The sequence below is a fragment of the Leucoraja erinacea genome, chromosome 2 (assembly GCF_028641065.1).
Source record: "Leucoraja erinacea ecotype New England chromosome 2, Leri_hhj_1, whole genome shotgun sequence".
NCBI lineage: Eukaryota > Metazoa > Chordata > Chondrichthyes > Rajiformes > Rajidae > Leucoraja > Leucoraja erinaceus.
The window spans coordinates 102,872,585-103,012,130 of NC_073378.1; the positions used below are offsets into that span (position 1 = coordinate 102,872,585).

Sequence of the window (139,546 nt, forward strand, 5' to 3'; positions counted from 1 at the left end):
TGTAAAGTCATTATGTGAACTGAACTGTATGGTGTAATGTGATACATTAATAAACCGACAGGTCGTTATGTGCACCGGCAAACATATCACTCAAGAACCAATGTATCAACCAGTCTGTTGATAACAGCATTGAAATTTATGCATTCACCAAACTGAGCACTGCTAAAGAGATAAGACAAATGTGGAGGAAAAAAAAAGTTTACAGCTACCCTGTGACTTGGCATAGATATGCTTCTCTGTGACTTTGTCTGTATACTTACAGTCAGCCGATAGGACTTCCAGTCAATTGGGAAAATTAATCTGTTAGCACACTCAAAGTCTTGTGCATTTTAGAACATAACAATTGTTCACAAAAGGCATAAATTGTTACTCGAGTGCCATTGAGGATAATAGAAATTTTGAAACGTTGGGAAATTGGGAAGAGGGGAGAGGGAACAATGAAGAAGATAGTTCATTGGAATATAGAATTCGGCACAATAAGATGGATAAGAAGTTCATGAAACGTGGATGTGGTAATTTTAAACGCGAGAAACCATTCCGAGCGTCACAAATGTACAGTATCATTGGACAATAAAGGAGATAGTAAGAAGAGTGATCAAATGTCAGATCAAGTCTGTTTTAAAGCAAACCCTTCAGGAAGGAAGCATATAAGTTTTGCCATGTGTACTGCAGAGCATGGTTTTTGGATAGCTGATGGTAGGGAATCCAATGGCCACAGTCAGATGTACCGAGGTCACTGCAGTTAGATGTGAAGGAACTGCTTGAATATCTCTGAATAAGACCAACCGATGTGATGTTGATGAGTGGCAGAATTTCAAGGAGAGTTCCTTGGGTGCACTCCAGAAGTGCAGCTACATTCGGATAGATCAGAAATGGGGAGTAGTTATTTGAATCTGGGAGATTATATAAATTAGCATACAATGGTCGAATATCATTTTCAGGTAATTGTGGAATTCAATGCTCCACTTAAAGTCTTACATGGCTGAATACACATGTAGATAGGAACTCCTCCCACACCATTACTCTACCTGTGCATCGCTAATATTAAATAAAGGGTCTCTAATTCATGACAGATTCATTCTTTTTGTTCAATAGTACAATTCTACAAATCCAGTACTATATGTTGTTGTTAATATCACAAAATCGTGGAAAGACTTACTGGACATGGGAATTGCGAAGAACTCAATGTTGTTCTCAGAGTTATGCATAAAATAGTTGCTCCCAGACATGTGCAAGATTTGTTTAGTTTAGTTTATTGTTATGTGTACCAAGTTGCAGTGAAAAGTTTTTGTTACGTGCTAACCAGCACAAGTCATGTCTGCCTGGGTTGCACTAGGACTTCTGCATGGATCCCTCTATGAGGTTTGAATTGAATTGAATTGAATTGAATTGAATTGAAAGGTACATCAAGGAAACAGGCCCCTCGGTCAATCGAGTCAATACCAACCAATTCATTCTGGTCTATGTTATCCTGCATTTCACATCCATTCAATACTGGGGGGTCATTTACATAGGCCAATTAACCTACAAACCCACGCATCTTTGGGTTTTGGGTGGAAACCAGTGCACCTGGAGGAAACCCATATAATCTTCACAAAGACTGCACGATCAGGATCGATCCCAGGTCTCTGAACGTTGTGAGCAGCTCTACCAACTGTGCCATCTTTGCACCTAAACACCGTGAGGCTGATGGGTGTTTCCACACTGAGAAATCTCGAACCAGGGAGCATCATCCCAAAATGACACAGCAAAAGGAAGATGTTACCAAAACATCTTCTCTCAGAGGATCCTGGATAACCGTGTCATTAAGCAGAGTTAAAACCAACATAGATATATTTTAGACTGCAGGTAATCATGGAGATAGACAGGAAAGTGAATACTGGAGGAGACTCAAGGGGCATGTGGTCCACATCCGCTATTTCATATCTTCTTATGATGTCAATCTCAAACACCAGTGGTTAGGTCCACAGTTGTGATGATGGAGTTCCATTGTCATAGAGTCATAAAGTCATAGAGTTATACTGTGTGCAAATTCCTCCCAACTTGCCCACACGAACAAACATGTCCCATCTCCACTAGTCTCACCTACATACATTTGGTCCATATCACTCTAAATCTGTCCAATCCATGTACCTGTCCAAATGTTTCTTAAACATGGAGATAGTACCTGCCTCAAGTACCTCCTCCGGCAGTTCATTCCATATACCCACCAACCTTTGTGTGAAAATGTTACCTCACAGGTTCCTTTTCATTCTTTCCCCCTCCCCCGCCTTAAACACACAGAGACTCTGTGCGTCTACCCGATCAATTCCTCTCATGATATTGTATTCTCCTGTGCTCCAAGCAATTGGGTCCCAGCCTGCTCAACCTCTCCCTGTAGCTCAGGCCCTGTAGCTCTGGCAACATCCTCGTAAATCTTCACTGCACCCTTTCCAGCTTGACAACATCTTTGAAATAACATACTGTCCAGAGCTGAACACAATACTCTATGAGTGGCTCACCAACGTCTTATACAGTGCCCTCCATAATGATGGGGCAAAGACCCATAATTTATTTATTTGCATCTGTACTCCACAATTTAAGATTTGTAATAGAAAAATCACATGTGGTTAAAGTGCACATTGTCAGATTTTAATAAAGGCCATTTTTATACATTTTGGTTTCTCCATGTAGAAATTACAGCTGTGTTTTGATTTGAGTATAGGAGCAGGGAGGTTCTACTGCAGTTGTACAGGGTCTTGGTGAGACCACACCTGGAGTATTGCGTACAGTTTTGGTCTCCAAATCTGAGGAAGGACATTATTGCCATAGAGGGAGTGCAGAGAAGGTTCACCAGACTGATTCCTGGGATGTCAGGACTTTCATATGAAGAAAGACTGGATAGACTTGGTTTATACTCTCTAGAATTTAGGAGATTGAGAGGGGATCTTATAGAAACTTACAAAATTCTTAAGGGGTTTGACAGGCTAGATGCAGGAAGATTGTTCCCGATGTTGGGGAAGTCCAGGGCAAGGGGTCACAGCTTAAGGATAAGGGGGAAATCCTTTAAAACCGAGATGAGAAGAACTGTTTTCACACAGAGAGTGATGAATCTCTGGAACTCTCTGCCCCAGAGGGTAGTCGAGGCCAGTTCATTGGCTATATTTAAGAGGGAGTTAGATGTGGCCCTTGTGGCTAAGGGGATCAGAGGGTATGGAGAGAGGCAGGTACGGGATACTGAGTTGGATGATCAGCCATGATCATATTGAATGGCGGTGCAGGCTCGAAGGGCCGAATGGCCTACTCCTGCACCTAATTCTATGTTTCTATGTTTACATATAGTCCCCCCATTTCAGGGCACCATAACGTTTGGGACACATGGGTTCACAGGTGTTTGTAATTGCTCAGGTGTGTTTAATTGCCTCCTAAATACAGGTATAAGAGAGCTCTCAGCACCTAGTCTTTCCACCACCTTTGGAAACTTTTAATGCTGTTTATCAACATGAGGACCAAAGTTGTGCCAATGAAAGTCAAAGGAACCATTATGAGTGAGAAACAATAATAAAACTGCTGGGGACATCAGCCAAGCGTTAGGCTTACCAAAATCAATTGATTGGAGCATCATTAAGAACACTGGTGAGCTTACTAATCACAAAGGGACTGGCAGGCCAAGGAAGACCTCCACAGCTGATGACAGAATAATTCTCTCTATAATAAAGAAAAATCCTCAAACACCTGTCCGACAGATCAGAAACACTCTTCAGGTGTGGATTTGTCAATGACCACTGTCCGCAGAAGACTTCATGAACAGAAATACAGAGGCTACGCTGCAAGATGAAAACCACTGGTTAGCCACAAAAATAGGATGGCCAGGTTACAGTTTGCCAAGAAGTACTTAAAAGAGCAGCCACAGTTCTTGAAAAAGGTCTTGTGGACAGATGAGACGAAGATTAACGTATCAGAGTGATGGCATGAGCAAAGTATGGAGGAGCGAAGGAACTGCCAAAGATCCAAAGCATACCACCTCATCTGTGAAACACAGTGCTGGGGGTGTTATGGCCTGGGCATGTATGGTTGCTGAAGGTACTGGCTCACTTATCTTCATTGATGATACAATTGCTGATGGTAGTAGCATAATGTATTCTGAAGTATATAGATACATCCTATCTGCTCAAGTTCAAACAAATGCCTCAAAACCCATTGGCCAGCGGTTCATTCTACAGCAAGACAATGATCCCAAACATACTGCTAAAGCAACAAAGGAGTTTTTCAAAGCTAAAAAATGGTCAATTCTTGAGTATCCAAGTCAATTACCCGATCTGAACCCAATTGAGCATGCCTTTTATATGCTGAAGAGAAAACTGAACGGGACTAGCCCCCCAAACACGTATAAGCTAAAGATGGCTGCAATACAGGCCTGGCAGAGCAAACACTCAGCAACTGGTGATGTCCATGAATTGCAGACTTCAAACAGTCATTACATGCAAAGGATTTGCAACAAAATACTAAACATGACTACTTTATTTTACATTACATTGCGGTGTCCCAAACATTATGGTGCCTGAAATGGAGGGACTATGTATAAACACAGCTATAATTTCTACATGGTGAAACCAAAATGAATAAAAATGGCCTTTATTAAAATCTGACCATGTGCACTTTAACCACATGTGATTTTTCTATTATAAATCTCAAATTGTGGAGTACGGAGTACGGAGGTAAATAAATAAATGATGGGTCTTTGTCCCAAACATTATGGAGGGCATGGTTTAACTGCAACATGACCTGCAAGGGGAGGGCTCCAAATGCTGAGCACTAACTTGTGCCAAATTGTTGTGTGACGTGTTCTAGTTCCTTACCCTGAATACAGGCTTCCTGATAGGCTTCCAATGCACAAAGTGTTCACATTCTTCCACAATTTTCCTCAACAAAGTCCTCAACCAAGTCCTCAAATTGACTAGCTTCGACATTATCTTCACCTTTGCACCAATTGTAGGCCATTGCCCAGTCCATTACCACCGATAAATCCTGTCTCTCTGATCCTCTTCATTATCTGCGGTGTCAGTAATTGAGCTGATGGAGTATGGAATGGGTGACAACTGTCCCTTCATCCTCTGAACTACCTGGGATGAAAAAGATCGAGGATGTGGTGTGGAGAAGGGGGAGAAGATGTTTATGCCACCGCTGCTTGGAAATGGGAAGTGTGCGTATGTTAAGGGGTTTGGGGAGGTGGATTATGAGAAGGAGAATGTAATGATTCATTACCTTCATTGGTATGAGCCTCCCCACAGCCTCAGCACAAGGTATTTCAATATTGACCATCAGCACCTCCAGTCCAAACTACAGTCACACCTCCACCATCCATAATCTTTCCCTGCTTCCTTCAGCGAGATCGCTGGATGATGTAGTTGTCAGAGTGGAATCCTGGCTATTGTCAGTATGAGCAAGTTATTAAAAAATACAGGTATATATCTGTATCTGTATCTTGACATTTAATCATCATCACTGGTTGTCACATACGTTAGGAGGGTCATGTGCAAAGTCGCAATTAAATATTAAAGTGGGCCTTAGAAGTCAGCGTCTTAATATCGATTGTTTCCAACTTGCTATGTAAGTGTAATGTCACTGCATTGTTGAATAAGTCATGGACGGTGCACATTGATAGAATTGGAGGTAGTTGAGCTGCATCCAAAGCCAGTCATGCAGATGGAACACATGATCCTAAAAGATGTATTCATCAACCTTGGCCACTCATCTCAGGATGTTGGTTTTTTAGCATCGTGGATAACCTTTGTAACTGCATTTACATCTGGCGATCCTCTAGTCCTCTATGAATACAGAATATTTCTACTCCTTTGCACCTCTTTTAGTGAGGTCTCCAGTTCAGTACCCGATAAACCTGAAACTCAATCTCTCCCATGTTGCGCCATTTTGCAATGTTTCGTGCACAAATGTCAACCCCACCTACTGACCCCTCCCTTTAGGACATGCGTGAGAAGCAATTGCTAATTTTAGCTGGAGATAATCATTCATGACAATGTCTCCTCTACTGATGGGATCCAATATGCAACAATGCTTAGCACTAACTGGGCAGTGAAATAATTGAAGCGAGAGGGCAATGATTGCTTGCATTTCAAGCAATGGGAATAGGAGAAATATGCTTCTTTATCTACTAGTTATTTTCAAAGCTATCAAAAATAGCTCCTGGCTATTTTCAGCAAGGATAACTATACAGCAATATGGAACAGGAGTCTGATTTCCAGATCTGGATTGACATTTTTCTTGTTTATTTAAACTCTAAAATACCTGATTCTAAATGCAAACTATTTGTAGGTAGCATCCGCCTTCATCTTTTGCCTTTCTCTGACGTACCATTAACTAGATTATTTCATCTTATCAGATGTGTAGCTCTTGTTGGCTACAATGTAATATTAGAAATACCTAAACCCACAGGACTCACTCCTTAGAAAACCTACAGGATTCCAATACTTACTTACAGCCTATTATACGTCCTGGCATGTAGGGCAGCAACGAAGGTCTTCCACTCGGTAGCGTTGATTCCTTCGGTTGCTGTTTCTGTAACATATTTGTTTTACGAGACAGGGTTGTTAGCCCTGTGCTCAACCTCCAACCTGGAGGACCAGTGGATCGCTCTTCATCTCGCCTCTACCCTTCGACCTGTCCATCATGGGAGACCCTAACAGGAGATGAATCTCCCGCTGGCATAGCTCTAGGGGTCACTGAGACACACGAGCTCCACGACCACGACAAGGTTGCAATCCACCAGGGAGCAGAAGTCCAATGGTTAAATATAAATTGCTTAATATTGAGCTGCACCATTTCTAATTGCCCATTCTTGTGATGAATTGTGGATTGATTATTTGATTGCTATTAGAAATCAACTAGGGGCTAATAGGGGTGCCTCCACCCTATAGATATGTCTTATGAACATGACCTGAAACTTGCTCCTGTGATCTATATTGACACCCAACACTTGCAATGCAGTTGTTGTTGGTTCCCATTGCCAACAATGTGAAGCAACAACAATGACACTTTTGCCCTCTAATGTCTTTGCATGTTCACAATTGTCCTGGACAGATTTTCGAATGACTGATCTGCAAGCAATCCTTTTGTACAAGGTTGGTGAAAGCCTTGTAGAAACAAAATAAGTGGTTGCTTTAAGTCACTTACAGCAATTCGGTGGGGTTTGTATCCTGGGTAATAGGTTCAGTGCAAATATTGGGGAAATTCCATATTGCAACTGGAGCAGTGTCACAATGGCCTAAGAGAAGCCTGGTTAAAAAAAAAAATGTTTCTATATATTGATGAGTCTCACTCTCCTTGTTCTTAATTGCAGTAGCTCTTTTTCCCCCTCGTGTCTTGCATACCTTAAATTAAATTGGGAGCTATAGTGTTATCTTAAGTATAGGCAGTGGCCATCAAGCAACTCCTAATGCCAAGTGATCAACCAGTGCAAATTAAAGGTTTAGAATATGCCATATATGAGGAATATTTACAGAAACTGCTATTGCATTGAGAATGAAATCACAGAACAGCATACACCGTGTCAATAAAGAATACTTAATAAAAATGTATGTAAATAATTAAATGATATTAGACACAATTCATTAATTTATTAGTAGAAGCTGAACTAGACCTGATGAAAATTTCAAAATAATTGTTTTAGAATTAAAAATGTAATTGGTGTGTGTAAAAATTGGTTATGAATTAAATTATTGGCTTACTATTATCCATTGTCACTTGGTCGAGATCTCTACAATAACACTTCTCCTCATTTACCTGAGCCACATACCAATGCTATACTTTTTAACAGGGGTGTCATCACTCATTGATAAATAAATAACATATTTCTCGCTAAAATCAGATAGGGTTTTCGTTTTCATTGTTAAAGATTGGACCCCAGCTTGATATTTAAACAATTAGTGTTCAGTTTTAGTTGTTGCATTAGGTTCGACTGTAAAGTGTTGTAACTATCTGTTTCTGGAATCTGATGTGCAGCCTGATTTCGAGAACAATTACTTGGAAGAAATGACTGGATTCAGATATGTCAACTTTGAGAGCAGTTGAATATATTTGTCAAACTGTGAGGGTGCTATAACTAATACAGAGGAGACACCACCACTCAAATTCATTGGGCCTATTGAGAATAATTATATCAGTAGCAATGATCAGATTCTTGGTCAATGTAAAGTTGTGTTGTTTGAAAATCTGTCTCTCCCATCAAGATTGAGCCAGATTATATCCTTCTGCAAAAAAGATCGCATTCACACATACATCAATCAAAAAGGAAATTCCTTGGGAAAATGGCAGGGGTTATTAATGTGACATAATTAGGGTGTATCCATGTTTTCAAACTGAAATATTTTAGTATTTTATTCCTATTTACATATCATCTTCCAGAAATAAAATACTTTAATACAGACAATGAGTAATATGGCATATGTATACCTCTTAAATTGTTTTTCCACCAGTTACATTAATTTTAATAATTGTTTCTTTGTACATGAGTTTGTTGTAAGCTATAACTGCTACACAAATAAAAGGCTATTTTTCATTGCATTTGCTCTTTAAACCCATAAACAAGCAAGAGAGACGGTTACACAATAATGTTCATACTGTAGGTAGCTCAGATAACACTAGATTAACTATATACAGTACAAACCATTCATACAAATGAAGACAAAGATATAGAATTCATTGCAGTAACATAATTACAATAAGTGTTTTATCAGACCCACTCAGCCAGAGGGGAAATAAGGAGTGTCACTGTGGTAATTGTAATCTGGACACACTTTCTGCACTAGTTTGTAATCTGTACTGTAAAATGAAATATAAATACATATGACTTTAAAGGGTTTGGAGCAGAGCCATGACACGTGACTTTGGGTCTGCTCCTGGTAACATGTTTTCGATGGATCGTAATTGCAAAGCGTCGTCTTCTTCGCCTTGTCCACTTTCTCGTATTCAATGCGGCAGTTAAATGTCTTTGAATCTTTGGCATCAATCACTGTCTGTTGAGCCAAGTCAAATTCCACAATTTTTGTAGGGGGCACCAAGCTGACCGAAACATTCCCCTGGCCAGTGGAATTGTGACGGAAGTAGACGCTAAAAGTACCATTTCCATGGTCCACTATTTTGCCTGTGATCAGTAGGTTGAGCTTGACGGTTTTGATGTTGGAATGAAAGTCTCCCCAGCCGAACATTTTCTTGAATTTTCCTGTTTTTACTATAGGGCGTCTCTTAGCACGGGGGTGAGGTTCCTTCTGATCTGAGGCATTCCGTAACCAATCCCAAATATCCTGGTCAGAATAAGGTACTGGAGTTTCATAGTGCAGGTCCACAGCAGTAGTATTCTCTTTGCCAGATAATGTCTGTGTTAGCAGGCGACTGATAGACAGATCTTTGGTACTTTCTGTCCATATATGCTTTTGCGTGTTCTTAGGGCTGCCAGTTTTTAGAAGGTCTGATTTTTTAGGGTTGTTTTCATGAGCACATGTTACCTATAATCATGAAAAAAAAAATAATTAGAATTGAATTTTTATTCCATAGTTATCAGAAATATGAGAAAAGTATCTCATTTGCTCTGCTGATTATATTATTTCACAAACATTGATAATTTTAAAACGGTTTGCATTGTTATGACCAAATCAGAAATTTGTTAGTGGATCAAATTTCTTTGATGCACATTGCCTATTAAAAAGACTAAAATAACAAATGTTCTTCTTACAGAGTATCTTGAAAACAACAAAATATAAAGGTTGTTTGATTAAGAGATGAATGTTGCTATGGGAATGAGACAAGCTCTCTGCTCTTTGAACAGCAGCTGAGAATGTTTCACATCTACATTTACAACAGGCACATTGTCATGAACTAAGCACCACATTTAAAGATAGCATTTTGAACACGGATCTGTCCCTCAGTTGCATTAAGCCCTCACCTTCTGATCCACTGTGGTGGCAATATCTGATGAGCTCTTAATATTTGCTAAGTTAGCAAACTCTTGTCTTGGTTAATTATCAGTACAAAATAATTATTAATAGATAGTACCCAAAATAATTTGACCCAGCAATCACATTCCCCTCAGGAGATTAAGAACTTTGTAACATACTGATAGGAATTTTTGAAGCCTTGTTATTTCTCCTCCAACCACACCCACAACCTCCACAAGTACATACACTGATGCCATCCACAACTCACAAACTTTGCACACCTTGAGATATTTTAAACCCAAAAGCAAAAAACATAATGCACATGTAAAATATATTCAAATTGTGGTCTTTTATGTATGAACATCAGTCTACAGGAAGGTTATTTTATGTAAATGTCATTAACGTTCTGAGGTCTTTCATCAGGCATTCACAAACATTAGTAGAGAAGCAAGCAACATGAGGAGATATAGTACTTGGTCTGAGGTCACTTTTAAGGGTTTTGATGGAAGAAAATAAGATTGCGTGGTGGGGAAGCTGTAGAACTTAAGGTCAGGGCTGCAGAAACACAGCTGCCAAGGAAGAGTGATCAGATGCTCACGATATTAGAATTAAAGGATATCTCCAATAAACTAATCAAAGTATCCCTTCAGTGCGACAATCTTCTGCTAAAAGATCAGATTTAGAACCAGATGTGAACTAACAAGTGGGTTTCATCAGATGGTTGATAGTAATTAATTCATCAAGAAATGAAGTTCCTATTACCCCCACCTAAACATATCACCCAACTGTACTCTAGTCAGATCCAGCATTCTGATAAAGGTCATTGACATGAATTGTAATATATTTCCCTCTCCACAGTTGCTGCCTGACTATCTGAGTCTTTCCATATTTTCACATTTTATTCCTAACTTTCTTCCACTATCCAAACCCCCTTCCCCCTTCCCCTGATAACCCTTCCTCTGGCCTCACATTTTGCAACACCTGTCTCCTTATTTCACAGCCTTCAATCTTCTGCCCATCTCTGGCCTTGGTTCAACCACATGCGAATAAACTCCCTCACCTGTATTCACCTATCACATGCCAAGCTTTGTCCTGCCCCCCTCCTCTCTTCCCGCTCCGCCCCCTCCTCCACACACACGCACTGTAATAAGCCTGACGAAGGATCCCAACCTGAAACATCGCCTGCTTATGTTCTCCAGAGATACTGCCTGACCTACTGAGTTACTCCAACACTTTGTGTCTTTTATTGTGCTTGGCTGAATGTTTCTGATAGCTGACAGTAATTAACAGCACTCCTCAAGGGGGTGACTAATTCTTACAATAATGCTGCAGATTGGATTGTGAGGACATGCTCTGTTTAATGGCAGCTTGTAACATAAGAGGCGCATTGGTAACATCTTTTAAAATGAAGGTGAACCTCACAAAGGCAGGAGGGGCTGAACACTGTGGACAATGGAAGGCACAGCAGAAGATACAAGGATCCACCACATTGCACCTCACCTAAATGTCCCTCCTGCCCACCCCTCAGCTTTAGAAACATAGAAACATAGAAATTAGGTGCAGGAGTATGCCATTCGGCCCTTCGAGCCTGCACCGCCATTCAATATGATCATGGCTGATCATCCAACTCAGTATCCCGTACCTGCCTTCTCTCCATACCCTCTGATCCCCTTAGCCACAAGGGCCACATCTAACTCCCTCTTAAATATAGCCAATGAACTGGCCTCGACTACCCTCTGCGGCAGAGAGTTCCAGAGATTCACCACTCTCTGTGTGAAAAAGTTCTTCTCATCTCGGTTTTAAAGGATTTCCCCCTTATCCTTAAGCTGTGACCCCTTGTCCTGGACTTCCCCAACATCGGGAGCAATCTTCCTGATTGCTGATTCCTGATTTTCTGATAATGCTTTGTTCTCCGGGGAAGAGATTGGCAAGGGCAAGGATATTTTATTTCCTATGTGGCTTAGGAAGCTTTCTTGGAAAGATGCCTAAGTGACGGATAGTGACGGAAAGCAGGTCAGAATAATCATCCACAGAACCTGGCTGCAGTGGAGGAAGAACAATGACCTCTTAAGAAAAGCCATGGCAAGGCTTTCACTTCACTGCTTGCGCTTAGCTCCACTCCACGTGTAGTTTCAGTATTTTTGTCTCCTCTATCAGCATATTCATCCAAATCCTGCACTTTCTTCTGCTCCCATTGCAGATTTGCAGCTGCTGATCTTCCCAGTATTAGTACCTCATCTTCCAAAAGCCCGTGTCACCTGTCACGTATTCACAACAACATCAGGCAGGAGAGCGGGCTCCTTGCTATAATTGAGGGACATTTTGGGCAGAGAGAGTATTGGGAGAGTAAAACCTTGCTCATTGGCGACCATCACCCCTTCCTTTTCACTTACATTTCTCACAATGCATGACAGCTTGCTAGCACTTTCAGACCGGCTTGGCTTACACACATCACTAAATGCAACATGCATCCCATTTCAAAGTCATAGCTTCACACGACTCATGAGGAGCAGAGGAAATGAGGAGGCAGACAACTTTTTCTATCATTCCATTCAAATGAAACATGATTGAAGACATGAGCTTGAGCTGCATTATACCAGTCTGCCAAATTCACAGTTAACATCTCAACATTGACCAAATGATTGCTTATGTTAGCGACTTAATAGAAACATCAACCACATTCAGACTAGTGCACTATGAAAGTCTGACACTAGATGGCAAAATAATATTTACAGGATATATGTATATGAATGTATTGTATATAAAAACATTACAGAAAGTGTTTTAATGAATAATGCATTCACAGCATTAATGATTAGTCATTGTGATTTGTTAAGTTCAATATCAGTCTCATCTGAATGGTACATGAACATCTAAATGGACAATTGGTTGCACTTTTAAAATATGTCAATTCCTGTAACATTGACAAATTTGTATGATTGCAAAGAAACACACTTTTAGAGCTATAGGAAGTTACAAATGATTAGAATGGAGCTAGATCCAATCTTGGAAAACAACAGGAGTGAGTGATAGATGCCATATTATTCTTATTCTTATATAACTATAAAACTCTGATCTTGGATGTGGATATGTCTGTTTTTGTTTGTGTATGTGTGTGCGTGTGCGTGTGTGTGTGTGTGTGTGTGTGTGTGTGTGTGCGTGTGTGTGTGTGTGTGTGTGTGTGTGTGCGTGTGCGCGTGTCAGTATCAGAATGGGAAGTGATAAGATAGTTGGCAACCGAGATGCCCAGTAAGCCTTGGCGGACCGAGTGCAAGTGTTTGACAAAACAATCACAGAGTCTATGCTTGGTCATGCCGAGCCACATCAAGCACATGAGACTAAGTAGATGAGGTTAGAGGAGGTGCATGTGAACCTTTGGTTCAACTGGAAGGACTGCTGGGGTCAATGTTCCCAACCCAGTCAACCTTGCAAAGTCAAGAGTCAAGAGTGTTTTATTGTCATATGTCCCAGATAAAACAATGAAATTCTTACTTGCTGCAGCACAACAGAATATGTTCCTCATAACATCTGGGAACCAGTGCCAAAATATTGAGAACTCTGCCAACAGCAATAGCTTTATATAGTTGCACTCACAGTCATTCCTTACAGACACATAGGCTCTTACATCACATAAACTGGAAAGATTATGTTCCTCGGCAGAACAGACCCACCAGAGGTGGCAGCAGAGTGGGAGGGAGCAGTCCTTGGAGTCCTCGCCATTGACTCTTGACCCAAGAGAGTCGCATGGTAACAGATCGATTATGGCCAGGAAACCTTCTCTTGATTACTAAGTTAAGAGAGGAGAAGAGCAGAAAGCATGCCGTGAACACCACCAGGTCGATCTGAAAATGAAGTGCCGTTCTACTGAAGCTCCAACACAGGGAACATGAGTGGAAAATAGCAAAATCAGCACACAATAGCCTAAAACAATAACTGCTGGAAATACTCAACAGATCAGGCTACGTCCATATAAATAGTTAATGTTTCAGGTCTGAGACCCTCCGTCAGAATGGGTTATTTCAGACTTCCACTATCTTAAGTCATTTGGGGAGATTTTCAAACAATGCACATGAATGAATAACCTCACAACCAATGATTAGATCAAAGATCCGCAGTCCTGCCATGTTTAGTTATGAAGAGCGGTGGAGAATTCAAGATCGAATGGGAGGACAAGACTTCAACAACATCCTAAACCTGAACAATGGCAGGACCCACTATGTGAACAGAAAAACAGACTCAAATATTCACAACTGTGTTCAGCTAAACCTGCCGAGTAGATGTTTCATTTAAGCTTCCTCCTTCGGTCAGCACCATCATGGCCACCTGTCCTCAGGCAATTAAATTAGTTTCACACGATATCGCCAACTTATTACTGCATGCAACAGTAGGAGCAGAAGCTTCTTAATTGTAATATAAAAGATTGGTGCCCGAAATTCAGCACCAGCTTCACCTTTCGAAAAGTTATTCCAGTGTGGTGACAACATCGGCATCTACCGAACTATGCGGCACATGTCTGCGCTAGATAAGTGTTGCCCAATATGTCTGGTCACAATCATCAGTGAGGCCACGGTAGATGTCATTGACAGTAGTATTAAGAGGCACATACTCATCAATTACCTGCTCACAAAAGTCCGGTCTAAGGTTCACAGCATGATTTCAATCCAAATTCCATCACAGCCATGGTCCAAACATGGAACAAAACGCTGAATTCCAGAGGTGAGGTGAGATTAACTGCCTTTGACATCAGAACATCATTTCCCAACTCAAAAGGCATCAAACAGACCTGGAAGCAATGGTCAATGGGTCTCAAGGGGATCACATCTCAATGGTTAAATCAAACCTCACAAATGAAGGTGGTTGCTATCAACAACTTAGCAAATAAGCAAAACCATGCCTTGTGCAATAAACCTTATAAAAGGGTAAAAAATGGTAAATAATATTTGTGCCTTGAAAGTGCCAGGCAAAGACCATCTCCAACAAGAGAGACTCAAACCACCCAGCCTTTAGATACAATTGAAGTAAAGACATCAATGCTGAAGAAAGTGTAATCCAAAACAATTATCACCAACAACTGGAGGAACATTATTGATGCTGGAGATGGAGAAGCAAGAACATAAATGTGGTGACTGCAGGAACAGATTGAGGCTGGGTATCTCATGGTGAGTTACTCAGCTCCTGAGATTGCAAATCTTTTCCACCATCTACAAGGCACAAGCCAGGCGTATGTGGAATTAGTTCCATTTGCCCTGGTTAACAGCAGATCCAACCCAAATCCACCCCTGCAGCCCCAGTTGATAGATACCCTGCTATCATGTTACTAAGTTCTCTACCTGCTTCCTGTACTCTGTATCATCATTGTCCGTGATCCAGCATTCATTCCCTTTCTTATTAAGGACACAGTGGCTGTAGCATGTACTGTCTGTAAAATGCGCAGCACAGTGTATCCCAAATGTATGATCCCCATCACCAGGAAGGATGGTGTCATGGTACACCAGTCATTGAAAGTAGGCATGCGGGTGCAGCAGGCAGTAAAGAAAGCGAATGATATGTTAGCATTCATTGCAAAATGATTTGAGTATAGGAGCAGGGAGGTTCTACTGCAGATGTACAGGGTATTGGTGAGACCACACCTTGAGTATTGCGTACAGTTTTGGTCTCCAAATATGAGGAAATACATTCTTGCTATAGAGGGAGTACAGAGAAGGTTCACGAGACTGATTCCTGGGATGTCAGGACTTTCATATGAAGAAAGACTGGATAGACTCGGCTTGTACTTGCTAGAATTTAGACGATTGAGGGGGGATCTTTTAGAAACTTACAAAATTCTTAAGGGGTTGGACAGGCTAGATGCAGGAAGATTGTTCCCGATGTTGGGAAAGTCCAAGACAAGGGGTCACAGTTTAAGGATAAAAGGGAAATCCTTTAGGACTGAGATGAGGAAAACATCTCAGAGTGGTGAATCTCTGGAACTCTCTGCCACAGAAGGTAGTTGAGGCCAGTTCATTGGCTATATTTAAGAGGGAGTTAGATGTAGCCCTTGTGGCTAAAGGGATCAGGGGGTATGGAGAGAAGGCAGGTACAGGATACTGAGTTGAATGATCAGCCATGATCATATTGAATGGCAGTGTAGGCTCGAAGGGCTGAATGGCCTACTCCTGTACCTATTTTCTATGTTTCTATAATAACTACTCTAGGCAAATGTGAACACCATCACCTGCAGGTTTCCCTCCGAGTCAGCACCCCCATCCCCCTCTGCCACTGCATCCTCGACTTTCTGACCATCAGACCACCATTAGTGAGGATATGTGACAACACATCTTCCATAATAACTCTCAGTAGCAGTGTTCCAACTATACTCCCTGTACACTCACGAATGTGTGGCATAATTCAGCTCTAACTCCATCTACAAGTTTGCAGATGACACCACCATGATCAGCCGGAAAATGAGCAGTGATGACACACAGTCCAGGAAGGAGGTAGAGAACTTAGTAGCATGGTGTCGGGACAAGAACCTCTTCATCAATATCAGCAAGAAGAAGGAACGCGTTATCAACTTCAGGAAGCGTGGTGGAGCACATGCTAATATCAACATCAATGGTGCCAAAGTGAAAATGCTTGAAAGCTTCAAGTTCCTTGGAGTAAATATTACCAAAGTTCTGTCATGAATAATCACACTGAAGTGACAGTCTAGAAGTCACTACTTCCTCTAGACATTGAGGAAATTCAGCATGTCTCCAATTACTCTTATAAACATCTACAGATGTACCATGTTTAAGGCAGAGATTGACAGATTCTTGATTAGTAAGGGTGTCAGGCCTTATGGGGAGAAGGCAGGAGAGTGGTTTGAGAGGGAAAGATAGATCAGCCATGATTGAATGGTGGAGTAGGCTAGATGGGCCGAACGGCCTACTTCTACCCCTGAACCTATGAACCATTGAAAGCAAACTGTCACAGCATTATGTGAGTATCGTCACAAAAAGAGGTGCAGCACTTCAAGGCAGCATTTCACCCCCTTCTCAGAAGCAATTAGACATGGGCAACAAATGGTGACCTTGCCAGCAATGCCCAGATCCTGTACACTGGCCCTATCCCCAAACTCCATCTCCTTTACATTGATGACTGCATCGGTGCTACTTCCTGCACCCATGCAGAACTCATGGGCTTCATCAACTTCATCACCAATTTTCATCCTACACTCAAATTTACTTGGACCATCTCCGACACCTCCCTCCCCTTTCTTGATCTCACACTCTCCATCACAAGAAATATATTATTGACTGACGTCTATTACAAACCTACTGACTCCCACAACTATCTCGACTACACTTCTTCCCACCCTGCTTCCTGCAAAGACTCTATCCCCTACTCCCAATTCCATCGTCTACGCCGCATCAGCACCCAAGATGAGGTGTTCCAAACTAGAACATCCAAGATGTCCTCATTCTTTAAGGAGCACGGGTTCCCCTCTACCATCATAAATGAGGCCCTCACTTGTGTCTCCTCGGTACCCCGCAGCTCTGCCCTTGCCCTCTATCCACCTAGTCACAACAAAGATAAAGTCCCCCGAGTCCTTGCCTTCCATCCAATCAACCGTCGCATACAACACATAATCCTCTGAAATTTCAGCCACCTCGACAGGATCCCACCATTAGCCACATCTTCCCATCTCCACTCCTTTCCGTGTTCCACAGAGACCGTTCCTTCCACAACTCCCTGGTTAACACACCCCTTCCCACCCAAACTACCCCCTCCTCAGGTACCTTTCCCTGCAACCGCAGAAGATGCAACACCTGTCGCTATAACTCCTCCCTCGGCTCTGTCCAGAGACCCCGACAGTCCTTTCAGGTTAGGCAGAGGTTCACTTGCACCTCCTCCAATCTCATCAACTGTATCCGTTGTTCAAGATGTGGACTCTTATACATCGGCGAGACCAAACGCAAACTGGGCGATTGGTCGCGGAACACCTACGCTCAGCCCACGAGAACCAAGCTGATCTCCCGGTTGCTGGAAAATTTAATTCTCCTTCCCATTCCTACACAGACCTTTCTGTCCTCTGTCTCCTCCATTGTCAGAGTGAGGCTAAACACAAATTGGAGGAATAGCATCTCATATTTCGCTTGGGCAGAATACAGCCCAGCGGTATGAATATTGATTTCTCTCACTTCAGGTAGCCCTGGCAATCCCTCTCTCTCTCTATCCCACCCCACCCAAGTCGCACTAGCTTCTCATTTTCACCCTACAAACAGCTAACAATGGATTGTTCCTTTATCATCATTACTTTTTTGCATATCTTTCATTCATTGGTTTTTATCTCTCCACATCACAGTCTATATCTCTCGTTTCTCTTATCCCTAACCAGTCTTGTCCCGAAACGTCACCCATTCCTTCTCTCCAGATATGCTGCCTGTCCCGCTGAGTTACTCCAGCTTTTTGTGTCTATCCCAGATCCTGATAAATGGATTTAGAATATCCTCACTTTTGAAGCTACTCATATTTTAAAGACTGTTCCTTTTTATTATACCAAATTTAAAAATGAGCTCTGTGACCATAATCTTGCATGGTTTCCCGATACACCAACAAAATGACATTCATCACACTTGTTTGTGATTCTTTCCACTACTTTGCTGAAATATTAACTGGCTAATCTTTCCAGTGGGAATGAGAATTCAGGATGCACATTAGAATCCCACAACCTCATTTCAAGCAATTGCATTTTGTAATTCCATCAGCCCTATTTTATGATTGAAAATCAGAACAGCATGCATCTTTTGTTTGTGTAATTAACATGAAACTTTTTGTCTTAGATGAATGTCATCCATTTACAATTATTGCAGATTAAAAACACCAGTAGGTGGTCTGCATTGTAATATCATACTGATGTTCTGTTGTAAAAGAGTAATGAAAGCAATTTGGAGAATAGATTTTACACACTGTAAGATCTAACCGTGTCAATATTTTACTACAAAACCTGTCCCTCTCTCAGGAAATTGCAGTTCATTACCTAATTTAGTATAACACAGCATGGCATTTACCTTCTTGGGATTTCTTGCTGTGCATTAGAATTGCAGTACGTTGAATGAGCAAGTTCAGCAAGTTGACAAAGACAAAAATACAATTTGACAGTAGAAAACATTAAAATAACAGATCATTTATTGTATTTTCCTTGTCATTGTTGTTGTTGCAACCAATGTGCTAGTAAAACAGCAGCAGGTAACAATCTCATTGTTCTCATTGATATCCAATGCATAAACGTTTGCAGGTTAGATGGTGGGGAGTGGATGGGAAAGTGGGATAACATAGAACTAGTGTGAACAGGTGCTCTATAGTCAGCATGGATTTGGTGGGCTGAAAGGCCTGTTTCCATGCTGTATGTCGAAACTAAACTAACCAGTCTTGACATAATTAGTTTCCAACAGTAGTTAAGTACAGTTTAAAAAAAAACTGATGTACAGATCACAACTTTGATCATTTGTAACTGTAAAAAAAAATCTCCAACAATAATTCATAGCTGAATGAATAAAATCTGCCACATCTGAAAGTACACTTACAGTATTACAGATATTATTTGGCACAAACTGAGTGTTCCCATGCCATTAAAATTTAATTTGTATCTTTAAGCACTATTGTTTGCTGGTGGGTTTATTGGGTGTCAATCATGGAAATACAGGAACTTTACACTCTGCAATGTATTTATATGCAGACTACACAGTAATTCATTGTAAGATTTATGGGCCTGTCTCACATGCGACTTTTTTGGCGACTGCCGGCACCCGTCATACATTGTTGCAAGTCGGCAAAATTTTTTAACATGTTGAAAATTCAGCGGTGACCAGAAAGACGCTACGACTCTTTGGGCGGCTGAGGAGGCTACTCACGACCATACAGGCAACACCCTTTGTGAAGACTTTATAGTCTGTGTAGTTTCCCAAAGCGGCGTACCTTGTTCTAGTCGCTGCGGGATTTTCAACATTTTGTAAATTTCCGGTGACCTCGACCTATGACGAGTGCCAGCAGTCACCGAAAAAGTCACGTAAGTGGGTCAGGCCCATAATTCTCTGAAGGAACAGAAACTTTAGCCACTTCCTGATTTTCAACACGAATGGACTCCAAGGGACAACAAATTTGATTCCAAGTAATTCCCTAATGATTGTATGTACCGATGTCCTCACTGTTATTTCTATTTCAAATTCCAGCCCTCTACATTTAACAGTTTAATCCAATCACCATTAAGAAAATATCACCGTTCTTTCTTATCAGATTTCACCATCTACAGTATTTTGCCTTCTCCACTCATCACCTCTGCCTTGGATACTACTTTCAGCCCTCTACTCCCCTCCAGTTGACTCATCTGATCATCAACCAATCTTTATCTGGAGCCATCTCTTTTTCCAGCTGTTGCCCCATCCATTTCCCCACCTCTGTCTGCCAGCTATTTCCACTTTACTCCCATCTTGAAAAAAGGGTAAATTTTCCTCCACATATGCCACCTGACTTACTGAATTCCACCAGCTATTTTTGTAGTCAAAGGAAGAGTCTCAACCCAAACCATCGCCTGTCCATTCTCTCCCCAATGCTGCATGACCTGACCCACTGAGTTCCGCCAGCAATTTGTGTTTTGGCCCAAGGTTGCAGCATCTGCAGTCCTTTGTCTCTCCATGGGTTTACTATTTGCTTCAGCTGATTACAAATGTTGGATGTCAATAACTAGTAAAGATGTCTATGGTCTGACCTGCAAATGTAAATGGGCAGTATGATGAGAACAACCTACACACACGCTGAGTCTAAGTCATGGTCTGAGGAAGGGTCTCGACCCGAAACGCCACCCATTCCTTCTCTCCAGAGATCCTGCCTGTCCTGCTGAGTTCCTCCAGCATTTTGTGCCTATCTTCAGTTTAAACCAGCATCTGCAGTTCCTTCATGTACATTTAGCCAACTCTCACTGATGTTTAAATGGAACGGGTTCTGTGTCGGGTTATAGGGATCTGCGATTTAAAATGCTTAGACAACATAAAAGTCTTCTCAGTTACACCTGTTGCTGTGAAGGAACCTGTTAGACATGGGGGCCTGTTGTACATATCCAAGACAAAAATGATGCCAGTGCAGCTGTCTATTGGATTTATTTCATGTCAAACTAAGTTGCTGGGTAATTTATGTGCAGGCTTCTTGAATGAGCTAATGATCAGCATGCTTATTTAAGACTATGCTTTCCAAATGAGCATGCAACATTTTAGCAGTGAATTTCCAGTTATTGATGAGGCACACTCTCAAGCTGACAAGTAAAACCTAAAAAGAACAGATGAGAAAGTAAAGATAGACACAATATGCTGGAGTAACTCAGCGGGACAGGCAGCATCTCTGGAGAGATGAATGGGTGATGTTTCGGGTCGAGACCCTTCTTCAGATTGAGAAAGTATTTTCTCTCATAATGTACTGCTGTGACTCAATAGCAACAAACAGCTCTGAGGACGTAATTTGCTTGACTACTAGATGAAAGTGAGGTTGAGCATATATTAACCCTTTAGACATGGTACGCAATGTTGATCTATACTTCCAGTGTATCCGTGCAATGGAAGTTTGCTTGCTTGATCATGAGAAATATTTTTTGACTAAAGGATTGTTCTGCAGCATGCAAACCCAAATTCTATCCAAATTCATGTGCGTTATATAACTATTTTTATTTGGGCAGGAAAGAAACAAACTTTTGCTATTAAATACTGTGATAGTCCTATACTGTAAGTGACCTTTTACAAAGGTATATAAATCAATACAATTTCCCTTTCAATATCAGCAATTGTCATAATGGAGGGTTACTAACACCAGGCACATTTAGAGCCAGGATTTTAGAATACCTGCTGGGATTCTTTAAAGCTGGTTAAGAATGTCTGAGATGTCTTCACAGGGCCATCTCTTTAGCATATACTGTATCTCATAGCTTGTCGTATGTCCCAGCACTGCTCTGGTCAAGAAGGCTCACCAGCGTCTCTTCTTCCTGAGGAGACTAAAGAAGGTCCATCTGTCTCCTCAGATTCTGGTGAACTTCTACCGCTGCACCATCGAGAGCATCCTTACCAACTGTATCACAGTATGGTATGGCAACTGCTCTGTCTCCGACCGGAAAGCACTGCAGAGGGTGGTGAAAATTGTGCAACGCATCACCGGTTCCTCACTCCCCTCCATTGAGTCTGTCCAAAGCAAGCGTTGCCTGCGAAGGGCGCTCAGCATCGCCAAGGACTGCTCTCACCCCAACCACAGACTGTTTACCCTCCAACCATCCGGGAGGCGCTACAGGTCTCTCCGTTGCCGGACCAGCAGGTCCAGGAACAGCTTCTTCCCTGCGGCTGTTACATTACTCAACACTGTACCTCGGTGACTGCCAATCACCCCCCCCCCCCCCCCGGACACTCCTTCCACCAGGAAAAAAATAATTGCACTACTATGACTGTATGCACATAAATATATTTATTTATTGCTCATATTCTATGTCGCTCTTCTAGGGAGATGCTAACTGCATTTCGTTGTCTCTGTACTGTACACTGAACAATGACAATAAAGTTTTTGAATCTTGAATCTTGAATCTGAGCACGTTACAAACTCAACTGAAGTACCCAAGGACCCTGGCCATGCTCTCACCATTGAGAGGAAGATATAGGAGTCTGAAAACCGTAACCACCAGGTTCAAGAACAGTTTCCTCCCAAGAAACATTAGGTTCCTGAACACTACGCAATACTAAACACAACACTATCCTCAATAATGAGCTGCTATGGACTGTCTGTGTCGGAGAGATCTGCAAATTCTGGTTTACATCGAGGAAAGAGACAAAATGCTGGAGTAACTCAGTGGGACAGGCAGCATCTCTGGAGAGAAGGAATGGACTGTCTGTGGTTGCACTAAGTACTTTGGGATTTTATTGCTCTAGTATTGTAGTTATTAATTTGTTAAACTGTTTATTATATATAATCTGTGTGAATTGCTTTTATAGGCCTGTTATGCTACTGCCTACACATGCTCCCTATCTCTCTATTCCCTGCATATCCATGTGCCCATCTAAAAGCCTCTTAAATGCCACTATATTATCTGCCTCCACCACCATCCCCTCTCATTGCTTTCCAGGCATCCACCACCTTCTGTGTAAATACCTGCTGCAAGTAAAAATGTCATTGTCAGTATCTATGACAATTAAACATTTTTGACTCTCTTGATGTTTGACGACTCTCATTCAAGGATCCAATCCAAAAGTGGAATGTGAATGAGTTGGGAGGTTGTACAGACATAAGTTAAAGCTTCATCATGGATGGGATAGTGAGTAACTCCTTCCTGGCAATAAGAGAGGAAATCTGATAACAAAGGGGACTAGCAGGACGTTAGCAAGAGCATGTTGAGTTGGTGCAGGACATGTCCAAATAAACTACACATGTATCACGCCTGTGCTATTAACCCCATCATCCATCTAAATTTACTTCCTTCAATGCTGTTTTTTTTCACATCCCCATCTAACATCCATTCACCCTTTTGATCACACACTCTGATAATCTCCTTTGGAACAAGCACAGCAACCAGCAAGTGGGCATGTGCCATCACAATCACGGGGAGATACAGCACAGAAACAGGCCCTTCGCGATAAATGTCTTCTTCAGGAAGCAACTATAACCCATTCCTTTGTCTCTTATATGAAGTTATATAATTTCTGGAGAGGAATTTGTGACATTTTTTCAAAAACACTAAAAATAAAATTGGATCCCGATAAGGAATTGATCATTCTAGGTATGTCAGAAGCCTGCTCTGAGCTATCATCATTTCAAAGATGTTTCCTTAATTATGGCCTGATAACGGCGAAAAAACGAATACTCAAATTTTTGAAACATACATCAGTCCCTACTCTTAAACCTGTCCGAGACGCTACGTCTTGAAAATATTAGACTTGTCTTGGCAGAAAAACCAGATCATTTTTCGAAGGCATGGACACCATTCATTGATTTATTACAAGGATAGTATGGCACAACACAACTTTGGATTTAAATCTAATTATGGGTTGCGTGAGGTTGGTGGGGAGGGATGCGAGGCAAATATATCACCATTTTTTTTCTTTCTTTCTCTTTATGTCCTTTTATTTATTTATTTTTTTCTATTCCTCTTCTTTCTTTCATTTATTCACTCTGTGGCTACACCACGTAGTCTAGGGGTTCTATATTTGCACATCTCACTTTTTCTCTTTCTTGCTTTTTCTCCTTTCTTCCAACTAAAGCTAAAAAGTTAAAATTGAAGCTGTACAATAACTGTATAATTTTATATGCCATTGATTCTATTGTTGTACATTTGCTTCTAATAAATAAAAATTAAATATTTTAAAAAAAGAAACAGGCCCTTCAATCCATTGAATCTGCACCCACCATCAACCACCCATTTTACACTACTCCCAGATTAATCCAATTTTTTAATTACCATGAAAGCGATTCTGCTCACGGAGATCGGTCCTGAAGTGTACGGCACACTCGTGAATCTCCTTGCACCCATAAAGGCAAAACAGGTGCCATTCAATTACATTATGAAGAAGTTGGAGGAGCACTTCAACCCCAAGCCTCTGGAAATTGCAGAAAGCTATAAATTTGACACTGGAAACCAGAAGCAGAATGAGACAATCAAAGAGTACATTGTTACCTTGAAAAACTGAAGTTTGCACTGTAACTTTGGAACCTTTCTCGAACATGCACTACGTGACAGATTTGTTTGCGGTCTAGTGGATGAACGAATGCAGTCCAAACACATGATCACTCCAGATCTTACATTCGAGAAAGCGTGCAAGATTGCTACGACAATGGAGATTGCATCAAAGAATGCTCGCGTGTTTCGTCCACCATGGACTGCAGTGGCCATTTGTAGTCACAAGGCAGTGCCTATGGCCAAACCAAGAGGCACTAAACCAAAACCGAAGTATGGCGGGGAGCCGAGTTCAGCCAGTTGTTATTGTTGCAACTGTCATCACTCATCCCAATTTTGTCAGTTCAAAATGGCCAAGTGCTATAACTGCTAGACGAAAAGCCATATCGCCTCAGCATGTCGGGCCAAGCTTAAAACAGGAAACTCACAATCTGAGGGAAACAAGCGACAACACCAGAGAGGAGTTCACAACTTGGAGGTGATCCCAGATGGGAAATTAACTTGGGTTGTACATCATTTATGCAACCAACACCAGCCAATGCAAGGACTTTCGAACTAAACTATTGATAAATGAACAACAATCAATATGTGTATCAAGACAGCAGCAGATTGTTCGGTCATGAGCAAAGACCTGTACGAAACAAAGTTCCCACAGATACCATTGTTTGAGAGGTGCTGAGAACCTACTCGGGCGAAGTTTTGGAGACATGTTGACAAATGAACTGTAAAGTTCAGCATAATGGTGAGCCAGTAACACTGCCCATCATAGTGGCCAGCTACAGAAATAAACCAACACTCCTTGGAAAGGATTGGCTGAGTAGAACAGAGTTAGACTGGAAGAACATATTCAGCATCGAATTGTGCAAAATCACGTCTTGAAAACTTCATAAGCAAACATGCAAATATTTTTTCTAACAGTTACACGGGAATAACGGGATACTCTGGACACATTCGACTTAAGCAAGATGTGAGAACTGTGTATTGTCGATGAAGACCTGTACCATATGCACTAAAGCAACAAGTGGAGAAAGAACTTGACAGGAATACTCATGAAGACAGACCAGAGTAACTGGACAATGGCAATTGTGGCTGTATCCAAGGCCGACAAAACTGGCCGACAAACAAAGACAGGTTCACCCACTTAGAAACTGCCGGGACAGAAGACATTTACACACTGAGCGGAGGACTGGCTTGCAAAGCAAAAAGGGCTGTTGAGCCAAAACCAAAGAGGCTGATGTCAGGCAACGCCATGGTAGTTCGAGACTCCATTGTGAGAGGTATGGGCAGGGGTTACTGCGGCACAGACGGGATTCGAGGAATGTGTGCTGCCTCCCTGGTGCCAGGATCCAGGATGTCACGGACAGAGTGCAGAAAATCCTCAAGGGCAAAGGTGAACAGTCGGAGGTGGTAGTGCATGTCGGCACAAACGATGTCGGAAAGAAGGGGATGAATATTCTGAAGCGTGACATTAAAGAGCTCAGAAAAATGCTGTAAAAGCAGAACCTCCAGGGTGGTTATCTCCGGTTTGCTTCCAGTTCCTCGTGCTGGCGAGAGCAGGAACAGGGAGATTCAGGACTTGAATGTGTGACTGAGGAACTGGTGCAGGGGCAGAGATTTGGATTCTTAGACCACTGGGATCTGTTTTGGAGTAAGGGGGAACTGTACAAAAGGGATGGATTGCACCTTAACAGGTGGGGGACCAGCATTCTAGCAGGCAGGTTTGCCACTGCTACACGGGTGGTTTTAAACTGAATAAGGGGGGTGGGGTATCAAATTGGATAGTCAAGGACGGAGTTAAAGGGAAATAGAGTAAAGGGATAGTTAATGACCCCAGAATTAACGGGAAAGAAAGCTCACAAAGGGATAGGAGAGTATGGCCAAGTGTAATAGGGATCGATGTGAATGGTGAGATGCATAAGGAATTAAAAATATTGTATATGAATGCGCGAAGTATAAGAAGTAAAGTAGATGAGCTTGAGGCTCAGTTAGAGGTTGGTAGGTATGACATTGTGGGGATTACTGAGACGTGGCTGCAGGAGGATTGGGCCTGGGAACTTAATATTTAGGGTTATACACCCTATAGAAAGGACAGACAGGGGGGCAGAGGAGATGGGGTAGCTCTGCTGGCGAGGGATGGAATTCAGTCCCTTGCGAGGGAAGACATAGGGACTGATGAGGTAGAGTCACTGTGGATTGAGTTGAGGAATTGTAAAGGCAAGAATACACTAATTGGTGTTATTTACAGACCCCCGAATAGTAGCCGGGATGTAGGGTGTAAGTTGCAGCAGGAGTTAAAACTGGCATAGAACAAAGGTAATGCCACTGTGGTGATGGGTGATTTCAATATGCAGGTAGACTGGGAAAAACAGGTTGGTTCAGGATCCCAAGAAAGAGAGTTTGTAGAGTGCCTACGAGATGGATTCTTAGAGCAGCTTGTAATGGAGCCGACCAGAGAAAAAGGCAATTCTGGATTTAGTGTTGTCCAATGAACCAGATATGATAAGAGAACTCGAGGTGAAGGAACCGCTTGGAGGTAGTGATCATAATATGATTAGTTTTAATCTGCAATTTGAGAAGGAGAAGGTTAAATCGGAAATGTCAGTGATGCAGTTGAACAAAGGGGACTATGAAGGCATGAGAGAGGAGCTGGACAAGGTAGACTGGAACGGGATCCTAGCAGGAATAACGGTGGAACAGCAATGGCAGGAATTTCTGGGCATAATCCGGTAGACGCAGGATCATTTCATTCCAAAGAGGAAGAAAGATTCTAATGGGAGTAGGAGGCAACTGTGGCTGACAAGAGAAGTTAGGGATAGAAAAAAACTAAAAGAAAAGATGTATAACACAACAAAGAGTAGCCGGAAGCCAGAGGATTGGGAAACTTTCATAGGACAACAGAAGGATACAAAACGGGCAATACGGGCTGAAAAGATAAAGTATGAAGGGAAGCTGGCCAGGAATATAAAGAAGGACAGTAAAAGCTTCTTTAGATATGTTAAGGGAAAAAGAGTAGCAGAGTCAAATATGTGTTCCTTGAAGGCAGACATGGGTGAAATTATTATGGGTAACAAAGAAATGGCAGAAGAGTTGAACAGGTACTTCGGATCTAGCTTCACTAAGGAAGACACAAACAATCTCCCAGATGTACTGGAGGACAGAGGATCTAAGGGGGTAGAGGAGCTGAAAGAAATTTTTATTAGGTGAGAAATAGTATTGGGTAGGCTAATGGGACGAAAGGATGATAAATCCCCTGAGCCTGATGGTCTGCATCCTAGGGTCCTCAGGGAGATGGCTCTAGAAATAATGGACGCATTGGTGATTATTTTCCAAAGTTCAATCAATTCAGGATCAGTTCCTGTGGATTGGATGATAGGTAACGTTATCCTACTTTTCAAGAAAGGAGCGAGAGAGAAAACTGGGAATTTCAGACCAGTTAGCCTGACTTCGGTGGTGGGAAAGATGCTGGAGTCAATTATTAAAGAGGTAATAACAGGGCATTTGGATAGCAGTAAAAGGATTAGCCAAAGTCAACATGGATTTATGACAGGGACATCATGCTTGATTAATCTTCTGGAATTTTTTGAGGATGTGACAAGTAAAATGGGTGCCAGTGGATGTAATGTATCTAGACTTTCAGTAAGTCTTTGATAAGGTCCCGCACGGGAAATTGGTGACTAAAATTAGAGCACATGGTAGGGTGTTGACGTGGATAGAAAATTGGTTGGTAGACAGGAAGCAAAGAGTAGGAGTAAACGGGTCCTTTTCAGAATGGCAGGCAGTGGCGAGTGGAGTGCCGCAAGGCTCAGTGTTGGGGCCGCAACTGTTTACCATATATATTAATGATTTGGACGAGGGAATTAGGAGCAACACTAGCAAGTTTGCGGATGACACAAAGCTGGGTGGCAGTGTGAACTGTGAAGAGGATGTTAGGAGATTGCAGGGTGACCTGGACAGGTTGAGTGAGTGGGCAGATGCGTGGCAGATGCAGTATAATATAGATAAATGTGAGGTTATCCACTTTGGTGGCAAAAACAAGGGGGCAGATTATTATCTCAATGGGGTTAGGTTAGGTAAGGGGGAGGTACAGCGAGACCTGGGTGTCCTTGTACACAGGTCACTGAAAGTTGGCGTGCAGGTACAGCAGGCAGTGAAGAAAGCTAATGGAATGTTGGCCTTCATAACAAGAGGATTTCAGTATAGGAGTAGAGAGGTTCTCTGCAGTTGTATAGGGCTCTGGTAAGACCACATCTGGAGTATTGCGTACAGTTTTGGTCTCCTAATTTGAGGAAGGACATCCTTGTGATTGAGGCAGTGCAGGTTCACAAGATTGATCCCTGGGATGGCGGGACTGTCATATGAGGAAATATTGAAAAGACTGGGCTTGTATTCACTGGAGTTTAGAAGGATGAGGGGATATCTTATAGAAACATATAAAATTATAAAAGGACTGGACAAGCTAGATGCAGGAAAAATGTTCCCAATGTTGGGCGAGTCCAGAACCAGGGGCCATGGTCTTAGAATAAAGGGGATGCCATTTAAGACTGAGGTGAGTAAAAACCTTTTTCGCCCAGAGAGTTGTGAATTTGTGGAATTCCCTGCCACAGAGGGCAGTGGAGGCCAAATCACTGGATGGATTTAAGAGAGAGTTAGATAGAGCTCTATGGGCTAGTGGAGTCAAGGGATATGGGGAGAAGGCAGGCACGGGTTATTGATTGGGGATGATCAGCCATGATCGCAATGAATGCTGGTGCTGGCTCGAAGGGCCAAATGGCCTCCTCCTGCTATTTTCTATGTTATTATACTTCTAATTGCTGGTCGGCGCGAACTCGGGGGGCTGAAGAGCCTTTTTCCGCACTGTATTTCGAAACTAAACTAAAAAAACTGCAGAACTAAAAAGAGATTTTACTTAGAGAAACAAAAAATGAAATCCCCCCTCCCCCATCTATGCTTAGAACTCAATTGTGATCTTAATAAGCAGGCCACTGTGACAGAATATGTGAGCCCACATATCTGTTCAAGCACAGGATCTTTAGCATGCCATTACTGCTGATTTGTTGCAATACTCTGTTTATATACTGCACTATCTCTCGACTACAGTGATTCCCACAGCCAATAGCCGAATGCCAAGTAATAGTTATTCGTCTTATCTTAGAAATGAACAGATAAATATATTCTACCTTACAACTAAAATGAAATCAATAAGCTGTTAATATCCTAGCCATAATTCCAGAGAGCTCAAGATTGATGCCACGGGACATTGTATGGAGTTCTTCTTTGCTACAAAGTTTCACCGACTCAATGCAACATAGAAATAATGGCCAGGAGACATTATTTTCAATATTCAATGCAGTCAATATTCTCTGTGGCATCATTGTTGTCACTGTCGAGGCAGTGAGGTTAAGTGACCAGGGCTCATTAGCAGAATGAAATGTGCTGTCGCTTTTATTAGACAGAGCTTCCTTTCATTCAGTGTTCGAGTTTCAAACTCAATCAATACTTTACATCTGGTGCAAGCTTTCCAGGTAGGAAAATAAAATAAGGGAGGCAACAAGCACATGAAGAGGTGCATGGAAGAGTGACCTTGCATTATCACCCGTTAAGACTGCTGGAAGGGAGATAGAGTTGTGGTGATGTTTTTAATGCCTGGTCTCAATCACTGATTCACAATCAGTTTCTTCTGATATTTTCAAATCTAGTTTCTCTGACATCCAGTTTGTTAGTCATCATTTCCCTTTGAAGATACACGTACACCTCTTGAGAATTTTAGCATGATACTCCATCTACTTTCCCAGTGGAATTGTTCTTCTAGAAGGTCAGTTCAGTGATAGAGTATGGAAACAGACCCACAGACTCCACACATCAATCACCCATTCATACTAGTTCAATTTTACCCCACTCTCTAATCCATTTCCTACATATTGGAGGCAATTTCACAGATTCAAATTAACCTACACATTTTTGAGGAAAGTGGAGCATCTGTTAGAAACCCACGGGGTCACAGGGAGCATGAGCAAACTCCACACAGACAGTAACCGAGGTCAGGATTGAACATGGATCTCTGCCACTCTGAGGCAGCAGTTTTACCAGCTGCACCACTTTGCCACCCTACAGACTCAAGTTATGTAATCACTCCAATAGTACACCAACAAAAGGATCTCAGCATAACACATCATCAGAGTGACAGATTATTATTTTTTGCTAATCCCGTTCTTGTTCTGAAATAAAAAAGGAAAATGGTGGAAATACTCATTATGTCAGGCAACATCTGTGGAAAGGGAATAAGAGTTATTAAGGGCCTGCCCCACTTACGCAACCTTTTCGGCAACTGCCGGCACCAGTCATAGGTCGTTACAGGTCGCCAAAATTTTCAACATGGTGAATATTCAGCAGCAACCAAAAAGACGCTACGACTCTCTGGGCGACTGAGGAGACTACTCACGACCATACTTGTTCTGGTCACCGTTGGATTCATGTTGAAAATTTTCGTCGACCTGTAACGACCTATGACGGGTGCTGGCAGTCGCCGAAAACATCGCGTAAGTGGGACAGGCCCTTTAATATTTCAGGTCCAAGACCATTCGTCAGAACTGAGAAAGAAAGAAACCAAAGGTAGACAAAAATGCTGGAGAAACTCAGCGGGTGAGGCAGCATTTATGGAGCAAAGGAATGGGTGACGTTTCGGGTCGAGACCCTTCTTCAGACGGCAGTTCTCCAGCATTTTTCTCTCGCTTCATAGATGCTGCCTCACCGGTTGAGTTTCTCCAGCATTTTTGACTACCTTCGATTGTTCCAGCATCTGCAGTTCCTTCTTAAACAAAAGAAAGAAACTAAGTTTGTTTCCAGTTAAAGAGAAGATGGGGGAGGTTTGGGTCATAAAGAAACGTCTTCAATATTCTGGTCAGGGCGAGACCAAATGCGTCAAATGTGTTGATGTGGCAGATAGAAGCAGATTATGTTTTTGTGTATGTGTCATTTGTCGCTAATGTGTCCCCTTTCTTCCTGTACTCCTTTTCATCCTACTCAATTGTCATTCCCAAAGTGCAGTTGCAGCAACTCTGAGTTATAGGCTATCCCTGGATAACAAAGGGGTTCTGTTTTTGTATGCATGCATAAGTCGATTTTGTCCATAATTTGAAACACACTGAAAATATCACTGATCGTCGAATTTTTGCCTCCACAGTATTGCAATGAAAGGCATAAAAGCACCTGAGCCTGATGAGAGTGAACAATTACTGCAAGTGGAGAGAAAAAGGAAATTAATTTTGCTGTGCATAGGAAACAAACAACAGTTCATATATTGATTTCTGAAGTTAATAATATTATGGGAGCTTGTTTATTTGTACAGTGTCCATAAGTCGGGCATTTATAACCCAGGTATGGCCTGTAGAAACAGCAACTCCAAACTGTCGTGACCTGCATAGGTAAAAGGCCTCTTTCACAGGACAAATTGTGCTTCTACCAGTAACTAAAGCCCCTGTCCCACTTACGTGTCCTTATCACGCCAGAGTCTTGGGCCTGTCCCACTTTGGCCGTCACTTACGCGACAGGCCGGTGGTGCACGAAGATTTTGTTCGCTACAAAACTTTGGAGTGGCGCGCGATATCGTGCACAACTACATACCCCTCCGTGCTTCTCAGTGGGACCGGCCCCGCGCGGCCACACAATGCCCATGTGCCTCCACGCGACGACGAGGTCGCGTAATTTGCGTGCCAAGGACACGTAAGTGGGACAGGGCCTTAAGGCAAAATGAATCACACTAGAAGTTCGATTTCTTAACTCAGATTCCAATTGCAGATAATCTTTTATCACAAATGGGAATCACTGGGATTGCTATTGTATATAGACTGTGGAGAGGGGAATGAGCATTTTTCCAATGCAGAGCAACCGTACATAGGAGCCTTGTGATGTTCTCACCCTCAGCACCCCGCAGCCTGGGTCCACAGAAGAGCATAAACCAAGCTTTATAAAGATCCCGGTCATCAATATTCTGGATAACAACAGCCAGGTACAACTAGTGGCTTCTCTCCACTCCCTGCAACTATTCTGTAGAGCTCGCCTGTGAGATGATTCACAGATGATAATGTGTCCAAAGGCAACTAATACCAATACCAATTTCAGACGTATTTCCAATAGCAGGAACTAACCAGGAGAGGGAGAGACTACATTCTCTTCTCCATCAACTTTTACCTGTGCTTCACATTTTAAAATCCCCACTCTTTTAATCTTTCTGTAGCAGGGAGATGTAATTTAAGACATAAATGAATATGAGCAAAATCTACAATAAATGCCACACAATAATCTCAATTAGTTTGCAGTGGCATTTTCCGGAATTGGAATAAATTTCTCCAGCTGAGACCTTTTTTCAACGTTGTGTTATTGAACGTGTTCAAAAGCTGAATAGATCCCACCATTCTTCAGCCTGTGCTATTTAAAGAAATTATCAATTACCTGTTGGTTGCTATCTGACGGTTGCTACAACTCTATCAATGTTTTGCGCTTTCTATATATTATTTAAGTAGTCAAATCTCCAGGGCATGGCAACAGCAGATGCTGAAGGACATATTGTTAGTTTCAAGGGATTTCCAACAACCAGTTGCTTCCACCCACAGCTGCATTGGGTACTGCTCCCCTTACATCATTGAGAGAAAGAGCGGATGGCACGTACAACATAACAAGCAGCTGGTGAAGAGGTGGAGGGAGAGACAGACTCACAACATAGCGTGGTCATGCTTCTTATTTGCAGTCAGCAGTTACAATTCATCATCCGCCCCAATCCCCCCAACTGATTTTGGTGTCCACTGAATTTAGCCACTTAAATATCTGAAAGTTGGTGGGAGGTTGTGAAAGTATGTCGTTATAGCTCACACGATTCTCCTGGAGTTGTAAAATTTCCACACTCACATGGATGTTGATTAATTTTGCCTCCAAGAAGGCTGGGCAACTTTGTCAACTCTGATCACTGTCCCTGCTCTAACTCCCAAAGATGCTTGAAACCAGCCTCCATCTCCAGCATTATTTCAACAACACTTATGGAAGTAGCTTTCTGTACTGCCTTTAGCCTCTCTTTCAAACGGCAAAGAAAACCTCTTCTCAATCCTTCTTCCAAATATATTTTAGAATTTCAATAGACAATAGACAATAGACAATAGGTGCAGGAGTAGGCCATTTGGCCCTTCGAGCCAGCACCGCCACTCAATGTGATCATGGCTGATCATCACCAATCAGTACCCCGTTCCTGCCTTCTCCCCATATCCCCCGACTCTGCTATTTTTAAGAGCCCTAACTAGCTCTCTCTTGAAAGCATCCAGAGAACCTGCATCCATTGCCATCTGAGGCAGAGAATTCCACAGACTTTCTTCAGTTCTGTTTTTATATCAGAAAACTTACATCATCCTGTTGATTTGTCATGTTAAAAAAAAATCTCCACAACTGAGTGCCTTTAGGCTCAGGGGCCCTTTGACCACTTGGGCTGACTCAAGTGTCTTGTTTTCTACCTGGTCAGGAACTATGCAATTCTTGTACAATACAGGATGGCAGATTGCAGAACAGTGAGCAAAACTGTTCTCATTTTGCAACGTTCTACTTCATTTTTCTTAAACTAAAAATAAAGTATTTGTATACATTCACCTCAGCTCGATTCTATTTGATGCCTCCTAAACAAGAGTGTTTATTGTCATGTGTCCCAGATAGGACAATGAAATTATTTGAAACTTTTCAACTATTGCAAACATGATCTATATTTAAACCATGGCATAAAACAAAAATGTTCACTATTCAATCTCTTGGACAATGCATTGTTCAATTTTCTCTTCATCACTGGTGCTGTCAAGTCTGTGGCACAGGAAGTTATAGAAAGAATCCCTGGTCAGCTCTATATTAACAAGATTACCCCATGAGATATGTACTAAATATTTTCACACACATACATTACTATGGATTGTTATGTATTGGTGTCCATAGGTAAATAGGTAATTAAGTCTCAGTACTCTTAGTGTGCTGTGTGCTCACTTCAAGAACAAGAATAATAACAAGTAGTAGCAGCAGCTGTGGTGTGAAGGCATTGTATGTCTGAGATTCAACTGCCACCACACTCACTTGCAGCAGCAGATGCAGTGAGCCATGCTGAGATTGAAAATGTAACACAGTGAAGAAGGGTTTCGGCCCGAAACGTTGCCTATTTTCCTTCGCTCCATAGATGCTGCTGCACCCGCTGAGATTCTCCAGCATTTTTGTGCACCTTAACAAAGTGCTGAGCTCACCATGACTACAGCACAAGGCCCTCAGTTCCCAATTATAGGATCCAATTAAATTGACATCTATGCAGTAGTTTTGTGTGTGCATCAACACACACGTGGCTGTGTAATTCAGAACATGACTCTCAAGAGAATATTGGTGTTTTCATGGAACACCCTAGTGTTTTACCTTTAGGGGAGTAGTACTTGGAAAAGCAGCTCACTGCTTCTGTGTGCCTGGGAATGTGCGAATTGAATGCTGGAGGCCTTGGTAACCTTCGCTGATATTGGGAACATATGCAGATGTATTGCAGATGGTGAACTTTCCCTGTAAGTCTTCATAAACCACCTCATACAAGATTCCCTGGTGTACATGATCTGCCTTAGGCACTGCTCCTTCATCATGATCAGGTTCCCGATTCAATTATAAGCACTCCATTGCATGGTTCTACGTGATAAAACTTATACCTTCCTTGCCCTAGAGATTCCATGTTTACCTGCCCCACCACAATATGGATGAAAATTTATATTCATTATTGTATAAAAATAGTCTACAATAATAAATATATAATTTTGAGATACAAGAATATGTGGATGCTGGAACGTTGAGCAAAAAACAGTTGGAGAGATTCAGTGTCAGGAAGCATCGGTGGATGAACAGTTCAGGTTGAGAGTTTTTCAAGACTAGAGGAGAGGGGAGTCAGCTAGTGGAAAGAGGTGAGGGGAAGAGGTGGGGCAAGACCTGGCAAGGGATAAGTGGATCCGGTTAAGGAGGGGTTGGTTTGATCGGCAGATGAGTCAGGTGCGGAAGAGATTGGTGGAGATAGTAACCAAGGCAGGAGGTAGATAAAACAAAAGTATGAAATGGTGGAATCTGACGAGGAAAGTAGATGGAGAGTGTAATGTAGAACCATAGGGAAGGATGGTGGGTAGAAGAGGTTAGAGGGAGAAGAAAAATGGGAGAATCAGGATAGGGAGGGATGGAAGCAATGAGCTGGTGGTGGGGGAGGGGGGTGGGGTAAGGAACATCAGCATACTGTAGGTAGGGGAGAGTGGAAAGAAAGGTGCACTGGGTGGTGGGGGTTAGGATTAGGATCAGTGATGAGCAGGAACTCAGTGGATGAGAAGGGGAGATGGGGTAGGAGGGTACGTGAAATAGGAGAATTCAAAGTTCATGTCAATTGGCTCAATACTTTCTCCTTATTCAAGGGATTTTCTCTTACTGATTTCTTCACATTATTTTTCTATTTGCATTTTTTTAAAGATGAACTTGCCCTAGCAACATCTGCTGACAAAATATGGTATTACATGAGAAATCAGCCTTTCATAATCAATTGCTGATATATTTTTTCTTCTTTCGTGATCAAAATGGAGTAATACAATATCTGTCATTCATTCAAGGTTTCCCAGAGCCCAACTATTTCCAAAAATACTGATTATATATATATTACTGCTTATCATTACAGTTCATAAATCAGCACAAGTGCCTCACATTGGCCCTAGCCAAAGCAGGTGAAAAGGGGAATTGTACAGGCCAGCAGAGGTACACTGCAATTTCTATTCATACAATTCTAATTGTTGTTTTTTCCATAGCCATGAAGCATTGCAAATTGCAAATTAAAAGTTACAAGTAGGTATACTTTTCATTACCTTTACATTTTTCAGACAGAAACTTGAATAAAATGATGCAGTAACTAAAATTGTATGTCACTGAAACCTTAACAATTTAAATTCTACGACAATGTGGGAGGAAATAAACATTCCCAAACATTGCAGCTATAAATACCAATCAGCAGAGGATATTTAGATGAGGTACAGGATGCAAATATTTGAAAGATCAGCTGTGATGTTCAGGTGTGTGCGGATGCAATATAGAAACATAAACAGCCTATAACTTGATGGAACAAAATAATTGTATTTTACTGTGATTAGATTTTAAACAGATTAATTTTCTTTTGAGCAAGTATATTTTTGGTTAATAAGGCTGCGTTTTCAATTTGATGTTCAAACATTAAAATGTCAGAATGAGGGAATCTTTTATGCAGAGGCCATTCCATCATTAAAAGTATGTTTGTGAACATTTTACTAATCCACTAGAGATTCACGAGTCATACCTACATACTTGCTCAAACCTTGCATGAACACTGCAGGACGTTGAATCCCTTTCTGTACTTGCAGGAAAGAAATGTTAGACCTTTTAATAAACAGAAGGGGAATAATTTGATATACAAAGTGGAAAATGTTTCCCCAATCCTAATGGTTGATTCAGTAAAATCATCTTTATCAGTGCCTATTGATCGAAGCAATAGAGTGACTTGGTACCAAAAGTTTACGCTATCAGTTTCTCAATTGAACTAGCTATAAACAATGAATAGATTCTAAAAAATACAGTGCATTCAACATCACTAAGGATCCTTGTATCTTAGTTTAGACTCTGGCTGTGTAATAGTTTTGATCGGATTCATTTTGTTTTGATTAAGTACAAAACCCCAGGGGAACTTGTTAATCGGGTATTTCTGACCGCTAATCTGTGCACATCTCTGCCCTGCCCTCTCCGTGTGAACACGAGGAACACCTCTCTCAAGCCCTTCATTGTTCTCTACTATGTGCCAATACTTCTTTGAAGCTGAAGGGGATCACAACAGTCACAAACCAGGAATGGCATAAAACTGAAACTGGATCTGTACAGATGCTAAATCGCAAGCCAGGACCACCTAAACGCTAAAAAGGGTTACGAATGGATATCAAATGTACATTGCACAGGGTGCTTTGCTCTAAATTTAGTTAAATCTGAACGCAATATTTGTCAGAATGATTAATTATATGGCAATGCCAATGCTAGAAACCAAATCAATATTTTATGAATAGGTTATGATTTAGGTTTTCACATCAAAAAAAGCTGCAAATCACATACTAAAGTGCGAACATTATGGTGATTATCTCTAGGTGAAGAATGTAAGTATGCATTTCGATGCATACTTTGGCACAGAACAGAAATACAAAGTGGTAATGTTTACAACTAAATTATAAGAAAAACTAAAGAACTATCTGCCAATCATAAATGAATCCATTAAGGCACAACCCCAACTTTGGCATTAGAGCACAATATGCTCCATGTATTGTACCCAAAATAACACAACCAATCCACAGCTAGGTTAGAGTATTCAACAACCAACATCCACATATTTACACATTATAAGCTTCATTGAATAGTAATTCAGTTTAGTTTTAGTTTAGAGATACAGTGCGGAAACAGGCCCTTCTGCCCACCGAGACCTCACCAACCAACAATCCCCGCACATTAACACTAGGTACATTATTTACATTTATACCAGGACAATTAACCTACAAGCCTGTACATCTTTGGAACGTGGGAGGAACACGAAGTTCTCAGAAAAAACCCATGCAGGTCATGGGGTAAACGTACAAACTCCATACAGTCAGCACCCGTATTCAGGATCAAACCCGGGTCCCTGGCGCTGTAGGCGCTGCAAGCGCTGTAAAGGGCCTGTCCCACTAAGGCGATTTTTTCGGCGACAGCCGGAAAAATAGGCTGTCGTTACATGATTGCGGGGTGGCATGGGATGACGCCCTTATTGTCGTGAGTTGTCTCCTCAAGTGTTGTGACTTATTTCTTGTCGCTGCTGGATTTTGAAATGTTCAAAACCTTTTGGCGACAATGTGCTTGATGTTGCCTGTCTTCCCCTGTCGTAGGTGCTGTCGTAGATTGTCGCCAGGATGACACCAGGTGACGTTGGTTGGCGCCGGGTGCTGACTTCGGAGAATTCCATTGGCGACTACCGACGTCAACCTATGTCAACCGGCGACTGAATCGTCTTCAGTTGGCTTCAGTTGTCTCCGACAGGGTCGTAGCTTGTTGTGGGTGGACGTAAGATGACTTCAGTTGTCGTAGATTGTCACCTGTGTGTTCGTAGGTTGTCGTAGGTGGACGTCCCAAGTTGCAAGGAATTGTGTCGCCGGTTGACGTAGCTTGTCATCGAGCAGGTGGTAGCTTGTCGTAGACATTGTCATATGGTGGGTCCAGAGAAGCAGGTTTTTCGGTGTCCCACTACAACTGTGACTGTCGCCGGAAGTCGCCTAAACATTGCCTAAGTGGGACAGGCCCTTAAGTCAGCAACTATGCCACCATGCTGCCCTGCATTCAGAGCAACACAATTCGCAATTGCTGACTTCCGTAGCTCATAGTGATCCAAACTCACCTTGATAAATTCAGTGATCAGGCCAGAGTTTTACCTCCTCTCTGTGGCTCACCAGAGTACATCTACTCTCGGAGTCACTGTGATTGCAGAAATAATTGATCATTTCAGAATGTATAAATCAATCTGTTTGCTACATCTGTGTCCTCTATCCATTTTACATTGCATCATTGATCTCATATTTTAATTATATAGAATTCTCTGAGGTTTAAGTTCAGCCAGTCTTTACAAATAGAAAGTAAATACACATCAACATTATTTAAACACAACAAAACAGATAATTATATATTTCAGCACACATAAATTGGCTTCTATTGGAATGCACTCTTGATGAGATTGTTCTTATTCTTTTATACAAGAAATTACACTGATAATGTTATAACAATATAGAAACAGGTCTTTGACAGTACATCATATTCACAATGTCCTTAGGGATGCACTTTGGAAAATTCAATTTTGATCATAGTCCATGCATATTATCAATAAATCATTGCAACATAAAGATAGCCGATGGCAAAAACAGTATGGCAATAAAATGCCAGTATGCCATTAATATTTTATTGCTATATTTATATTTTTTTGATTTGCACTTTTTCTGTTAACATTCCTTTTAAATTTCTCTGTCAAATTATTTTGGTTATTATATCACTTCTGAAATAAAAACAGAAAATGCTGGAAATACTTAATAGGTCAGGCAGCATCAGTGAGAAGAGAAAGTTCAGGTCAAAGCCTCATCATCGACCTACTGAGTATTTCCAGTATTATTTGTTATCTAGAATCAAGTTTCTACATCTGCAGTTTCTTTCATTTCACTTACTAGTGGGATTACTTCATTTTTCTTGCTGAGATAAATTGCTCACTCAGTGATGGGTATATGGAATAAGTTGCCAGTGGAGGTAGTTGAGGCAGATAGTATAACAGCATTTAAAAGTCAATTGGACAGGTACATATATAGGAAAGGTTTAGAGGGATATGGACCAACCGCGGGCAAATAGGACAAGTTTAGATGTAGCGTCTTGGTCAGTATGGACGAGATGGATCAAAGGCCCTGTTTCCATGCTCTATGACTCAATAAAGTCATTGGGAAGTCATCACATTCCGGTTCACATTAAGGGCTTCGATAGAGTAGGTCTGCTCTTCCCAAACAAATCAATTCATAGCCTGTCTCTCCACATTACCAAATAATCATCAGCCAGATCTGGCAAATGTATTAGTAGAAATAGAAGCACGGAGGTAACGCCTGCAATACTATAGTTGCTAAAGATAAATACAATAGACAATAGGTGCAGGAGTAGGTCATTCGGCCCATCGAGCCAGCACCGCCATTCAATGTGATCATGGCTGATCATCCCCAATCAATGCCCCGTTCCTGCCTTCTACCCATATCCCCTGACTCCGCTATTTTTAAGAGCCCTGTCTAGCTCTCTCTTGAAAGCATCCAGAGAACCTGCCTCCACCAGGGAATTCCACAGACTTTCTTCAGTTCTATTTTTATATCAGAAAACTTACATCATCCTGTGATTTGTCATGTTAAAAAAAAAACTCCACAACTGTGTCTTGAGTACCCCATTCCCACTCTCTGTGAGAAAAAGTGTTTCCTCGTCTCTGTTCTAAATGGCTTACTCCTTATTCTTAAACTGTGGCCCCTGGTTCTGGACTCCCCCAAAATCGGGAACATGTTTCCTGCCTCTGGCATGTCCAAGCCCTTAACAATCTTATATGTTTCAATGAGATACCCTCTCATCCTTCTAAACTTCAGAGTGTACAAGCCCAGCTGCTCCATTCTCTCAGCATATGATAGTCCCACCATCCCGAAATTAACCTTGTAAACCTATGCTGCACTCCCTCAATAGCAAGAATGTCCTTCCACAAATTAGGGGACCAAAACTGCACACAATACTCCAGGTGTGGTCTCACTAGGGCTCTGTGCAACTGCAGAAGAACCTCTTTGCTTCTATATTCAATTCCTCTTGTTATAAATGCCAACATGCCATTCGCTTTCTTCACTGCTTGCTGTACCTGCATGCTTACTTTCATAGACTGACTAGATCAAGTGCAGACCCATTGGGACTGCAACCCCAACGCAGCCGTTCCCTACCCGTAGCTCGCATGGGAGACGTGGTCCTCCAACTCAAGCGGCTCAGGAATCAGCAGTGCGGCTGTTTTTAAATGGCGTCTTTGAGGCGAGATGCGGGCGCCAGCAGCCATTATGGTCGCTGGCCAGCAGGAGGCGACAAAATTAGTGAGTGGGGGGGGAGGAGAAGGATTTAATTAAAAATGTGTACATAAGGACAACATCATCTACCATGCATCTGCCCACTCCCCAACCTGTCCAAGTCACCCTGCAATCTCATAGATAGAACATCAGTATGTGCAAGCAGCAATGCCAACAATTTAAGCTTCATACCAACTGCCATGAAGTATAATTGTAGCCTGAAGACTATATAACACAAAAACCATCTGCATAAAATATTCCTGCTACACCTCATGTAGAGGTTTCTAATCTCCCACTTCCACCACTGTATCTACAGTGTAAGTGTGAGATCAAATGAGCTGAGGGTTTGGATGCACAATATTTATACAGCCCATGGTTAAGAAAAGACACTGACCTGGATTAGAAAAATAAGTGCACTTAAGTGTTTTGTTACTTTAATTAATCTTAATTCTTATACCTAATTGTTTTGTGGATTTTTTTAAAATGTATTTTTACTGTACATTCTTTTGCAATGTTTTTATGCATTTTATACCCATGGCTCCACCACTTTTACCTGGATTAGAAAAAAAGAACTTCAGTGTTTCGAACTTTTCCAAAATGTCTTAACCAATTGTTTTGTGCATTTTTTAATGTAGATACTGCATTCTTTTGCAATGCTACTCCATTGCAATACTTTGCTGAGCTTTCTCAAGCAGTAGTCCATTCTCAGAGAGTTCCAAAATGTAACCAATGCATGTTCTCCAGAGATACTGCCTGATCTGCTGTGCTACTCCAGCACTTTGTGAGCTTCTCAAGCAGTCCATTCTAGATTCCAACCACCTCTGGGTGAAGAAATTATTTATCAGATCCTCTGCAAACCTCGTACCACTTATCTTAAACCAAAACCCTATAACTTTAAACATATCTGCAATGGAGAGAAGTTTCTGACTATGTAACCTATCTAAAATACTCGTCATTTTGCACATTCCCTTCAACTTCCTCCACCCAAAGAAAATAAAAAAAATCTTTAATATTTTATTCTTCTTTCTGCAATATATGTTAAATCATTAAACTTTGTGTCATTTGCCACCATGTTTATTTATGTGCACATAAAACATGGGACTTGGCATACATGTGCGTACATGGATGGACACACACACACAAATACACAGGTTTTCAAATGAAGTCAAAGTCAAAGTCACTATAATGCAGGCAGTGAAAGTGATTTAGCAATATATTTGCACTCATACTAAAAAGCTAATCATACGAAAAGGTCAGAAGCAGCAACTCATCTCCTTGTAGAGGCAACTCTCAAGAAGCTTAACGCCATCAAAGACAAAGCAAGTTTATTGATTTCTCTCAGGTCGTCCCTCAGCCTCAAGAGAAAATAAGCTAAGTTGGTTCAACCCCTCCTTATAGCTAATACTTTCCAATCCAAGAAACAACCTGAAGAACCTCTTCTGTACCATTTCCAATGCCTCTACATCCTTCCTGTAATGCAGCAACTAGAACTGCAAACAATGTTCCAAATGTGGCCGAACCAAAGTTTTATATGACTGCAACAGGAACTCTGTTTTTATACTCGACATCCCAAACCATGAAGCAAGCATACCATACACTTTCTTTACCACTCTATCCACTTGCAATCAAATATTCCTCTGTACATCAATCTCTGAAATGTCCTGCCATTTATTGTATACTTTACTTGTCCATTTGACCCCCTAAATTGCAATATCTCACACATGTCCTGATTAAACTGTGACCAAATGCTTCAAGAAACCAGATAGGCAGCAAATTCTGCACACACAAAAAAATAAATGAAAACATTTTCTGTTTTTTAAGTTCCAAATGGAATACAGCTTGATTGCCTGTTGTCATTTTGATAATTATTTAAGTGCTCATTCATTATGTATGATCTTTTTAAGCCATCTGATTGATGCTGATCTTGGTCCACATTTTATGCACTTTCCCCAATCATACACTGTGTCTAAATTGTAATTTAGGAATGTTATTTTTAGTGTTGATTTCCTAATACAGGACTAATGAAACAATAGCAGTACTCCAATCAGAACCAAATCAATACTGAACTCGACACTGAACTCAACACCGAACAGCAACCTAGATTGGGCCTGTGCTCATCCGAATATCCAGTGACATATTGTTTTATCAAAGAAGGCACAAAGTGCTGGAGTAGCTCAACGGGAGCATCTCAGGAAAACATGGATACAGTAAAGTGCTCTCTACAGTCCATAAATGGGGAACAGTGAGAGAGGGACTCACAGAACTCCTGTTAGAGAGAGGAAGAGAGCTTCTTCAAAGGAGGCATACTTTAAGGAGATTTCACAATGGAGCGGTGAAATGTAGAAACAAGGAACTGCAAAGGTTAGTTTTATCAGCTGACCTATGTAGATCTTATTCAGTAAGGAGGTGCTTATGTTTTGGTAAATCTACATGGAATCAAATTAATGATCCAGCAGATTTTTTTTTCTGAAGGCAAACAGTACATTAGCTTTCATAGCAAAGGGATTTAAACTGAAAAGGGTCTTGCTGAAATTGTACAGAGATTTGGAGTGATCTTACTTTGTGCGCTATGTTTAGTTTTGATTTCCATTTATAACGAAGGATATAGTTGGTCCATTAGTGCCAAGCTTAGATTGATTCCTGGCTTAAGGGTACGTTGAACTGAGAAGAGAGATCGAGCAAGACTAGCCTGCACACACTATATCTGAGGGTAATTAAGAATCTATATTACTAAAAGTAAGATCTTGACCACTTCCTGTTTTCTGTTTCATTATTTTTGAAAAAACGCTACCACTTACGGCTGTGGGTTTTGGCCATCTTACTCAGAGTACCCCTCCGCTGCGGATGAAGATTTTTCCCTTTGATGAAAAATAAAAGAGTTATTAATGTTTAAAGAATGTTGACTTGCTCTCTGCTGCCCCTGCTGGTGGGAGGGGGGAGGGACTATAAAACCCGGAAGTGTTGTGCCTCACTCAGTCTCTGCATGATGGAGGAAGCGAGAGGGTCACGTCTCTCTGAGCTGTGAATAACACAGCACATGTTTACTCAACTGTGAGTGCCCTTAATGTGGTTTGAAAATGAAAATGTGGTTGCTTTGAAATGCTGCACTGCAAATGGTTGTTGATGGTGGTGGTAACTGCTTTGAAATGCTGCACTGCAAACAAAAATGGTTGTTGTTGGAAACTTGACAACTTCCTGTTTGCACTATGTATTGATTTTAACTATAACGATATAAAACGCTACCACTTTTGGCTGTGATTTTTGGCCATTTTACTCAGCCCCCCGCCGCTCATCAGGTGCAGAAGATTCTTCCCATCAATTAAAAATAAAAGTTTTATTAGTGTTTAAAAAATTGTTGAGAATCTCTCTCCTGTCAATCACGCCATGAAGGCCATGCCCGTTCCAATTGGAGGGAGGAGGGATTATAAAACCAGGATGTGTGGTTGTGCCTCAGTCTCTGCAAGATGGGGGAGGAAGAGGTCACGACTCTGTGTGAGCTGTGAATCAACTGAACACACTGAATGTCTACTGAACTGTGAGTGTGGTGTTTATCTGGTGTTTTGTGAGTTTTTATAGTGTTTTTTTGGTGGTTTCACCATGCTTGAAATGGTATGAAACTGCATTTGAATGTGGTGGCCTGGCACCCTGCATGAAATGGTGTGAAACTGCACTTGAATTTGGTGGCCTTGCACCCTGCTTGAAATGGTATTAAACTGCACTTCAATTTGGTTGTCTTGCACCCTGCTTGAAATGGCATGAAACTGCACTTGAATTTGGTGGCCTTGCACCCTGGCTTGAAATTTGGTGGCCTTGCACCCAGCTTGAAGTGGCAGGAAACTGCACTTGAGTTTGGTGGCCCTGCACCCTGCTTGAAGTGGACATGAAACTGCACTTGAATTTGGTGTAATTGCACCCTGCTTGAAGTGGCATGAAACTGCACTTGAATTTGGTGGTATTGCACCCTGCTTGAAGTGGCAGAAAACTGCACGTGAGTTTGGTGGCCCTGCACCATGCTTGAAGTGGTAGGAAACTGCACTTGAGTTCGGTGGCCTTGCACCCTGCTTGAAGTGGTAGGAAACTGCACTTGAATTCGGTGGCCTTGCACCCTGCTTGAAGTGGGAAACTGCAACTGAATTTGGTGGCCTTGCACCCTGCTTGAAGTGGTATGAAACTGCAATTGAATTTGGTGTCCTTGCACCCTGCTTGAAGTGGAATTTCAATGAATAGCCGCGAGTCAACTGCTAGCCCACCAGCCGTGAGTGAGCTACCAGTACATCAGGGTTGAGTGACTGAGCTGCCAGTCCAAGAATCCATTTGGCCCACAATGTCCATACTAGCCCTCTGGAAACCAGTCCCTTCAGCCCAAAATACCCATACTAGCGCTCCAGAATAACCCAATGACGTATATATGATCAATTCCTTCTATTCAGAGATGCTGCCTGTTCCGCTGAGTTATTCCAGATAGATACATAGAAACATAGTGTCTATCCTCACAAGTCTTTCCAGGATGGATTATCATAAACAATCCTGATCTCTGGGGATATCCATTTAGGACAGAGACAAGGCAAAGTGTTTTTCTTCTCCCAATGGGTCACGAATTTTAGAAATGCCTTTCGTCATTTGCGGGCAGAAGTAGAGTCTGTGATAATTTCAAGGCAAGGGTAGATCTGACAAGCAAGGAGGTGAAAGGTTACTGCAGGTGCAGGGGAAAATGGAGTTGAATTTACAGCCAGATTAATGATAATATTATTAAAGTAAGGAGTATGCTCTAAGGGCTGAGAATGTGACTCCTGTCCCCAATATATTTGTTTGGATAATAGCACCTCCCTCTCATAACATTAATATAGTTTGATAATAAGGACGGAGTTTCTCAGGTACACTTTGTCTCATCCACTTTCATGCTTAATTTTCATATCCTCTGATTAATCTGTATAAGGCAGGATCTTTCAAAGATGTTTTATACAATCAAAAACCTTTATTTTTCTGTCATCTTTTCAATAAACCTCCCTTCAGAGAAGTAATAATATTTATGAATATTAATTTAACTTGATACTCTGAAATTGTTCGTAACGTAACATTAATACAAATATTGGCATGTGGAACTTGATGAATTTTACAGCAATCGCTTGCCAGATGCACATTTCTTTTATTGAACTTCACACAATATAGTACGAATAATTGTTTTCCGAAAAGCTTTATATAATATTAAAAAGTCTCTGTACAAAGAAATTTGATGTTAAAGAATGCAATTATTTTTAACAATATATTGTTTTTGTGAATGTATCAATGAGCATGCTTTAAATTGCATAAATTATTTATCCCTTAACAAATTTCCAGCTAGTAGAATGAATGCGTTGAAATAAAGAACTGCAGAATCTGGATAACATGCAAAAGGACAAAGTGCTGGAGTAACTCAGCGGGTCAGGTACTTTCTGTGAAGAGCATGGTTAGGGGATGTTTCGGGTCGGTATTCTGCTTTAGACATTGTATCTCTGTGTCAAAGATAGCGACAAAAAGGTGGAGTAACTCAGCGGGACAGGCAGCATCTCTGGAGAGAAGGAATGGGTCATGTTTTGAGTTGAGAGCCTTCTTCAGACTGAAGAAGGGTCTCGACCCGAAACATCACCCATTCCTTCTATCCAGAGATGCTGCCTGTTCCGTTGAGTTACTCCAGAATTTTGTAAATATCTTCGGTGTGAGCCTGCATCTGCAGTTCCTTTCTACACACAAGACCTGTGGGGATATTATATTTCAATCAAATCTATCACCACCATCAAAGGGATCTACAGGAAGTACTTCCGCTCAAAGGCAGCAAATATGATCAAAGACCCAAACCATCCTGGTTATGCTCTTGTCTCCCAGATATAGTTTGGAAGCAGGTTCTAGAAAATATTATTCCCATCAACCATCAGACTTTTGAACCATTCTGCACAACCCTACCTCAGCATCAAAATACAATGGACGCATGACTAAGGTTGCACCTCACACTATGTACTTTGGCTTGCACTATCATGGTCTTGTTTACTTAGATTATCTGATAATTTATCGTATATTTATTTTTTTGCATTGTTGCATTGAATGTGCCTGGAATGCTGCAGTAAGTATGACTTTCATTGTTTCACTGCTGCTGCAGATGACACACTTGAACTCTCGATCACTCTCACTCTCCTAAACTCAGTCGGATACAAGCCCAACCATCCAACCTTTCCTCATAAGGCAATAATGTAGCAAACCTCTGAACTGTAACATTAGTGAAAAGAACTAAGTCATTGTTGAAGGACCATTTGATATTGTCATGATTAAAAAGATAATTCCAAATTATTCAGCTCATTAAGAAAAAACTAAAAAAAACTTTGGCCTATTTTATCATGAACTTCTAAGTACTCAGAAACCTCATCCTTTATAACGGACTCTAAAATCTTACCATTCACTGAAGGCAGGCCAACTGGCCTATCGGTTCCAATGAATGCAATCAACCCGATGTGCACAATCAAATAAGATCAAATAGAACAAGTTGTCCTACAACTTTAGGCTGTGCACGCCATACCCAAGAAGAAGAAGTAGAAGCACTGTTATATGATCTTTATAATCTAGTAAAAATTCAAACTTTTTTTGTTGTTTAATTGTTAATTCTTTATAGGTTTATCATGGAGAATTTCATATTATATGCAATTATAAGACTTTTTAAGCACTGTTTTATGCTCTTTGGGCTACCGAGATACCTCAGCAGCATAGGGCTCTATGGGAATGGAGCCCTCTCACTGCCAGTCTCAAGCCTGGTGGAGGAATACAAATGTGCCAAAGTGAGGCTGGACATGACACCAACAGAATCCCGGGACCCAATTATAAGAGGTGTCGCTCCAACCCAAGCAACAGGGAAGAAATGGGCTCCAGCAGCAGTGGTACTGGACGCAAAATCCACCCTCCAACACCGGGACATAGTGGGCCATGTCCAACAAGGCTGAGGGGGCTTTGGCCTGGGAGCAATGAAACCTACCTGGCAAAAGGCTACTCCAGCTGAACGTCGGCACCTGGTGGTGGAGGAGGTGCGCCACCAGGGAGAAGCAGCCAGGTGTGCCAAAGGCATATCCAAGCCAAACAAGGCCGCTGGATGACGTGGGATGGCGTTGAGAGGAGGAAGATCTCATGGAGAGAGCTGTGGACCATGGAGTCAAATAAGTTGAGCTTCATTATCAGAGCCACATATAACGTCCTTCCCTCTCCCACAAACCTAAATCTTTGGCTGAGAGAGGATCCAGCCTGCCCCCTGTGTGCAGTTCCAGCAAACCTCAAGCACATCCTGGTCGGTTGTAGGACCAGCCTAATACAAGGCAGATACACCTGGCGACACAACCAGGTGCTGAGGTGTTTGGCAGCTGAACTAGAGTGCAAGAGAGTTACCACCAACATCATACCTATCAATGCCCAGATCCGGGAAGGAAAGAAACGGAGGACTAACCCCTCGCCTCTCAACTCATGCCCACTGAATGCAGCCAGGGACTGGGAAATGCGTGTTGACCTAGGCCAGAGGCTTTCGTTCCCAGGTGAAATCGCAGTTACCAACCTGCGACCAGACCTCGTTCTCTAATCTAACTCCTGTCGGCGTGTTTTCATCATTGAGCTGACGGTCCCATGGGGGGAGGCTGTGGACGAGGCTTATGAAAGGAAAAAGCTTTGATTTTCAAACCTTGCAGCAGAAGCAGAGGAGAGAGGTTGGAGTGTATGGGGGTGTCCAGTGTAGGTGGGGTGCAGGGGCTTTGTAGCCAGTTCCACCGCAAGGCTCCTGAGGAAAGTAGGAGTTAAAGGGCAGGCAATAAAATAACTTGCCAATGCCGCCGAACGGAGCAGTCACTGGCTGTGGCTGAAGGGGAAAGATGCTGTCTGGGCTGCCACGTGACCATCTAGAGGCTAACAATAAGACACACACCCAGGTCTGATCAACCTGCAGTGGGCCTGCCTCGACTGAGGGTGTCTTGTGATAAAAGGCCAAAACACCCAGTGACGTTGAGGTACACAACTGAAGATGTGTCTGATTGTTAGCAAATTCACCTAGTGGTCATCCCCAAGAATGTCAATTGTAGTGAATATTAGGGATTGTAACATCCAGTCCTACTAATCAATCTCTTTGTAATCATAATAAATCAAACTTTTCTTTTGTTAAAGTGATGATTCTTTACAGATTTATTATAGATAATTTCAATTTTTATGTGATTATAATATTTTTGTACGTACCGTTGCATGTTCTGATCAACATTTTTTTTGTTAAAACTTTTGTATGTTTCAATATCAATAAAGAAAATGCTTGACATTTTGACGGCAAATTGATGTATGAAGATATTATTTTTCAAAGTAGCGTCACATGGCATCACTTTCAAGTATTTAAATTTCATATAATGTGATCAATAAAGCAAACACAAACAAGGGAATTGCACTGCATTGAAAAGCAAATTATTTTCATATATTTTGATCAATAAAACAAACACAAACACAAGCATTGTACTGCATTTAAAATTAAAGTATTTTGGGAGGATGTGGGTGGACCTGAAAAGGGACTTTTATTGTGGTTTGTTCTCTTACTGGAGTGGTGGGCTTTGTGGTGTTTGTGGTGTATGTGGTGTGGGCTGTTTGCTGCTGGTCTTCAGATCATCTTGTTCTGCCATGGTTCACTGCCTAGTTCGGAGTTGTGGTAAGTGCTGAGATGGTCTCTCTGGTCCTTGGCTCTCTTTTTGCTGGTGTTTCCTGGCAATCTCTCCAGTGCCACCATCGATGCAGCCTGTCCTCCAGTTCTCCATAAGCCTGGTGTGATGGTGCCAGTCTGGTTGTCCACTCAGTCACCCTCCACTATGGCTGCTGATGCTGCATGTCTGGTGCGGATCAGGTTGTGGAGGATGCATGATGCGTACACAATGGTCTCCACATTCTTGAGCTCCTGCTCCATCGTAGTCAGCAAGCATCTAAATCTGCTGGCGAGGATGCCAAAGGCATTTTTCACTACCTTCCTAACCCTGGACATTCTGTAGTTGAAGATCCTCTGCTCCCTTGGCATCTGCGTGTGAGGGTATGGCTTCATCATCCATTAACCAGGGTGTAGTGTATGTCAGGGTTGTATTCTCCTGGCAGAGGACCTGGATCAGGAAAGCCTGCTGTTCCTTCTTCCAGAGCTTGCCCAAGGGAGGTCTCTCTCCACATCCTACCATTGCGACACTGCCAGGTGTGCCCACATCCACAAACAGGAAGTTGTAGTTTGCATCCACCACATCTATGAGTACGATGGAACTTCTTGTAGTTGAAGTACATTGAACCTCCCTTGGGTGGACACCTGATGGCCACATGCTTGCCGTCCACTGCCGCACATGTGTGCTGGAAGTTCCTCTGGTATCATAGCCCCGCGTCACTCTCTTCCACTCATCTGGTGTACTAGGGCAGTCCATGACTTCATCTTCATAAGCATTGATGATGGCCTCATAGGTCTCTCAGATAACCTTGTTGATGGTGTTGTGGGCCACAAGAAAGTTGTAGGCGAGGCTCTTGTAGGAGTCTCCTGATGCCAGGTAGGCGCAGGCCTGGTTCCAGTGGCTTCCTCGTGAAGGTCTCCTTTTTCTCCAGGAGAGGGCCCACCCATGTCCTCAGCTCCTGAAACAGGTCAGAAGGGAGCCTGGTGAAGTTTCTGAATGCAGCCTCATCTTCTTGCTGGAGCACAGTCGTCAGGTTGTCATAGTGACCCAACCTGAGTGTGTTCTGGAACAAGGGCTTCAACCACACAGACCTCTTCTTCGGCATCTTCTTCCCCATTCTTCTTGTCCTTCTGTCTTGCTGATCTTTCAGCATGAGGGCTGCTGCAATTTGGCTTCAGTTGATGCCTACAGGGTCGTAGCTTGTCGCGGGTGGACGTAGGTTGCCGTAGGTGGACGTAGGTTGTCGTAGGTGTGGTTTGTAGGTGGACGTCCTAAGTCACGACAATTGAGTCGCCGATTGTCGGGAGCTTATCGTAGGTGGACGTTGACTAGGTTGTAGATTTTTGTAGCTTGTCATAGACATTGTCGTTGGGGGGGGGGGGGGGGGGGTTCCAGTCGCGTTTTTTCAGCGACCTGACAAGACTATGAGAGTCGCCTAAAAAAAATCGCTAGGTGGGACAGGCCCATTACATTTACAATTATCCAGTCCTCTGGAACCACTCTTGACTCTTGAAAGATCACCACTCCAGGATCGACGCGCTGGAGCTCCGGTGAGCTGTGACCGCCGAGTTTAACACCTCCGGGCTGCGGGTCTGCGGAGCGGAGCGGGCGGCGCCGACTTCAACATCGGGAGCCTGGGAGCTCCAAACTGGCGCGGCCTTGTCGGCTTCGGAAGCCGCGGTCTCCAGTAAGGAAGCGGCCATTCCAAGTGGCCCAGCCGCTGAGAGTACTCTCCCGACGCCGGGGCAACAGCACCCGGCGAGAACGGCCAGGAACATTGGGCCTCCGTAGAGGCAATAGCGGAGGCCTCAATAGGCCTGACTTTGGGAGAACTGGGGATGGGGACTGGACATTGTGCCTTCCCCCACAGTGGTAACCATTGTGGGGGGATGATTTTTGTGTGTAAGTGATTATTTTAGTTTGTGTCCAAGATGGCTGTCGCAAGGGAGAGTGGACGCTGGCGCGGTTTAGCTGCCGCTGCTCTCTCTTCACAATGTGTTTTTGATTTTTTTTTTTGTCTTTGGATCGAATTCTGTCTTTAATTTGTGCATTGGTGATGTCTTTATTATTTATTTTACTCCGATTATATGTTTTTTACTCTTGTTAAATTCTGTAAGGTGTCCTTGAGACTTTTGAAAAGCGCCCACAAATAAAATGTATTATTATATTATCTCTAAGCCACCTCTTTCAGAACCCTGAGGTGTAGTCCATCTAACCCAGGTGGCTTATTCACCTTCAGACCTTTCAACTTCCCAAGAACACCTTCCTTAGCAATAGCCACTCCATTAACTTCCCCCCCTTGACTCTCTTCAATTTTAGGTATGTTGCTGGTGTTGTCTGCTGTGAAGTCTGATACAAAAAACGTGTTCAATTCCTCAGCCATTTCTTTATACCCCATTATCATGTCTCCAGAATCATTTCCCAGCACTCCAATGTCTACTCTTGCATCTCTCTTACTCTTTATAACATCTGAAGAGACCTTTGCTATCCTTATTTATATTATTGGTTAGCTTCCCTGTATTGCCCTTTTTAGTTACCTTCTGCTGGCCTTTGAAAGCTTCCCACTAATCCTTGCTATATTATATGCCTTCTCTTTTAGTTTTATGCTGTCTTTGACTTTCCTTGTCAGCCACAGTCACCTCATTCTCCCCTTTGAATCTTTCTTCCACTTTGAGATGAAAAAATCCTGCATCTTCTGAATTATTCCCAGAAATAGGTGATGTTTCGTGTCAGGACCCTTCTTCAGACTGATTATAGCCTGCGGGCTTGTTTAGAGTGAGAAGAATCCAATTCAGTTGAAACTAGCATAACCAGGGGGGAAACTGGAGAAATCCAAATGCATATTGCAATTGGCACACATAGAAATTCACTCTAAGATCATTGCACTAGCCCCAACCAGAAAATGGATGCACCTCCAACTTAAATCAGTGTTGGGTGTTTCATAGAAACATAGTAACATAGAACCTGCACCGCCATTCAATATGATCATGACTGATCATCCAAAATCAGTACCCCGTTCCTGCTTTCTCCCCATATCCCTTGATTCTGCTAGCCCTAAGAGCTGTATCTAACTCTCTCTTGAAAACATCATTAATTAAGCTTGTTAACAAGCTCTTTAATTTAAGCTGTTTCTGTTTGGGACAATTACTTATTTTCAAAGCTTCATTTGTTTTTAGTTCACAAGCAGATCTTTAAACCATTAAATTAACTATTAATCTCATTTTTGATTTTATTTAAATAAATCACCTAATGCACATGATGGACTGCACACTAACACAAATCCTTAAACTTGTAATAACCGTTTTCCAAATTAATTAATAAACTGCATAAGTTACCACTCAAATAAAACCAAAAACATTTTTATTTCAAATATAATTATATGCAAGTAAGCAAATTCTTGAAACTATGAAACAGTAACAGCTGAATAAAATGCCAGTGAAAAGGCTGATAAGAAAGCTAAGTTTGAAATGCGAAAACAAAACATCTGTCTGAAATGGTGAAGCAGCTGAAGAGGAGGGGTGAGGGAGCACACCGGCTCCATGGCAACCCGCAGATTATGAACTGTCTGCAAAGACATCTTCTGGAACTACTGAAACCATTGTATCTTACAAAACTTACAAAATTCTTAAGGGGTTGGACAGGCTAGATGCAGGAAGATTGTTCCCGATGTTGGGGAAGTCCAGGACAAGGGGTCACAGTTTAAGGATAAGGGGGAAGTCTTTTAGGACCGAGATGAGATAAACATTTTTCACACAGAGAGTGGTGAATCTCTGGAATTCTCTGCCACAGCAGGTAGTTGAGGCCAGTTCATTGGCTATATTTAGGAGGGAGTTAGATGTGGCCCTTGTGGCTAAGGGGATCAGGGGGTATGGAGAGAAGCCAGGTACAGGATACTAAGTTGGATGATCAGCCATGATCATATTGAATGGCGGTGCAGGCTCGAAGGGCTGAATGGCCTACTCCTGCACCTATGTTTCTATGTTTCTATAACTACACTAGGCAAATGTGAACACCATCACCTGCAGGTTTCCCTCCGAGTCAGCACCCCCATCCCCCTCTGCCACTGCATCCTCGACTTTCTGACCATCAGACCACCATTAGTGAGGATATGTGATAACACATCTTCCATAATAACTATCAGTACCAGTGCTCCAACTATACTTCCTGTACACTCACGAATGTGTGGCATAATTCAGTTCTAACTTCATCTACAAGTTGGCAGAAGACACCACCATGATCAGCCGGAAAATGAGCAGTGATGACACACAGTACAGCACCTATTTCCTATGTTTCTATGTATCACTAGACTAAGTGGGACCCGTAGTTTCTTACCATTTCTAGCAGGGTGCAAGGCCACCAAATTCAAGTGCAGTTTCATACCATTTGAAGTAGGGTGCAAAGCCACTAAAGACAGCGAGTCGTGACCTCTCCCTCCTCCATCTTGCAGAGACTGAGCCACCCCCACATTTCCGGGTTTTATAACCCCTCCACCCCATCGGAAACGGTGTGGCTTTCATGGAGTGATTGACAGGAGAGAGATTCTCAACTTTTTAAAAAAAACTAATAACACTTTTATTTTTCATTGATGGGAAGAATTCTCTGCATCTGCTCAGCAGAGGGGGGACTGAGTAAGATTGCCAAAAATCACAAACCACACCCAAGCCACCATTAGCAGTAAGAGGTGCCTTTCAACTTCAAGCCAAAGCAACCAAGCCACCATTTGCAGTAATAATGCCTTTCAACTTCAAACCAAAGCACCCAAGCGACCATTTGCTGTAAGTAGTGCCTTTCAACTTCATGCCACCATTTGCAGTAAGTAAAGCCTTTCAACTTCAAGCCACACCCAAGCCACAATTTGCAGTAAGTAGTGCCTTTCAACTGCAAGCCAAAGCAACCAAGCCACCATTTGCAGTAATAGTGCCTTTCAACTTCAAGCCAAAGCTCCCAAGCCACCTTTGCAGTAAGTAGTGCCTTTCAACTTCATGCCACCATTTGCAGTAAGTAGTGCCTTTAAATTTCATGCCACCATTTGCAGTAAGTAATGGCTTTCAACTGCAAGCCAAAGCACCCAAGCCACCATTTGCAGTAGTCTTTCAACTTCATGCCACCATTTGCAGTTAGTGCCTTTCAACTTCAAGCCACAATTTGCAGTAAGTAGTTTTTTGCTAGCTTTAGAACTAATAGACATATTTTGCAAGCTTTAGAACCAATAGAGACACATTTTGCAAGCTTTAGAACCAATAGACATATTTTTACAAGCTTTAGAACCAATAGACATTTTTTGCATGCTTTAGAACCAATAGACATCTTTTTTGTAAGCTTTAGAACCAATAGACATATTTTTGCAAGCTTTAGAACCAATAGACATATTTTTTGCAAGCTTTAGAACCAATAGACACATTTTTTGCAAGCTTTAGAACCAATAGACATTTTTTTTGCAAGCTTTGGAACCAATAGACTTTTTTTTGCAAGCTTTAGAACCAATAGACATTTTTTACAAGCTTTAGAACCAATAGACATATTCTGCAAGCATTTTAGAACCACTAAGGGCACTTACATTTGAGTAGACATGTGTTCAGTGTTATTCACAGCTCAGAGAAACGTGACCCTCTGCCTTCCTCTAGCTTGCAGACACTGATTGAGGCACACCACTTCCTGGTTTTATAGTCCCTCCCCCCTGCCGCCAGCGGGGGCAGCAGAGAGAATGGGGAATTTTGTAAAAACATTAATATCTCTGTCATTTTTAATCTACGGGAAAAATCCTCGTCACACATGCGGCGGAGGGGGGCTCTGAGCAAGGTGGCCAAAAATTACAGCTGTAGGTGGCGGCGTTCTTTCAGAAATCGCAACACAGATCGCCAAAACCGGTCAAGAACAGAGTTTTAGTAATATAGATTATAGATTACAGAACAGGGGCGGTACAATGGGGCTGCGGTAGAATCTTACAGCACCAGAGACCCGGGCTCAATCCTGACTACCAGTGCTGTCTGCATGGAGTTTCTACATTTTCCCTATGACTTTGTGGGTTTTCACCGGGAACGCCGGGTTCCTCTCACATTTCAAAGACGTACTAATCCGCAGTTTAATTGGCTTCTGTAAATTGGCCCTAGTGCTGGTGCACGGGGTGATCGCGGGTTGGCACGAACTCAGTCGACTGAAGGACCTGTTTCCACGCTATATCTCTTAAACTAAAACTGAAAACTAAAAGAACACTGAGAATGAAAATGTTGATAATGTGGTTAGAGTTAATCCGATGGTTCTGAGGGATGTGGAATTATTTGATAATTTCAGGGTGAAATTCTTAGAGTCATAGCATCATACAGTGTGGAAACAGGCCCTTCGGTCAAACGTGCCCACACTGACCATCATGTCCATCCACACTAGTCCCACCTGACTGCGTTTGGCCCATATCCCTCTAAACCTGTCCTATCCATGTACCTGTCTAAATGTTGCTTAAACATTACGATACTACCTGCCTCGATGGTCTCATCGTTCCCTACAGACGCAACCCTTTGTGTGAACAAGTTATCCCTCAGGTTCCGATTAAATATTTCCCCCCTCACCTTAAACCTATTTCCTCTGTTTCACAATTATCCTACTCTGGGCAAGAGACTCTGTGCATCCTCCCAATCTATTCTTCTCATGATTTTGTACAACTAGATAAGATCACCCCTCATCCTCCAGCACTCTAAAGAATAGAGTTGTAGCCTGCTCAACCTCTCCCTATAGCCCAGACCATCGAGTCCTATTTATACCCAGAGTAAAATGGTAACTGAGAAGTGAGTAACAATCTGCATAGATGTGAAGCAAATGGTACCTTTCAAAAGTATTACAGGCTGGACCAGAACCTCTCGTTAGTCTCATGGAATGAAGGCAAATTGTAACAATGTATGTTTGGGTTACAATTGGAGGCCTCAATCCTGATTAACACTGGTATACATGCTTTTTGCCAAGCATTACAGGAAAATAATGCCATAACATTTCTTGCAGAGTTAAAAACTATTACCTCATTTGTGCTACATTTTTGCAGGCAAATTGAACTAATTGTTCTTATCACCGTGGTGTTTATTAATAACAAGAGTATAGAGGGTAGAATAAAGCAAAATTAGGACGTTTGTGTCAGATGTAAAACCTCAATTATGCATTTGTGCTCGTAGGTCCTTCTGTTCTTATTTTCACTGAATGAAAGTAAGTTGGCCATTTAAAGAACGGATTTGGTGATGTATTTTTCTCCCCAATCTTTGGAAATCTCTTTGTCAAAGAGCAGTTGATGGAAAAACTATGAATATTTTTAAAGCAATGGTAGGTAGATAAGCAAAGCAATGAAAAGTTAGGCTGTGTAGTTTGGAAAGCAGAGTTGAGATAATAATCACATTCGCAGTGAACTTAAATGATGAGCAGTTGTGGGGCCAAGTATCAAATTCCTGCTTCGTATTTATCTGAATGTTCAAAACCTGTGTATGCAGGCAAAAGCTGTGATTATTGGTTTTAAAGACTATGTTTGCCTTCACAGAATAGGAGGCTGCTGCAGACATTGGAAGGCGTAGTGTCTTGATGGTTCAGCTGCAGGACAAGCAGCCTGCGTTCTCATTAGCAAATCCAGATACATTTCATCTCTCAAAGGGTCACGACTTTGAATCTACCCCAGCTGGCGAGGTTACAATCAAGCCATTAAAAGGTGGCTTAGAGATTGTGCAGGCATTAAATAAACTTGGAATTCAAACAAAAAGTGAGTTTATGTATTAACAGTATGAAACTATTATATTATCCAAACTGCACTTTGGTTCATTCATGTTGTGTATCTGCCATTGTAACTTGCTCTGGAATCGATGTGACTCCAGATCCAGCAAGGCACTTAATCTGCCTCTTAGTACAGCAGCAATTAAAAATGAGCAATGAATTACCAATGGCATCCGCATACTGAGAAAAAATAAAGAAACTTTGCTGGCAATGGAGGAACAGAGCAAAATATTCAATGAAGTAACCATATTGAGAGATAAAATATTGAGGATATTGAGGAGATTTGCAACTTTGACAATCAATAAATAACCAGACTGGGGGAAACCTCACTAGTTATGGGCAAGAAAGCAGGATATAACATGGTGTACAAATTATTTTCCCATCTTCCTTGTCTAAAGACATGGGCTGAAGCACAGGAAGACTAATAACATTATATCATAGTTTATAAAAGGTAAAAGGGACGTGTCACTGAATTCCTGGCCAGTCAATGTAACCTTGATGTTGAGAAATTAGAACAATTCTGAAGGACAGTATTAATGATTATTTAAGGGACAGATTCATCAGGAACAATTAGATGGATTTATTAACTGACTGTGTATGACAAATTTGATTTAATATTTTTTAGTGGTCACTGAGGAGAGTGGATTTGATGTAGTTGACATGAATTTTAGCAAGGCTCAAACTGATCAATCATGCTTGCGTTGGAGGCAGGGCAGAAAAAAATTACTGGGTTGAAGGAAGAAGGGGCTGATGTATAAAGAGAAGTAATGCACATTTGCTTTACTTTTATTCTTCTAAACTCTAAAGAGCACAACTCTTTAGAGCTGTGAAGAGTTAATGATGATCTTACTGAAGGAATTAAGATTTTGAGGAGGATTGACAGGATACTGTCGATGTTGAGAAGATGTGAGTTATCTAGAGTTAGAGAACATGGTTTCAGAGTAAAGGGTAGACCATCTAAGGAGATGTGAGGCAATTTCAGCTCTGAGAAGGACATGAACATTCAAATGTTCTACTCGAGAGAGAGCTGCTAAGGTGCAGACATTCAAAATGGAAGTTGACAGGTGATGAAACTACGAGGAAGTCAAGGGAATGGGGGAAAGATCAGGTTAGTGGTGTTAAGGGCCTGTCCCACGAACATGCGACCTGCATGCGGCAAGCGCGACTAAACCGGAAGCAGGGGCCGCGCGGAGGTCGAGTGATCCCCGTACAGGGCCGGTCCCACCAGCATGTGCCTGCAAGCAGCGAGTGCAACCAAAACGGATGCGGGGGCCGGGCAGAGGTCGAGTGAGTGACGTGAAGTTCGAGTGAAGTCCGCAGGACGTTCGTGTGTGACGTACGGCGTCAAGACGCTGCATACGGCGTCGAGACGCTGCGCACGCCCGTCGAAGCGGTGCATACGCCATCGAGGCGGCTGCAGGCTGGCAGGCCGTTGCCGCGCGGAATTTTTGAACACGGTCAGTTTTTTGGAGTCCCGCGCGATGTCAGGACCAGCTCCGCACAACTCCATACGGCTCTGACAATCTAAGTGGGACCGGCCCCGCGAGGCCGTATGGCTCAAGCGACCACGTTAGGTCGCGTTTGCCGCATGGAGTTGCATGCTCGTGGGACAGACACTTTAACGATAACATTGGATTAGTTTTGATCTTATTCAAAGGATAGTAGGTTCAACGGTCCAATTTATTTCCAAAACTGGAACAAAAGTTGGTTCAAGCACATGAGATTCAAAGGAATATAAATTGGAGCCCTTTGGCACAGTGGCAGGAATCAAATAGGCAAAATGTGTCATTGCTGAAATGATCCTTCCAGTGGGATTCTGTAGGGCTCAGTACCAGGTTCTTTGCTTTTCATGATATATGTCATAAAATATGTATTTATTTATTTATTTGACTGAGTAGATTGAGGATGCTATCTATGGAAGAGAAAAGAGAATGATACAGCAGCTAGACGGAATGGATAGAAAGAGCCCATTTCCATCAGCAGATAATTGAATAACTGGGGGAGGGGGGAGGTAAATGTAATGCAATTAGTCAAAGTAGATAATAAGATTTAAATTCACTCATATGATGGTGGGAATTTGTTATATTGCTATGTATTCCTGTTGTCATTTAGAGATACAGCGTGGAAACAGGCCCTTCAGCCCATCAAGTCCACGCCAACCATCGATCACCCCTACACTAGTTCTATCCTACAGACTTGGAACTATTTACAGAAGCCAATTAACCTACAAATCTGCACGGCTTTGGAATGTGGGAGGAAACTGAAGCACCCAGAGAAAACCCACACGGTCACAGGGAGAACGTACAAACTCTGTACAGACAGCACCCGCAGTCAGGATTGAACCTGGGTCTCTGGTGCTATAAGGCAACAGCTGTACCGCTGCGCCACTGTGCTGCCCTATTTTGGTGTAGCAGTTTTTGAAGTCGCAATTGACAGCAGTTACATGATTACAAAAAATCAGCAAAGTTTGTACCTGGCTATATTTTAAAAGAGAGGATGCAAATTTATCAGTGACTTGGTTGATACATCCTCCCAGTCTGTTCCCCCTTTCCCCATTCCATCCTTCACATGTAAAAGAGATGATATCAGTTGAGTGAATTGTGTGAGAGTACAAGAGCTAACATCAGGACTGCAATAACCTTTTTTGCTATTGCACATTCCCATGTCACTCCAAATAGCTATGGAAGATATGAATAAAAAGTGGCAGAAAGGAAACTAGGTTTAGGTTTAGGTTTATTATTGTCGCATGTATAGAGGTTCAGTGAAAAGGTTTGTTTTTCAATGAAACTCTGAAATAGAAATGAGAGCTTAGAAAACAAACCCAGGCAAGAGATAATGACGAGGAGAGAGAAAGAGCAAGATGTGAAAGGAGAAAGTTAAAAGGAACTGCAGACAGAGAATGGTGAAGATGATAGTTATGGAAAGAAGAATAGGGGAGACAGCAGATGCAACAGGTGAAAGGAGGGAAGAGCAAAGGTATCTGAGCAAAAGGAACCAGCTACTAATTAAAATACAAACTCTGCTGTACATTTTGCACCCAAGTGGGACGTTAAGCATTGATGTCCTTTATTTCTTTCAAAGATGATAGAAAGCTAGGTGGCATTGCGGGTTTTGGAGGCTCAAAGGGTATTTGAAGGTGCTAAAAGAATGACTGAGGACTCCGAAAAACAGATGGAATATCATATGGAAAAGATGTTGAGTCATCCACATTGTAGAAAACACTGAAAAGTAAATTACTTTGTGGGTGATGCTAATTGTGATCTGATGGTGTTCAGAAGAATCTGGGTGTCTTTTTCATGATGATTGAAAGCTAGCACGTAGCTAGCGCAAGTAATTAGGAAGACAAACAGATGAAGAGACTTCAAACTGAAATGTTAATTCAGCTACTCTTTGCAGAGATGTTGCCTGATCTGCTGAGTGTTGTAGTATTTTCTTTTTATTTCAGATTTCCAGTATCCATAGTTTTTTTGATTTATAGCACATTGGTCTTTATTGCTGGAAGGCTTTAAAACACGAGGAAAGACACCTCCATCAAATTGGGAAGAGCCCTGTTGAGCACATACTGTATCTGAAATAATGTGTAAAAAAACCTGTTCTCAACATCTACTGTAAGAAGGGTATACTTGCAATGAACAGAAGGCAACAACATTTCACCAATCGTTTCGTTGGACGCAGAGTTGATGCTGTGAGAATTAAGTGGACATGGAGACTTGAACAGTGACAATATTCAAGGAGATTTTTAAATATTGAGGAATCACAGAATTCTAGGTAAATGCCGTAAAGTGATGTTGAAGTCCTGATCTTACTGAATAGAGAAGCAAGTGTTAGGAACAAGTGACCTACTACTCCTGCTTACTTTCCTCATGCTCTTATGATTGTATGTATTTCTGCCACTTTAACAGAAAACATATTAGGCCCTACTTCAACATCTCTATCAACAATGGTTTGCTGAAATGCTGGATGACTCCAGCAGGCAAATATTTCCTCAGATGATCCTAAAAGGATGAAGGCTTGCACGCTATATTGATCTACAAAGTGAAGATGTGCAGTGTCAATGCCAATAACTCATCCCTCACAGAAGATCTCAAGGCATTCTACGCTCTCTTTGAATAGAGGTCAGTGGTGGATTGCCACTTGCCCTGACAGTCACCGGTGCACCTGAATCAACAGTCACTGTGGCAGATGTAAAATCATCATTCCCTTCGAGAGAATCAGAATGAATCTACCAACCAGCCTTGATCCGCAGCATTTTGCCAACCATCGCAACAAGTCCATTGCAGATGTCATTGCTCCGACCCTAAACTCATCTCAGGAACACCTGGACAACAAGGCTAAGGTAGAGTCCAATTCACCTCTACCTGTTGTGTTACAATGTTTAATCCAGCACTGTTTTTCTTGATTTGGAAAGGACCTTTCATATGATACCTGTGATCCAGAAACAAACAAAGGTATCAAGGTAAAACAGTGCACTGACTTCTGCATGCCTATTGTCATGGTGATGCAACCAAGTATTCTCCTGTAGATATCTGTAGAAAACGTTATTGTGCATTATAAGTTCATAGGTTCATAAATTCGTAAGTAATAGGAACAGTTAGGCCATTTGACCCATCACCTCTACTCCGCAATCCATCATGGCTGATCTATCTTTCCCTCTCAACCCCATTCTCCTGCCTTTTCCCTATAACCCTTGACAACCACAATAATCATGAATCTATCAATCTCTGCCTTAAAAATATCTATTGACTTGGCCTCCACAACCTTCTGTGGCAATGAATTCCACAGATTCACCACCCACTGACAAAATAAATTCTTCCGCATCTCTTTTCTAAAGGTACGTTCTTGTATTCTGAGTAGTGCAGTCTGACTAGAGCCTTATAAAGCCTCAGCATTACATCCCTGTTTTTATTTTCTAGTCTGCTCAAAATAAATGCTAGCACCTCATGAAGGTAGACACTTACAGAGCAGCAGGGGGCACATTCACCTACTCGCTGCCTCATACTGGCCTGTAACCAATAGCAGCCAAGCAATTCCCAATCACCACACAGTACCGTGTGCTTTGAGAAGCAGGAGGGGTGGCAGAGAGAATGTGTCCAATAATCCGTGTCATTTAAAAGCAGCTTAAGTTAATTTAAATAAATGCAAAAACAGAAATAATTCGAGAGTAAAAAATAAATAAATTTAGGGCACATTAAACTGTTCTTATTGGAAAACAAATGAAAAATTGAGTTCACTTGCATTTTTAATTAGGACGAGCAACCTTATTTAAATAAATGGGTTCATGGTAGATTCACGGTTGTGGCTGACATAAACCTAAGGAGCCAGATAGAAGGCACTCTTACCCCTCAGCTCAAGTCATTAGGGGTGGTGTAAGAGATTGGATGTGGCCAAAGGATAAATGTTCAATACATCCATATTACTGTTCCCGATAGGCAGCCTCACCTCCTGGAAGATCACTTTGGGAAAATAAAGTGCAGTCCATGCGATTGACAGTCGTGTTTGAAGCCCTGGTGGGAAACGTTCTCAGAATGCAGACTGAGATAGCCAGCCCTCGCCTTTTCTCATCTTGTTTGATCACCAAGACTAACAATAGATTCTGTGGGAAGGCCCCAAGACGTCAGCGTGATTATATGTTTTTGAGCCAAAAGAAGGGATGCAGAGAACCTGTCCATGCTGTGAGATCAGGTCCACCAGCTGCCAATGCAGGATAAAGCTTCCCATTCAGACTAAATGCTCAGGAACCTCAAGAGGGTTAAACAAAATGTTCACAACTCTATTAACGGCACCATCAGATTTCATATAGCTCCGGGTCAGGTAATGATTCTCCGACCAGGGAGGGAGACAGGAGATTTGCTCAGAGAACCAATCAGCTATGGCAATCCCAGCATTCAGGGACTGAGCAGAGTAGCGGGACTCCATGGAATTTTCATACTTCTTAATTAAGGACACCCCTTGCCTGGAGCTCTTGAGACTAATAAAGCAAAAAATCAATTACTATACAATCAGTTGAAGCTTCCCAAATGCCTGTCTGAGACAGAACAGGCAGACTCTGTCTGGGCAGCTGTATCTCAGCACGTGGTATGACCCAGAGCAGCATAGTATAGCACTGGGCTCCCACCAGGGCAATGGCCCGTTGCAAGCCCAGAATGGCTTTGTCAGTCATATGGCCCAGCTCCCTGGTTCACTGGCTGCCAACCCTGTTACTTAAAGGAACTGTGAGTGTCTCTGACATTCACACACATTCAAAAGGACTCGATAACTATTAAATAAAAATACTGAAAAAACTTTAAAATTTTCATTTGAAAAGAACTAAAATGCTGAGTGCACTTACGTAAACTTAAAACAATTAAATGCAGATATGCAGAAATGTTTAAGTAATTTGACCTTCAATAAAAGAATGTATTTGCAGTCATTACTTATTCCCATTGATTTTGATGGGGGTGCTGTCCTTGTGGGAGGTCTAACCCAGCCTTAGAGCTGGGAACTCCAACCATAGTCGGTGGTGGTTGGAGCTGGTGCGGGTCTCCTAGATCTGAGAGTGCAATGCAGCAACAGCTATTGGCTATCCTCAGGGATCCAGAATATCCAAACATTTAATTGACCTGAGACTGATAGAACTCCTGGCATCTGCATGCTTTTAAGACCTTGAACAATTTACCCTGTGCACCTTAAGTGTTTTGGAAGCATTCAGCATCATTTATAATCTGGCAAACTACTCTTTCCACAAATGCTGCCTGACCTGCTGAGTGTTTCTAGCATTTTCTATTTCTTTTTCACATTTATAACCTTGACAGCTTTGGCAAAGCTGAAGTAAGGTGTGAAATAGACTGACTCTATGACTCTAATAGTTAAGAAGGGATTTATTTTAACCCATGCATGTCACTCCATCATGCTCTTAGAGACCCTTTTGCTGCTCAGTCTCTTATTGTTCGACTCTAGGACCCTCTGGACAAGCAGGATTGACCTTCCATGTTGATTGATTGAAAGATACAGCATGGAAACAGGCCCTTCGGCCCACCAAGTCCACACTGGCCATCAATCACTCGTTCACAATAATTCCATCTTATCCCACTTTCACATCTACTCCCCACAATAGGGGCAATTTAAAGAGGTCAATTAACCTACAAACCCACACATCTTTGGGATGTGGGGGGAAACCAGAGAAGCCCAAGGAAACCGATGCGGTCACAAGACAAAGTGTAAACCCCACACAGAAGTACTGAAGGACCAGATCAATCTCTGGTCTCCGAGCGCTGTGAGGCAGCAGTTCCACCAGCTGTGAGTTTGAACTGCCAGTCAGGAAAATCTGGGCCACCTTACTCAATGGTATGTCTTTTTGAGGTGCCATAATTTTATTAAAGCTTTCTATTTGATCAGAGAGATAGTTGTGTCAGAGATTCTTATGTGGGGAACTAATTCTCAAATTAAACCAGCAGGTCAAATTTGTGCATTTTTTTCCAACTACCATCTACTCTGAAGCAATAAGCAGAATACTCCAAGAATTCCATGTCATATTTCAGGTATTGTAAAACTGTTCTAAAATTTCCCCTTTGGGAATTGTGGCATGTACTATTGACAGGGTTAGCCATCAAGAATATGATATCAAAATGGGACTGAATATTCAGCTAGCTTTGAAACAGGTGCAATGAGTCCAATTGCTCCATTTTGTTCTCCAAAATCTTTTATTATTCCCTACCTGTATACAATTGTTCCCAGGATTGTTTTGTCAGTGCTGTTGGCAGCAAAGAAGCTCATCAGCTTTGCGTGTTCATTGAAACATTCAGGCATGAATGTAACCTTCAAGAATATGAATGCAGTCTTCAAGGATAGAGACTTGCTATCTAAAATCAGCAAATCTGGATCAGTAATCGTGAGCATAGCATCCTATCTGATAGGTTTTCTTCCGCTCTCTACCCAGCTAAATTAATTTGCAATGTCTCCAATGCAACCTAACTAATTCATCACAGACCAATGAGACTTCACAGCTCTGGGAAGGGATCAAAAACACGTTTGGATTACAGAAGATGAAATCTCCATTTGCTCAAGGTTCTTCTCCTGATAACACAAGACACTCGCTGGGTCCAAGAATTGCTACAACATGTAACTTTCATTTATTGATCATGTGAAAATAAAGATTTTAGAGCAGAATTAGAATCATGAAATATATGCACCATATTGCAAGACACAAGTTTTATCCACAGTGGCCTCTTGCATTCCAATAAATAGGATAAAGAAGTACAGAACTCCTACATGAATGAGGTAGTTCCAAACGTTGTGTGTTTCTGGAATGTTCAGGCTAGGCTCCATTGCTGGGATGCTCCCTGCATGCACATCATGCACATTCTTAAATGGACAGGCTAGATTGCACCCGATGTTTTATGACAAGGGGTCACAGGGAAATCTGTCTGAGATGAGAAGAACATTTTTCACACAGAGAGTGGAATCTCTAGCCTCTCTGTACAAGAGCAGGTAACCTCATTCATTTCATTGGGGAGATGTGGCCCTTGTGGCTAAGGGGATCAGGGGGTATGGAGAGAAGGCAGGTACGGGATACTGAGTTGTATGATCAGCCATGATCATATTGAATTGCATCGAAGGGCCGAATCAACTTTACATCATAATTTCATTTGGTTTCAAGCATTTTAAAATGTTGGTTTTCCAATCAAAGTGAACAGTTTGTTTAGTGTTTAATTGTTTATAATGTCTCTGAATGATATAAACAAGTCAGAAATATTCAGTCTTTGGTAGTTTGGATAGCTGGATTAAAAATAGGACCTAGGTTCTCTGACTATGAAAATCTTTAGTAGAATTTCTGTGTTGGGCTCATTACATTTTGGCATTCAGAAGATTCTGTGCTGCAGGGATACTTGCCACGAAGATCCTAATTACGTCAGCAAGTAACTTTTCACCTTGGAATCCACTCGAGGGATAAAATAAGTTGATTCATGATTTTTTTGCAAGGTGCAACGGATCATTGCAAATATTGTTTCCAGGCAACAGAATCATTCTATCAACAACTCGGGAGCAGTCCTGAGCTACTATCTACCTCACTGGAGACCCTTGAGCTAACTTTAATCAGACCTTACTGGGCTTTATCTTACACTAAACATTATTGCCTTTATCATGCATCTGTACATTGTGGATGATGGATTGTAATCATGTATAGCCTTCCGCTGACAGGTTAGCAGGCAGCAAAGGCTTTTCACTGCACCTCAGTTCACGTGGTAAAACCTAAACTAAACTAAGGATGGTTAAATTCTTGATTTCCTATTTCAGTAATTGCACGATGCATATTAACAGCACATTGATTTTATTAATTCAAAATTACTTCACACAAATCACTATCAGCTTCTGCACTGCAGCAATAACATATAATATTTTGCACATAAGAATAAGTGTGGATTATTCCCTCCCTGGAGCATTAGTTATCATTCGATCTCATTGTGGGTGATATGTACCTCAGCTCTAATTATCTATCTTTGATTCATATCTCTCAATGTGCTTACTTAACAAATATCAATCAATCTAAATCTTAAATTTTAATTTTGACCATCATCCAAAACCTATTGAAAGACCATTCTCCATATTATTACTACCTTTTATATGAAATTGTGTTCCCAATTCTACTTCAAAAAATCACCCAACTCTGATTTAAAATGTTCAAGAAGGAACTGCAGATGCTGGAAGATCGAAGGTACACTATGTGTAGGATAGTGTAAGTGTACCGGGAGCTGGTTGGTGTAGACTCAGTGGGCCGAAGGACCTGTTTCTGAGCTGTATCTCTAAACAAAACTAAGCTATTTTATTCAAATACAATTTCTAGCATCTTTCATTGTTCACATTTTCATATAATTGATTGATATTTTCTCCTTTCTTCTTCAGAATCTAACTTATTCAGGGTAGTGGTCCGAATGCAATGGTAACTCACAAGTGAATCAATAAAGTATTAATCATGAGATTATTCTATTGGAGAATAAGGTTGTAGTATGTGCGCAGGTTTCATAAATAGAGGAAACATTACAAGAGTGATCAGTAATCAGCAGTGTAGCATCTTGTCTGATATTTTTTTCTCCTGCCTACCCAGCAGAATTCATTTGCAATGTCTCCAATGCTACCCAACTAATTCATCACAGGCCATGTCCTCCCAGCTCTGCTTGCCTCAGGAACACAGAAACAGTAATTTTAGCCACTGAATTAAATTATATATTTTGAAACTCTGCAGAATGTGCAAGAGATAACTGTGGTTATTGTCACTAGTTTGTTGAGACAGCATTGGAGATGTTCCTCTGTGTATATGAGCATTGTTATGTTTCTTATATATTTTACTTTTAAACAATCCCCAACTTTTGTGTAGCTTTCTAGTACCTTCAGATTGCATTTGTGTTAAGGAATATTAGGTCTACACTTTCATCTGGACCTGAAGCTAATTTCAGCCATTCTCAGCCAGTAGCGTTGTTTACACCTGAAAAAAATGATCTTTGTGACTCCTGGTCAAGATCAGTCAAAGAAGATATTGGAAAAGGTCTAAAATAGATAGTGCTGCCAAAACCTTTTCGATGAAGTGCAATAAAAGGCACTACACACAGAACAAGATATTACCAGTAAGCAGATTATACAGCAGCTGTAAACCATGCATTCGGAAGCAAATGATAAATCTTTGTAGATTATGTGAGTTTTTTAAATGTTAGACTAATAAATACCAGCTCTTTCACTGCAGATTCGTATTGGCTGGTTGCTCTACCAATTGGGTTTAAACCCAGAATTATTTTCTGCTGTGTCAAAACATAAGATAAAACCATCGCACATCTCCATTTCTAAATAGCCCGAATAAAACCTCTTGTTTTCCAGACACATGAAAATGAAGTTAAACATCATTTTACACAGAAAATGGCCAATCCATCACCTATAATGGTGTAAATAGCACTATTGATGTAGCTGGTGGACACCAAGGCATCATAAGAAAGAATCATCACCATAGTGACACCGACCTAGAAACAGATAAGACAGAGTTGATGCACATCCCATTACACTATACCCACAAAGAAGGAAGCGAGCAAGATATTTCACGATGCCAAGACAAACAACCAGACTAAACCAATATGAAAAAAAAGAATGTGTAGGAAAGAACTGCAGATGCTGGTTTACACCAAAGAAATGCTGCAGTAACTCAGCGGGTCAGGCAGTATCTCAGAAGAAAAGGAATAGGTGACGTTTCAAGTCAAGACCCTTCTTCAGACAAAGAAAGAAACTTTATCATGACAAATATATTAAAAAAACACATCCATGTCATATCCTCTATACACTCTTCTTGATTAAATGTGTCAACTAAAGTCCAAACTTGTTTCTTTAACGCTCTGGATATGAAAATGTCTTCTTTGGCTGATGTATTTTATATTTGCTATGAAGAATCCATTGACAACAATGTGTACCATGCGAGATAGATTTTTGACATGTGCTGTCTGTTACCACTGTGAAGTGGGATTTGTTAGTCATTCCTGAAAGATGTTTGTTTCAAAGCTTTATTCTGTTACTTGCCTTACTATCTGTAATATGGAGAAGTACCTTGAATGGTTTTAGGAAATTTCTGCTGAGGAAGGAACGAGGCAATGATTATAAGGATATAAATGAACAATGCAGGGGTTTGGTATTATCACATGCAAGGAATATTTTAATATCATTAAACATCACGTGTTTCAGACAGTACAACGATTATGTATCGACATAGATTGCTTTGCACTTTAAAGTCACCATTTGATAGCAAATAAATAAATACATGACCGTAGTTATAAATACAGCAAAAAGACATGTCCTACTGCAGGAAGATAACATGAATCCTATTATTGATCATCAGAACAGCATTGTGTGCAGAGACTAGAGATTGGCCACCATATCATACTATGTGCTTGATGAGCAATGATCTGTTTTCATTGCTTTATCAATGCTGGAAAATATTGAGATAATGACCAAATAAACATGCTGCGCAGCAGTCTAGTATGCACTTTAATCAGTAAGTGAGGGAAGAAATGGAAGTTAGATAAAACACAAGCAAATGAATATAATAAATGTTCTTGCAATCCAATAGATATAATAATGGCTTTTAACAGACTTTTGGATAGGCACATGGATCAGCACGGAATGGAGGGGTATAGCTTGTATGCAGGCAGGTAAGTGTTAGGCTTGGCATCATGTTTGGCACAGATATTATGCGCTGAAGGGCCTGTTCCTGTGCTGTACTGTTCTATGTAATCCATTGTCATGGTGTCACACCCTGTTGGTGCGGTGCAGAAACGTTTATCAGAGGAGAGTTTGACACTGGATTGGCAAAAGGGTTGAAGGAGTTATGTAAACTTAAGGGCTTGTCCCACTTGGGCGTCATTTGCACGTCACGCAGGTGGCACGCGAGGATTTTGAGAATCCCCAAATCCTGGGACGGCGTGCGCTACCGTGCATCACTGCCTATGCCACCGCGCCTCACCACGCGCCATGCGCATAAAATGCATGCCATGCGCACGTCGTGCATCATGACGCGTAAATGATGTTGCGTATTTGACGCGCAAATGACACCCAACTTGGACAGGCCCTTTAGAACCAAGTATATCTCCTAGTACCTAGGTTACAAAAGGGTTGTAGCTGGCTGCACCACATTTTTTAAAGGAGAAGGATGAAATGTGGGAAGTGTTTAGTTCTTTTAGTTTAGTTTCGAGAAACAGCGCGGAAACAGGTCCTTTGGCCCACCATGTCCGTGCCAACCAGCGATTACAATACACTAGCACTATCCTACACACGAGGAACAATTTTTGTTAAAGCCAATTACCCTACAAACCCGTACATCTTTGGAGTAGAACTCTGGGAAACCCACACGGTCACGGGGAGAACGTGCAAATTCCGTATAGACTGCACCTGTGGTCAGGATCGAATCCGCCATCTCTGGCGCTGTAAAGGGCCTGTCCCACGAGCATGCGACCTGCATGTGGCAAGCGCGACCAAACCGGAAGTGGGGGCCACGCGGTTTCCAGTGATCCCCGTACAGGGCCGGTCCTGCCAGCATGCAACTGAATGCAGCGAGCGCGACCAAACCAGAAGCAGGGGCCGCGCGGAGGTCGAGTGAGTGGTGTGAAGTTCGAGCGAAGTCCGCAGGAAGTTCGCGCATGACGTACGGCGCTGAGACGCTGCGTATGCCCGTCGAGGCGGCTGCGGGCCGGCAGGCCATTGCCGTGCGGAATTTTTGAACACGGTCAGTTTTTCGGAGCCCCACGCGATGTCGGGACCAGCTCCGCACAACTCCATATGGCTCCGGCAATCGAAGTGGGACCGGCCCTGCGAGGCCGTACGGCTCAAGCGACCACGTTAGGTCACGCTTGCCACATGGAGTCGCATGCCCGTGGAACAGGCCCTTTAGGCAGCAACTCTACCGCTGCGCCATTGTGCCATCCTAACAACTGACCTTGCTCCCTGCATTTCACAGTTACTGATGGTTCAGCTGGTTTACAGAATGCACCAAACAAATAAATATGACAATCTGGGAACTGATATTAGTACTAACTGAGATGGTATCTTCAGCTGTGATATGGTAGGCTGCCAGCAGTCCAAGCTCCACGTAATCCTCATGGAGTGCTTGGCAAGCAGTTGCTTTGAAACATCCAGGTTGCTCTGAGGTCTGTTTTGGACTCAGAACAAGGGCTGCTGACAGACTGGTGGGAGGCTGTTAAGGAGGTTCCGCTTACAGAGAACAACACAAAACAACACTTCATATTCCGCTTGGGTAGCTTACAACCTAACGGTATAAATTCTCCAAATTTATACTACCCCACCCCCCTTCTCTCACCAAACCCCCCCCCCCCCCCCCCCCCTTCTCCCTCCTCCATGTGCCCCACGTGGACTCATTATTTCGCACCCCATCCCCCACCTGATACTTTCCTCTCCCTGTTTCACATTCTGCAACTCCTCAAACCTGTCTCACACCTTCTGTTTTTTGTCTCTGGTGTTTATTCCAATCATCTGCCTATCCGACCCTCCCTCGAATGTTCACCTAATTCCTACCATACCCCCCCCCCCATAATCAGCCTGTGGAAGGATCCAGACCCGAAAAGTCGCCTGTCCATGTTCTCCAGAGATGCAGCCTAGCCCGCTGAGATACTCCAGCACTTGTGTCCTTTTGGGTGTCAACCAGCGTCTGCAGTTCTTTGTTTCTACAAAAGACAGATACACAACCTCATGCGGTGCCACATCTCATGTGGTTGATACTCAGTTGACCAATGTTCAGAGATCACAGAGCCGTGTAAATGCGGCAGAAGACGTTGCAAGGGAGATGCCAGAAGTAAAAGACTGAAACAATCAGGAAAAGTTGATGTTTTATTTACTGAAATAAAAGGCTGAACAGTGACCTGATACTTAAAAAAATAAAGATAAGATAAGTGTTTTTTTAAATACTGGAAGGGTTCGACGATATGGATGCAGAGAAAATGTTTACACTTCTGCAAAGAACAAATCTAGGGCCATAACTACACTCCTATTCGCATATGAAATCAGGAGAATTTCATCCAGTAATTGATTAAACTGTGCAATTCTACAAGGAGTAGTTGAGGCAATGGCAAAGATGTAATTAAAGTGAAAAATGAGAGTTGAAGGAATCAAAGTATATTTTGTTAGAGTGGGATGGAGAGGGCTGCAATAAATATTCAGCATTGACCTGAATCACCTTTCTCTGCCGTTCACACTCTAAGTAATTCCATGCAATTGCTCCAGTAATAATAACATCAGCATCACGGTGTGACAGTGTGATGGGATTAAGAAGATTGTGTGAGACAGCATTAGAATTGTAACAAGCGACCTGGAAATGGATGTACGTCAGGAAGATCAGCAGGCTCTCTAAAGACTGAATCTTGCACACACTGATGTTGGATGATGAGCTATTGATGTTCTTGGAAATAAATACTTGGGATGATCTTTACTTTGAAAAATCTGATGGCTCACTCAAGGACATGTCGGGAAAGAAACAGTTCTCTTCATATTTACCTGCACTCTTCCAATATCTCTTGAGGAAGTACAGTTTCAGTTTCGAACACAAAACTTGTAAAAAGATTCATTCAGCCATAACTATATGGGAAATACCACAAGCACCTTTCCATGTAACTGCCGCAACCTTGAATTTCCTGCAAGTTCAAAACTTGCTGGCTGCTCTTTGACAATAATTCCCTGACTTCTCAAATCTATTCACTCTCGATAACCCTTTATCAGAAGTGCAATAGATTAGTCTACTCGCATGGATTGATCACAATTTCAACAACCCTTAAGCTCAATATGACCTGGTTTCATGACACGGTGTATGTGTGGCTTCCTGCACTTTTCCAACATAAGCTTGAGAAACAGCATTTCAACTTCCACTTAAGGGACCTGGAAGCTCTGGGGTTTTAGATGCCCTCTGGTGCATTCTGAGCCTTATTTTGGAGCAGGTTTGCACCAAATTTATGACCAATATTTCAGAATTAATTTTGGTTGAGTCAAGAGTCAAGAGTAATGAGTGGCTGGAATGGAATGATTGGGATCACTGTTGTATAGATTTTTAAAAAATCAAGAATTGATGTTGTCCTTATTTTAATAATCAAGTTGTATTGGTGTAAAATGTTATGTAAAATGTTATAAAGGAACATGCAAAAACTGCAAATAAAATACTGTAAGTTTTTGCAGTAAAGAAAGCCTTTTTTTAGAAAATAGTTCATGTGTTGATTTGATTACCTGTTACTGTTAGTCTATGTTAGTAAAGGCTTGTCCCACTTCCCCGAGTTATTCACAAATTCTCCCGAGTTTTCAAACTCGCAGAATGTTCATAACGAGTCCATAGGAGGCCGTAGGAGTCCGTGGATATATCGTAGCGACTCGTTATGCCGGCCGTAGGTACTTGGGGCTATTTTATTTACTCATGGACATTTTTCATCATGCTGAAACAACGTCCCGACTTACCTGATGCCCCGAGTACCTACGGCTGGCATAACGAGCCGCTATGATATATCCACGGACTCCTACGGCCGCCTACGGGTAATTTGCTTCAAAGTAGAAACATTGATTGCACTCCAATTTATTTCCCTTAGGATTTTTTTTTCCTCTGCACCCGACTGCACCCATCGTGCCCCCCCCCCCCCTTGGGCGGCCATGAGGACTGTATCAAAACCAACAATTTCAGAAAACGTGATTTTCCTGTTTAGTTGAGTTTAGAGATAGAGCACAGAAGCAGGCCCTTTGGCCCACCAAGTCCGTGCTGACCAGTGATCCCTGCAGGCGAGGAACAATTTTACAAATTTACCAAGCCGATTAACCTACAAACCTGTTCAGCTTTGGAGTGTAGAAGGAAACCAGTGTACCCGTTGAAAACCCATGTAGGTCATGGGGAGAACAGGCAAACTCCATACAGACAGCACCCATAGTTAGGATCAAAACCAAGGTCTCTGGTGCTGTATGGCAGCAACTCAAATGCTGTGCCAATGTGCCATGGTATCAGAACTAACCTGTTCCATTCAGGTTACCCAGTTATAATGTTACTTCAGCTTTTCTCTCTCAACAGGCACTGTCTGAAGTGCTAACTATTTCCAACAGTCTCTTTTTGGCTTCAGATTCCACAATATTTCTGACCTGCATTTCACACCTTTAACATGTGCCATTCTTTTCTCTCACTCTTATTTGTCCCATTAATATAGAAATTGCCTGGGCAATCTGAGAATTATTATTTCCCTTTAGGAAGGAATACCTCCTTATCCAAAGGAAAGAATTCACTTTGTCCTGTCCAATCCGCCTCCTCCCTCTTTCCAACTTAAAAATCCCTTTTCCACCTATGATGAAGGGTCTTAAACTCAAAATGTTCATTCATTCTGGGCAGCACGGTGGTGCAGCTGCTGAGTTGCTGCCTCACAGTGCCAGAGACCAGGGTTCCATCCATTCTACAAGTGCTGTCTGTATGGAGTTTGTACGTTCTCCCCGTCATCTGAAAGTATTTTCCCCGGGAGCACCGTTTTCCTCCCGCAGGTTTGCAGGCTAATTGGCTTGGTATAATTGTAAATAGTCGCTGGTGTACGTTGGATAATGTTAGTGTAAGGAGATCGCTGGTTGGGTCGAAAACACATTTTCTCTGTCAACAGATACTGGCTGACCTGCAGAATATTTCCTGTATATTCTGTTTACAGATTTCCAGCAACTGCAGTTGTTTCTGATTTTCGTTCGCCATCTGGGAGGCTTTATAGTTACAGCACAAAGCAAGTGGCATTATTAGCAACCATGCCACCAGGTTAAATCTAGTAAAAACAGTAGCATAGCAGCAGCTTGTATCACATACAGGGTGCACCCCAGCACCTCCCTAGGCTTCAACAGCACCTCAAATACCTGCACATAAAAGAACACCAAATACATGGAACACTAGCTCTCTGGAAGTTGCTGCAAGCACACTGATCTTGACTTGGAAATATATCACCATTTCTTCATCATCAGTGATTGTAATTTAGTTTAGTTTAGAGATATCATGTGAAAACAGGCCCTTCCGGTCCACTTAGTCCATGCTGACCAGCGATCCCCGTAAACTAACATTATCCTGTACACGAGGGGCAATTTACCATGCCGCCTAGAATTCCTTGACCAACAGTACCAGGGAAGCATTTTAATACCAGGGACAAAGCATGGAGAAGGTGATATTTATTTACCCTGGTTTCTCCATAAGTAAACATCCAAGTCCAAAGTATAGTTACAGCATGAACGAACAAATCACCCCATCAATGAAGTCATGAAGTCCCGATGATATCTTAAAATAGTAATGCCCCTGTCCCATTTAGGAAACCTGAAGGGAAACCTTCTGGAGACTTTGCACCCCACCCAAAGTTTCCGTACAGTTCCCGGAGGTTTTTGTCATCCTCCCTACCTGCTTCCACTGCCTGCAACCTCCGGCAACCACCTGCAACCTCCGGGAACTGCACGGAAACCTTGGGTGGGGCGCAAAGTCTCCAGAGGTTTCCGTTTAGGTTTCCTAAGTGGGGCAGGGGTATTAGGATCAATACTGAAATAATATACAAAACTCGCCAGAATAATTTATCAAGCAAGGGGCACGCAATTTCAGTGTTATTCATAGCTTTCAATTACATAATCTAAGGTATAGGTCAAGGCTGCAGTCATCTACAATATTATGTTTAAGAAGGAACTGCAGATGCTGCAATATAATATTGCAGATGCTATCTACAATATTATATTGTGCAGGAAGTATCACTAAAGTCCAGTGATCTTTCTAGATATTTATCAATCAATAGGACTGGAGGAAATGTCCTTGTTATCCCAATGTTCTGGGGATGCATGTCAGGCCTGGAAGATGGAGTCTGCCATGGACCAGTTACAAAACTGCAGTAAATCCTGACTGTCTGGGAGGCTTGAACTAATATGCACTATTACCTGGCTCGCAAAGAACTTGGTGGATGTAAGAGCCACCAGATGGTAGTCAATGAGACATACTACCTTGTTTTTGTTTGGGACTCACTGAGATGATAATGGTCTTCTTAAAACAAGTGGGAATTTCAGACTGGAATAGAGAAGGGTTAAAGATGCCCATGTATAATCCTGTACAGGCACTGAGGACATGACCAGAGACTCTATCCTGGTAAGTTGCTTTCCATGGATTCACTCTCAGGAAGGCTGATCTGCTGCCTGCAATAAATGGCTTAATTCTGCTCCTAAAACCTACGAATCTATGAACAGTCAGAGCTTTTTTCCTGCAAATGTTTATACACGAGTACTAGTTTATGACTGAGGAAAGGTGCCCATATCTGTATGTGCTTGACAATGCAGCAAACAGGACAATAATTAGTTAAAGGGTAATAAAGAAAATAATGTATGGTATGCATAACAAAATGAAAACCTTATGAAAAGAAGATAGGTTGATTCTGTACAACTTAACAACCAGTAAAGGATGGAAAGTCTTAAATATGAAATTTCAACGTGATGGCAGGAGACGAATAACCAGTGACTTAACATTATATTAACCAGATTATAAAGTAAGCATTTAAAACCCCTGTATGTTCCCTGACAAGTAGGTACAGGACATCAGTTTGATTTAAAAAGAGTCAATTTAATATTCTAACTCTGGAACAATGTACAAAAAGCAAATCTGCACTTTGGCATATTAATACTCAAATCAATACATTGTCTAGGTAATAATTAATTTGGTCCGGAAGCTAAAATTTGCATCTTTATGAAGTAATCAATGCAAAACACACACAATAAATTGGAGCTGTGCCATTTGATGCCCCCAATTAAACAAAAAATCAGCTTACGCAAAACAAAGTGCTGCAGGAACTCAGCAGGTCAGACAGCATCTGTGGAGAAAATGGACACACAACGTTTCAGGTCAGAAACTTTCTATAGATTGTATGAAAGTGGCTTCCAATCCGAAATACCATCTAAGGAAGAGTCCAGGCCTGAAACATCACGTCCAGTCACTCCATAGATACTGCCTGATTCACTGAGTTCTGCTAGTTATCAGTGGACCAATTATCAGAAGAATCCGTTATGAAGGGACTTAAAATATAAGAGGAATAGGTCATTGGCCAATGAGCCAGTCTGATTGTGAATGATCTTCTGCCTCTTCCCTGCCCTTGCCTTACACCACTTGGTTCCTCCATTATCTAGAAGTCTACTGATCCTAGTTTTAAATAAATCAATATCCGTCCCTACTCCCTGTGAGGGAATTCACTTTGGCTATCCTGCCTGCATTTTACATCCCACTCAATGCAGACGTTAAACATGCATTGGATGTACTATCATTGCCAAAGCCCCATTTCTTTTTGTTTCAGTTCCTAAATGGTTTTCCACTAATCTTGAGACTGTGGCCCCCTCATTCTAGACTCCTTATCGAAGGGAGACTTTCGCCTCACTAAGCTGTCAGACCCTCTCGACGTGAGGGAGGTTGGGAAGGTGAGTTGTGGCCCTGTAAACAGATATTTTTGTTAGGCCTACATGAAAAATTAATGACCCCTTTGCTCACAAACTGAACTGTAAACAAATTGTCCAGATATATTGAGACTTTCACACCTGTTTTCAACTGCCAGTTTCTTGAAGTATTCCTGTCTCAGAACGCTATGAAATGTAAAGACCTAGCCTCCTTGAGAGATTTCAGTCAGTCTCTGAAAATAAAATTAATTTCACCTCCATTAAAACTGGATGTGGGTCAATGTGAAGAAGGTTGTTTCTTTTTCCTAGATTTTTAACATGTGGAATTTCTCTTGGCTTTAACCCATCCATTTTGATGGTCTTGAGGATACAGAATTCAGACAATATAGTTTGATTTTTTTTTAATTATAGTAGTTGGAAGTATTAAAGATACTCATGTTGAAATCTGACAGTAAATGGATCATTATTAGAAGATCACTTTATACCTCCTCAAAAAATGATCTACTCATACATTAATGTGCCATGGCCAAGTGGTAAATGAACCTCCACGGGTGGATGTTACTAGTATTACAACACTGCACACTACACTATGACTCAGTACATTCAGAATTAGCCTCAGTCTTCTGCAACATGTAATAAGATCATGATTGACCTGCAGCCTCAACTCTGCATTCCATGTTGCACCTGGGGTGCATCCATCCCCTTGCTTAGCACAAATCCATCTACTTCTGCCTCAAAAATGTTCAAAGACTGCTTCCATAGACCTTTGAGGAATAGTTCCAGATCTCACAGCCCTCCAAGAAACATATTTGCCTTATCTCTGCCTTTAAAAAAAATTGTGATTCTCATTTCATCATTCTCTCACAAGAGGAAGCATCTTCTTCTCATCCATCCCTTCAGGATTTTCTGCCTCAGTTCCTGTCTCACAGCCTAGCCTGCCAACTTTTCCACATGAAACCCACCTGTTCCAGGTAGTAAAGTGTTGTAAACATTCTCTGAACTGCATTTACATTCTGGATACTGTACACAATATGTTAGAGATGACATAACATCAGAGGTGAGAGACTGCATTTTCAACAGGCATTATCATTCACGTGGATTGGGAATAGATTTCTAACTTCCTACACTCTTCTCATGTTGTGAACTACAAAACTAATCTTCATTTACTGTGACAGTAATAGACTCACATCACCAATATATGAATGAAGCAATGCATTAAACGACATAACATTGAGTAAAAGATATCCCTGTTGCCACTAATCTCATATACATTTAACAAGCTCCGACTTCAAAACAAATCGTCAAACTCAAATGTATTTAACATCAGAGATAAATTTGGAGAAATAAATTAGAAAAGACAAGCAACCAATAATAATGTGTAATGTGAGTATTTAAACTAGGCTCAAAGTCCTAGATTTCCCTTCAATAAGATCATGGCTAATCTCAACTCCACATCCCTGCCTATTCCAGTAACCTGTCATCCTCTTGCTTATCAAGAATCTATCTACAGTGTATCTCTGCCGTAAAAAAATATCAGGCTCTGCTTCTATGCCCATTGGGAATGGAAATTCCAAACACTCATAATCTTCTGAGAAAAAATCCCTTCAACTCTGCATTAACTGATCAATCCCTTTTTGTTAAACAATGACCCAAGTTTTTTATTTCCCATGAGAAAACATCATCTCCACACCATTCAGTCAAAATCCTTCAAACTCTGGCAGATGTAAGCCTAGCATGACCAACCTTTGGCAGTCAAGAGTTTTACAGCACAGAAGTGGGACTGCCAGTCCCCAGTGTCCATGCTAGCCTTTGTACTCATCTACACTAATTGCATTTGCTCGCATCATATCCACAATTTTCTATCTCTTGCCTATTTAATTGCCTGTCTTAATGTATTTTAAACATAGTGATTTTACCTGATTCCACCACTTGCTCTGGCAGCTAGTTCCAGATATCAACAATTTTCTGTGTAAAATATTTTCCTATAAAACATATCATATATAAAACATATCATATTTTTCCTATTAAAAATATCATATAAAACACCTTCCTTCAGTTTAAACCTATTCCCCCTTGTTTTTGAATCATGAACAAAATATTTGATCTATCTCATCTATGCCCCCTATAATTTGATTTACCTGCATCAGGTGACTTCCCAACTTCCTTCACTCCACCGAAAACAAATCCAGCCTGTGCAATCTTTCCTCATTATTAGTCCTCCAAACCAGGTCACATCCTAGTGAATCTCCTCTGCACTCTCTCCAGTGTAACTGTATCCTTCCTACAGTGGTAACCGGAATTGTACATAGTACTCCAACTGTAATCTAAGCAGTGTTTTGCAAAGTTGCAACATAGCATCCCAAGTTTTGCATTCTATGCCAATCTATGAAGCCATGTATGCAATATGCCTTCTTTATTACCCTATATTGCCATTTTCAGGGGAATGTGGACAAACTCCAAGATCCTTCTGTTCATCAACATCCCTTAGTACCCTATCATTTACCTGTATGTTGCTTCCCTATTTGACTTCCCAGATGCATCACCTCATAGTTGGGATCACATTTAATCTGCCAATGGTCTGTCCAATTTTTCATCAAACCTATGCCCTCATAAGACAACCTGCCCATCCAGATATTTATCTATTAAACCTTCATTGTATTGCTCTCAATGCATTTTCCCCTTAAATAAGGAGACCAATAATGTACATAGATCATAGAACATAGAATGGTAAGCATATGAACAGATCATTCAGTCCACCATGATTCACCCACCAAGATGCCAGTCTAGCTGATCCCATTCCCCTTGTTCATGTGTCTGTATAAATGCCTCTTAAACATCATTGTCATATCTGTTTCTACCAACTCCCTGCCAGTGAGTTCCAAACACCTACCATTCTCTGCGTAAAAAAACTTGCCTTACAAATCTTCTTTAAACTTTCCCCCTCTCACCTTTGCTTTCTGCATTTGACATTTCTATCCTGAGGAAATTATTTTGACTATATCTTATTTAAACCTTTCATAGGTTTATATACTTCTGTCATTTCACCCCTCAGCCTTCAATGCTCCAGAGGAAACACTATAAATATGTTCCACCTCTCCTCATAACCAATGCTCTCCAATCCAGGCAATATCCTAATGAACCTATTCTGCATCCTCTCAAATCTTTCCTATGGCGTGGCTACCAGAACTGCAACAAATCTCCAAATGTCTGACCAAAGTTTTATACAGCTATAACATGACTTCCCTATTTTTATACTCAATGCCCCAGCTAATGTTGGCTTTCATAGCAAGAGGATTTGAGTATAGGAGCAGGGAGGTTCCCCTGCAGTTTTTATACTTGGTGCCCCACCTGGATATTGCGTGCATATTCGGTTTACAAATCTGATCAACATTATTGCCATACAGAGAAGGTTTTCTGATTCCTGGGCTATGTCTTATGAAGAAAGACGGGCCCCCTTTGATTCCTCAGAATTTAGGAGATTGAGAGGGGATCTTATAGAAACTTACAAAATTCTTAAGGGGTTGGACAGGCTAGATGCAGGAAGATTTTTCCCTTACATTTAACCTCCAGGACAAGGGGCAGCAGCCTAAAATAAGGGGGAAAATTTAAAACCGAGATCTGTCTTTTTTCTGTTTGAGAGTTGAATCTCTGGAACTGATTGCCACAGAGGGTGGTTGATCCATCATATCGAGAGGGAGTTAGAATGGCCCTTGTGGCTTAATAGATCAGATAATCAGAGAAAACGGGATACTGATTGGATGATCAGCCATGATCATAATAATAATAAGGGCCGAATAATAATAATGCAATAACTTATTTCTAATATGTTTCTATGTTTCTATGAATGCATATATCGTAGTACCTTTTATCAAATGTGTTGCTATGTTAACAGGTAATGCCCCCTTTAATCCTGTCAAAAACTGAAGTACTAATAGTGCAACCCTCTTACATTTAACCTCCAAAAATGCAGCACCTCAAACAACTCCTTACCCCATCTGTCTTTTCTAGTTTGAATTTCCAATTGTTAGTCAAAAATGGTTATGTTCAAATCGAGATAAACAATAAAAATTGTGGCTTAATAGGCCCATAATCACAAAAACACATATTAATATATAATAATAATAATAATAATAATAATAATAATAATAATAATAATAATATAGTACATTTTAAAATAATAACAGGTAATCATAATGGTGTAAAACTGAAGTCAATAGTGCAACCAAAGACACAGCCAGTCCTTAGATCATAGTTGCTGAGGTTAGTGCTATGATGTTCAAGATAATGGTTGCTGGAAACAAATGTGTGAGAAAGAACTGCAGATGCTGGTTTAAACCAAAGATAGACACAAAAAGCTGGAGTAACTTAGCCCTTCTTCAGACAAGTTGTTCTTAAGTCTGCTAGTCATGGTTTTCAGGCACCTGTACCGTGGGAGTAGCACATTGAGAGCATTGCTGGCATGTTGAGGGACACTGATGATATTGTTGTCTCCTACAAATCATTTCAATGGTAGGGAAGTCAGTACCTGTGATGGACTGGTCAATGTCTACACCTCCTATAGTACCTTTCATTTGTGGGAATTTCAGTTGCTGCACCACCCCATGATGTAAGCAGCCAGTATATTCTCTAGCGTACACCTGCAGAGGTTCGATAGAGCCCTACCACACTTCTTCCTACAATCTTCAATATATTTGTCAATATACCAAATCTTCTAAAGGGCCTGTCCCACTTTCATGACCTAATTCACAACCTTTTTTACTCGTGGACATTTTTCATCGTTGAAAAAATGCCCTGACCCATTTGATGCTACAAGTACCTACGACTAGCATCACGACCTACCTACGACCTACCTACGACCTCGTGATGACCATGGGTGCGAGTTTGAGTCAAGAGCAAACTCGGCAGAGGTTGTGAATTAGGTTGTGAAAGTGGGACAGGCCCTTCAATCTTCGATGAGCTTCCTTAGTGAATGCATCGGTGTTCTCGGCCCAGAACAGACGTTCAGTGATTGCAAGCCCAGGAACTTTTAGTTATTCATTCCCTCCACCGCCGTCCCAACGATAACAACAGGTTTGTGGAGCCGTAGCTTTCCCCAGCTGAAATCAATAATCAGTTCCTTGGTCTTACAAAACTTGAGAGCAAGATTGTTGGTCTAGCACCAGTCAATCCGATGTTTAATCTTCATCCTGTACTCCTGCCCCTCTTTACCCGTTATTCATTAAACAACGGTGGTATCGTCGCGAATATAAAGATGGCGTTGCATATGTGTCTGGCTACAGGGACATGGATATAAAGAGATAAGATCAGGGGATTGGGCACACAGCCGTATATGCTTCTGTGTTTGTGGTTATTGAGAAAGTGTTGTTGCCAATTTGCACTGATGAGGAAGTCGAGGATCCAGTTACATGGGGACAAACAGAGACTCAGTTCCCTGAGTTTGATGATGTTAGGAGGGAATGATTGTAATGAATGCCAAGCCATAGTCAGTAAATAACCGTCTAACATATGTGTTCGTATTGTCCAGGTAGTCCAATACAGGGTGGAGAAACAGAAATTGCATCTCCTGTTGATCTGCAACATTTGACCTGTTGATCTGTGACCTCACTACCTACAACACCACCGATTTTCATTTTTAATGAATCAGACCAGCTACATATTTATCAAGACAATTTGCATCTATCATGAACACAGAGGTCCCAGCACTGATACATATGGAACACCACTGGTCACAGACCTCCCGCGAGAGAAACATCTCTCCACCACTTCCCACTTTTATGACCAAGAAGCACTCCAGGTGCGCACAACCTGCCTCATTTTATATCAACGTCCCGAGCAATAAACAATAACATTCTGTCCAATCCCCAAATTACTTGCTGTACCTGCAGACTATTCTTCCATGAATCAAAAATTAGTATACCCAGATGTCTCTGCATCACAGTTCTGAAAATTATGGAAACAAAGCATAACCAATTTTGGCTGTAAGTAATGATATCTAATAGTAATAAGCACTATAATTTTGCAAATGAATTGTATAAAGCAAAGTTCAAAGCAGTCCATACAACTTTGTCACATGTGCCTGCCAACATTTAGAAACGCAATAATGATAGTGCCATAGAGACAGCTGTGCTGAATTTCATTCTAAATTACCTTTTAATAGCTATATATAAGAATGAATATCAATGACAGAAAACTATTCAGTAAGGTTAGAGGCTTTACACAAATTAAATAAAGCGAGAAGCCAAAACCAGTACCTCTCTCCTCCCCTGTTAAAGTTATATTGATGAACCAATTCAATATTCTGAGGGTCAGGGCAGAAATAAATGTTACACAACTCAATATCTACTACCCATTAATGCTGAAATATGCAATTTATAACAATTGATGATGAACTGAAAATTTTAATGAAGTAGCAATGTATAAGGTCCGAAGGAATAGGCTACGTTTCGGGTCTCGACCGGAAACATCACCTATTCCTTCTCTCCATAGATGCTGCCTCATCCGCTGAGTTTCTCCAGCATTTTTGTCTACCTTCGATTTTTCCAGCATCTGCAGTTCTTTCTTAAACAATGTATATGTTCCAATCAGATTATACATATATACGACAAGATACGGCTGTGCTGCAACAAATTTGGAGAACTTGTGGTAAAACCAGTGCTTCCTTCTAAGGATTAGATTAGATTGCTGTAATATCATATACATCAGGGCAAAATGAAATTCCTTGTTCACATGAAACTCACAGACTAAACAGTATACATCCAGTAATGATAAATACAGTATTAAATACAATAAATGACAGGTGTAAAACAGCAGAACGGTACAAGGTTGTACTGTAAATTCTCAGTAGTAAAAAAGAATATTAAAGTACAACAGTGGAATAACCAAATGAAGTGGAATTAATACTAAGTGTGTGTGGCAGCACCTCTGGTAATGGGGTGTGGAAAAGTTGATTGATTCTGTCAGATGGCAGTGGGAAAGAAGCTGTTCTTAAGTCTGGGCATCTGAGCCTTCAAGTTCCCGTATTTTCTCCCAAAAGGAAGAAAGAAAAGGGAATGGCCAGGATAACAGGCATCCTTTATGATACAACCTTTCAGAGCAATGCACCGTGAAGACGGACTGTTTGTAAGGAAGTGATGAGCCTGTGATGGGCTGGGCTATTTTCACCACTCTCTCAGGTTCAGGCAGTCAAGAGCAGAGCATTTCCCGTAACAAACTGAGATGCATCCCAGAATACTTTTGATATTGCACCGGAACAAGTTCAAGAGATTCCTCATGGACATGCCTAATCTTGTCAGACATCTGAGAAATATGCTGATGCATTTTCTTGGTCACTGCATGTGTGTGAAGGGACCAGTTTACAGCGCTGCTGATATGGATGGTCAGGAACATGAAGCTGTCGACTGTTATGATATGTGTAATGTGCCTTTAACGACTTAATAAAGTCCACGCATGCGCGGGTGTTCCAGGCATGTGTAGGAGTTTTACTTACTGGAAAAGCTTGTCCTTGAACATGGTGGCAGTGGTGGTGCCTTAAAGAATCATTTTTCTGCCACAGCTTGAAGCTCCCAGCTGGAACAGTTAGCAGCTAAGGACAAGTGAAACCGTCAAGCACCGTAGGATTGGTGAGTGAGTAGCATTTAAGACACGGAAAATATTAAAACTGCCGGAAAACGGCATGGCTACCCGAAGGGTGGGGCAGACGGCTGCTCAGCAGCAAGCCGACTCGAATGCGGACGAGGAGACGGGCGACCAGCGGCCTACGTAGACAGCCACCGGTAGCACTCTACAGCACGCTGCCGGTCCGCCTCCCTGTTAGCGGTATACGACCACCAACCCCATTAACCGTCAACCGCGGAGTGATTGTGGGTTTGGCAAACATGGTGTTGGATGTGGGACAAACTACAGCATGGTCACACAGCTAGACAGGCAAACACCAGCACACCAGACGCCATTGGTTCTCCATACAATTGGCCCGTCAGGACTGGAGCTTTACGACATTTTGTGTTCGCTAACGACGAGGAGAGCCAAGAACTGGCCGATATCATTCGCACGTTCGAGAGCTACTCCATTGGCGAGAAGAATGAGATGTATGAGCGATACCTCTTCAACAAGAGACAGCAAGAAGCAAGTGAGAACTTTGAATCGTTCCTTGCTAGTCTGAGAACACTAGCGAAGACCTGTAACTTCTGCCAGTGCATGCCGGACAGCTTGCTCCTTGACGAGATTGTGTTGGGCATTAGCGACTCGCAGATGAGAGGATGTTTGCTGCAGGAAAGGAAGCTCACTCTCAATAGATGTATCGACACCTGCAAGAGTGCTGAGACTGCTGAGTCAAATCTCCAAGTTTTCACTGGAAGTAGCAGGTCTGCTGATACAGTCCACAAAAATCAGACAGCAGATCGGCAAGAGAGGCACGGCTGTGCAATACCCACACAAGCAAAGCAAGTGGGCTAAGCCTAAGAAAAGCCAAGGCAAGCACAATCAAGAGTGAAAGTATGCAAGTGTTGTGGCAGCGAGCATGCAACGGACAAACAGCAATGTCCAGCCTACGGACAGATGTGTAGATTAGATTAGATTAGATCCTTTATTTGTCATTCAGACCTTTCGGTCTGAACGAAATGTCGTTGCCTGCAGCCATACAAATAATAATAAACAACAAAACACACAATAAACACAAATTAACATCCACCACAGTGAGTTCTCCAGGCACCTCCTCACTGTGATGGAGGCAAAATTCTTAAAGTTACTGTCTCTTCCCTCCTCATTCTCCCTCTGCGCTGAGGCGATATGTTGTTACCCCACCGGGCGATGGTAATCAGTCCCACGGCTCAACCGAGCTCCGCGAACGGGCCAGTTCAAGCTCCGCAGCCCGGGGTGGTCGAAGCTGCCGCCTTCCAGTCCAGCGGACGCAGCTGTTGCCGTGGGAGCTCCTGAAAACAGGCACCAGCCTGTGACCTGCGAGCTCCCGACAATGTCGTCCACTGGCCCGCGGCCGAGTCCCGGATTCAGGTCGCCGCCGCTGGAATGACGCCTCAGCCACTGGAGCGCTGTCTCATCCCCGCGCCAGGCCGCCCTCACCGGAGCACCGTCTCAGCCCCGCGCCGGGCTGCCCTCACCGGAGCACCGTCTCAGCCCCGCGCCGGGCTGCCCTCACCGGAGCACCGTTCCAGCCCCGAGTCCTGCCGCTGCCACTGGAACGCCAGAACGCTGCCACAGCCCGAACTCGGCCAGCCTCACGTTGGTAAGTCCTGGCTGGCTCTGCTTCCAGAACCTCAAGGTCGGTCGCAGTTGGAGGACGCCAGCTCCGCAATTAGGCCTCAGCGCAGACGGAGGCAGAGAAGGGGAGATACGACAAAAAGATTTGCATTCCCCCGAAGGGAGAGACAGAAAACTATGTTTCAGCCCCGCCCCCTCCCCCACACATAACACAACCTAATAACAAATATTTGACTAAAACAAGGCAAAAAAAAACCAACAACAAAAAGTAAAGACAGACGGACTGCAGGCGAGCCGCAACCGTTCAACAGCGCCGCCACTAGCGGAAGGGCAGGTGGCAGTCCCATCCACTTTGCCAAAGTGTGCAGAAAGAAGAAAGTACACAAAGTGGACGACCAGGCCGGAAGTGACACAAGCACTGAGTACATTGATAGTATCACAGTGCGGCCTAGAGATGATGTCTACGCATCGATGCTTGTCAATGGGAAGCAGGTCGACTTCCAAGTGGACAGGGGAGCAAATGTGAACTTCTTGCCACGCAGATACTTACACGTCGTCGACCACACACTAGCCACGTGTCACAAGAAGCTCATGATGTGGAATAAGACTACAACGGACACGGAAGGAGTTTGCCGGGTTAAGCAGCTCAACCCCATGACAAACCGCAAGTATTCTGTGGAGTTCATTGTGGTCAGTGATGGCTTCACACCACTGCTAGGAAGCAAAGCTAGTCAGCGAATGAATTTGATCACCGTGAATGATGACAGCTTTCACCGTGTACACACGTCGACGGTCGTAAAAGAGAAAGCGGGTAAGACTAAAGAACGCTATGCAGAGGTGTTCGATGGTAAACTAGGAGAGCTGCCTGGTGAAGCACACCTGCAGATTGACGAGGAAGTGCAACCCACGATCTTACCGCCACGATGTTTACCTCATGCGATAAAGCAGAAGGTGAAGACAGAGCTAGGGCGCATGTTAGAGCGTCACGTGATTGCACCAGTTCACGAGCCGAAGTGTTGGGTCAGCCAGCTCGTGGCCGCGGAGAAAACAAATGGTGATCTCCGGGTGTGCATTGATCCACGACCGCTAGACAAGGTGCTGAAGCGAGAACACTAGCAGAGGCTAGTTGGATTTGTCAACTACCTGAGCCGTTTTCTACCCAGACATAGCATGGGAGTGGTCTGCTGAGCAGGCCAAAGCGATGTCCAAGATCTGACAGATGGTATCTGAAGCACCAGGCTTAGCTTACTACAATCCCAAGGAGGAGCTGACGATTCAGTGTGACGTGAGCAACAAGGGACTGGGGGCAGCCTTGCTCCAAAAGGGACGTCCCATCACATATGCAAGCAGAGCAATAACTGACACCGAATCGCGATATGCCTCGATTGAGAAGGAGATGCTCGCCGTGGTATTTGCAATGGAGCATTTCCATCAGTATACATTTGGTCATTTCACCAGCGTGATCAGCGATCACATGATAGCAAAGAAGCCGCTGGTGAAAGCACCGAAGCGTCTTCAAGGAATGCTACTCCGCCTACAGAGCTATGATTTCGACATCAGCTACTGTCAGGGGAAGCTCGTGTACCTTGCGGATACACTGCCACATGCAGTTAGCGGTACTCCGAACAAAGAGCAAGCATTCGAGGAGGTCAACATGGTATCACACTTGCCAATTCGAGATGAGCATCTCAAGCAAATTTGCAATGATACAGCGAAAGAAGACACACTACAGATGCTGAAACGTGTCATCATCAGCGGTTGGCCTAGTGAACGAGATAGGCTACTAGAGCAGGTCACGCCTTATTACAGCTATAGGGATGAGCTCACAGTACAAGATGGTTTGATCTTCAAGGGCAAACGCGTGATCATACCGATAAGCCTAAGAAGAGACATGAAAGAAAAGATACACTCTTCACATCTAGGCATCGAGTAGCGACATCAAACAGTATATTGCTACATGTGATGTGTGCCGCACCTATGAGGTGAGCCAGCAAGAGGAGACACTCATGAGTCATGAGCTACCGACAAGGCCATGGGAGAAAGTCAGCACAGATCTCTTTACATGGGACGGGAAAGATTATCTCATCACCGTAGACTACCATAGCAACTTTGGCGAAGTAGACCGGCTGAGAGACACGAGCAGTCCAACCATGATCGCAAGTTGAAAGCTCATTTCGCGAGATATTGCAGCCCAACTGTGAGCGATAACGGGCCGCAGTACACACCAGTCGCATTTCGCCAGTTCATGAGGGAATGGGATTTTGAGCATCTGTGTAGCAGTCCCGCTAATAACAAAGCGGTCGGGAAGGCAGAATCAGCCGTCAAAACAGCGAAGCAAATCATAACCAAGGGCAGCAAATCACGATCTGACCCCTGCCTAGCGATGTTGGATCATCGTAATACACCTTCACAAGGGTTGAGCACAAGTCCCGCGCATGAATCATCGCACGCGTACATTTCTGCCGATGACAGCGAGATTACTTGAACCCAGAGTTGTGCACGAGCATGAACGCATGAAGCTGCACGTTCAGCAGCAAGCTGACAGTTACAATAAGTCAGCTAAAGACCTATCCACACTTCATGAGGGCAACACAGTGCGAATACAACCCCGCGTACAAGGAAAGAAGAGTTGGGAGAAAGCCATAGTTACTCGCCAGCTTGACGAGCGTACATATGGGCTCAGAGCCCATCTGGCATATACCGTCACAATCGCGTACATCTCCGCAAGACCTGCAAAAATCCACCAGACCAGCTAGTCGCACGTCAACAAGCGAAGTACGGCCAGACCATCAAAGACCAGCCGAATCTGCTACACTGACCACAACTAATGCGACACAAACGTTGAAACAGCAGCCAGGGCCTACTGAAAAGAATACAACTACTGAACAAACTGACAAAAACAAGGACATTGACATAAATGAAACAGTGAGAACTCGCTCAGGTCGAACTGTGAGACCGCCTAAGTATGTTGGAAATTATGTGACCCATTGATTTAGTTCTTATCAATTGTTATGTCTGTATGGGTTTGCAAGTATGATAACCAAGTTAATGTAAATAAGATAATGAGAAGGAAAGCAAATTTTACTTTAGAAAAAGTGTTATTTTCTCACTTGGACATATATGCCAAATGAGCATGCATTGTACAGCTGTATGTTTTTCTCTTTTGGAAAAAGTGGGGGGGGTGGTGTTATGATATGTGTAATGTGCCTTTAACAACTTAATAAAGTCCACGCATGCATGGGGGTTCCAGGCATGCGTAGTTTTACTTACTGGAAAAGCTTGTCCTTGAACATTGACCATCTCTACAGCAGCTCCATTGATGAGGATTGGGTTGAGTTCAGCCCCTTGTTTCATTTGGTCAACAACCAACTCTTTCATCTTATAGACATTAAGGGGTTGGTTATTGTTCTAACACTAGGTTCTCAATCTTTTTCCTGTACTTCATCTCATCATTGTTGTAGATCCAGCCGATAGCAGTTGCATCATTGGCAAAATTGAGATCAAGTTGGTGTTGTACTTGGCCACATCGTCATGGGTGTACAGGGAGCAGAGCAAAGGATAGTACACAGTACTCCCAGAGAAACCAGTGTGAAGTTAAGGTGGAAGAAATATTATGATCAATTCCAATTCCCTGACGAGTCAAGAAGTCCTGAAGCCCATGGCCACAAGACTAAGTCCAGCAGTTTAGAGATGAGTTATGTTATCTGCCTTATCTTGAAAAACGATTTTCTCCCAATCTAAAATGTAGACCAAAAGTCAATAATCAATTAGACACAAACAGGCAGCACCTGTGGAGAGAAGGAATGGGTGACATTTCTGGTCAGACCCCTCTTCAGACTCTTCTTCAATAATCAGTTAGTTTGTGGATTAAAATCTACCATATATCAGGAATAATATTTTGCTAGAATTTTGCTTTTGAAGAAGGGTTATGGCCCGAAACATTGCCTATTTCCTTCGCTCCATAGATGCTGCTGCACCCGCTGAGTTGCTCCAGCATTTTTGTCTACCTATAATATTTTGCTAGGATTGGCAATAAACACAACTGTATCGGTAAAACTGGACAGCGAATTCCAGTATTACTGGAGGAATAATATGCCCAATGCATGTGCACTTTCCATCAGTAGACCTGTATACACACATAATTTGGTGTCCTTGAAAATCTCACACAACAACTGTGCACAAACAATCAATTAGGTAAATCAGGAATTTTCTTCCTAAAAAGCTGCTCAGGTGTATCTTGCTGAGAATTTCATCATTGCCATGCCTAGAAGGTCTGGCTGATCTCAATGTCTGCAATGTCTGCCACAGAGGGTAGTCGAGGCCAGTTCATTGACTATATTTAAGAGGGAGTTAGATGTGGCCCTTGTGGCTAAGGGGATCAGAGGGTATGGAGAGAAGGCAGGTACGGGATACTGAGTTGGATGATCAGCCATGATCATATTGAATGGCGGTGCAGGCTCGAAGGGCCGAATGGCCTACTCCTGCACCTAATTTCTTTGTTTCTATGTTTTCTATGATTCCAGTGCTGTTATTTTTTTATTATTATGATAGGTTTTAAACACTCAAAAAGAAACTGACACAAATGTGTGTGTGAAGAAGGGTCCCAACCCAAAACATCCCCTGTTCATGTTCTCCAGAGATACTGCTTGACCAGCTGAGTTACTCCAGCACTTCAGTGTCTCTTTGTTTAAACCAGTGTTTTTAAAACAAATTGTTTATATTTTTGGTCACTCTTTTATCTCTCTTTGTTTTCACGCCCTAATTCTACAGCTAAATAACTAATCTTTGGTCAGAAACACAGAATCAAAAACAATAGAGTGCCATGCATCCTTGATTGTACTTACAAAACCAAAGCCCACATGAAGTCCTTGCTAAGTGGAAGATATGAACAAGTGAACATGTACTGCTTGTTATTCATCTCCAACCATGAAATGCAGCCCACCACTCTACAACTTGAGAACATTTCCCACCTTCCACCTTCCAGTACTCTAAAAACATTGAACGCCAAATTGCATTCACGTTAATACTCATTCAATTAAACCAAATTGTTAACCTACTTACTTCAAGTTACAATATCTCTACTTCTATATCACAGTAAAAGATCATTGCCAGAGTCAGTATTTCGTAATCTTCTCTCTATCTTCTATCATCAAGCCAGTGCCTCCAAATTCACTTCACTGAAATCAAATATCGTAATTTTTCAGACAGAGAACAATGCACTGAAAAAAATTGTAAGAAATACAGCACACATGAGTAAAACACATCCAGTAACAGGAAATGCCTCTATTAAGCTTCATAAACTCAGAGATGGAATATTTGTTGAGGTACCCAGACTAAATGTGAAATCATTTATGTTGCTGGTAGACAGGAACTAGTTTCATATCACTTCTGACAAATTAGCTATCATTTAACACTGTGGTGGAGTGTCATGTTAGTTTATGTAAGCACATATCTAAAATATTCTTGAATTCATGATATGTTCGTTTAGATATAAGAGCAATCTTGTAGCCAGGGTGGCACATCATACTGTATATGGTTTGAGTATATTTATACATATGTCAGCAAGACAAAGGAGATTGTGATTGACTTCAGGAAGCAAAACAGTACACACACCCCAGTATACATTGATGGCACCAAAGTAGAGATGGTAGAAAGCTTCAAGTTCCTAAGAATAAATATCACCAAAAAATTGTCCTGGGTCAGCCACATAAAAGTCATAGCTAAGAAAATGCACCAATGCCTCTACTTACTTTGACATGCCCCCTACAACCCTCCCCAACTTCTACAGATGCACAGTAGAAAACATTTATGACAGCATCATCCAAGACACCACAAAATCGCAGAGAGTTGTGGATGCAGCCCAGACAATCACGCAAACTACCCTCCCTCCCATTGGCTCCATCAACAATTCACGCTGCCTCAGCAAGGCCATCATCATAATCAAGGACCAGTCTCACCCTGGTTACTCCCTCTTCTCCCCTCTCCCCTCTCCCATCAGGCAACTGGTACCAAAGTTTGAAATCACATAGCTCCAGATTCAAGGACAGTTTCTTGCCAGCTGTTCTCATGTAACTGAACAGTCCTCTCAACAGCTATAATGTGATTCTGACCTTCCATCTACCTCATTTGAGAACTTTGAACAAACCTTAATTGGGTTTTATAGGATTTCAATGTTATACCTTGCACTAAATGTTGTCCCTTTACACTTTATCTGTATACTGTGCATGGTTTGATTGTAATCATGTCTAGTCTTTTCTTTGACTGGATGACATGCAAACAAAAAAAAAATCACTCTACTTCAGTACACATGACAATAATAAACTGAATTAAATCTCATACTTATTATCACGAGAAAGTGCAACGATGTTTCCCAACCTTTGGAAATTTAAACATCTCATGCTACTCTCATCCAATTTTTAGCATCCTGTCATTAAGTGATATTGATTGAGGCATGAAAGGACTCCCAACCACTATTTTAGAAGAAAATGCACTGGAGAAGAAAATATCAGAGGCAAAAAACAAACAAAAATGTATCATTACTTGTTTTCTGCTTTTTAAAAGGAATACATTTGCCAAATCAGGTGAGGAGATGATATACGTGCCAAAGATATCTAAGGTACCCTTAAATTCTCTTGTAGAGAAAGGTAATGTAGACACAATCCATTCAATGGTGGCAAACACTGCTATGGGATACATGCCAGCCAAATGGAAAGAAAAACATTTCAATGGCAAAATATAAACTAAGTTTGCTAATAAAGAAAGGAAGAACAAGATCTGTGTCAGGAGGTAAGATAAATGTAAATATATGGTCAGTCAACTAAAAATCTTTAGTCATAAAATTACTATTACCTGATATTCATGAAATGTTCAGCATATCTTGTGATAGAACAAAGCACCTTGAGGTAATTAAAGCTTAATTTTAAATCATTTCTCTTTTCCTGCTCTTCTACTTAGAATACTCTACTTGTCATGCAGCATATCTCAAACATATACTTGCATCCCTCTATAATATACTTGGAATATGTGATACAAACCTACATTAAAGATACTGTATTAATTAAAACTACATTGTTCATCAAGTTATAATCTTACTTTGTAACTGACAGCTGCTTTCCTCAAACTGAAATTGCAGACTAGGATGATCTCAATGTTATTTCTCATCTGAACCATCCCAAGGTTGTAGTAAAATGCAGTTTTTGTGTAATAGAATGAGAGCTCTAGGCTCTAGGCAAATCACAACACCCAATGTTCAGACTTCAGATGGTGTAAAGCTCAAGAATTCAATGCATGAGAGGTGCAATACTTCACGGGGAGTTAACAGCTTCGGAAAAGGAAGAAGCTGAAATAAATAATAGAAAAGTAGGCAACAATATCAATTAAACAATACCTTGTGTAAATCAGTTGGGCATATTGTTGTGCAATGGTCACATAAAGATTTCTTTGCAGTGCATCTTAGTATTGTTCTGGCTGCAATCATATCAGGCAACGGTAGGTCTACTCAAATGAGGAAAATGAACAGTGTGACGTGAATTATGAGCCTCAGACTTAACCTTGGGATTATTTTGACATTTGTCATTTGAGCATATAGATGTGGAGCAGGGTATCACTGTTCTTGGAACATATACATCCTACCAGCAGCTGTAGTCATTTTAGGGAAGCCCAGGCCACTAAAGTCTAATTTTTGCTGAAATGTACCTGTTTTAATGTTGTATTCTATTGCTTTGGAAAGGACTATTCATAGAAACATAGAACATAGAAATTAGGTGCAGGAGTAGGCCATTCGGCCCTTCGAGCCTGCACCGCCATTCAATATGATCATGGCTGATCATCCAACTCAGTATCCCGTACCTGCCTTCTCTCCATACCCTCTGATCCCCTTAGCCACAAGGGCCACATCTAACTCCCTCTTAAATATAGCCAATGAACTGGCCTCGACTACCCTCTGTGGCAGAGAGTTCCAGGGATTCACCACTCTCTGTGTGAAAAAAGTTCTTCTCATCTCAGTTTTAAAGGATTTCCCCCTTATCCTTAAGCTGTGACCCTTGTCCTGGAACAGGACCCCTTGTCCTGTTCATATTACCACTGCCTTAGGTCTGAATTATACTAAATCAGAATTTTGTTTCTTTAGTATTTAAAATTTTAGATATATATAAACAAATGGGAGTAATGATACTTGGGCGGAATAGAGGCACAAGGAACTGTGGGTGCCGGTTTACAAAAAGAAATAAACAGAAAGTGCTGGAGTAACTCCACAGGTTAGACAGCATCTCTGGAGTACATGGATAGGCAATGTTTCAGGTCAGGACCCCATGAAGTTCTCCCGAGATGCTGCCTGACTCGCTGTGTTACTCCAGAACTTTCAGTTCTTTATAATTAATACTACTTAGAGCATATGCATAACCTAAACTGTTCCTTATAGCTGAAAACAAAATGCGTTTCCATCTCTAAAAAGGGTTTGAGTCTTTGAGAGAATTATCCAGTATTATTATCAAACATGTTTTTGAAAAGTTGATCAAACAAGCACAGTAGTAAAAAGGGGATTTGTTGGGTTGGTCACAAGTTGTATGAGACAAGGCTTTATAACCAAACTATTATCAAATCCATTTAAAACTAAACTGTCCAAATTCCTTCACAAAAAAGTAAGTAAGATAGCAGTGCTTTGAAAAAGAAATACAGGATTACATCAAGAGATTCTACCATGCCTCAGTTAAAATGACATGGCAAATTCCTAAAATAAAATTATATTCGAAAAGTGAATAGCTACCATTACATTGCATGGCATAATAGTGCCATGTTAAAAGTTGATTTTCTTTGGAAACTACCATAACTTATTCTGTAGTAAATACCTGTAGCACCTTGGAGTCATACTACAGTCAGGCAGTCATTTATTTTCCAACAAATATTGCTCTAAACCATTAATTTCCTATGACTATGTTTTGCTTCTTCTATGCAACTGCAGAAAAATCCTTTTCATAATCTGCGAATCAAATGTACTATTAGACTTCCAAAAGGTACAAAGTGACAGCTGCTGGAATTCTGTGAGAGAAACAATGTGCTGGAAATACTCAGCACGTTAGGCAGAATCTGTGGAGAGGGAAAAGCAAGCAATGTTTCAGATCAATAATGCACCACTGAACAGACCACTGTATCCCCACCAGAGACTTCCAATCTTAAATCAGGGTAATCCTTATTGACTTTCATCACCGATACTTCAATTCCATTGAGTCGTAGCACGTGTCATTGAAACGTATGATTCGTTAGAAGTAAATGCTTTTAGTTATTGTTTTTGGATTCATGATTGTCATAAAGCAAGTTTTTCATATGTTACATATAATACCTATTACTGATATTCCAAGATATGTTATGATCAAGCATCACGGATTAAATGTGTCATGAATTGTATATTCTTACATCACTTTGGGGATTATAAATGCTGTCAATCTAACACTGACACATCATTTTCAGATAGATTTAGCCATCTTTCCATGTGAATGTAGCAGGATTTTCAGGCCTTTGATAAGGTGCCGCATGTGAGGCCGTTCAAGAAGCCCATGGTATCAGAAGAAAGGTACTAGCATGGATAGCAGGATGGCTGTATGGCAGAAGGCAAAGTGTGGTAATATAGGAGTTTGTTTCAGGTTGCCTGCCAGTGACTAGCAGTGCTCCAGAGGGGTCGGTGTTGGGGGCTGCCACTACTCACGGTGTGTAGATGAATGAATTGGATGTGGGAATTGAAGGCTTTGCAACTAGGTTTGCAGATAATACAAAGATAGGTGTAGGGCAGGTAGTGTAGAGAAAACAGGGACTCTGCAGAAGGACCTGGGTAGGTTGGGAGAGTTGGCAAAGAAGTCCAGATGGAATACAGTGTAGCAAAGTGTGGAGTCATGCATTTTGGTAGTAGAATTAAAGGCATAGATTATTTTCTAAATTGGGAGAGAATTGCAAACGGATTTGAGAGTGCTGGCGCAGGATTCCCAAAAAGTTAATTCACAAGTCGAATCGGTAGTAAGGAAGGCAAACACAATGCTATCATTTAATTTGAGAGGACTAGAATACAAAAACAGGGATGTAATGCTGAGGCTTTACAATGTCTGAAGAAGGGTTTTGGCCCGAAACGTTGCCTATCTCCTTCGCTCCATAGATGCTGCTGCACCCGCTGAGTTTCTCCAGCATTTTTGTGTACCGAGGCTTTACAAGGCACTGGTCAGATCACATTTGGAGTATTGCACGCAGTTTTGGGCCTCATATTTGAGGGAGGATGTACTGGAGTTGGAGAGGATCCAGATGAGATTTACGAGAATTATCCCAACAATGATTGGATTAATATATGATGAGGGTTTGACAGCACTGGACCTGTACTTTCTGGAGTTTCAAAGGATGAGGGTGGACCTCATTGAAACTTACTGAATAGTTAAAGGCCTGGATAGAATGGATGTGGAGAGTATGTTCCCACTAGGGCGAGTCTAGGACCAGAGGCCATAGCCTCAGAATAAAAGGACGTACCTTCAGAAAGGGGATGAGGAGGAATTTCTTTAGTCAGAGGGTGGAGAATCTGTGGAATTCATTGCCACAGATGGCTGTGGAGGCCGTCAATTGATATTTTAAGGTGACGATTTACAGTTTCTTAATTAGTAAGCATGTCAGGGGATATGGGGAAATGGTAGGAAAATGTGGTTGAGAGGGAAAGATAGATCAGCCAAGATTGAATGGTGGAGTGGACGATGTGCTGGGGCCTAATTCTGCTCCTATAACTTATGAACTTATGAAATAAGATAGAGCATTTCAGTCTATAACCACTTTCACACGCCAAGGTTTTTAGTTGATTTTCTCAGGCTACAGAATTTGGTAGCACAGGATTATACTGCTAGGCTTGATTTAAAATATTTGTTCACCTATCTGGTTGTCTAATGATATTTTTAAGGAAAGCAATCTGCTGCACTTGTCTATATGTGAGTTCTAATCAACAGCATTGTGGCTTGACTGTAATGGCCTAGAAAACCACTCAATGCAGGGACAATCTGTGATGGGCAGTAAATGCTGCCTTGCCAGATATGTCTGCATGTGCTGGATTGAGTAAAACAAGACTGGACTGCATAGGCTGGTAGATGTGATGGTGTACTCTCTGGAAACATTTAATACATTGCATGAAACGTTGCTCTTATTCATGCAGTCTGAATTGAAAGGTGCATTTTTTCTGCTCCCGTCTTTGTACCAGAAGAACATCAGCATATCTCATCTAATGTGATCAACAAGATGCTTGGCAATTGTTCCCCATGCATTAGGCCCTAGTTTTGAAGGGTAATGAAGTCCTGTAATCATTTATTGGTCATGAAAGCTTAGTACATCTGACTATTTATGGGGAAAGCAAGATCTCTCAGGAAATGATTGCCATGGGAAAGAGAGGGAAGGTGGCTTGAAGTGTTTTTTTGACATTTGTTGCCATTGACATCTACCCAGTACCTTCTAGTTCTGGTGCAGTTTGAGCCTCCCATCTATTGAACCAGCAAGTGAGACATGCACTAAGAAGGAACTTGTGCTAACACGTATCTGGGACAAGACATGGATACTGATGCATATTTATGATTAATAAATGAGCATTACTGACGGATAAAGGTAGAAAAATCTTCTCTTGAGTGACGTACCATTGTACATGAACCTAATGCCCCTCTCCTTTATGCCCCTTCGTTATGAAGTCAATGCTTTAATCTATCAGCATGGCTCTGAACAAAACCAGTATAATTAACAAAAATAACTCAATAGCAGTCATTCAAACACCACTCAGAAATAATATTTCTGAAATGGAGCCTTTACCACCATCAGCTACATTACAAATTTAGTATAAAATACTCCCGATGGTAGAAAGCTGTAATAGAAGCAGAGAAAGCTAGAAATGCTCAACACGCCAAGCTGCATCCACGAAGAGACAAATAGCAAAGAGGCAAACTTGAAATGGAAATTAGCATCATTTATTCTGGGGGAAACGGAGATAGCAGTGGAAGAATTATATTCTTAGAGGACGGAGATCGGGAAGGTGGTTGGTTGTTGGTATCAGTTTTATTTTTTTAGATTAGAGATACCGCATGGAAACAGGCCTTTCCAAGTCGTGCCGACCATCATCACCCGTTCACGCTAATTCTATGTTATCCAATTTTGGCCTCCACTCCCTACATACTAACAACTTTAAATAGGCCAATTAACGTACAACCCTGCACGTATTTAGGATGTGGGGGGAAACCCACGCGGTCAAACGGAGAACTTGCAGACTACACATACTGGTATCTCAGTCTGAAGAAGGGTCTCGACCTGAAACGTCCCCCATTCCCTGAAAGCAAATTGTTAGTTGGTGAAGAATGAAGAACAAAATCGGATATGCACTCCTAAAAGGCAAAAGTTTCAAAATTGTTCAATCTGGGGCAAGAGTGGAAAAATGCGTCAATTCGACAACAAAGTACTTTAATTCGCATCCTGATCCTTTTCTAGTCTCTGCGCACGTTTGAGGGAGCGCAACTAACCACTGTCATCGGTCACCCACCCGTTAACTCTAGTTCTATGTTATTCCACTTTGGCATCCACTACCTACACACTAGGGGCAATTTTAAATAGGCCAATTATCGTTTCACCCTGCACGTCTTTGGATTGTGGGAGGAAACCCGGAGCACCCGGAGGTTCCTGTAAGGACGTGTTGCTTGTGCTCTAACATCCTATCTGATTTCATTTCCCAAGCATTCCTATTTGCCTGTTTCCTCTGTCACCCCCTCCCTCTACTCGTGTATTCCCTGTCTCCGTACTTCTGGTTTAAAACATTTTCCAGTTGATGAGTGCGCTGGCCCATTCCCACATATTGCCCAGCACCATCTCGTGATTCTGGGTTTTTTTTTTTATTGGGTCCGAAGACAAGCCGGATAATTTTTTTAATAACTTAAATCAAAGGGTATTCCAGCACCATCCCGACTTCCACCTCTCTCCTTGGACCCAACAGGGAAACCACGGTGACCCCCTCATGCTGCTGGGGTTGGTAAGGCCTTGGGTCTGCTGAGGGAAGCAGCCAATGTCATAAATGTAAGCATCGACAGGCGATCACTTGACGATTAAAAAACAAGCTAAGATCTTGCTGTCCCGGGACCGAAATGTCATCAGTGCATCCCCTCCACATATGCTGCCTGACACGCCGCGTTACTCTAGCGCTTCGTGTACTGCTCTGTATTGCTCAAGATTGCAGCAACTGCATTTTTTTGTACGTTTCGGTAAAATCTAATGATGCACTCAAACCATGAAATCCATGGTCTCATAATAATCTGGAAAGAATTGCCCCCCCCCCAATGCACGCAACCTCGTGTTGAGCGAAGATAGACACATCAAACTGGAGTAACTCAGCAGGTCAACCGGCATATCTGGAGAAAAGAAATAGGTGACGTTTCGGGTCGAGATCCTTCTTCGGGCGAGGTGGGTCGGAAGTTTGGAGCTGAAACGTACGTTCGATGTGTTAATAAAGATTGCGTATTACTGTTCTTGGGGGGGAAAAGTAGTCACTGGTTATAAAAGCTATTCTTCGTTACAACGTATAAAAATGTTAATCTATATCCCGGTGATAACAATAATCTGACGATTGTCAAGACATGCATAATTCATGACAGCTTTCGTGCTATTCAATACAAATAGTGAAGTGTGAAACGTGATGTAAATTAAGTTTTTTTCTGCGAAGTTGCATATGTTTGCCTCGGAATTCTGAATGGGCTGAAATAACAATGTGTTGCCAAAGATGCCCTCATAATACTTTCACAATATATTCAATTACAATTACTTTTCATTGATCAACGCACCATGGATCGCAGTCCAGTCTGTCAATAAGTATGTATTCAGTGGCAGGTACTCGTCAACTGCCTGCTCTCTGGAGGCACGTTGTATCAACAGCAGATTAGTGTTCATAGGATTGTGTTAAATTACATCGAATCCTTTCTTATTTTCAACCAGGACACACTACAATAAGATACAAATAACGTCTAGTGCTGTGTACGATCACTGCGCTTGAGTACTGATCCTTTTTGAAAGTATTGCATTTGGCAGGTTATCTATCAGTCGCCTTTTCATTGACTGGGTTTTAGGAGCAAGTATCTGCTGAGAGCGATTTTTCGTGGAAGAGGAGTTGGTGGGCAAGTGAAGGCGGGCGTTGGTCGCGGATTGTAGTGAGATGGAACTTTTTCTTGGTGCTGCCATCAAAAATAAAGCACAGTATATGCAGAGTTGGCATTATGAAGTTCCTTAATAAAACCGGTGCTCGAGTCTTCCATAAATTATAAATATCACTTGACCAGATCCTCGTCTGCTGCACATTCGGAATTTATAACCGAAATACTCAGACATTGTATTGGCTCCGGCATAGACTTAATTACTGGATCGTGGATTCACGGAGCTATAAATCGTAAGGGATAATTAACAGCTGATGGGAGAAGAAAGACGCGGAGTTTCCGAATTCATGTGTATTCCAAATATTAGTGAGGTGCAAGTCCAAATCCTGCCAGCTTTCGTGGGAGTTGCATGAAATCATGAGATTAAACTGTTAATGTTTCAGTTAAATAGCTCATTATAGCAAAGAAGTAGTCGTTAGCCAACTGTTCTGGGGCACGTTGTTACATTATTGTGCATCTAAAGTAGAAATCCAGAATGGGAATTAGCCCACTGATACCAATCAGAAATAGCCTCTAAATGGACTACTACTCATTACCCTTGGCGTAATGTAGGCAATAGAATGACGAGCAGAAGGGTAAGCCCAGAGAAAGCTGCGAGGGAAAGTTATGCCCCTGTCCCACTTAGGAAACCTGAACGGAAACCTCTGGAGACTTTGCGCCCCACCCAAGGTTTCCGTGCGATTCCCGGAGGTTTTTTCAGTCCCTACCTGCTTCCACTACCTGCAACCTCCGGCAACCACCTGCAACCCCCGGGAACCGCACGGAAACCTTGGGTGGGGCACAAAGTCTCCAGAGGTTTTCGTTCAGGTTTCCTAAGTGGGACGGGGGCATTACAATCATGAAATTAAATAATTGCAAAATATTGTTCACATTCATAGTGTAACAATCACGAGTATCAATGACTACACAAGTCATCGTACAAAAGTCCGCAATAATTACGGTGCAACAAAGAAGAAGCTTTTGTAGTAATGTATGAGATGTTGCAATTTTACAGTGCAAATAAATCGAGGAAATAGGGGTAAGAATGAAGATAGGGGTAAGAATGGAACGAGAAACCTCGGACTCTACGAGGAACAACCCCAAACTTGTTCATTCTATTAAATAAGTTTGAGGTTCCTTGCAATTGCATAGTATACTAATTGGTTAAAGTTTTAGTGCGGTCAATAGTTTGCGAGATTTGTATGCTGTGATACGCTACTACTTCATTTGGATTTACACATACGGGCCTAGTAAAAACTGAATATATTAGCAACACTCAGGAAGTGCAGATCTCTCCTTAAGACCGTTCTTGGCATTTGAAACGTCTATCTTCCGGTTATTGAAGGTCGTGTAAATGGCGGCATTTTGAGAGCTGCAGATGCTGGAATCTTGAGCAAGAACAAAGTATTGGAGTAACTAAGCGGGTTGTGCTATATTAGACACGTTTAATATAGACATTGAATTAAAACATTAATACAGATGACTTTAAGGTATCTGCATTTTAGTTTTCATTCAATTTTCAGAAACTAATGTTTGACACTGCAGAAGTTATCATGCAGGACCAAGGTGTTTACAATGGGGCGGCTGAGGATAAGCGGGCAGGCTCTGGATAAGCGGGCTCGCAGAAGCACTGGATGGTTCCCTATAATCCTCATAGAACAAAATGTACACAGCAACTGCATAACATACCGTCTAAGTAAGCGTTGGCAGTGGAAATTCTATTCAACCCACGCATTCTCAGCTTTTTTTTTTCACTGTGTGGGTTTGTTAAGTTTGTTCAAATGCTCTACTTTGTTATTGCGGCGAGAGTTTATTTCTGAAATGTGAGTGAATTAAAGCAATTTTTTTTTTCGAATGTATTCGTACTTCACAAACTATGCACAAGCACTATTTACTCGCTTGCATGACTTGGGTGTGTTGGTAGCGGGATAGCCCTTTTCTGCCTTTAATGTAGTGGCGTCCCAAACAAGATCCATCAATAAAACAAAGTAGGCATTGAGCATAGAACAGTACAATACAGAAATAGGCCATTCGGCCCACAATATCCGTGTCCAACATGATGTTAGATTAAATAATTCTCATCTGGCTGCACGTGAGCCATTTCTCTCCGCCCCCTTCCACGTGCCTATACAAAAGTCTTCAAATCCACGATCGCAGCTCGCCCATGGCACCTACCACTTTCTGTGTTAGAAAAAAAAACATCTCCTTTAAATTCTACCCCTTAAACATTGAAGCCGTGCCCTCTACTGCTTGACATTTCGCTTTTCTCAAATCGCACGGTGGTTTTCAACTCGAGTTCCCTCTCTAAATCTCACCAAATGGGACGTAAAACCCGATTTATTCATTCGGTTCGGTTCATCAGAGCTAAAAGAACGTGTCCTTATGTAAATCAATCTTAATTTCATTCCGATTGAGAACATGTGAAAAAGCATAACAGCCTTCACTGCAATGTGGATTGTCGTTTAAAAGGAGGATAGTTTATACCAAAACTATCCCATTTTAAACTTTCATGCCACACCTGGAATACTGCACACAGTTTTGGCCTCCTTGTCTATGAAAAGATGTGGCAACATTGAGGCAATTCAAAGAAAGTTCACCAGGCGAATATCAAGTCGAGGGGGTCGTTCCGTCAAAGAAGCAAATGGGGGAAATCTGTGTTCTTGGGGGTTTAGAAGAAGCGGCGAATGTATGGAAGCAAGTAAGTTCCTAATGGCGCAGATAGAGAGGAATTGATGTTTAGGAAGGAATTATAGACTGATTTACACCGAAGATAGACACAAACTGGTGAAATAACTCAACGGGACAGGAAACATCTCAGTAGAGGACACAACATACTGGAGTAACGCAACGCGACAAGCAGAATCTCTGGAGGAATGGAGATGTTTACACAAGTGAGAGTCTCGAATGAGAGAACATGGAAATCTACATCACAGAGACAGGCCCTCGGTCCCCAATATCCATGCCGATCATGATGCTCGTGAACCATATTCCTTCGTTCTCAGCATATTCACGTGTCTGTCCAAAAGCCTCTCAGATGCCACGATCGCATCTGCCTTCGCCCAGAACTCTTGGCAGCGCGTTCCAGGCACTGGTCACTCTCTGCGTAAATTAAACTTGTCCCGCGCATCTCATTTAAAATTTGTCCCCCTCACAGTAACTCTGCCCTCCAGTTTTGACATTCTCATCCTGGGACAACGGTTCTGACTGTCTATCCTATCTATGCTTTTCATAATTTGTATATACGATTATCACGTCTTCCCCAAGCCGCTAACGCTCCAGGGATAAGGGGTCTGGTCATTTAAACCAAGCTAGGGGGAAGACAAACTTGCATGCACGTAGCAGTAAAACTCTGGAATTCTACACCACAAGGAATAGTGAGGGTTATATCGTTAGAAATATTTAAAGTGGAGGGAGATACATTTTTGAAAGATTGAGGGGTTGACCGTGAGGATGTGGTACAAAGAAGAAGCGGAGGTCAGAGATCTTGAAGGACGGGGCAAGCTGAAGAGAACCGGACTATTTGCCCCCACTCCTGTTTTCTTCCATCCAATTCGATGTACTGGAATGCATTACAATCAACGACATTAAATGTTGAGAGTGTGTAGGAAGGAACTGCAGATGCTGGTTTACACCGAAGATAGACACAAAATGCTGGAGTAACTCGGCGGGTCAGGCAGCATCTCTAGAGAAAATGAATAGGGTCGAGGTCCAGGTCGAGACACTTCTTCAGAAGAATAGGTCTGAAGAAGGGTCTTGACCCGAAAAGTCACCTATCACTTTTCTCCATTAGATGTTGAGAGACTCCGTGTGAATGATAAGTTCTGTCTAATTACATTTTAACTAATATAATGCGATTCTTTTTTTCTAAACTGTCAACTTCTAGGAATAGCGGAAGCTCTGATCTCAGTAGGATGGAAGGTGATGTGACCATAGTTATAAAGTAATGTTGATAGGTGCCGTTTGACCCATGCATCCACCGTGTTGCTGGTGCTCCGTGGACATTAGTAGGAAAGGGGTCGCCAGTTGAGCAAGGTCTAGTCTTTTGAAGCTCTACGGCCCTATTGATAATATTTACAGACAAGACAAATTGGTTTCTTAGTTATTGTGGAGCAGGCGGATACCTTGCCCCTCTATCCAACGGTAGGTTCCAAAATGTTGCCAAAAAAGATGTTTGTCAGCCGATCTGAACAGCGAAGCATTTCGACATTGTCATGTTTCTCGAGCATTGGTTCTGGTTATCGAAAGGACGACCCAAGCACACATTCCGCTAGGTGGTCGCCAGAGCAAGAGATCTTATTTTTCGAGGAGCGCACCTACTGAAAGCTAAGCAAGCCAGACCCACTGTGGTATTAGCTGGATCAGTAACCGAAGACAAAAGTAATTCGACGGGCCATCTGCGACATCCCTGCATTTATGTTTTCCATTGCTGTGGGTCACGATCTTCAACCGGCTTCGCTCATTACACACCACACATTGTTCGCAGTGTCCCTGGAGCTTCTCCTGCTCAGCATTAACCAAATCGAGCCCCAGAACGTGTGAGCAAGTAGGAATAGCAAGGGTATGAAGAGCGAAGATAATACTCTAATGAATATTTTCCTTGAAATATCTTCCTTGAAGTATTATTCATTACACATTGGCTTTTTGTCTTCTTGACGTGGATTAGTTTGCACGGCCCCCCTTCTTCCTCCCGTTCTTTCCTGTGCAATGGCAACGTTTGTGTCGAAGAGTTTCACCAACTCTGCTTACATCTCGGAAATTGCGAGCGACTATTTGGAGACAGGAGTTGAAATAAAATTCACTGATCGCGAATGATTTTGGGGAATTGTGCAAATCGTGCGCGGCATTTGCAATTATGGGTCTGTAAAGGAGACATAAATAACTAGAGGGTATGGCTTTAATGTGAGAAGGCTGTTTAATGTTTAAAGGAGACGTGCAGTGTAAGTCATTTAGCACAAAGGGCGGTGAGTGCCTGCAACATGTTACTGGAACTGGTGTTCGAGGTAGATACAACGGTGATAAGAGACGTTTGGATAGGCGTATGGAGGGATACAGAGTGTTGGGATTGGCATCATATTTGGCAGTCATTGCTGTGTTGTGTGGTTTCATGTAACAAAGTTATTTTCACCTCTAATGATCCTTAACTACAAGCCGGGTTCTAAGTACTCATATTGTCATCAAAGATCAGCTCCGCTCTATGATCTTTGATTGTCATGTCGTCAACACCTCCCAAGGTAGTCTACAATTAGTGGAGAACTTTAGAGAGGCATTCTCTGTTTGTGCTATTTGTTGTACAAAGATAATATCATAACCTCATAATTTGCAAGTTGTTAACATCGGCAATAGAAACTAACGACGACGTGACAGGTTTTCTAAAGGGCTGACTCGAAGTCTCACCTATTCCCTTTCTCCAACGATGATGCACGACCCGCTGAGTTACTCCAGCATTTTATGTCCATCTTCGTGTAGGTTTAACTCCGCATAAAGCATTTTTTCACGTTTGTTGTGAGACTTTAAGTGGATCAGTGAAGTAACTGTACAATCCAATCACAACAATCATTATTGTTAATTAATCCATAATATTAAATCGGGTTTTATTCTATTTCCAGTTCTATCGGGATGGACCTACAGAATATTTCAGTTTTTATCGTTTGTATTTCAGATTTGCAGTCTCCGCCATAATCAGCTTTGGCAATTCGGTGACGACAGATATTGAAATATTTGCTTACACAGTTAAAACATACTTTATTTCTAATTTATCAAATGCAATCTGGATCCTCTCCTAGATTTGGTTTAATTTCAAGGACATTTGGTGCAGTAGCTGAACTTCTGGAATTAAATTATTTTCTTTGTCATTGTCTGTTGGTCTTTCAAGAATGGTTCTGGAGCTGTATATTATTCCCTTTGTAGTGGTGTTTTGGCTGTGGCACTGAAGGTGAAATATAGAAATAACTATAAATACTTCACCATAAATATGACTAACGGCCTTTCACATTAGGTTTGTCTTTCCGTACTGCACTGACTAGTCTTGCGTTTGGCAACATGCATCTCACACCTTGTTCTCAATAATACGAACAGCAAATGCCCCAAATACCGAGTGAGTCAGGTGGCATCTATGGAGAGGGAAACAGAATGATAATTCAAAATACTTCAAAGATTTTGAATGAATCAGAACCAATGCGGTTATTTTGGTCGGAGGGGGTGAGCTAGGATGTGTTAGTCGTTTATTTCCCGGGACAATACTTATTTAATTGAGACAGACAACTATGGGCGTTGAACCTGCCAGTCGCTGGCAGCATGTCCAATCTTCAGGTCAGACGTGGTTTTCAAGACTCTAAAAAAATCTAAAGTTATTTCATTTATTTTTTCTAATATAAAAAGAGAATAGGAGGGAAATTGAAGTGCATCGTCTGGCAAATGACAACTGTGCAAATATTTAATAACACACACAAAGAAAACGTCGGCAGCGTTTGCTTTACGAACTAAGTCAACGCTAAAGCAGTGCGTTCAATTTCATTTTAGTTCTTAGTGCCTAAGAGCGAGATGTCCTGAAAATTCAGTAAGATGGCATCTGTCCTTAAATTATAAGGAGTAATTTTAAAGCGTTACCATGCATTTGCGTTGCATGACAGATGTCCTTATAGAAAAACGCCTGTTTCAAAACTCTAGATCCAGCACATTTTAAATGAAGTTCGTCTTATTCCAACTGGTTAAGAAAAGCATAAGATCGCCAGTGGAATACTGATCCTTGCCTTCTTTACCTAAACATAGATTGGCTACAATACTATGTCAGTGGGAACTGTTGGTTTGTATGTAAAGATGACTACATCGCCGAGACACTGAATAAATAAGAAGAATTACTAAACGAGCACTTCCCTCAATCGTAAATCTAGAAGCTACATCAATCATTTTGTCTAATCCATTGCAAGACACTGTAATTAATATCCATTAAGTAAGCATGTAATGTGAATGGTGCAGTGAATACCCATTTCGGTATTGCATTTAAATTGGCGTTAAAGAGTCGAGGCTTTTACATGGCTGTCACTTTCTTTTTCTGGCCCACTTCGCTGAAATTTTCGCTTTCCCTCTGCACTGAAGAAAACATTCATAGTCCAATGTGTTTGGATGCGAATGCGTTAGAACGACTAGCACTGATAACATGACCACGGACACAGTGATGGAAAGCCCCTCGGCACCTATCAAATATCATTCTCCTTCGCTCCCTATTTAGAATATCATGGCTTCAGGCTGCTGCTGAAATGGTGCATTTTAATGGAATGTGATAGACAAATCTTGAATTAACAAGTTACTGCCAACATATTACCCATAGGTCGCATTGCTGGCCTACGCTGAGGGTCAACACCGAACAGATGAGCAAAATATCACATTAAAACGAAGAAATCACGGTGCAATCGCACAAATAGCACCTTTAATATATTACCGACAAATGGTCGAGTGACAAGTCTCCAAATAATATTAATTCCACCTCGCATTATTAATTACAGGAATTCTGACTGTGCATGCATCATTCAACTCCAATCTTTTGCCCTACCATCTTTCTATACATGCAGTTCGCTAATCAACTTTGAAGAACATTATGAAAAGCAAAAGAGCGTCTTTTGAATAAGGTTCCATGTATTTTGGCTAAACGGTCCGCAAGCCTTTGGAGTTGAGAGTAGCAGGGCAAATAGAACAAAAAGTCGCTAATAATATTCATCCTGGAAACATATTCATGAGAGACAATTTATTCGAGCTGAATTCATTGACTGACTGGAAAGCTCCTCACAATTGTCAAATATTAAAGTCTTTTTGCGTTTTACTTTATTGTCACGTTGAGAAAATGCAAACCACGAGCACGTTGAGTATACAATTTCTTACAGAATGGTGTGTAGGCTTGTGTTTGGATTACAGAGGACGTGTTGTAAAACACCAGAATAATCTTGCATTGTGTTATTAAGAATGCTCTGCTTGCTGCATGCCAATCCACGGATCAGCAGGAGTTGGGAATGCTTAGACTGTTAAGGGCCGGCTGCCTTTTCCAGAAACAGCAGCTTCCAATATCCCTGCTCGTATTAACCAGAAATAAAACACTACCCATGCCATGAAAAGCATTAAGCAAGCACAAACTGTGCCGAAATTAATGGGTGGAGACACGCCCGAGATTTCAATTTTTGGCCATCTCTTACTGAGATTTACGTTTACCTTGTTTTTTGCCTCGTCTTCGCCAACCCCGAAACAATGCTCGGGTAAAAAAAGTAATGCAAAACTGAACGCGCTCTCTTTATGCTATCTATGGTTTATTTTAGTCTTGCCGATATCCATTCAAACTGTAGTCATTTATCCATTTAATTTCAATATTAAAGTTATCACAGCCGAGTTCACCGGAATCCTAACAGAACTAAATACCCGCCACTATTATTTACGCTGGCGTCACTATTTTAATCAAATGAACTAGACAAAATGAATATAATCGCAAGAGAGGAAATTGGAGGGAAATTAGCCTGAGGGCAACATGTTTGATGCACTCGTTTTTACACGTGCGCGCAGGCCTCGACAGGCAACCAAACATAATCAAATTAAAGTCACCAGGGTAGTTAGTCTATGTGCATTGTTTATAGTAGAGTGTGTACTTCATACCGCCTTTAGATTTGGTTTGGCTTTTGGTGATCTAGTCAATATCGGATGTGGGTAATATGGGGGGGGGGGGGGGGGGGGGGGGGGGGCGGAGGGGGGGGGGGGGGGGGGGGGGGGGAACAGGGGGGGGGGGGGTTGGGGAACAGCACAGCGCCAACCATTGATCAAACGAAGACGAGAGAATGGTGGCTATGCCCCAAAATAATGAACCAACTCCGTCCATACACGTAAAATAAAATGGTTTTAAAACGGAGCAAAAATTTCTGCAGAAAATAAACTTTCTAACATGAGGAAATTATTGAATATATTAATCATTTAAATTTTATTATTTGCATATTGGCATTCCTCGCTACTACACAACAGAATGGTGTTTTATAAAAAATCTCTAGTCTATGAATTGGTTATAAATGTCCGAAGCGATGTCGATTAGGCTCAGCCATCTATATCACCGAAAGCCGACATATTGAAAGGGCAACAATTGTCATTTGCTTACGAGGATGTGAGTTACACAGTTTAACGGATAATAAATATACAATTATATGCCGCATTGGTTTGTCATATATGCACCCGCAAGAATGTAAAACGATGTTCGGAATGTGGTAATAAACCTTGGTAAAACAGTCTACAAAATTATTGATAATATGGAAGACAATGCAACTTTCTTATTTTGAGTCCCATGTTGTAATTAAATCGCATTTATGAACTGTAAACCGAGAGCCGACATGACCTTTACAGGTGCATATTGCATTAATCGTGGAGTCAATTGTACAAAGAATAACAAGTCAATCATTCTTGTAGGCATCAGGATCATTTCTACCGGATTTCCCCTGATCGGTGCAAAGATGTGGGAATACCAGCAAAACAGTTGGGACTGCACAATGCTATATATCCATGCATTAGCTTGCAAGTACGTGTCCATTTTTGTACTATCAACATATACCATATCCTCCCTATGTTTTAATGTGGCGGGAATCCTTGCACATCTTTGAGTCACAGTTTGAGTCTTGCTGGAAGGAATAGCTTTGGGCTCCTGCCCATTCCGACAGCGGAGTGTGTGCCATATGCTCCAGACGCCTCCCAGAAGATTGTCCTCGTCCTTTTTCATAAAACAGCTGCCCGTTGTTTCGTCATTTACTTCTCTTGCCCGGGGCCTGGTGTCTGTCCGATGGTTGGCCGGTGTCCAGGAATGCGTCCTTTAAAGCCGGCAGACACCTTGGAAGAGAGATTTCTGGCCCGGGGACAGTGCCCTGTGGGGTGATGGTGGAGGTGAGGCGGTGATGATTGGAACATGACTACCAGCTGCGAAAGAAAGCTACCTATTCTTTTCAGTACAGGCCTATTCATTATAAAAGTGTTAGAACCACCTCACAACACACTGGATCGCGTTTGATTTGCAATTCCGTATTGTTCATTTCCTCCTGTTTGAGTGCATCGGAATTAAAGGAAAGTTTTATTTTAAATGCCCATCTCTGTGTTGCTGGGATATTATTTTGACGATTGCGTTTATACAAACGATATTACAGTTTACAGTTATAAAATTGTGTCTGATAACATGTCCGTGTTTAACAGCAATATTTCTTGGGAAGCCTCGCATATACTCCACAAGCATGTGTTAATTAACCGCTCGTCTGATCTTCGAAGTCAGATCAATAACTACCTGGCATCCCCCAGCAGAAATTAGCCCATCACAGGCCAGCTATTTGTTGCCGGTGTGTTTAAAGCCTTGTAGTTCATTTTAATCCCTGACTGATCAATAGGTCGAGCCCCGCACGATCTCCCTAAGCAAGTTAATCTATTTTAATTATTCTATTAGGGTCTTTGAAACATTTTCTGCAATCATTTGACTAAATACCAATTCTTTAAAATGTGTACTTTTCTAATAATTAAGTTTCATTGGAAACTTAATTTCACTTGAGATGTGCAAGAATTAAACAAATCCTTTTGTATTAACGGGTTTGTAGTCAGAAAGCAATTTACCCAATGAAGTTTGTAACTAAGCATTAATTAAATAAGCATAATTTGCAAATGGAATGGTTTTTAACAACCCCCTCTCCTCCCCCCCCCCCCCCCCGACCCCCAATAGGGGGGAAATGAACGCAGCTAACGTGAAAACAGTACATAAAAACAGACCGTACTCCAATGCGGCAATTTCACCAAGCGCCCATGATGTGTTTAGATTTTTAAGTGTTACAAAGTAATCTATTTCTCCACTAGGATCTTCCCTTAAAAACATTTTTTAAACGATGAATGGCGGTGTGCTGAGTGTCCCAGGCTGTTTAATTATGAAATGAAGCGTTCATTCTTTAGGTACCAACACTGTAAGAATAGCCAACTCGGTGTGTTTCAGAAGTTGAACATTAGATACCTAAGCCCTGAACGAGTCCCAGTTGGATGGGCTCCAACTGTCTGGATTTTTTTTTAAAGAGTATGATGTGTGTACATCTAAAATATGAATATATATTTAACGTCGCAGTTGTTTCCCTTTGTTTTACCATGGAATTTCCCGGCAGCATTTTAGTTTCGCTATCGTTTCCTGACCCTTTTATCTTTTGCCCCTTTTCTATCCTGCTTTTACTTTCGTGCAACTTATCCCATTGCCACATTATTTATCTGGCCGTTCAAACAAGTTAAGGGACGTGCCAATTAAAATGTATCCCGGAAAACTACCAACGCAATCTTTTGCTCGGGCATATGAGGGTAATCAGTTAGAGATTTAAGGTCAAATTTCATCCTCAGGATGCCACAGTGCTAAAAACACAAATAATTGAAATATTGCATTTATATACTGTTCCAAAAGAGACGCCGTATTATCAACAAAATGTATTCTTTCCTAACCTCTCCACATTCTGCGAATTGTGCCCATGAAGAACTCCTGCACTCTCTATCGGCGTAATTTTGTAACTGCAACCACTGCCCCTTCTCCATTACAAGAAACAACTCCACAAAGACCACCAGTGTAAGTAGCCAGAACTCCACGCGTTCTGCAACATTGCTTATTTCCCGTTATTGGGGTTTTAAAACCCCCACTATAATTGCAAATGCGTGGCGCCAGAAAAACCTCAAATGAAATGAAGTGGCTTGTAAAAAATATCAACGAGGCAACACCAATGCTTGTTTCGCAATATGAACAAAAGTAGCATCCGATTAATTTGAAACGAGAGTTCGAACAGGTAAGGATGCATCAGAAACCCTGCTTTTCCACATTGAAACTACTCGTTGCTAGGTCGACCTGAAGTATGAGCAACTCTGAGAGGAGTTGTTTCAATTCCACCCCGGTCCCTATGATGATACACCGGTTTGAATCCCCCCAAACCCCCTGCACATATGCTCAGGTTTATGCTGCTTTTCAAAAAGCAGCCAATTTGAGAGCGTTTATGCTCAGATCTACCGATTGAAATGAGAACTCCCAGATGACTGTCATTTACAATCCCCTTGGTTCTGCTCGCAGCAAAAACCTGCACTTTTGGTATTAATGCGAAGTTCAGGAAGCACCGACCTAAACGTTGTAATTGTCCTACGACATCAATCCACCAAGTCACCAGCATCAGACGGCATTCTGTGCTTTTCAAGTCTGCAATGTAAAGAGCAACATCGCTCCCACAAAACCTATTAGAATGTTGAAATTATCAAGTAGACTAAAACTTACCAGGTAAAGAGTGCTCTGAAGGAGAAGGACAGTGTACCAATAAACAGCCTGCATTCTCCCCTCTTAAACTTCCTCTGCCTTCCCTTTGCTTCTTAACATAGATCCACCTTGTATCCACCAGAGTAAAGAGAGATCTTTCACCAGCCTGTACATCTAAACAAAAATGAAATTATAGACCCCATGACCACTAGACAAGGTTACTTCAGATTAAAAAAAATACGATTAAATGCGAATTAATCCAGCAAAACAGTGAAGCAATCTCATAATTCAGTGCCTGCCAAGTTTCAATTCAGAGACGATTAAATCTGATCATTGGTGATCAGCCCCTCTTTGCCGCCGCCTCAACTCGCTTGCAAACGCCAATCGAGCTCGCGTTGGCTGCACTCGAGCACGTCACTGCCCGTGACATCGGGCAGCCGGCTGCCTATCAGAGAGCGGCAGCGAGCATCCTCCTCCCCCTTGCACCCCTCCGCTGAACACCCCAACCCCAGCCCAACAGTGGGGGGGGAGGGGGGGCATCGGCCCTGCAAATGGGGTGGAAGAAGGAGAGGGAGAGAGAGAGAGAAAGAGAGAAACCGCGAACCCACCGCAGCTCCAACCACAGCGTTATTTAGCAAAGATTTGGCTCGTTATTTAGCAAAGACTTTTAAAAGTCTTTTTTTTGTCAGATGGTCAGGGTAGTTAGTTAATGCATGTCTCGAGGTAATTGGCGTCCGTCTCTTCATTTGTGTAATGGGCTACTTCATTGGTCAGAGTGCAGACTGGCAGAAGAAAGTAAATCTGCGCACACACGATGCAGTTTATTTGTTTCGTGCTTGCCTTTTCTCGTCATCTGATTAGCAATAACAGCGCTCAATATTTATCCAAGAATAACGTTTCTATTATTTACCATACCGCAGCCACTGATTATAATTGTTAGATTGCTAGGATTTCATCAGATGAATTATAATGTTAGCATATTTTGTGCTGCTAATCACTTTGTTGTTATTTTTGCAGACAGATTAGATTATTTCCTCATTAAGACTTCAAAGTGAACAGTTATCTTTTCAATGTTTCTGCATCTCCCACAGATACATGAAGTACTTCGAGACATTATTTCGAAGCACCTTGAGTACATCTTCCCATTGTTCTGCGCAGGTTATTGTTTTGTTTGGGTATCATGAACTCAACATTTTTGCCGCGCTTGGGTTTTGAGGCCGCTCATTAGTTGCACTCTTCTGACCCTAAAATACCTCTCACGCTGTTTACACAATCAACCTCCTTTTGAATTGATGTCACCATTATTCATAATATATAATTACTAGAGCGTTGTCAGACGGATAATAATACCGCACTGAATCATGTGAACTGTGGTGATGATAGTAAGGTGTAATCGGCCGCTTTCGCTGCATTGGGGTCCACCGTTTACATGCCTCTAGTTCCGTGTCAACATGGGATGCGGAGAGTGGTTTTTTTTTTAGAAAAAAAAGACCAATGACTGATTATACAAACCGCGTATATAATTATGGTTCAGGAAACTCTCCAACCTGCTCGGGGCATGCGAGCTTCATCGCTCCCTCTCTCGCGTTACAAAGTCCCGGGGAGTGGGTATCTCAACAATAATGGATATTCTGCATCCTAAACTCTCCTCTCCCCATCACTCCCGTACACGCTGGGGCATTAGGTTCCGCCTCAGCGGAACTCTGACGGAGAGGCAGAGCGATGGCAGGAGGGAATGTCAGAGGCACAAAGTCGGAACCCGGGCGACAAGGGGGGGGATGAGCGAGATGAACAATAACGTAACCAGTGTCTCCCGCTGCCCTCTATTAGCTGACGACCTCGGGATTCTCTTCTCGTCCGTACATTTAAAAGATGCACCCGGGGTAGCTAAAGATCATGCGATGTATCAGGATTATTGTGCACGAAATCACGAAGCCAAAAACAAACTCTTCACTGATACATTCGCGTGTGAGCTCACGGGAAGTTCCCAATGCAAAATCCGCTTTCTTTAAGTCCTGGTACATCACAGAGAAATAACTCCTTCAAGAGGTGAAAATCTTCACTTTCATCTTTCGCAACAGTTAGCTAATGTGGGGATCCGTGGCTAGATTCGGGGAGGATAAATTTGCACGCTGTTTGGGGAGATAGTTAATGTGTTAAAACCATAAAATTGACCTATTCCCGCCTCTGTCGGGGAGGGGAGTAGGATATGACCCCAATGAAGATGTACGGGAAGGAATCCGCTTCTGAAACGACGTTACACTAAACAGTTAAAACTGGCTGTGAGCAAAAACCGAAAGGATGAAAGCTTTCGACTTCAGCAGGATAGAGGTGGTCTGGTCAGTTGTGCAGCTCAATGATCAATGGAGTTTAATCCAGGGAAGTGAGGTAATGCATTTGGCAGTGTATTAAGATAAGTGTGAAGAAACAGGCGCTTTGTGTCAGCAAATCCTTCATGATAACAAGACAGGTGGTTAGAAGGCATAAGGGATGAGAGAACATGACGGCCATTGCCAGGTTTGTGTTAGAATATTAGTTAGGCCGCGCATTGTTCTGTACTTCCAATGGCCGAGAGATCTGGATGTACTGAGAAGGTGCAGAGTGGGTCTGTTAGGATGTTACCAGGAGTGAAGTATTCTAGCTGCAGAGTAATAAAATATTGGAATAAGGTGGGCATGCTTTTAGCACGGTGACGGACAAGAAAGGGGAGGGCAGGGGACTTGGACATTCACAGGACTGCATCAGAAAGGCTGGAAGTATCATCTAGGACCCCCCCCCCCCCCCCCCCCCCCTCCCCATCTGGTCATCCTTTTTTTTTCTACCTTCTGGGAGAAGATACATGAGCTTGAAGGCAGAGATGTTCAGTTTTAAGAGTAACTTCTTCCCCACTGCTATCAGAATCCTGAACCAATCACATCTTTCACGCCCCACGCCCGGAGGCGCTGTCACGTACTCCATCTCATTTATTACCCACCGGCATTACACTTAAGTATTTCTTATGCATGACTTCAGATCGCAATACAGTCCACTGCTCTTTACCATCGCAGTTGTATGTTTTGTTGCATCTATCATTGCCGCATATGCTGTTTACTCTTTGAGCTTCTTGGGAAAAGGGAATTTAATTACACCCAAGTGTATGTGACAATAAACTAATCCTATTCTGTTCAGTGAACAAACACATGATCTACCTTCTTTAGCAGAAGGTCAGAAATATAGGGGCACAGCACCATTGGCTACAAAAAAATGGAGTGGAGAGGGGAAAAAAAATCATCCAGAGGGTGACAAAGGTCTATAACTTTCTGCCTGAAAGTGTAGAAGTGGAGTCAGAACCCCTCCGCACATAAAGAGGAACCCGGAAAGGCACCGGAGACGACCTGCAGCAGTGTAGGTCGCAACTGCAAATGCTGGTTTACACCGAAGATAGGGACAAAAATACTAGAGAAACTCAGCGGGGCAGGCAGCATCTCTGGAGAGGTGGAATAGGTTTTTTTCAGACATGATGCCTGAGTTACTGCAGCATTTTGGGTCTATCTTCAACCTGCAGTAGTGCCCACCCAATATTGGAAAGCAGGACTGAGTCAAGCAGATATTTCGGTGGGCACGGACAGGATAGGCCGTAAGCCTGTTGATGTGTTTGATTAGTTCTATGATGGGGGAGGTGGGTGTCTGAAAGTGTGTCCAAACCTCGCTGAACAGGGAGCAAGACAGCACTGGATCACGCAGTGGTCATGATGGAGGAATAGGCCCGAGAACGAGAGAGGACGAGAATTAATATCACTTATTGAGATCTATTCCTCTTTCACACGCACGGACACAAACATATCCAGGACTAGGAAAGAACTGCAGATGCTGGTTTAAATCGAAGGTAGACACAAAATGCTGGAGTAACTCAGCGGGCAGGCAGCATCTCTGGAGAGAAAGAATGGGCGACGTTTCGGGTCGAGACTCTTCTTCAGACTGATGTCAGGGGAATGGACCTTTATATTCATATATCCATGAGTATCCGGACAGGCCACAGTGAGAGCTTGGTGGCGTCAGCCAAGAGGACACATAGTTCCAACCTCCACCAACTGGTGATAACATTGAACGGGGAAAAGTGACACATTCTGACATCAGGATGGCAATGTAAAAAGTGCAAAGAATTCCGTGATGTCAAATAATAGTGTAGATGGAACATGATGGCCGATGTGGGCAAGTTGGGTCGAAGGGCCTGTCTCCACGTTATGATTCAATATAATGAAAGCAAGGGAGAATAATCCCAGCGAAGGAGAAGAAGACGGTGAACAGCATTGTGTCAACCGCATTGTGCAAAGCACATCCCAGCAAAAACAAATCTGAATTTCTAATAAAGGGCAGTCGGGTTACAGTGCGACGTGCACGCTTCCTTCCCACCGCCGCTGTTACACAAGGAAGTCATCCAGTCACATCCCTGGCTGTTCGGCCCCGCGCCTTGTCCCCCGACTACACATGACATGGGGTCAGCAGCCGGAGATGGGATACACAGTGTCCTGCCATTGGACCTACTATTCCCCCGACCCTTCTCCCACGTCCATTATCTACATCTACTGAGAACATCCTCAAAGGACCGTGCCCGCTTTCCCGTCCCTTTCCATGTATTGGTGCTCGTTATATCGGCACCTGGGTACTTGTATTCAGGCGTTACCTTCCCTGGATGCCAGTGTTCACCTGCGTTTGCAATGCTTTGCTGTCTCCGCCTCCCCCTCTTGTTTACTCCAGTCCCCACTGTCCCAGCCGCAGACGGTAGATCCCTACCTGCCCACATGCATTGCGCGAATAGGGTTAAACCCTGGCCACACAGAACAGTGAAAGACCCGCCGCCTTTGTCCATCTCCCCCCCTTTAGTCTGCACAGCATGTAATATCAAGTTGCTGGGGTGGCAGAATCAAAGCAGCGCCCCTGGTATCCGGGTAAACGGGACAGGTGAGGAAAGGTCCCAGATTCTGCCTGACCCGTTGGGCACTTTGTGTTTTGTTCGAGATTCCAGCGCCTGCAGTCAGTCCCTCGTGTCTCCATCGGATAGATTAATGACTCAGTCTCGCATCTCCGCGCATCGAGCCATGAGCGGTCCGACAGCGCCTCGCTGTGGCTGCAGATTGTCACCAACCAAATATTGAAAACCTGCTTTACCCATTTAAAGTTAGTCAGTCATACAGCACGGAAACAGGCCCTTTGTCGACCAAGATTGCCCGCAATTTACCCATATCCCTCTAAAATGTTCCTATCTATGCACCTGTCCAAATATATTTTAAATGCTTTTATAATTTAGTTCAGTTTAGTTTCTTATTGTCACGTGTACAAAGCTTTTGTTTGCCTGCTGTCCAACAAGAAAAACTATGCCGGAATACAATCAAGTCGTTCACAGTACACATATAAAGGATAACACTTGGTGCAACACTTAATGCAAATATATAACATTGCCTTGTATACCTCCCTCAACTACCTCCTCTGACAGCTCGTTCCATAAACCCACCACAGTCTGAGGAACCATTATTGTTGTGATTGCGTTGTTCCATCTTGTTTTATTATTTTCATCATTCCTATGATACGGAGGAAGGCCATTCAGAGAGCAATCCCATTCTCGGTAACCTATCCCTTCTCATATGTACCCCGAGCCATCCTGCCACCCACTAACACCAGTGATAACTTAGAGTAACCATTTATCAACCAACATGTTCTTTTTTTTGGACGTTTATGTAGAATACAGAGCAGATGTTAAAAAGTAATTAAAACTGAAAAAAACTGAAATATAGCTTGGCATCTAAAATTACCTATTTGGCCTGCTCCTCTGGAAGATGAAAATTCTCACCAAATGATGTCATTCAGTCAATTGGATTCCTGCTGGTTAGGTCATAAGATCATATGTGATAGGAGTAGAATTAGGTAATTCTGCCTAATCAAGTCTACTCTGCCATTCAATTATGGCTGATCTCCAGTGCCCTCCATAATGTTTGGGATAAAGACCCATCATTTATTTATTTACCTCTGGACTCCACAATTTGAGATTTGTAAGAGAAAAAATCATGTGCACTTTGTCAGATTTTATTGAAGGGTATTTTTATATGTTTCACCATGTAGAAATTACAACTGTGTTTATACTTAGTTCCCCCATTTCAGGGCACCACAATGTTTGGGACACATGGCTTCACAGGTGTTTGTAATTGCTCAGGTGTGTTTAAATACATCCTTAATGCAGGTATAAGAGAGCTCTCACCTTTGGAAACCTTTATTGCTTTTTAGCAACATGAGGACCAAAGTTGTGCCAACAAAAGTCTAAGAAGACATTATGAGACTGAGAAACAAGAATAAAACTGTTAGAGACATCAGCCAAACCTTGGGCTTACCAAAATCAACTGTTTGGAGCATCATTAAGAGCACGGGTGAGCTTACTAATCACAAAGAGACTGGCAGGCCAAGGAAGATCTCCACAGCTGATGACAGAAGAATTCAGCAAACACCTGTCCGACAGATCAGAAACACCCTTCAGGTGTGGATTTGTCAATAACCACTGTTCGCAGAAGACTTTATGAACAGAAATACAGAGGCTACGCTGCAAGATGCAAACCACTGGTTAGCCGCAAAACTAGGATGGTCAGGTTACAGTTTGCCAAGAAGTACTTAAAAAAGCAACCACAATTCTGGAAAAAGGTCTTGTGGACAGTTGAGATGAAGATTAATTTATATCAGAGTGATGGCAAGAGCAAAGTATGGAGGAGAGAAGGAACTTCCCAAGATCCAAAGCATACTACCTCATCTGTGAAACACAGTGATGGGGGTGTTATGGCGTGGGCATGTATGGCTGCTGAAGGTACTGGCTCACTTATCTTCATTGATGATACAACTGCTGATGGTAGTAGCATAATGAATTCTGAAGTATATAGACACATCCTATCTGCTCAAGGTCAAAACAAATGCATCAAAACTCATTGGCCAGCAGTTCATTCTACAGCAAGACAATGATCCCGAACATACTGCTAAAGCAACAAAGGAGTTTTTCAAAGCTAAAAAATGGTCAATTCTTGAGTGGCCAATCACCCGATCTGAATCCAATTGAGCATGCCTTTTATATGCTGAAGAGAAAACTGAAGGGGACTAGATCCCAAAATAAGCATAAGTTAAAGGTGGCTGCAATACAAGCCTGGCAGAGCATCACCAGAGAAGACACCCAGCAACTGGTGATGTCCATGAATCGCAGACTTCAAGCAGTTATTGCATGCAAAGGATATGCAACAAAATACTAAACGTAACTTCTTTCATTTACCTGACATTGCTGTGCCCCAAACATTATGGTGCCCTGAAATGGGGGGACTATGTATAAACACTGCTGTATTTTCTACACAGTGAAACCAAAATGCATAAAAATCTTATTAAAATCTGACAATGTGCACTTTAACCACATGTGATTTTTTTCTATTGCAAATCTCAAATTGTGGAGTACAGAGGCAAATAAATAAATGACGGGTCTTTGTCCCCAACAATAATTCCTCAGATTCACCATCCTCTGACTAAAGACACAGTCCTACTTACAGAATAATAAAATCTGTCTCTTAGTGTGTCTTGTGTGGGGGAGTGAACCGTTCTTCAGTCACCCTCGATGGAGAGGCAACTTTTTCCATGTCACTTCTCCGCCTCCCCTCGAGGGGAGGGGACCGGCCTTTCCTGGAGGGGTTCAGAGGGAAGGGGGGAAACAGGGCGTTCTTCGAATGTCACCCTCGATGGTGGAACAGCACATCAACAGTTTTTCCATGTCCACTTCTCCGCCTCCCCTCGAGGCCCAACAGCTTGGATTGGACCGGCCTTTCCTGGAGTCGGGTTCAGAGCTTCAGCAGTGGACTTTTCCATCGCGGAGCAGGGCGAAATATCTTGCCAATGAAGCCACATGCAATCTCTTTTCTAGCTTTTTTCCCCCTGCTACAATCAATCTGACAAAGAGTCCAGACTCTAAATGTCATCTGTCCATCCCTTCCACTGATGCAGCCTGACCTGCTAAGTTTCTCCAGCACTTTGTATTTTACTTCATATTCCACATGGGTAGTCTACAACCCAATGCTATTTAATATCCCAACATCAGAGAACCCTTTCCTCCTGAATTATCCTCTCTCTCTCTCTCTCTGCTTCTAACTCACCTCCAGTCCTCCCATTGTTGTTCCCTTTCCCATGCTCTCCTCCCAAGTCCTTAACTCACATTTCCGTCTCACTCCATTACCTGGTTCCATCCAGCTACTGCCAAAACATTTCATCCATCGGATTCCCTCCCTCATCTGGAACCATCTGCCCCTTATTTCACCCTTAATGGTTCTCATTAACATCTTTCTCACTTATCATATTCCACCACTGTTTGCCTATAGCGCCTGTCCCACTTGGCCGTCATTTGCGCGCCAGTTAAGCGACCTGGTAGCGTGTGGGTCGGGCGCATGGAGTGGCGTGGAGGAGTATGGAGTTGCGTGTGGTATCGCGCAGCGCTCCAGAATTTCGTTCTGCACGAAATCTTCGTGCGCCACTGGCCTGTTGCGTAAATGACGGCCAAGTGGGACACCCTGGCGCGATGCAACGTCTCACCTCCAACAGCAGCAGAAGCAGGCAAGTGATCGCCGAACTCGGCCTGGGGCTCACGGCCGTTGCGGATCCTGTTCCACCCCCCACTCCTACTCCCAGAGCGAGGCCAAGACGATTGGAGATAGACACAAAATGCAGGAGTAACTCAGCGGGTCCAGCAGCATTTCTGGAGAGAAGCAATGGGTGACATTTCGGGTCGAGATCCTTCGTCAGATTGATCTCATCATCTATTTCTTCTCTCCAGAGATGCTGCCGGTCCAGCTGAGTTACTCCTGCATTTTGTGCCTATTTTCAAATGACGCCACGTGCTCCAGACGGCTGTGCGCACGCATGATGACGCACGCGACCGTCGCACGTCAGTCACTACCGGCCTGTCGTGTAAATGACGGGGACAGGCCCTTATATGATCCCTACTCCAGCAATTGTCTGAACCTTTGCCATCTGCCTTTTTTCCCTTGTCTGCTACCATGCATTACCCACCTGCCCCTTTTTCCCCAAATCCACTGCTCCTTCTCTACCAACTGTTCCCTCTGGCCATCATCCTTACTCTCTCCCACATATCACCTTCTGCCCCAGTCTCATCCCTTTCCCTCTTTCAAGTGGTTATCTTCCATCTCCACTTAGTTCTAGACCCAAATTGTCTATAATTCCTTTCCCTCAACACTTGTTCCTCTAGCAGAAAGTTTCTATTGCTCCACTTCCTCACCTGGATAGCTGTATCTATACTTGACACTTTTTGAGGTGGTAGTTGATTTGTGCCAGTATTCTGTCCTATATTAATCTCGCAATGTACATAATTGAAAACAAAATGGTTACTGACATAACAGTGTTTGGTGCTTATTGCTGTGAACATATCAGTTACATCAGCGCTTTACAATATTGACTATATTTCAAAAGTACATCATCAATTACAGCATCCTTTATGAGGTCATGAAAGGTGCCATATAAATTGCCAGTGCCAGATTTTATCTGTGTGGTCTGCTACATATAGTCTAGTTTAGTTTAGTTTAATTTAGAGATACAGGATAGACAGGCCCTTCGGTCCACCGAGTCTGCAACAACCAGCGATCCCCACACACTAACACTATCCTACACACAATAGGGACAATTTACAATTTTACCGAAGCCGATTAACCTACAAAACTTCATGTCTTTGGAGTGTGGGAGGAAACCGGAGCACCTGGAGAAAATCCACACAGGTTACGGGGGGAAGGTACAAAGTTGACACAGAGAACACCCATAATTAAGATCAAACCCTGGTCTTCGGCACTGTAAGGCAACAAGTCTACCAATGTGCCAACCCTGTCCATATTCTCCAAACTTACCTTTTCTGGAACCAAAATACCATAATTGTTGGACCACATGGTCCAGAAGCTTAGCAGTGAGGCAGGGACAGGAGAGAACAAGTCCTATCCATGACAGTCCTCTGGGAACAGTGGACATACTTTGATTGCCTCACAACCTTCCCATTTGTTAAAGGGTTTTTTTCTAAACATTTTTTAGCAATCAAAAACATTAAATGGTATTAAAAATGAAATTAAACAAAAATTAGTTAACTATTAAACACCTTAAAATAAATCAATTTATGACATGTAAACATTTTTTTTTAAATAGTTAAAGGTATTAAACAATGCATGTAATGAAAATCAATAATTCACCTTATTTTTACCAGGCCCTCAAAGCCTACATTCAAAAATTACACTCATTAAAACAATTATCCAATATTTTTCCCTTTGTTAACCATATAACTTCCTGTAAAAGTGTATTTTAATGAATATATCATTCAATTCTCATCAGTACCTATGGCAGTCTACTGCCCCCAGACTGCCTGTTTCTATCAGCTGCCAACTAGAGGTGTTTTACACACAGACTGCATCTGTTACATTGAGGTCAAGCCTCCAATGAGTAAATTACACGTCCAATCCTTGTAGCAGTAAAAGGCTTTAAAATATAATCTCTCCTTTGAGAAGTCAAACTACAGTATTGTGGTGGCTTACTTGAGTAATGAGTAGTCAATTCTAAGACATCTACACAAGTGTTATCCAATGGCTCTCCTGGAACCAGTTCTTTGTACGTTAGAGCCAATCAATTTTATGAAGTGAAGGTTAAGATTGTATTTTACTTAAATGTACGTTTTTACTGTACAAAAGAGACCCATAAATCAGGAACAAAAGTATTTCAATTTTTTATCCATTTTATTACATCTTTTAAGATTCAATTGTTTTACAGTTATCAGACTTACTGCGGGATGTAAGAAGCTGTGTGCACAATAGTCTGGGGCCATGCTTGCAATCTACAACACAGTGACTTGAATGGATGATCAGAAATCTGCTCTCTGGGTGGCTAATTTGTATTAGGAGAGGATAAGCGGTGCATTTGCCTTTACCTAAAAGTTCTCAGATCAACTATAAGGCATCCTGAGCACTTTTAAAAATGGTTTTCACATCAGACTGACATTATTTTTGAGTAATATAAATGCAAGCTTTCTCAATATGCTCTACATAGCACTTGACTTCAGAGCATTGATTTCCAAATATACTCGCACTGTTTTCTTTCAGGCATTAATGATCATATTTTGCGCTATTGTAAAAGTGGCTGCAAAAACTACTGTATGAACTTTTTATTCACATTATGTAAACTGAACCCTCTTGATAATCTGACTCCTCTCCTTTTGTGTGAAACCATTATATATTATTATGATGTGGTGCATCAATTTAACTGCTTGTGCTTTCTCTTCAACCTTTTGAAAACCATAGATGAAATAAATTTAAAGCTTTGGAATAAAGAAAATAAATTGCATGGAAATTTTAATATGGACAAGATATCATAGGGTGCAAATAAATTCCAAACTAAAATTGATTCAATTGCAGATTTTCATTAAGTCCGTAGAAGAGAGACGTTCACATTCAAGTACTAAAATATTTAATAAATCTTTATCATATCAGGTTAGAATTTTGTCCAATAAAATATTTAATGCAAAAATATTTTTCAATTTATTAATCAACACATTCCTACATAACTTTATACTTGCGTCTGAGATGTAACAGGACATTTATTTACGTATTTCTTGGTTTGATGGCCAATGTTTTCACCCACACTTCCCTACCATTTATTGAAAGAACAAAATTCATCCCATTTATGATTTACATCAACCAATGACATTTCTCAGAGATTTCATGAAGAATTACTCTAAACGAAAATGGGAATGCTAAGCATTGCACCTTTGAAAGTTATTACTCTGTTCAAAGCTTTCAATCAAACCAAAAATCATTTTAGATTATCTTAAGGAATATACACCAGGAGGCAATGAAATTCCATTTTCCCATAAAGCTCACAGAATAACAGTGGTAATAAATCCAACAATAAATACAGCCATGAGTACAAAATGGCAAAATGGTGCAAGATTGTAATGCAAATTCTGAGTAATGCAAAATAATATAAAAATACTAGCCTAAGTGGAACCCGTTGAGTCCCAGCATCACACGGGAGGGCTGGTCCCCCAACATAATATTCCACCTCTCCACCTATTCGAATATTGGTGGCCAGTGAGGGGGGGGGGGGGGAAGCTTTCTGCAGCGCTAGTATGGGTGTTTTGGGCTGAAGGGACTGGTTTCCAGAGGGCTAGTATGGATTGAATGGATTCTTGGGCTTGCGGCTCAGTCACTCAAGCCTGTTGTGCTTGCGGCTCACTCACGGCTGGTGGGCTGGCAGTTGACTCACGGCTATTCCTTGAAATTCCATTTCAAGCAGGGTGCAAGGCCACCAAATTCAAGTTCAGTTTCTTACCACTTCAAGCAGGGTGCAAGGCCACCAAATTCAAGTGCAGTTTCATACCACTTCAAGCAGGGTGCAAGGCCACTAAAGACAGCGAGTCGTGACCTCTCCCTCCTCCATCTTGCAGAGACTGAGCCACTGAGTAGGGGAACTCTGAGTAAGATGGCCAAAAATCACAGGTGTACAGGAAGTGGTCAAGATTAGACTTTTAATTATATAGAAGGCAAGGCAACTTTAAATAGGCAAGGCAACTTTAATTAGGCAAGGCAACTTTAATTAGGCAAGGCAACTTTAATTAGGCAAGGCTACTTTAATTAGGCAAGGCTACTTTAATTAGGGCTACTTTAACAGTGACACAGCTTTAGCATTTCCAAACCAAAGGCGACTCAGCTTTAGCATTTCCAAACAAAGGCAACACAGCTTTAGTATTTCCAAACAAAGGCAACACATCTTTAGAATTTCCAACCCAAAGGCGACACAACTTTAGCATTTCCAAACTATATTTTCAAACCACATTAAGGGCACTGACAAGTCAGTAAAACCACTCACAGTTTAGTAGACATGTGTTCAGTGTTATTCACAGCTCAGACTGAGAGACGTGACCCTCTTGCTCCCCCATCTTGCAGAGACTGACTGAGGCACTCAACACTTCCGGGTTTTATAGTCCCTCCGGAAGGGGCGTGGCCTTCAGGAGAGAGAATCTCAACATTTTATAAAAACTGATAACTCTTTTATATTTTTAATCAATGAGAAAGATCCTCTTGTCCTGTACAGCGGAGGGGGACTCTGAGTAAGATGGGTGGGGGTTGGAGGAGGCCTGCTCCACGTGCAACAGCAGACAGTAGGTAATACTGCTCGGAGAACTTTTATAACTTTTTCGCCGCCAAAATGTGTTGACACTTGTGTACTGCTAAGGTGAGGTCTGCTACATGATTTTACTGGCTTGTATGCAAAACAAAGTATTTCAATATACCCAGGTACATGTGGCAATAAAGTTTAATTGAAACATTGTTTGATCTACTGAGTGGTAGTGGTAGTCATTGGACAGGTCACTTTAATTTTCTTGGGGACTGAAATGATAGAGGTGAAATAATTTTACAGAAGTTAAACCTTCACTATTAAAGTTTTTTTGGCAAAGCTGTGTCCACCAACCAACAATGGCTAACCTATTCAAACTACAATATTTATGATTGCATTCTTCATGGTTCCTGGAAGAGGCATATGTAGTTTTTCAAAACACTCAGGGTTCTCAGCCTGAGTGCTAAAACAGTTGGTGACAACTTTCCCTGTGAGAATACAGACAATTTTCTGAAATTAAATTGTATTGGTCACGGATGATGGGATTTGAATCATCTCTCAGAGTCCCAAGGAACTAAACATTTCACTGATTTCTGGAATCGTTTTTTTAAATCCAAATAAGAACATATTAATTCACGAGAAATTAGGTTTCCCTCTTTTTGTTCAATTTAATTACTGACAATCAACTCAAAATGGTGAATGGAAGTGATTTAACTATAGACACTTCTGCAAAATTGGATTTTCGTATTGTGAAAGCATCCAATCACAATTTACCTATAATAATAATTACTGAACTCATCTCAACCGAATAAGAAAGACATTTAAAAGGCAACAATTCTAAAGATTTAGTCCTGTTTAATTCACTCGCTTAACAGCTGAAAATAAAAGTGTAAAATTCACACTTAGTTCCATGCAACATTTGTGGTGCTTTAACAAGAGTGGATGCAAAACTCTAATGTTAACCGGTCATTAACTTCCTTTGACTAGTTGGCAGACATTACATTTGCACTGTATTCATGCATGAGAAATAAAACAAAGGTACTTTATGCAAAGCATAATTCAATAAGTCACAGTAATTAAGGGAAGAAATAAACCAGCCATATAATGAAATGCAAATTTACAAGAACAAGAGTGCTTCTGCAGAGAATGATATTTGCATTCTTTTCACTTTTCATGCACACAATCAGAAGATGATTGAAAGGTCCTGGATATGCACTCGTTTCATAAGTTTAAAAACTTTGGATTACTTTTTATTGCTTTCTTCCCCAATTCCTGTAAGCTGGATTTAAAGTAGCTACATAAGATCATAGACATAGGAGCAGAATTTGTCCATTTAGGCCATCTAGTCTGCTCCACCATTAGATTGTGGCTGATCTATTTTTCCCCTCTCAACCCTATGCTCCTGCCTTCTCCACATAACCTTTCTCATCCTTAACACTACATGGCCCTCCACCTATCTTTGCATCATCTGTAAATTTGGTCACATAGGCATTAATTCCATCATCCTGATCAACTATCTGTCTGGCTGTCTGTCTGTCTGTCTGTCCATCCTTCCGTCTGTCTGTCCATCCGTCCGCATAAAGTTTTGTTCAGATTGATGCTATATTTCACAAGTTATTCACATTTAAAAGCTTAAAAAACCCACCTACAGAAGAATAACTTGACAGATGCTGGGACAGTTGATGGGAGATTCTGGCAGTTAGCAGCTATAACGTCACAATGGGATCTCACAGTCCTCCAATCACAATGGGATCTCATTTACATAAGCTGCCATGAACATTCCGCCACCCGACAATGACATCATAATGGGATCTCAGCTGCCAATCAACAGTGTTGAGATAAGCTCCACCCAATGCAATGAGAGATTTCTTACATTGTCGTAAGGAGAGGTAGGGAGTGGAGGAGAAGAAATGTTATTTAAACATTGTGTTTAGTGGGGGGGAGTGTGAAAGGGGAGAAGTGAGGGAGGGAGTGACTGAGGGTAGGGAAAAGGAGAGGGACGGAGAGGTGAGGGAGAGAGTGGAGGGAAGAGGGAGGGTGGTGACGAGGGGGAGGGAGTGTATGAGCCGTGTCTGCGCAGTTGGGGGCTACGGGTGAGTGCCATTTAGATATCTTGGGAGGAGGTTTTTCATTATGGGGAGGGGGTGAAATAGGAGAGAGGTTTCATTTACTCAAAAAAAAGTGATTTTCCATTTGGGAGTTGAATGGGTGGAAGCTCCCCATTTCCTTGTGTGGGGGTGGAATCGGGGAGAGGTTTCATTTCCAGAATTTTCCTTGTGGGGGGTGGGATGGCGGTGGGGGTTTTCATTGTGGGGGGTGGAATAGGGGAGCGATTTCATTTCCAGAACTTTCCTTGTGGGGGGTGGGATGGGGGGGGGGAGGCCAGCGCCGAATCTCCCGCCCCCCCCCCCCCCCCCCCTCCCCTTCCCCACATGGGGGGTTTTCATTGGGGGGGAATGGAATGGGAGAGGTTTCATTTCCAGAACTTGTGCGGGAGAGGGGGCAGTCGGGGGCTATGAATATTGAATGGTGGAAACGGGTTGCGTTGGGGTAATTGGTGAGTGGTGGATTATTGCGTTGGGGGAACGGGGCCCAATGGGTCCCACTTGGTCTAGTTAACATACAAAATGAAAAGTAACGACTGCTACTTTTAAGTATCCAACACTGACCCCCTGCAGAACACCACTCGTCTCCAGCAGCCAACTAGAAAAGGTCCCTCTATTCCCACTATTTGCCTTCTGCCAATCAGCCAATCTTGTATCAATGCTGGCACCTTACTTATAATACCATGGACTACTATCTTGTATAGCAGCCTTCTCAAATTATGAGTATTTAATTTACAAATTTTCTCTAGAATGCCATTGATTCTTCAGGTTAAATGGTCCGGATTTAAGTCCTGCCACTTCTGAAGATTGCATTTCCTGTAAAGAATCACACGTTAGAACCATAAACTGTATTTAATTCATAGAAGTGAAAAAAGATTCCAGAAGGTGGGCATTAGCTATTTATTTTACATTGCAGTGTCAATGGTATGAATTGGCCTTAATAACACTGGCAAAATATAAATTAGCCTCTAAAGCTATGTCCCAGGAATTGAACTGTCGGTTACAACAGGTTACATAGTGTGGTTGTGCCCTTTTCAATCCAGTGGAAGGCAAGGGAAGACTAAATGATTGGTTTGAATACTGCTCGAAACACACAAACCTGCATCACATTTGTTTTGCAGTGGAGTCTATAAATGAAGATACTGCAGCGGCAGAAAATTTCCCAAGAAGTTGAAATGAATCATCGAGGAAGCACATGCTTAATGTAGATCTATTGGATGAAGATATCCTCTTGTGTATTCATCATGAGGGATAAAGAAACTGCTTCAATGCAGCCAAAGCTTTTGGTATGTTTTTCTTTGGAGGCAATGCTATGGGTGACTGTAAAGTTAAAAAATGCCCCTGTCCCACTTAGGAAACCTGAACGGAAACCTCTGGAGACGTTGTGCCCCACCCAAGGTTTCCGTGCGGTTCCCGGAGGTTTTTGTCAGTCTCCCTACCTGCTTTCACTACCTGCAACCTGGACGCAGGTAGGGAACCTGACAAAAACACCGGGAACCGCACGGAAACCTTGGGTGGGGCACAAAGTCTCCTGAGGTTTCCGTTCAGGTTTCCTAAGTGGGACAGGGACATAGGTTTATCACTCAGAGAAACCTGCTGCTTTAAAGGTATGTTCAAAAGCTGATCTTAAGTGGTGCGTTGTTCTTACCAGAAAGCTTATGAAATGATGCTGTGCTTCAAAGGTTATAGCATGTCATTGCATTCCCTACTTCATTAAACAACATTGTACAAAGAATAATCAAGACAGCAGAGCATTGTTCATCCTTGGTTAAGTCCTAGACATCTGATTAACATTACAGACATGACGGACAAAATCTGAGTGGTGTATATCCCATGTAACATCACCATATCCACCGGGTGGCGCTAACAATGGCTGCCTGTCTGAACCTTCCTTCTTTGTTGTTTTAATAATATGTGCTAAATGTATGTTGTTACTGTTCTGAAGCTTGTTTTATGTGAGGAGTGGGGGGGGTTTGTGGGAAACTTTTTCTAATCTCCTACCTCGATGAAGAAGTGATTTATTTTCAAGTCGCAGCTCCGTCCGTACTGCGGCCAAACATCGAGGAGTTTGCGGTCTTTGCTGGAGACCGACTTCGAGAGCTGCAACCTCGGGAGCCTGCGGACAGCATCGCAGAGCTGGTGGTGTCTTTGCCAGGGAACAACTTCAGAACTCCAACTGCGGGAGCCCGTGGACTTTAACATCATGGGGCTCACGGTCTCTGGTTAGAGACCAACTTTGGGAGCTCCAAGCTGCAGGAGCTTCGACCGCCCCAACGCGGGAGCTTCAAACTCCGACGGATGGTTCGACTGCTCCGACCAAGGGAGAATAAAAAGCAAGAAGTTTGGATTTTATTGCCTTCCATCACAGTGAGGAATGTCTGGAATCCGCTGTGATGGATGTTTATGTTATGCTTTTTTCTAGTATGGCTGAATGGTAATTCGCATATACAATTATTTGGTACACGTGACAATAAAAGACCTTTGAAACCTTTGAAAACTTTGAAACCTTATTGCCATGAGCCACAGATCAGAATGTTATTGCTGTTGTCAAGGCTTGTTGCTATCAATGTTCAACATGGCATGGAATATCAAGTCAAGTGAGTTTATTGTCATGGGTCCCTGATGGACAATGGAATTCTTGCTTTGCTTCAGCACAACAGAACATAGTACGCATTGACTACAAAACAGATCAGTGTGTCCATATACCATTATATAAATATATACACACACGAATAAATAAACTGATAAAGTGCAAATAACAGATAATGGGCTATTAATGTTCAGAGTTTTGTCCGAGCCAAGTTTAATAGCCTGATGGCTGTGGGGAAGTAGCTATTCCTGAACCTGTTCGTTGCAGTCTTCAGGCTCCTGTACCTTCTACCTGTAGGTAGCAGGGAGATGAGTGTGTGGCCAGGATGGTGTGGGTCCTTGATGATACTGCCAGCCTTTTTGAGGCAGCGACTGCGATAGATCCCCTCGATGGAAGGGAGGTCAGAGCCGATGATGGACTGGGCAGTGTTTACTACTTTTTGGAGTCCTTTCCTCTCCAGGGCACTCAGGTTGTCGAAACAAACCACGATGCAACTGGTCAGCATGCTCTCTACTGTGCACCTGTAGAAGTTAGAGAGAGTCCTCCTTGACAAACCGACTCTCTGTAATCTTCTCAGGAAGTAGAGGCGCTGATGTGCTTTCTTAATTATTGCATCAGTGTTCTCGGACCAGGAAAGATCTTCAGAGATGTGCACGCCCAGGAATTTGAAGCTCTTGACCCTTTCAACCATCGACCCGTTGATATAAATGGGACTGTGGGTCCCCATCCTACTCCTTCCAAAGTCCACAATCAGTTCCTTGGTTTTGCTGGTGTTGAGGGCCAGGTTATTGTGCTGGCACCATATGGCCAGTTGCTCGATCTCTCTTCTATACTCTGACTCATCCCCATCAGCGATACGTCCCACAACAGTGGTGTCGTCAGCGAACTTGATGATGGAGTTCGCACTATGACCGGCTACGCAGTCATGAGTATAGAGTGAGTACAGCAGAGGGCTGAGCACGCAGCCTTGAGGTGCTCCCATGCTGATTGTTATCGAAGGGTTGGGGGAAATCTTTTTAAATCGCTTATCTCGACGGAGATGCAATTTTTTTCCCATATCGTATCTCTGTCCGCGCTCCGGCCTAAGATGGAGGAGCTGGTGGCCTCTTGCTGGGGATTGGCTTTGGGAGCTCCAACCGCAGGAACCTACAGACTAACATAGTGGAGCTCTCAATCCCTTGGTTAGGCACCGACTTCGGGAGCTCCAACCACAGGAGATTCGACCGCCCCTATCGCGGGAGCTTCGACCGCCCCGGCGCGGTGGCTTCAATTGCCGACTGCGGAAGTTTTGATCACCCCAACTGTTGATGGTTCGACTGCCCTGACTGCGGGAGAATAAAGCATGAAGAAGTTTCGACTGTATTGCCTTCCATCACAGTGAGGAATGTGGAATTCGCTGTGGTGGATGTTTATGTTAACTTTTATGTTGTGTGTCTTGTTGCTTTTTTTAATATGACTGTATGGTAAATTGAGTTTCACTGTACCTTAATTGGTACACATGACAATAAAATACCTTTGTACATTTTGAACTTTGAAGGTGAGAGGGCAAAGAATTAAAAAGGCCCCAAGGGATTATTTCTTCACATTGAGGGTGCTACATATGTGGGAGGAGTTCCCAGAGGATGATGTAGAAGCAGGAACAACAGTAGCTTTTACAAGATATTTAGACAGGTTAGGTCAGGTTGGGAAAGGTTCATAGAGATATGGGATAAATGCAGGGAAATTAGTCTAATGGGCCTGTTCCACTTACGTGACTTTTTCGGCAACTGCTGGCATCCGTCATAGATCATTGTAGGTCGCCGAAAATCTCCACATGTTGAAAATCCAGCTGCAGCCAGAACAAGGTACGAGTCTTTGGGCGACTACTCATGATCATACAGACTTCACCCCGTGACATGTTGCCGGGGTGTCGCCTTTATGGTCGTGAGTAGTCTCCTCAGTTGCCCAAAGAGTCGTAGCGTCTTTCTGGTCGCCGCTAGATTTTCAACATGTTGAAAATTTTCGGCGACCTGCAACGACCTATGACGAGTGCCGGCTGTCGTTGAAAAATGTGCGTAAGTGGGACAGGCCCATAACTCTACTATCAAACCTAGTCGACATGGACGAGTTGGGCCAAAGGACCTGCTTCCATGTCTATGATTTGATGAATGCTATTTGGTAAGTTCATGGCTGCCCTGATTGCGGCCTTAACTCTGATTCCCTGCCAACCTGCGGTAACTTTTCACCCCTTTGATTATGAAGAATAGACTGCCTAACTCTTCAGAACCCCTGACCACTGAGCCTAGCTCATGCAGCCGGTCCATTTTCTGTCCCTCCACTTCTCACACTCACTTTCCACTCACCAGTGTCCAGTTCATTCAACCCACTGGTCTCATGAGGGCAGGCCCCGGGACGAGCAAACCAAAAACAATAATTCCTAAGCAGCAGCACCCCATCGCGTCCATCAGTCGACGTCTACCATATGGGACTGGTGAAAGCTCGGGGTCCGCATTCTATCCCCGGAAGTCTTCTTTAGACCAGGGCCCAGAGCGGACCCCATGGAAAATGCGCCACCCCCCAACATCACCGCCACGTCAGACAACGTGCAAGACTCGTTGGACCGGCAGGAAACAGAAGAATACCCATAACCATGGGGGTAGGTGGGTCTGGTTCCTACCAGCATATAGAGAATAGGGGCTTAATACTAACAGGGGGGAGATTACACCTGTTTAAAGAAGCACGGGAGTCTATCACGAGTGATCAGTATATACTCAATGGCATTAGTGGATACAAATACAATTCATACCAGAAAAATTGCCACCAGTTCAACATTCATCCCAGAGGGTATTTTCCCCTCTCCGTTAAATAAACGAGAGGGACAAGCTGAACTGGTGAGACTAATTACAAAGGGTATCATGGGAAAACATGAACCCTTGGAATTCATATCAAATATATTCACTAAACCCAAAAAAGATGTTGGATGTCGCATCATCATTGACTTAACTTCACTAAATATGTTTGTTAAGTATATACATTTCAAAATGGAAACGGTTGTTACTGCCAAACAACTAATTTCCAAAGGATACTTCATGGCAAGCATTGATCTTAAAGATGTTTACTATTTAGTACCATTCACAAGGATCATCACAGATACCTGAAATTTACCTGGATGGGGCAGCTATGGCAGTTTAAAGATGGGTTCACATCAGCCCAAGATTATTCACCAAGATACTAAAACCAGCTCTGGCAATATTCAGAAGACAAAAACATATTGTCATGGCATATCTTGATGATATCTTAAATAGTAGGCAAGACCATGGAATTGACTATGTTAGCTGTATCAGCTACCAAACAGTTATTCGAAACCCTGGGATTGTCTTACATCCAGATAAATCTAAGTTGAAGCCATCCACAATCATGGACTACTTGGGCTTCACAATTAATTCAGTCTACGTGACTGTAACATTGCCAAGAGACAAAACAGTTGAATTGGCACAATCATGCAACAATTTAATGATCAACAAACTACCAACTATTCGACAAGTAACAGAGTAATTGGGAAAATGGTAGCAGCATTTCCGGCTATACAATTCGGACCTTTGCACTGTCAAAACTTACAAAGAGCAAAGGTACAGGCACCAAAAAGACATACAGGTCATTATGATCGTGTCATGAAGTTACCCACTGAAGCAATATCAGAACTACAGTGGTGGGCAAAAAACATTTGGCATAGTTTTCAGCCCTATTATCATCACTACCCTATGTTAGTTATCCAAACAGATGCCAGTGCTCAAGGCTGGGGAGCAACTAACTCTATATCCAGCACAGGTAGTAGATGGACTAACCCAGAGTCATCATTACCACTTACACTGGGCATTAATTATCTAGAGATGTTGGGTGACATTTATGGTTTAAAAGCATATGCACAAATATGCATCACTTGTATGTACGGTTACAAATAGATAATACTACGGTGATGGCCTACATTAACCATATGGCAGCATAAAATCGTTATCATGCGACAAGTTGGTCAACACAATTTGGCAATGAATGAATGAATGAACGAAAACTTTATTGTCATTCAGATATACACCTAGACACAGTGCACCTTGAATGAAATTTTGTTGCATTTTACTCTCCAAAATCAGTTAAAAGTTAAAAGTTCCAGGTGCGTCCATAAAAATGCGTCATGCGCATGGTTCTGTAAAATAAATATATATTTAAAAGTTTTTAAAAGTGACGATATTTAAAAAGTTCTAGCCTCGGTTTTTTTGATTGTTCAGTAATCTTATGGCCTGGGGGATGAAGCTGTTGCAGAACCTAGTTGTCCCGCTCTTCATGCTGCGGTACCTCCTCCCAGAGTTAAGCAGTATGAACAGTCCAAATTGTGGGTGTGTGGGGGCTCTGATAATGCCCTTAGCTCTACTCAGACAGCGCTTGTACCCCATGTCCATGATGGAAGGAAGAGAAGTCCCAATGATTTTTTCCGATGTCCTCACCACTCTCTGAAGGCACTTCCAGTCTGCAGCTGTACAGCTGCCGCACCACGTGGAGATGCAGCTGGTCAGGACCGACTCAATTGTGCTTCTGTAGAAAGTGGCGAGGATGGGAGGGTGGAGGAGTAAACTTCTCAACCTGCGGAAGAAGTACTACCGCTGCGGTGCCTGTGTTGCCAGAGATGTAATGTTTGTGGACCAGTTTAAGGTGTCCGTTGTATGTGCCCCCAGGAACTTGATGCTTTTCACCTGCTCCACTGCTGAGTTGTTGATGCAAAGTGTAGTGTGACTGGGCTGAATTTTCCTTCTGAAATCGACGACAATCTCCTTGGTTTTTGTTCACATTTAGGAGAAGGTAAAAAACTGCTGCACCAATTCACCAGCTGTTCCACCTCCTCTCTATATGCCTGGTCGTCGTTATTGCGGATGAGGCCCACTACTGTTGTGTCATCCGCGTATTTGATGATATGGTTAGTAGTGGACCTGGCGACACAGTCATGTGTCATCAATGTAAAGAGCAGCGGACTCAGGACACAGCCCTGAAGGGAGCCGGTGCTCAATGTGATGACCGAGGAGGTGTTCTTCCCCACCCGCACAGACTGTGGTCTTTCAGAAAGAAATTCCAGGATCCAGTTGCATAGTCTGGTATTGAATCCTAAGGGTGCCAGTTTGCTCACCAGATGCTGGGGGATTATCGTATTAAATGCTGAGCTGAAATCAACAAACAGCATCCGCACGTGGGTGTTCCTCTCCTCCAGGTGTTGTAGGCTCAGGTGGACTGCAGAAGAGATAGCATCCTCTGTGGAGCGGTTCGGCCGATAAGCAAACTGGAACGGGTCAAAACTGGAGGGGAGTTTTGACACCATGTGCTGCTTAATAAGCCTCTCAAAGCATTTCATAATTATTGGTGTGAGTGCTACGGGGCGATAATCATTCAGGCAGGTTATTGTGGACTTTTTGGGAACTGGTATGATAGTGGCTGTCTTGAAACACGATGGTACAATGGCCTGGTTCAGGGAGATGTTAAAAATGTCTGTCAGAACCAGAGCCAGCTGGTCGGCACATCCCCTAAGCAGACGCCCCGGTATATTATCCGGTCCGGCTGCCTTTCGCTGGTCAATGGTGTGTCGAAAGACATATTTCGCTATCAGCAACTTACCTGCCAGGTAAGCTAAATACAGTGGCAGACACCAGGTCACGTAAATTTAATGACAACATCGAATAGATGTTAAACCCCAAAAATTTGCAAAGGTTATCAAGCAATATGGCATGCCAGATATCGATTTATTTGCATCAAGGCTAAATCACCAGGTACCTATGTATGTCGCCTGGGAACCAGACCCTGAGGCAGCAGCAGTAGATGCGTTCGCGCTGGATTGGGGAAATTCTTCTTCTATGCATTTCCTCCCTTCTGCCTCATCAGTCGGGGACTGCGCACAATACAAATGGACTCTGCTTCAGGTATTTTGATAGTACCCGACTGGCCTACGCAGCCATGGTTCCCAATACTCCATGACATGGTTGTTGAAACTCCGATGGTATTCCCCAGTGACCCAGAGTTATTAACACCCAGTGTCGGGCACAAGCCACCCGTGCAATGAAAAAATCAAACTCCTGTGTTGCAGATTCTGCACAAACCACTTCTGGGACTGGGATTATCAGAACAAATCGTCGACACCATATCAGCATCCCTCCGAACATCCACTAAAAAACAGCACTTGTCCAGCATCAAAAAATGGGAGAAGTACTGCTTGGATACAGGGACCACCTACTCAACCGCTACAGTTACCAACGTACTGGAATTCCTGGTGAACCTTCACCACGATGAAGGACTCAGCTACAGAGCCATCAACACAGCTAGAAGTGCCCTGTCTGTCTATTTAAAACAAGCTCCAGGACAACAGGCCATGGGGGTCCCACCCGCTGGTGGTCAAACTAATGAAGGGTATTTACAACTCTAACCCCCTAGACCAAGGTACACCCATACATGGGATGTCAGTGTGGTCCTGACATACCTCAGGGGATGGCCACCAGCCAGATCCCTCAACCTGGAACAATCTATGCTCAAAACACTCATGTTGATGGCACTTGTATCTGCACAGAGGGTCCAGTCACTACACCCATTGCGACTGGACAGCATGCTCACAGCTCCAGACCAGATCTCTGTTGTTATCCAGGGACTGATCAAACAGAGCAGACCAGGAACACCTAATCCAGTCGTGGAATTCCGGACTTACCCGCCAGAACCACGGTTATGTGCCATGACCCACCTACTATCCTACATAGACACAACCAAATATATTCGAGGGAGATGAAAAGCCTTGTGGGTCAGTCATAAAAAACCTTATGGTCGGGTGACGAGCCAAACCATTTTGAGATGGCTCAAGCAGGTGCTAAAAGCTGCTGGGATAAACACCAACATGTACAAATCTCACTCCACCAGGGCAGCATCCACGTCGATGGCTAAAAGAATGGACGTGCCTATAGACCACATCCTGGCTACAGCAGGATGGTTGGGGGGAAAGAACGTTCAGAAATTTTATAATAAACCGTTGGCGAAACCTGCTTTATTTGCAAAAAAATTTTTTACAGACTGCAAATATTTAATTTAAGCCCAGGGGAGCAATTTAATTTCTTTGTTGTTATTGTTAAAAAATACCATTGTGTTTTTCTACCAACAGATTCATTGGTTGATTACGATAACAAACTTCCTCCCTCAAGGACTTCGGCAGTGAGTGAAGTAATAACTGTTATACGGTTTGAAATCACAGAGCTTTGAAGTCTTCACGTAGTCACTCACGTGACTCCGAAGTAAAATAGTAAGATTAAACGAAAACTTACCAGTTTGACGTTTGATCTGTATTTTATGAGGAGTTACGATGAGGGATTATGTGCCCTCCGCTCCCACCCTCAATAATATGGGTCAAACTGATAAACGAATGTCTCCTTTTCTTTACTATGTTTACTTCAATAACTGTGTCTATCTGTGATTCCACACCGCTGCTTTGAAGTATGGGAGAGGGGGAGAGGGAGTGATGGAAGAGGGACAGAGGGGTAGGGGAAGGGGTGGGGGAGAGGGCAGCGAGGGGGAAGGGAGGGGGGGAGAGAGGGTGGGGGGGGGAGGGAGAAGGGTGGGATAAGGGGAGAGAAGGGGAAGAGTGGGGAGGGAGTGGGAGAGGGGTAGGGGGGGGGGTGGTGGAAGAGTGACAGGGGTAGGGGTCGGGGGGGAGAGATGGAGGGGGGTGGGGGGGAGAGAGTGAAGGGGAGTGGGGGAGAGAGGGATGGGGGTGGGGGCAGGAGGCTTTCATCACATGGTCACCAGTTGTCGTTGACGGGATGTCGCTTGTATGTTCATGAGTAGTCTCCTCAGTCGCCCAAAGAGTCATAGCTTCTTTCTGGTTACCGCTGGATTTTCAACGTTGAAAATTTTTCGCCGACAGTGGCAAACGTGGGTTTGACACCAATTAATGTAGCTTGAAGTAGGTACTGTCGTAGTTGTCGTCAGGTTAACATAAGTTGTCGCCAGGATGTCCTAGGTTGTCGCCAGGTGATGTAGGTTGTTGCCGGTGCTGACTGGTGAATTCCATTGTCGTATTTGCCGGCTAACAGTCGCCTAAAAAATCGCCTAAATGAGACATTAGTCCAGTCGCCGGTTTTTCGGCGACCCTGCTATGACTATGACAGTTGCCGGCGGCGCTGGTCCATGAGAGAGAGAGTCATCCAGCAGCTTCCAGTGATGATGTCACAATGCCATCTCACAGTCCACCAATCACGATGGGCTCTCATTTACACAAGCTGCCGAGTGCGACCATGACATCACAATGGGACGTTGCCAACTGTAATGGCAGCAGCAGCTTAAAGGAGAGTTTGCCAATGGTAATGGCAGCAAAAGCTTGAAGACAAATGCTGCGCGGTGCCATCGAGGGAGAGAAAGGGAGAGGGAGAGAGAGGGGGGAGAGAGAGAGGGAGGAAAAAAGAGAGGGAGAGAGTTGATTTTGTGAAATTGGTGAGTGGTGGAAAC

The 139,546-nt window shown here is 42.4% G+C and overlaps 1 protein-coding gene across 1 annotated transcript; it reads right to left on the reverse strand.

Moving 5' to 3' along the window:
* Positions 1-8,274: 8,274 nt before the first annotated feature.
* Positions 8,275-113,616, reverse strand: nxph1 (neurexophilin 1). The gene is made up of 2 exons (XM_055662021.1): positions 113,231-113,616; positions 8,275-9,500 (listed from the first exon to the last, which is right to left on the reverse strand). The coding sequence occupies exons 1-2, from the start codon at positions 113,282-113,284 to the stop codon at positions 8,739-8,741; spliced, it is 816 nt and encodes a 271-aa protein (XP_055517996.1). The 5' UTR covers positions 113,285-113,616; the 3' UTR covers positions 8,275-8,738.
* Between the last annotated feature and the right edge of the window lie 25,930 nt (positions 113,617-139,546).

Excerpts from the sequence above, each read along its gene's own strand:
- nxph1 (XM_055662021.1), bottom strand. The coding sequence starts at position 113,284 with ATGCAGGCTGTTTATTGGTACACTGTCCTTCTCCTTCAGAGCACTCTT. Across the intron at positions 9,501-113,230 it reads TTCAGAGCACTCTTTACCTG|GTAACATGTGCTCATGAAAA; the intron begins GTAAGTTTTAGT and ends TCATGATTATAG.